Consider the following 144,179-nt stretch of genomic DNA (forward strand, 5'->3'; position numbering starts at 1 on the left):
CCCCATGCAAAAACTCAGATGTTAGACCCCTTGAAACATATTTTCCATCACTTTTCTGGCCAGTATAAGTGTTTCTAGCTTTCAAAGTTCGCCTCCCCATTGAAGTCTATTGCGGTTCGCGACAGTTCGCGCAAACCGAACTTTCGTGGAAATTTGCGTTTGCGTTTCTCGAACCGAAAATCAGAGGTTTGGCCTCTCTAACAGTCATAGTAAGCATGACTTGCTATGATTGTTCACTTTTTTCCCCCATTGCAGCAACAGGTGATTTTTGTATTAAGCAGGAGGGAAGCACTGCAGCAGCTCTGTTATGGGCGTGTCTGTCTCTGTGAATACTGTGGTTAGCGCTGCACTATATTCTCCCTTCCTTTTTTTTGATTGGCTGGCTTATTGGCACACAACAACGACATGTATATCTAGGCTAATCTAAGAGCTACCTCCTGTCCTCCTATGGCACAATCGCAAATTTTTCTGGAGGGGACATGGCTAAACAACTAAACCTGAACATTTTTTCCACAAAAATTCAGTTTTTAAACATTTATGATACTTTAATGTAACATCTATGGACTGTGCTGATAGCAGGAAATGTATTTTTACACTTTAAAGGGACACTTAAGTCAAACCAAAAAAATGAGTTTTACTCACCTAAGGCTTCCAATAGCCTGCTGCAGCTGTCCGGTGCCCTCGCCGTCTCCCTCCGATCCTCCTGGCCCTGCCGGCAGCCACTTCCTGTTTCGGTGATAGGAGCTGACAGGCTGGGGAAGCGAGTGATTCTTCGCGTTCCCAGACACATTAGCACCCTCTATGCTGCTATATGGTATATGATATATGCTATAGCAGCATAGATGGCTCTATTGTGGCCAGGAACGCGAAGAATCACTCGCGTCCCCAGCCTGTCAGCCACAGTCACCGAAACAGGAAGTGGCTGCCGGCGGGGCCAGGAGGATCGGAGGGAGACGGCGAGGGCACCGGACAGCTGCAGGGGGCTATTGGAAGCCCCAGGTGAGTAAAACTCATTTTTGTTTTTGACTTAAAGGGATACTGTAGGGGGGTCGGGGGAAAATGAGCTGAACTTACCCGGGGCTTCTAATGGTCCCCCGCAGACATCCTGTGTTGGCGCAGCCACTCCCCAATGCTCCGGCCCCGCCTCCGGTTCACTTCTGGAATTTCTGACTTTAAAGTCGGAAAACCACTGCGCCTGCGTTGCCCTGTCCTCACTCCCGCTGATGTCACCAGGAGTGTACTGCGCAGACACAGACCATACTGGGCCTGCGCTGTGCGCTCTTGATGACATCAGCGGGATCGAGGACACGGCAACGCAGGCGCAGTGGTTTTCTGACTTTAAAGTCAGAAATTCCAGAAGTGAACCGGAGGCGGGGCCGGAGCATCGGTGAGCGGCTGCGCGGGCACAGGATGTCTGCGGGGGACCATTAGAAGCCCCGGGTAAGTTCAGCTCATTTTCACCCGACCCCCCTACAGTATCCCTTTAAGTGTCCCTTTAAGTCCACTTAAATGCTTGTAACTTCTGGGGAAAAAAACCTAAATGTCAGTGGCGTAGCTAAGAAGCGGTGGGCCCCGATGCAAGTTTTACAATGGGGCCCCCCAAGCACTCTATATATAACAATTGATATGGCGCACCAAAACCTGCCAATGGCAACTACAGTGCCAGAGGTACAAGAAGGGGATGGGGAACAGTTTGTTAATGATTACTACTATTCAAAGTATCTATAGAAGTGATTATGACCAGCACAGGAACAATAGAGAGCTAATACTGTAGTTGAGGGAGGGCCCTTCGAGGCCCCTCTGGCCCAAGGGCCCTGATGCGGTCGCTACCCCTGCATCCCCTATTGCTACGCCCCTGCTAAATGTGTAGAATTGTTACACAAAGCAACTGAAAATGACAGATGAAGTGGATATAAGGGCCCATATGCAATTCACTTTTTCTCCTGAGTTTTCTCCTAAGTTATAACTTCAATAAAATGCCTTCTAAATTACCAGCAAGCAAGAAAATACTTAAAATAATTTTGATGGTACTTTTCCACCTACATTTTGGTACGTTTTTAATTGCTAAAAGATGAAAAGTTATTCTAAAGAGAAGATGAAAATGTATCTACTAGGAAATAACTAATAGCATGATGTTATTGGCCGGGCAGACTTGGAGTGAGAGGGAGGGAGAGCTGTTGTCTCTCCCTCCTCATAATAACATGCTGCATAACTTGCACTGAAGTTGGGGAGCATAAAACAGTATAATCCACAGCTGCACTCGGCAAGAGGCATCACCTCTAGCATAATGGTCTGCCCCAATAACCCGTCGCCGTCAGTTTGTTCAGGGGACGCTGTCTGCAAGGTATATTAAAAAAAGACACACTGCACAGCAGAAGCATATGCTGTGTTCGTTCTGACTCATATTGCCATATTGATTAATGCTGCTTCCAGAAATTGAGATACTTTAATAGTATTCCTTTAAGTTTAATGAACTTTAATGTCCTTGTGCGTCCTAAGCAACCCGTAGTTGGGTAGATCAGTGATGCTGAAGTTCAGACTGATTACACATGATGGCCAACCAGACAACATTAAGCTCACAGTTCACAAGTAGACAACTTTGTATGTATGAGAAATTGTAACTTGAGTCATTTGTAAGTAGGGTACTTCCTGTAATGGGCTGAGATATTACGGCCTGACCTTACTAGGAACAATACTGTCCCATTTCTGTGACTTTAAGCAAAATGATTGATTCTGAAGCAAAATTAGAGCAGTTATTATTGTTTTTGTTTGAAGGTTGCTGTGTCTATTATGTAAAAATTGCACTATGCATATGCTACTAAAGGACAGATTAACCAGTCATGCAGGTACCTAAGTTATTACAGAAAGGTAGTCACACAAGAAAGCATACAAAGCATGACTTACACAGGACGGATGGATGATTCAGATTAAACGTGTAGGTAATAGTATGTGGTGGTTGTATTTCTTGTTCCACCCTTCTTTACAATATTGTCACAAAATTACTTAGTGTTCCATTGTGCCTGTTGAACACGTTTTTATGAAAATAGCTGTGAGCATTGTTTACATATGGTGGGCTTGTGCTTTTAGTGACTACATTCCTTTGCATGAAATTAACATGCATAGTTTATTATGTTCTCATACATACTTTGGCTGGCAATATAGAAATTATGAGTTTGATAATTACGGTACATCCACTGTAATAAAAAATTAATTGTGAAAAGAAAAACATTATGAAATCGTAAATTCCAGTTTTACTAGGGTGAGGTGGCTACCTTACACCACCTCAGGGTATATAAGTTATTTAAACATTAGTATTCCTTTTTTGTTGGTTTTTTTACTATGGTTAAAAAAAATGCAGTGTATTTTAAAGGAGTACTGTAAGGGGCTTGGGGAAAAAGAGTTGAACTTACCTGGGGCTTCTAATCGTCCCCAACGGATATCCTGTGCCCGTGCAGCCACTCACCAATGCTCTGGCCCCCGGCGCTGGTTTACTTCTGACTTTAAAGTTGCAAACCCACTGTGCCTGTGCAGCCGCATCCTCGCTCCCGCTGACATTACAAAGCGCATACTGCGCCTGTGCAGCCGCGTCCTCGCTCCCGCTGACGTTACTAGGAGCATACTGTGCCTGTGCAGCCGCATCCTCGCTCCCGCTGACGTTACTAGGAGCATACTGCGCAGGTACAGACGCGTCCTCGCTCCCGCTGACGTTACTAGGAGCATACTGCGCCTGTGCAGCCGCATCCTCGCTCCCGCTGACGTTACTAGGAGCATACTGCGCCTGTGCAGCCGCATCCTCGCTCCCGCTGACGTTACTAGGAGCATACTGCGCAGGTACAGACGCGTCCTCGCTCCCGCTGACGTTACTAGGAGCATACTGCGCCTGTGCAGCCGCATCCTCGCTCCCGCTGACGTTACTAGGAGCATACTGCGCCTGTGCAGCCGCATCCTCGCTCCTGCTGACGTTACTAGGAGCATACTGCGCAGGTACAGACGCGTCCTCGCTCCCGCTGACGTTACTAGGAGCATACTGCGCTTGTGCAGCCGCATCCTCGCTTCCGCTGACGTTACTAGGAGCATACTGCGCCTGTGCAGCCGCATCCTCGCTCCCGCTGACGTTACTAGGAGCATACTGCGCAGGTGCAGTGCAGTCTGCGCCTGCACAGTACACTCCCGATGATGTCAGCACAGTCGCAGTGGGTTTGCGACTTTAAAGTCAGAGATTCCTGACGTTAACCGGAGGCGGAGACTGGAGCATCGGTGACTGGCTAGGCAGGCACAGGACATCTGCGGTGGGACCATTAGAAGCCCCAGGTAAGTTATCTGTTTTTCCCCCGAGCCCCGTACAGTAGTCCTTTAAAGACTTTGGGCTCGATTCACAAAGCGGTGCTAACCCAGTTAGAGACTTTAGGCATGATAACCATTGCACCACGCTGGTGAAAAGCCAGTTTAGGCATGATAAGTTTAGGTGCGATAAGTTTAGGTGTGATAAGTTTAGGCATGATAAGTTTAGATAAGCTTAGATCGCTTGCAAAGTCCCGCACGCAAAGCAGCGCCATTAAACTTTATGCAAAGTGCACCAGACTTTGCTAGCGCAAAACGTTTGATCAGCTGTGCACTGCGGTGCTAACCCAGTTGGCGCTTAAACTTATCACGCCTAAACTTATCACACCTAAAGTTATCATGCCTAAACTTATCACACCTAAACTTATCACACCTAAACTTATCACACCTAAACTTATCATGCCTAAACTGAGTTTAGGCATGATAAAGGGCTTTTCACCAGCGTGCTAACTGTTAGCACCGCTTTGTGAATCAGGCCCTCTGTGTTTCAGTGATTAAAGAGACCTAAAGCTGGCCATACATATATAACTTTCCACCCAGTGTTCCAAAATGACCAATTCCTTTCAGAAAGAATTGTTTGATAAGGAATCAATTCCTACCACACCCAGCACATAAATGTTTTAATAGAATCCAGCAGGTATTGAAAATTTAGTGGTCAAGCAATAGGGGATGTAAAGATTGCAACTGCACAGGGGTCCTCCCCACCCCCACACCTGTCACCCCACCCATGCTGGTATCTAATGGGGAGCCTTGGAGGGAACTTTAAAGATGCTTTTGCTCTCAGCTTTATCAATATAGCTGAGAGCAGTGCGCTGAGAAGCGGCGGTGTGTGGCGTCGGGTGCGGAGACCTTCAGTCAAGGTTGCAAGTTTGCAAGTTTGAGGATATTGGCGTGGGATAATTTCTGAGGATATTGGTGTGGGAATTTTTTTTTTAAAGGTACAGGTAAATATTTCTAGTTAATTAAGAATATTAAAGAACTTTTCTCGTTGTTGTGTTTTTATTTCATTTAACCCTTTGTAAAAATGGGTAAGGGGTACTTTGTACTCCTATACTCATTTCTCCTGGGAGGGGGATAGGCATCTGGGGTCCCCTTCTTAAAAGGAACTCCCAGATGCCACAGGGAGTCGTCGCCCCCACCTCCGGTGCCCCAAGATTGGACAAGGGGTCCGGGGGAGGGGAAGGCTTGGCCGCCCCTCCCCCTGGAGCCCCCCCATACCTTGAACCATGCGGACTGGCATAGCTCAGGGTGCGAAGCCCCAGTTAGCTGGGGCTCCACATTCTGGCTATCCCAGCCTGCATGGGAGACAAGGGGTTAAATATGCTCTGTAGATGGGACCCCATGTAATTTTTTTTAAATTTCCCACCTTCTGAACATAAAAAAAAGTTTAAAAAAATTGGAAAATAATTTTTTCCCACTTTTTTTTTAACATATCTTGCAAATGTTGTGTTTCTAGCATGTAACAGGGCTTTGTTATTAACCACTAAAGTTGGCAGGTTTTGCTTCATTAACTAACCACATTTAAATGTATGCGTTTCTCCTTTAAAATTTTAAAATCGATTTTCTCAAAAACTTTAACCTATTTTAGTTCCTGGATGTAGAAACTACGTCCAGGAACCATGTGCACTACCGCGTGCCCCCGCGGCCGATCGCGCGCGTGCATGCGCACTCCAGGCCGCGGATTCGGTAGCCAGGGAATCAATGTATCGGGCTATGGTGCCCGATCACTGATTCCTCTCCCCCGCTGAAAAAGCGACAGCTTCTCTCGGAAGCTGCGCCTTTTCTGGCCGTTCCCTGCCCGATGCGCCACTCTAAGCGTGTGTTACGCTTAGAGTGACGTCATGTAAACAAACTCATGGCCACCATCTTGTGGCCGAAAAGTAATACTACAACTGAAAATAAAAATACATTAAAATTAACACACATTTACATTATAAATCTATTGTTTACCCCCCACCCTCCCAAAACTACCTAAATAAAATGTTTACTATAAAAAAAAAACCATTACAATAAAAAAAAAAAAAACATGTAAATATTTACCTAAGGGTCTAAACTTTTTAAATATCAATGTAAAGATGAAATATTTCTATATTTTTTTATTTTAAACTTGTTAATAGTGATAGATGCAAAATGGAAAAAATGCACCTTTATTTCCAAATAAAATATTGTCGCCATACATTGTGATAGGGACATAATTTTAACGGTGTAATAACCAAGACATATGGGCAAATACAATACGTGAGTTTTAATTATGGAGGCATGTATTATTTTAAAACTATAATGGCTGAAAACTGAGAAATAATGAATTTTTCCATTTTTTTCTTATTCTTCCTGTTAAAATGCATTTACAGTAAAGTGGCTCTTAGCAAAATGTACCCCCTAAAGAAAGCCTAATTAGTGGCGGAAAAAACAAGATATAGATCAGTTCATTGTGATAAGTAGTGATAAAGTTATAGGCTAATGAATGGGAGGTGAACATTTCTCTCGTGAAAACCACGGAACCTGAATGGGTTAAGGTCTTTTTGAAAAACTTTTTTTAATAGTTTTTCCCTTTTTTTCTCACTATTCTTCTTAACATATCTGACAAATTTGGTGTTTCTACCATGTAAGGGGGCTTTGCTATTAACCGCTAAAGTCGGCGGGTTTTGACGTGCTTTTAGTTTGTCTGTCATGCTCCAAGCCTGGACATTTTCAAACGTACCCTCAAGACACCTATTCAGACAAGCTTATAATTTGTTATAGCTAGAATATGAGGCTCACTGTCTCATCTGTTAGGCCTTTTGTCTACTCCCCTGATGTCTCCACCCCTCTAACTCAAGATCACAGGTGTCGGTCATTTGAGCTCCTAATACTTTCCGAGTGGTTCTGGATTACCATCTGGGCAGTGGGCACTCAAATGATCACATGCATTACATGGTACACTAGATGGTGTAAGTTTCATTATATGTCCTTTTTCTCTAAGTTGTAGTTCCATGCTCTCTTTCTCTCATTTTGCTGCTGGAGTTCGTACTGAACTAATTTGTGTGCACCATTACTCTATGAACAGAAACAATCTGTGTTAGTAACAATAAATAATAAAGCAAATTACTTTCTATTTAACACCAGTAACATCATTAAACAATAGATGCACCAAAGCATAAGTCTAAATTATACTACTTAAAACCTTGTTAAACAAGAATGCAATGGTTAAGTAAGGGGAAACAGCAGGGCGTATTGCTATGAATGAATGACAGCTGGAATGTTTTCCACAGGCTTGGAAACAGGTGTGTCCTGAAATTACCAATACCTGACTTGAAGGAATTAAGGGCAAAATGCCAGTCAGGGCATATTTCCATAATTGTAAAATCTCCCAAAAAAAAAAAAAAAACAACACCTGGATTTTTACAGAAAAAAATTAGTTATCTGCTATACATCGCTCCTCTTACATTGCTAAGACCCATACACAAGCCAGATGGATGTCACCTGACAGTGATCGAGACCTGATCCCTCGGGCAACATCACTGTGCTGACCCTGTACACATGAAGAGAAAGATCCGCACCACCTTCAGAAAAGCTTAGTCTGTTTTATTGGAAAAAAACATACAAATTTAAAAAGAACTTTAAGGCAGGACAGTCCACTGTTTCGGGCTCCTGCCCATCTTCATGCTGCCTAGGTAGCATGAAGATGGGCAGGAGCCCGAAACAGTGGACTGTCCTGCCTTAAAGTTCTTTTTAAATTTGTATGTTTTTTTCCAATAAAACAGACTAAGCTTTTCTGAAGGTGGTGCGGATCTTTCTCTTCATTTGCCACAGTTTGAGTCCCATGGTGTCCGGGACTATTAGATCTGCACACCTGACCATCTGGAATTGATGGAAGCCAAGCAAGTGCGACTCCACACTCAAAATTACTGACCCTGTACACATGCATAGTTAGCCTGCAGGCTAACAATGTGCTATAATGAGGAGGAGGGGACAGAGAGGAACAGGTGTGACATCATGCAGTGGGTGGGGTGAATGGGGTGAGCAAAACTATCAGCCATCGCTCCACGCTCTGAATTGATCTACCTGGCAGATCATTGACTGGGTGGCCATTAGGGGCTGCTGGACACATGTCAGATTATCGGCAGAGGCGGTTATTATCGACCTATGCCGACTTTAATCTAACATATATATGGGCTTTTAGTCCAACTGGTTGGGTTCTCTTTTCTCTGTTTTGTTTGTACTTGTTATAGACACTCACTGGCCGCTTTGTTGCTTGTTAACACAAACTTAATGCATTGAGGCATTTACAATTGGTGAAGAATAGTTGCTGAGGTTTAAACAGCATCAAAATGAGGAAGAAAAAGAATTTAAGTGACTTTAATTGTGGCATAGTTTTTAGAGGTCTCAGTATTTCAAAAACTGCTGATCAACCGGGATTTTTAATGCACAACCATCTCTGGGATTTTCTTAGAATGGTTAAAAAAAAAGAGAAAATATCCACTGAGCAGCAGTTGTGTGGATAAAAAAAGTTTTATTGATGGCAGAGACCAAAGGAGAATAAACAGACTGGTTTGAGAAGATCGAACAGCAACATTAGCTCCAATAACCATACATTGCAACCTAGGCATGCAGAATACTATCTTGGATCACACAACACGTTGAACCTTGAAGCAGCAGAAGATTACACTGGGTACCACTCCTACCAGCTAATGGTGGCCACTAATGATCCAATCTTTTTCATCCAATCTTACCAAATCCATGTAGTAGAAAAGTAAACTGAGTGAATATATTGAATGGATAATATAGGCAGTTCCCTTATATTACATAGAAATGGTAAGATTGGATGAAAAAGATTGGATCATTAGTGGCCACCCTAAGAGAATAAAACTAGGGCTCAACAAAAATGGACAAAATAAGGTTGGTAAAATGTTACCTGGTCTGATGTGTCTTAATTTTAGCTGCAGCATGCAGATGGTAGAGCCAGAATTTGGTGTAAACAACATAAAGCATGGATCCATCCTGTCTAGTGTCAACTGTTAAGGCTGATAGTGCTATAATGATAGGGGGCATTTTCATGGCACACTTTTGGCCCCTTAGTACCATTTGAGCATCATTTAAATGCTTCAGCCTACCTGAGTACCTAAAATGGACAAGAGTCTAATTTGTACAAGTATAAGCCCCTTTAAAAAAAAAGTCCAAGACTATGCAGTTTAGAGCTGATCACTGTCAGCCTTTCTGTCCTAAATGAATGTGCCAGTTCTTTATCGGTTTGATTACTCTATGCATATTAAGACTGGCAACAGGTCTGTCATGACATGAATAATTGCCCGATGTGTTCTGTGTCATAGCCAATTATGTTGTTTCTATTTTTTTTGTATTTTAGGTGTGGCCCATAAAAGTTATAAAACTCAAGGGTCGTTTTATAGCAGATTACTTCTGCAGCTCTCCTCTTAAGTAGAAGACATAGCACAGTCCCTGCAAAAAGGTGAGAATATATATACACACACTATATATATTTTGTATTTAATTATTAAGTTGTTTGCACTTTTTTTGTTAGTAGTTGTTAGTGCTTGTCTGTGGTAGGACAGTAGCCTGGCTCCATACTAATAGGTGATGATGCTGTATTATTGTGGACTTTACTCAGTGCATGCTGGCTACAATCAGTTAAACAGATTGTTTATTCTTATATATAAAGTTGTTGCATTAGTCAATTTAGAGTCATTACTAGTGATTAAACCTCTGCAGGTAGGCTTATTATTATTATCAATAGGGTTGATTGGAAATGCAGATTTACGATTCCAAAAGAATTCTGCTTTCCTAAGAAGTCTCATTACGATTAAATATAATATCTGCTATGTTTCGCGGATGTACACTATTATGCATAATCCGCATTGGCAATTGTGGTACACTTCCAAACACAATGATTGGCTTAATAATTCTGAGTCTTGTGATTGGCCTAAAAATTCTAAGTCTCGGTATTGTGGTATCGCTCCAATTCCGATTTCCACACTCTGATTTCCAAATAACGATTTCCACCACGAAAGCTGATTTCCAATTGGAATATCGGAAATCAAAATCCCGCAATTCAGATGCTCATCCCTAATTATTAAGTAATATTTAAACAGCAAGGTACAAAATGTAGCACATCATGCGCTAACCCACCATTACAGATTTTATTGTATGCCAATGCATGTGTTAATTAGGTATGCCCAGTACATTTTTGTGTGCTGTCAAAGTTATGAGCATAATTCTGCACAACTTAATGTAAAAGAATGTGTGGCTTGCAATTTTATGCTCTCGCAGTAATCATTGCATCTGAAATTTATGTATGCAAAAGTTTACACAGTAACGTGCTTAAAATAATGCACTTTGCTTTAAAGACAATGGAATTCACCCCAATGATAGTACAGTGACCTGAGCTTATGCCAGGCTTTACATATAATATTTTTATAATAACCCCATTAAAGGACAACTGAAGTGAGAGAAATATGGAGGCTGACATATTTATTTCCTTTCAAGCAATACCAGTTACCTGGCAATCCTGCTGATCCTCTGCCTCTAACAGTTTTAGCCATAGACCCTGAACAAGCATACAGCAGATTAGGTGTTTCTGACATTATTGTCAGATCTGACAAAATTAGCTGCATGCTTGTTTCTGCTGTGATTTAGACACTACTGTAGCCAAATCAACCAGCAGGGCTGCCCGGCAACTGGTATTGTTTAAAAGGAAATACATATGGCAGCCTCCATATACTCCTCATTTCAGTTGTCCTTTTAACCTCTTGAGGGCTGCAGGGCTAAACCCCCCTAGTGACCAGGCCATTTTTTGTGAAATTGGCCACTGCAGCTTTAAGGCCAAGCTGCAGGGCTGCACAACACAGCACACAAGTTATCCCCCCCTCTTTTCTCCCCACCAACAGAGCTGTCACACGGCTGTCCCCAGTGCAGCGCTGCTGCTGATCGCAGCGCTGCACAGTGTAAATAGATGGCGATCACGCCGTCTAACAGTCTCCCGAGCGGCAATAGCCACTCGGAGACTGAAGGCGGGGCAGAGCTCCGCCCCTCAAGCAGGAGATGCGCGCAGCTTGCGCGCGATCTCCTGCAAAACAGAGCCCAAGGACTTTACGCCAAACGGCATCAGGCGGTCCTGGGGCTGCTGCCGCGGCCACGCCCATCGGCGTGACGCGGTCGGGAAAAGGTTAATAGCAATAGAAGTTCTTTGTGCTCGTTTGAGCTGGAGTACTGCATTAAAGTCAATGGGAATCATACAAAAAATAAATAAATAAACCAGATACTTACCTTAAAAAAGAGATGGCTCTGGGTCCTTCAGAGCCTTTTAATCCCCTTGTTGCACCGGCAGATTTTATGTTTGAATCCCCTGCCACAGGGGACTGCAGAAGTCTTCGGGAGCCGAGTGCTCACGTGTGCGCTGTATGGCTCCCGAAGACTTCCAAAGCCTCCTTCGGGGCAGAAAGAGAGCAGTATTTGACCAAATTGGTTGAATACTGCTACCAGGGAAGAGGGACTGAGAGAGGAGCGGGAAGGCTCTATAGGGCCTAGAGCCTTCCCTCTACTTAGGTAAGTATCTGGCTTATTTTTTTGTACAATTCCCATTTACTTTAAGTATTGAGTCAGAACAATTTATTTCATATTGTTATGATTCCTGCTGTCATAACCCTAACAAAGATAATTTTATTTGCTTAGGCAAAAGGAATGGAACTATCCCAATTTCCAACCATAGGTTAACATAGGTTACCTAATTTGCTCTTAGAATAACCAGTTCTTTATAGTGACAAGGTGAGTTACTTCACACCTTCACTGTGGCCACTGAAGATTATGTGATGTAAATAAAGGTTACATCATTAGCTACAAAAGAAAGTCCACCATAAAATATACACGTCATACACCATATTCTGAGATAGCGTGCCCTGCCCTGTCCTTCTCTGGAAAAAGTTGCCAGTGATCGAATCTACTAGTCTACCATATCTATGCATGCGATCCTCCACCTAAGTGTTGCGACTTACTGATACTGGTTGCCAATGCCATTATATTCTGAGAATATTGTCCACTATGGGGCAATTTATTTTTGTTCTTGTCACATGGCTATGCATGAGTGGAACCAGAATAAAAAAGAATGTTGATTGTTTAAACCAGTGGTCCTCAAACGAAGGTACGTGGCCCATGAGGCTTTTTCACTGGCCCACCAAACACAAAATAACTTATAGATGTGGCCCACTGCGCCTTTAAATATTGGCGGCCCTCATATAGAATAGCAGTGCTGGCACCACCCATCCACATTCTATGGATGCCAATGAGCAGTCAGTTGCTGGCTTCCAATCCAATTCTGTATCAGGTGACAATGCTGTTCAACTGGACAGCAGGTTGTCACCTGGGTATTCTTCACTGTCTGGTGCACAAATACTTTCTTTGGGCGCCGCATGGCTGAATGGCTGCTGCTGGGAGCTCTCGTTGCATGATTGGGGGGAATCAATACCTAGATTCCATGTAATGTTTTTTCAGCATCAATTTATGTACCGCATGTTCCGGCCCCCCAGCAGTCTGACGTATGTTGACCCAGCCCTTAACCAAAAAGTTTGGAGACCCCTGGTTTAAACAGTTGTTAAAGACCTGATGTTCCCTGAGGAGTTTGGTACTAGTGTTGGGCGAACATCTAGATGTTCGGGTTCGGGCCGAACAGGCCGAACATGGCCGCGATGTTCGGGTGTTCGACCCGAACTCCGAACATAATGGAAGTCAATGGGGACCCGAACTTTTGTGGTTTGTAAAGCCTCCTTACATGCTACATACCCCAAATTTACAGGGTATGTGCACCTTGGGAGTGGGTACAAGAGGAAAAAAAAAATTTGCAAAAAGAGCTTATAGTTTTTGAGAAAATCGATTTTAAAGTTTCAAAGGGAAAACTGTCTTTTAAATGCGGGAAATGTCTGTTTTCTTTGCACAGGTAACATGTTTTTTGTCGGCATGCAGTCATAAATGTAATACATATAAGAGGTTCCAGGAAAAGGGACCGGTAACGCTAACCCAGCAGCAGCACACGTGATGGAACAGGAGGAGGCGCAGGAGGAGAAGGCCACGCTTTGTGAGACACAACAACCCCGGCCTTGCATGAGGGCAAGAAGCGTGCGGATAGCATGCTTTGTACCGCCATGCAGTCATAAATGTAATAAAGATAAGAGGTTCCATAAACAGGGACCGGCAACGCTAACCCAGCAGCAGCAGCAGCAGCAGCAGACGTGATGGAACAGGAGCAGGTGCAGGAGGAGAAGGCCACGCTTTGTGAGACACAACAACCCAGGCCTTGCATGAGGGCAAGAAGCGTGCGGATAGCATGCTTTGTACCGCCATGCAGTCATAAATGTAATAAAGATAAGAGGTTCCATAAACAGGGAGCGGCAACGCTAACCCAGCAGCAGCAGCAGACGTGATGGAACAGGAGCAGGCGCAGGAGGAGAAGGCCACGCTTTTTGAGACGCAACCCAGGCCTTGCATGAGGACAAAAAGCGTGCGGATATAGCAATGCTTTTTGCCGCCATGCAGTCATAAATGTAATACAGATGAGAGGTTCAATAAACAGGGACTGGAAATGCTAACCCAGCAGCAGCAGACGTGATGGAACAGGACTAGGAGCAGGCGCAGGAGGAGAAGGCCAAGCTTTTTGAGACACAACAACACAGGCCTTGCATGAGGACAAAAAGCGTGCGGATATAGCAATGCTTTTTGCCGCCATGCAGTCATAAGTGTAATACAGATGAGAGGTTCAATAAACAGGGACCGGAAACGCTAAACCATCCCAGATGTTCATTGGTCATGTTACTTGGTTGGGGTCCTGGAGTGTTGCGTAGTCGTTTCCAATCCAGGATTGATTCATTTTAATTTGAGTCAGACGGTCTGCATTTTCTGTGGAGAGGCGGATACGCCGATCTGTGACGATGCCTCCGGCAGCACTGAAACAGCGTTCCGACATAACGCTGGCTGCCGGGCAAGCCAGCACCTCTATTGCGTACATTGCCAGTTCGTGCCAGGTGTCTAGCTTCGATACCCAATAGTTGAAGGGTGCAGATGGATTGTTAGACACAGCTACGTCATCTGACATGTAGTCCTTGACCATCTTCTCCAGGCGATCGGTGTTGGAGGTGGATCTGCACGCTTGCTGTTCTGTGGGCTGCTGCTGCATGGGTGTCAGAAAATTTTCCCACTCCAAGGACACTGCCGATACCATTCCCTTTTGGGTACTAGCTGCGGCTTGCGTTGTTTGCTGCCCTCCTGGTCGTCCTGGGTTTGCGGAAGTCAGTCTGTCTGCGTACAACTGGCTAGAGGAGGGGGAGGATGTCAATCTCCTCTCTAAAGTCTCCACAAGGGCCTGCTGGTATTCTTCCATTTTGACCTGTCTGACTCTTTCTTCAAGCAGTTTTGGAACATTGTGTTTGTACCGTGGATCCAGAAGGGTATAAACCCAGTAATTGGTGTTGTCCAGAATGCGCACAATGCGTGGGTCACGTTCAATGCAGTCTAGCATGAATTGAGCCATGTGTGCCAGAGTCCTACCAGAATCCTCATCATCCTCTTGTGAGCGTTGTGATAGTTGTTGTGATGCATCATAGTCGTCACCTTCCTCCTGGTCTGCTTCTGCTGACCATTCGCGTTGAATTGTGGAAGTCCAACGTGCACCGCTCTGGCCCTCGTCAGTGGTGGCATGAAATTCCTGCTCCAACTCCAGCTGTTCCTCCTCCTCTTCTTCGTCATAGCTGCTGGGGCCAGCGTTCCCTGAGGCGGATGGCCTGATGTTGGTACCATCACGCTGATCGTTTTCTCCTTCAGATTCCCCCAGTTGCATCATGACAGCTGTTTCCTTGATTTTTAACATCGACCTCTTCAGTAAACACAGCAGTGGTATGGTAATGCTGACTGAAGAGTTGTCACTGCTCACAAGCAACGTGGATTGCTCAAAATTTTGGAGGACTTGGCAGAGGTCCAACATGTTGGCCCAATCGGATCCACAGAAGCTTGGCAGCTGGCCGGATGCGCCTCGGTACTGCGCCGTCATGTACTGGACCACTGCACTCTTCTGCTCGCAAAAGCGGGCTAGCATGTGCAGCGTAGAATTCCAGCGCGTAGGGACATCACACAGCAAGCGATGGTGGGGGAGATTGAAGCGCTCCTGCATCTTGGCGAGTGCCCCCGAAGCAGTACTGGAAGTTCTACAATGTTTGGCCACTCGACGCACCTTCAACAGAAGATCGGCCACGCCTGGGTATGTCCTCAGGAACCGCTGAACTACTAGGTTCATCACGTGCGCCAGGCAAGGGATGTGTGTCAGCTTAGCCAACCTTAAAGCGCGAATGAGATTACTCCCATTATCACACACAACCATGCCCGGTTTCAGGTCCAGCGGTGCCAGCCACAAATCCGTCTGTTCCTTTATTCCCTTCCAAATTTCCTCCCCTGTGTGCTGCTTATCCCCAAGGCAGATTAGCTTCAGCAACGCTTGCTGACGCATGCCAACAGCTGTGCTGCACTGCTTCCACGATCCTACTGCTGCTGGGTTAGCGTTTCCGGATGAGGTACAGCTTTGAGATGCGTTGGAGGAGAAGGAGTCAGAGAGGTAGGTGCTGCTGTTATCCAGTGGGAGGGACGGCGGTGCAGCTGTTTGTGGCGTGGGCAACACCCGTGCCGTAGCAGGTGAGGAATCGCTGCCAGGCTCCACAAGGTTCACCCAGTGCGCGGTAAGGGAGATGTATCGACCCTGGCCGAACGCACTCGTCCAGGTGTCAGTGGTGAGGTGAACCTTGCAGGCAACGGCATTCTTCAAGCTTCGGGTTATTTTGCTGACCACGTGCTCATGCAACTCAGGCACTGCAGAGCGTGCAAAGTGGTAGCGGCTGGGAACCACGTAACGTGGGATGGCCACTGACATCATGCCCTTGAAGCTGTTTGTCTCCACCAATCGATATGGCAGCATTTCGCAGGCCAGAAGCTTGGCTATGCTGGCTGTTACTGCCACGGCCCGGGGGTCATTTGCTGGCAATTTCCTCTTGCGCTCAAACATCTCCGACACAGACAACTGAACCGTAGCGCTGCACACGGAAGGGCTGTTGGTTGTTGTGTTTGAAGAACACTGGGAGACCTCAAGAGCACTACTCCGGAAAGTGACAGTGTCAGCGTCGTCTGATGTTTGTGAATGTTGTGAACCACGCAATGGCTGGGCTACTGCTGCTGCTGAGGCGGGTCTGGTGAACCCAAGGGAGGCAGTGTTGTTTCTGGTACCCTGTCCTGACGCGTTTGCCCAAAGAGTGGGATGTTTGGATAGCATGTGACGGCTCATGCTGGTGGTGGAGAGGTTGTTAATACTTTTCCCCCTGCTCAGGCGGGTCTTGCACACCTTGCAAATCGCCATGGTAACATCCTCAGTGCAGTCTTCAAAGAAAGCCCAGACTTTGGAGCACCTGCCTCCTTGCTGGCGATTTCTGTTTGCTCCTCTTTTGCCTCTCACTTGAACTTCCACGCTTGTGGTGCCTGAAATTGCGCGCCGCCTACCTTGTGGCACAAGGCGAGCTCGTGCAGCAGTGGGTTCTTCAACAGACTCATCTGTGCTGCTGCTACGACGGCGATGTTCTCGTTCACAAACAAAATCTGGGTCTCTGTCCACATTGTCCATACCCTCCTCTTCCATCTCCTCAAACTCGTCATATGTCATTGTGGGCCGCCGCCGTGGAGTAGAGCTCCCCACAACAACCTCTGCGCAGCACACTCCAACGTCGTCTTCCAGATCTTGTCGGCCGACCTCCTGCAATTGCAACCCCTCCTGCCCAAATTGCTCTGGGATTTGGGTTTCCGAGTCCTCTTCGGACTCGCCTTGTATTTCAGTGCGCGGTGCATTTCCCACAGTTAACGGTTGTGAATCCAGGCACAACATTTCTGGCTGTTCCTCCATTGACCTTTGAAAGGTGGAAGTTTGTTGGGCTGGGAATAGCTCCTGCGAATACCCCATTGTGTCCTGAGGTAATTCATCGGACTGGTTATCTGGCAGTTGTGTGCGTGGTGTCGCTGCCGGTTGTGTCAGCTTTGTGCCCACTGGCTCCTTGTAACTGGCTGAGGACTCGGACCTCGTGCGTGATGTGCTGGTGCTGCTTAACCCACTGCTGGACGCTTGAGAGGTCATCCAAGTAATTATCTGGTCCTGTTCTTTTGGATTTGTGAGGGTTGTTGTCCTGGACAACATGGGCGGTATTGAGTGGGTTTTCTTGGGTGCTCCCCTGTGGCCTGTACGTGAACCGTCAGGGGAAACACCTCTTCCCTTGCCCCTCCCTCTTTCACCGGATTTCTTCCTCATTTCACTTATCCTTACAGTACACGCTGACTGGCAGCAGTACAGTGGCAGTACAGAAATGCTATACAGTACCACTATTCCCAGCAGCGACACAGAGCACAATGCTATACAGTGACGGGTGAGCGGTGTACCACTATTCCCAGCAGCGACACAGAGCACAATGCTATACAGTGGCGGGTGAGCGGTGTACCACTATTCCCAGCAGACACAGAACAGTACACAGAATGCTATATAGTGTGGCTGAACGAGCGGTGTACCACTATTCCCAGCAGACACAGAACAGTACACAGAATGCTATATAGTGTGGCTGAACGAGCGGTGTACTACTGTTCCCAGCAGACACAGAACAGTACACAGAATGCTATATAGTGTGGCTGAACGAGCGGTGTACTACTGTTCCCAGCAGACACAGAACAGTACACAGAATGCTATATAGTGTGGCTGAGCGAGCGGTGTACCACTATTCCCAGCAGACACAGAACAGTACACAGAATGCTATATAGTGTGGCTGAACGAGCGTTGTACCACTATTCCCAGCAGACACAGAACAGTACACAGAATGCTATATAGTGTGGCTGAACGAGCGGTGTACCACTATTCCCAGCAGACACAGAACAGTACACAGAATGCTATATAGTGTGGCTGAACGAGCGGTGTACTACTGTTCCCAGCAGACACAGAACAGTACACAGAATGCTATATAGTGTGGCTGAACGAGCGGTGTACTACTGTTCCCAGCAGACACAGAACAGTACACAGAATGCTATATAGTGTGGCTGAACGAGCGGTGTACTACTGTTCCCAGCAGACACAGAACAGTACACAGAATGCTATATAGTGTGGCTGAAAGAGCGGTGTACTACTGTTCCCAGCAGACACAGAACAGTACACAGAATGCTATATAGTGTGGCTGAACGAGCGGTGTACCACTATCCCCAGCAGACACAGAACAGTACACAGAATGCTATATAGTGTGGCTGAACGAGCGGTGTACTACTGTTCCCAGCAGACACAGAACAGTACACAGAATGCTATATAGTGTGGCTGAACGAGCGGTGTACTACTGTTCCCAGCAGACACAGAACAGTACACAGAATGCTATATAGTGTGGCTGAACGAGCGGTGTACTACTGTTCCCAGCAGACACAGAACAGTACACAGAATGCTATATAGTGTGGCTGAACGAGCGGTGTACCACTATTCCCAGCAGACACAGAACAGTACACAGAATGCTATATAGTGTGGCTGAACGAGCGGTGTACTACTGTTCCCAGCAGTGACACACAATGACTGGGGGGGACCCTGGCTAGCGTGGCTGGAGCGCGAACTACCCTGCCTGCCTACCCAAAGCTAAACCCACAGACAAATGGCGGAGATATGACGTGGTTCGGGTATTTATTTACCCGAACCACGTGACCGTTCGGCCAATCAGAGCGCGTTCGGGTCCGAACCACGTGACCCGTTCGGCCAATCACAGCGCTAGCCGAACGTTCGGGGAACGTTCGGCCATGCGCTCTTAGTTCGGCCATGTGGCCGAACGGTTTGGCCGAGCACCGTCAGGTGTTCGGCCGAACTCGAACATCACCCGAACAGGGTGATGTTCTGCAGAACCCGAACAGTGGCGAACACTGTTCGCCCAACACTATTTGGTACCATGGGTTGTCAGGGATTTGACAAGCGGAATGCTTTTAACTTTAAAAACATAACAAAGAAGAACACTTTATATGAGACTCTTGTTGATGAGTTTTGCAATCAGTTCTATTCTGGACATTTCTTTGTTATTTTTGTTATGTGTTGTTTCAGTGATTTTTTTTTAGATTTCTGTTTACTGTTGTATACTGTATTTTGTAAGCTTTGATCATGTGAGCTTCAGTAACTGGATTCACAGCAGGTCATCTGCTAACGTGTGATTAAAAAAAAAAAAAATGAATAGAGCATTTAATGTATTAGTGGCATGGCATCAGCACAGATGTCAGACAACTGGCACTATTTATAAGGGAATGAAGATGGCAGGCAGCCTCTGTATTGCTCTAACCCCCCTTGCAGCTTCAACAGTTGATTCTACATTAGTTATGCCAGTTAACTGAATCAGTTACCTAAAGGTGTTTCTCTGCATTGGGAAGGAGTAGGTATGTTTTGTTCTTTGTTCACAATTTTTACCTTAGTTCAAATAGATTCGTGTTACTTTTTGTCAAATGTTACCTTTTAAAATTGCTCAAACAAGTTATTTAGAAGCAAAGTGACTCAATCAAGGGAATGCATGAAACTGAGTAACAAGATCAGGCTGCATATTTACTGGGGTGACTTGTTCATCTTGTTTTTTACTTCACAAAGAAAGCCCAGCAAACTTCAAACTGATTAGTGAGGCAATAAGCCACAGAAAACACACCCATGGAATGTGACACGTTACAATATGAGAGTGAGGATGTATAAGGACATAGAATATGGGTGTGCCACACAGATGAAGAAAAGAATGGAACTCTACAATAGTCAATTTTATTGCAAGAAGTATGTAACTATAGATCTGTGTATCTGTGCAGCTCAGTTTAAGGTCCATTTTTGTATGCCATTATCACAGTCATGGTCTGGGCCTCTCGTCATTAGAGATGTCACAAACAACAAATTTTGAGTTTGCGAACGCGAACTTCAGCAAATGATCGCGTACAGGCAAATCTGGCGAACCGTCATAGACTTCAATGGGCAGGCAAATTTTAAAACCTACAAAGACTGTTTCTGGCCACAAAAGTGATGGGAAAGTTTTTTCAAGGGGTCTAACACCTGGACTGTGGAATGTTGGAGGGGGATCCATGCCAAAAGTCCCACCCAAAATTACGGAGTTGACGCAGTCGTGTTTTAATTGCTAATGGGCAGAAATCACATTACATTCCTACAAATAATGCACTGGAGTGGTCATAGCCGGCCTTTGACCTGAGCGACCGCTCGGGTTCCAAGGGGGCGCCTAAAGCTGGTTGCCTATACTGAGAGCACCTACACTTGATTTCCTATACTGGGGGCACCTATAGCTGGCAACTTTTACTTAGGGCATCAACATCTAGCTACCTATACTGGGGGCAACTACGCCTGGCTACCTATGGGGGGGGGGGTGGAGACCTTCAACTGACTCCCTATACTGGGGGTGGGGGCACCTATGCTTGGCAACCTATATTGAGAGCACCTACACATGAGATCCTATACTGGGGGAACCTGGCTACCTACCTATACTGAATCTGAGGGCTTTTTTTGGGGAAGTGCACTGCGGATATAAGGCATGGTACAAATTGTCGGTGCTGTGCTATCATTCTAAATGGGGGGGGGGAACTAACCAGCGCCGGGTCGAGGCAGAGGCTAAAGAGGCTCCAGCCTCAGGGAGCGGTGTGGGAGGGGGGCACACAACTTGCTCAGTTATCATTCCCCTATTGTATTGAAGCAGAGAGAAATAAGAAAAGGGGGCACATGGCAGTGACTAAAACCAGATAACTAGAGATTAAGGTGTTTGAAGGGTTGGGGGCCCTGGGGCGCCTCTTAGTCTAATAGCAATCAGTGTGTGACAGCTGGGGTGGCAGGGATGGAGGGGCGCACTTTGGTGTCTCAGCCTTGGGTGCTGGAGGACCTTGTCCCAGCTCTGGGACTAACTGTCCCACTGATTGTTTTTATTAATATTCCTGAAAGGTTCTAGCCTTCATTTTTAAGTGTATTCAGAATAATGAACTCTATCCATCCATTCGTGGTTATTAATAGTATTTTTTATATTATACATATGTGACGTGTCACAGAGATCTAAGCATTTGGCGTGATGTGTCACAACGTCAAAAAGGTTGGGAACCACAGTCCTAGGAGATATCTCAGGAGAAAAGGTGAATTGCATATGGGTCTGTGTGTGTGTGTGTGCGCGCACGTGAGAAGAGGATGAAGGGGGCACAAAAATCAGGTTTCACTCAGGGCGCTGTGAAATCTAAGGCCGGCCCTGGGAGTGGTTCTCTGTGCCTGCAACTTAATGTGGCCACAATAGAAGTAGTGGGCACAGCTCTGGGTGTCAGCGGGCTGTGGAGTGTCACACACACAGAAATGCAATAGTACTACAAGAATACAGTGAAATAATAATGCACTGGAGTGGTAGTCTGTGCCTTCAACTTAATATGGCCACAAATAGCAGTAGTGTGCACAGCTATGGGTGTCAGTGGGCTGTAGAGTGTCACACACACACAAAAAAAAAAACACAGGAGACTGATGTACTAGCCCTCAAAAGGGCTATTTGGGGTGCTTTCAGCAAGTAGTCAGTGATGAACAAGAACACAGGCCTAGCTAATGCTTTTCCTACATATCTGCAGCAAGTCTGACCTTGCTCTCACGATCACTGCAGCCAGAGAATGAATCCAATATGGCCACTGCGACTGCTTTTTAATAGGGGTGTCTAGGAGGGGGTGCTAGCTGATTGGCTGCCATGTGTCTGCTGATTGTGAAGTAAGGGGTCAAAGTTTAGCTCAATGATGATGTATAGGGGGCCGGTTGAACACACCACATGTTCGCTGTTTGCCGCGAATGCAAACATCGGGCCATCTGTACTTGTCATCATTCCTAGATGCTTTGGAAATAGAGAAATTCAGCTTCAAGCTTCTAAAGGTGCCCATTAATTGTGCGATTTTTAGTAATCAATCTTATTTTCAATAAGCCCATTTAGATAAAAAGAAAATAATATATTTAATCGATTCACAGAATTAAAAAATTCATCTTGCGATCGTATCATATCAATGAAAAAAATCTGTGACGCCGATCAATAATTTTTAGATAGGCTGCCATATTTGTTTTTTTAACCACTTTCAGAGGACATGGACGTGGCTGCGAGAGTAGGAGGGGTTGGGCAGCAACCCCCCCCCTCCCCCCGATTTTCCCCAGTATAGGGAGCATAGTTACCCCAGGATTGCTAGTATAGTTGCCTCAGTATAGGTAGTATAGTTTAGTTACCCCAGTATACAGTAACTAGTATAGTTGCCCCAGTATAGATAGTATAGCTACCACAGTATACCTAGTACAGTTGCCCCAGTATAGGTAGTATATTTGCCCCAGTATAGCTAGTATATTTGCCCTAGAATAGGTAGGTAGCTAGTATAGTTGCCTCAGTATAGATAGTATAGTTGCCGCAGTATAGGAATTATAGTTGCCCCCAGTATAGGTAGTATAGTTGCCACAGTATAGGTAGTATAGTTGCCCCCAGTATACTGTATATAGTATAGTTGCTGCAGTATAGGTAATATAGTTGCCCCCTGTATAGATAGAATAGTTGTCCCTGTATAGTTAGCACAGGTGCCCCCGGCAGTATAGCTAGTATAGTTGCCCCTGTATAGTTAGCATAGGTGCCCCCAATATAGCTAGTATGGTTGCCCCAGTGCTTGCTACCCCGTCCACCCTGCGGGTGCCCACTCCTGTTACCTTATGAGCTGGCAGTCACTTCCTCCATAATCCCCACCGCCCCTCTCCGTGTGTGTGATGTCATAATGTCTCACAGCAGTGCATCTCGCGGCTGCTGTGTAGAGTCAGGAAGCAGGAGAGTGTCTCCCTGTAACAGCGACGTATATTGCTGTTACCATGGGAAACGCTGCCCTGCCTTCTGACTCTACACAGCAGCGGCCTGTGATATGGGCAGACCCAGCCTTGTATTGGGCTGCAGACTGGGGGTTGGGGACCCCTGGGTTGCAGTACAGGAGTTTCCATAGATTTCATCACAAATTAGATGACACGCGTTGCATAAACTACACTAGAGAGCAGTAGCAGCATGCGACTATAAGCATTTGATCTGTACCGTGTACTTAAGCACCATGTACAAAAAAAACTGTATATATGCATAATAATAATAACAAATAATAATAGGTGGATATTTCTTCATTCATCTTATTTGAACTGAAGAAACTGTATTAGTAACATATATATTCTGGTGGGTCACATGACGAGAAATGCCGCTGAAGCCATAGAAACAGGAATGCCTATAGGTGGAAGTGAAATACCTCTCCATGCTGCTTGACACTCTGCTGTTAAGGAGACCTGCCATGGGTCCCCATGAGGACCCTTTCACCTCTGGCCACTGACACCAGACCGCATACATGAAACAAAGGAGCCAGGAAATTTGGGCGTTGGGAAATAGCTGATAGTACAGTATCAGTAACATGTAACGATATTATACTATTTTATAGTGGTATTTTTTGATAATAAAATACCTCACACAAAACCCTCAATGCTTAATCCTGGCCACCCCGAAGTCTAACCTTCAAACCCTCCTCCTGATGCCTAGCCTTAACCACCCCACCACTGCAAACCCCCTTCCAACGCCTAACCATTAACACCCATAGAAATATCACTTATAGGTAGAAATTCAGGGCCACCAGCTATGAAAATTTCAGATAAAAATAGTGGGTGCAAAGCCCGCTATGGGTGGAAAAATCTATCAATTACGGCCAGAACACGACCTGACCAGAGCTGGCTTGCCAAATCCCTAAAATCAGTAAATGTCTGTGGCGGCTGCACATCCCCAGGTTCCTATAACCTCTGCACGCTCTCCCATCCCGACTTATGCCCCCTGTGTCCTCTCACAATGATTGGGAAGTAAACGGAGCAGCCCCTCCCAGCCTGTGTGTGGCCTCCCTGGATTCTTATTGCAACCCGATGTGTTGGCAGTATCTGTTGCCCTATGATTAGTGATAATACTGATTTTCTCAACTTGCCAGCTCTGATCAGGTCCAGTTCTGGCCGGCCAGATCCCGAAGTGGCCAACTTTGGGATTGGGATCTGGCTGTAACATATATAAATATTCATAAGTCCAGCATTTAACTCAGCAAACTGTATAGAAATCAATGCTTAACTATTTAATGAATAATAATAATAATAATCCACCTGGAATTCTGGTTAGAATCCCAGTGGTGGAACCTAAGAGGCAAAGTGCTATTGTGCTTATGTGAATACAAATATGCAAAACAATAACTGTGCAGTAAACAATACAGTAATTCCTTTGGTATCTTAAGAGATTCAATTGCTGAAATACGTAGACATTGATTATGGTTGAGGAATTAGGTATTTTTTAATGATGTTTTAATGAATTTGGAGTACTGTATAATACATTTCATACATTATTGAATGAATAACGTGTTTGGCTCAAGATTTCCTTTCTTTTTTTTTTCAGTTGTGATAATTTGATTATTATGTCTCTAAAATGTCTAACGGTGCTTTGCTTTCCCTATAGTTAAAATGTGCATTGCTTCTATTTGTGGTGTAAAATGTTACTTTTTTCTTTTCCTGTAATGTTGGATGAAAACAGTTTTAGCATACCGTACTGATGTATTTCAACTGCTATTTCAGAAAATGGCGCAACAACAACAACAACAATATTCTGTGGTTCAACAAATGCTACAAGCCAGCCAGCAAACACATGTGACATCATGTACTGTAAGTAAGACTAGAATGGACCCGATCCAATTCACTTTTTCTACTACGTTTTCTCCTAGGAGATCATGTTTCATCTTCTGTTTAAAATAACTTTTGCACGCTGCAATCAAAAAAGTAATTTCTTGCTTGTTGGTGGCTTAAACAGCATTTTATTTATCATGTGAAAATATCACCTAGGAGCAGGGCTGGGCCGATGCAGAGGCGAGAGAGGCTCCGGCCTCGGGGCGCAGTGTAGGAGAGGATGCGCAACTCACTCAGATATTATTTCCCTATTGTGTTTGAAGCAGAGAGAAATGAGAAAAGGGGATGGCAGTGACTGCAAGCCAGATAACTAAGCAATCAGTGTGTGATGGCTGGGGTGGGAGTGATGGAGGGGCGCACTTTGGTTTCTCAGCCTTGCTGGAGGACCTGGTCTCTGCTCTGCCTAGAAGAAAACCTGCATTAGATTTGTACAAATCTCAGTAAAAAGCTGAACAGATCATATGGGTGTGGTGGTGAAGGATGTGAACAGCAAAGAAGTCTGTATATACTCTATTTTTCAGTGAACTGGCCTTTTTAACCCTTTTAACTATTCTGAAACAAGATCAGACAGTTTTGCAAAAAAAATTAGTCATCAACGAAATCTAAATGAGTGTTTTAAACTACAACTGTCATGACACAGGTAGTGCAGTCCACATTCATCAGTAATGTATCAGCAACAAGCCTTTCAATGTATCAGAAATAAGGCTTCCTTCCTTGGTACACTCTGGGAGGCTGAATACAAGGCTGATTTTTGTTCTCCCAGCTTGTTGTTGTTAGCTGACTGTACAGGTGTCTGTACATCACGCGACTTGGTGGCCGATCAATCATCCTATTCGATTATTATAATTGAATTGGTGCCACCAAGTGCATGCCCGATCGGCAATTCAACCAATATCAGGTCAAAATTGGTCGGCATAGACGGTTGGACATGCTACAAGATGTCGGGCCGTCATGGTCAGTCTGGCGTGCAGTGGTAACGGCGAGCGATATCAGGACAAGCAACGAATGCGACAATACCCCCAACGCTGTCCCCTAATGTTCCATGTCGCACCCTCCCCCACCAGTGCCCAGTGCGCTATACATTTCCTCTCCATGTCCGCTGTTGCCTCCGTCCATACACTTGCCCCATGTGGTAGCCTGCACTACTCCGGCAACCATGTGGGGTGCAAGTATGGACCGAGGAGCCCAGATGCAGCAGCAGACAGGGAGAGGTAATATATAGAGCACTGGGCATGATGGGGGGGGGGGGGGGAGACCATGGAACATAAAGGGAGACAGCATTGGGGGGTGGCGAGGCGGCAGATGCGGCATCACAAGGCCGATTCCGGATTGATTTCAGCATGAAATGAGTTGTAGGGATACAGATTCCTTATTATTATTAGTGGTGATCGTAATCTGCTAATTACGATTATGCAAAATTTTGAGTACATTTTCTCAAATATGTCTACAGAAATTATGATTCGGACATTCAACAGATTTTGTGTAATCCATTTGTAATTCCACCTATTTTTTTGCATAATTTTCACGTTATTTTTTCCCGATGCTATTGCTATTGCAAAGGATAAATGGGTTTTAAACTCAGAAAAATGACAGTTTAAACAACATTTTTCCTTTGCATATTTAAAATAGATTTTTTCAACTACAAGGTCTTTTTGAAAAATGATTTATTTTCCTTGTTCCCACCCTTCTTCTTAACATATGTAGCTATTTTGTCCATGATAGCATGTATGGGGGCTTTGCTATAACCCGCAAACTTGGCAAAAAATTACTCAACAATTACGCAAAATTGCTAAACTATGTGTGAAGAAACGCGGAAAAGCCGCCGCTTCTCAAGGTGAGGCGGCTGTTTCCGCGTCCAGCATGGCGACACAACGCGGAGAAACCGCCGCATGCCGCATAGGCAGAACGGCGGACTCCGCATTAGAGGCAGCAGATTTGTCGCATAGTAATGTCCCTGGCAATGGGGGTGAGCGTGGGGAAGCCACCGCTGGTGCAGAGAGCGGTGCGGTGGCCCCCACGCTCAGTTCGCTGGATACATTGCAAAGTATGACTGGTGTGGCTCGGCCTGATAGTCCACACTGGTTCAGAGTAACGCGCGCGCGCGCTGAGAGGCAAGGCTTATATGACAGCCAGAAGTTAGTCAGCTGACCAGGCCGGTCAGCTGACAATTGCAGCACTATTCATTGGTCCAGCACTGGTGCTGGGCAGCTTTTCTGTATATATAGTGCTGACTGTTCAGTTGCTGGTTGTCTGGCGTTGCGATCACAATGTGTTCACAGGAAAGTAGGAGGCACCCTTAGAGGTACTTTAGGTTTGTCTTCAAACTTAGTGAATGAGTTTATATATACGCTATTAACCAATTTTTCGGCGTGGGTGGAAATCAATATACACTCTAAAATTGGAGGTACTGGTATTACTTAATCATATGAGGCGCCCGAGACTGGAGAACCTTCTTAATAGGCACGATACACGACCTGATGAAGCGGTTGTAACCGCGAAACGCATTGTCATTTTAAAGTGCTACAATAAATTCTAATTTTACACCAAACCACATGAGAATGACTACTTATTAAGGTAGGATCATTCCATATCTTTGAACCATTAATTAAGTAATACCAGTACCTCCAATTTTAGAGTGTATATTGATTTCCACCCACGCCGAAAAATTGGTTAATAGTGTATATATAAACTCATCCACTAAGTTGGAAGACAAATCTAAAGTACCTCTAAGGGCGCCTCCTACTTTCCTGTGTTGTCTACTCCCCCTGGGACCAGGGGTCACCACCTTGGCAGGTGGTATCTTTTTGAAGGCGCTGCGACCAACGACACTTCCTCACAAGGCCGAGTGGGGACGGTACTTCCCCACACACGAAATACACTGGTTGCCTTATGTGCAACCTAGCTTTGTGAGTATATACGATATTTTACTTACTAACAAAGAAAACCGCTCGTGAGATACTACACTAGATTGGGCTCCCGGTGTCTTCCCGTCCCCCCTTTTTTCTATTTCCTTCAGCACACACCTTGATCACAATGTGTTAGCACTCAGACCTGAGTCAGATCCATTCATTGGTCCAGCACTTAGGGAGGTGCTGGGCAGCTTTTCTGTATATATAGTGCTGACTGTTCAGTTGCTGGTTGTCTGGCGTTCCGATCACAATGTGTTAGCACTGAGACCTGAGTCAGATCCTAAAGTGTGCCGAGAGCCCGGGACCAGCTGGAGCTGTAATCCTACACTTAGCTAGATTCTGTTGATAGCTTAAAGTACTAGTTTGATTGTGATTGTTTGTTATGACCCTCTGCCTGCCTGACTATTCTTCTGCACTCTGATCCTGTACCTTGCTATTCTGATACTCTGTTGCAGAACCCCGGCTCGCCCTAAGACTCCGCTTCTGCCTCCTGATTCTGTGCCTTGATAATTCTGTTACCCTGTTGCCGAACCCTGCTTGTTATTAGACCCCGCCTTCGTCTTCTGAATCTGTACTGTATCTGTCTGTGTGGCTTTGACCTGGCTTGTCCGACCTCGAGAACCGACCATACTGTTAGAGGTGGTTCCCAGTCCTGGTAGTGACACTTCCTCCTAAGTGTCACTCTCAGTTAGTCCTTCCTACTCTCAGCCTGACTCCTCCCCCCGGGAGAGTCCAGGCTTTTGGAAGGAATTTGTGCAGCACTCCTTACCGCCCTGAGGCCTCGTCCTCTAAGTGTTACAGTTGCACCAAACACTACTACTCCACTCAGGTGTCCAGAGGTTAGCTTGTATATCGGATTATCGGTGATACTGCAGATCATCTATAATCTACTATATATCTGTATTCCCAGTGATACTGCAGATCACCGGTAATCAGATCCTCTCTGTGTTGCACCGATCGTTACAGAACGCCAGACCAAATACAAAATGGACGCAAACACTGATCGTCTGGGTGTACTTGCCACTTTGGTGGAGAACATCAATCAAGTACTGGGCACCCACAGAACTCTTATAGATGCCCTATCAGGGTCAGTACAAACCCTCCAGACATCAGTGGATCATGTGTGATTGTGCGAAGGTTTTCTGGCCACAGATCTGACTTCCGAAATTTTAGGAGTAGAGTGTTGTCCTATTTTGACTTGAAACCCCAGTCTTCAGGAACGGAGACTCAGAGGGTCACAGTTATCAGAACCTTATTATTAGGCGATTCGCAGACATGGGCGTACAGTTTGCCCACAGGGGACACAGCCCTTACCTCCGTAGAGGAGTTCTTTAAAGCCATGGCAGTAATTTACGACGACCCGGACCTTGCCTCGACCTCTGAGCGGAAGCTCAAGCTTTTGCGGCAAGGCAAGGGTCCGGTCGAAGATTATGCGGCTGAATTTAGAAGGTGGTCAGTTACAGCTAGGTGGGACACCTATGCCCTGTTGGATTGTTTTTTGTCAGGCCTATCTGATGAGGTCTCCGATCTGATTCTGGGTCAGACCAAGATTCATGTGGAAGGAGTTCCCGAGCAATACTCTGAATATTCTGATGTATTTTGTCCCAAGGCTGCTGGTAAGTTACCTCCTCATCGCCCTTTCGATTGCCCCATCGATCTCCGTTCTGGTTGTATGCCCCCTAGAGGTCATCTATACAATTTGTCTGGTCCAGAAATGCAGGAGTACATCCGTGACAATTTAGCCAAGGGGTTCATTTGCCCTTCTCGGTCGCCTGCAGGGGCCGGTTTTTTTTTTGTTAAGAAAAAAGACGGAGGTCTTCGACCTTGCATCGATTACCGTGGTCTGAATAAAATCACTGTGAAGAATCGCTATCCGTTACCCTTGATAGACGATTTATTCACGCAGGTCACGAGTGCTAAGATCTTCTCGAAGTTGGATCTGAGGGGTGCATACAACCTGGTCCGCATTAGAAAGGGCGATGAATGGAAGACAGCCTTTAACACACCCGACGGGCATTATGAGTACTTAGTGATGCCCTTCGGGTTGTGTAATGCGCCGGCCGTCTTCCAAGAATTAATCAATGAGGTATTCAGAGAGGTGTTGGGTAGATTTGTTCTGGTATACCTCGATGATATACTAATCTACTCTAACAACCTCTCTGAACACAGGATCCATGTTAAATTTGTGCTGAACAAGCTGAGACAGAACATGCTTTATGCCAAGTTGGAGAAATGTCTTTTTGAGGTGACATCCGTCACGTTTTTGGGGTATGTGATTTCCACCTCAGATTTGTCAATGGATCCTGCTAAGGTCACCGCTGTCCTGGAATGGCCACAACCAGTGGGGCTGAAAGCCCTCCAGAGATTTTTGGGTTTTGCGAATTACTATAGAAGGTTCATAAAGGGGTACTCCACAATCATCGCACCCCTTACCAGTCTCACAAAAAAGGGGGCAGATACCAACCACTGGTCCCCTGAGACTGTCGCAGCCTTCTCCAACCTGAAGAAGTTGTTTTGCTCAGCACCCATTTTGAGACACGTGGATACTTCTTACCCCTTTATTGTAGAGGTTGATGCCTCAGAGGTTGGGGTGGGGGCTGTGTTGTCTCAACGTTCAGGGTTACAGGGCAGATTGCACCCATGTGCCTATTTTTCCCACAGGTTCTCACCAGCGGAAAGGAACTACGATATAGGCAACCGGGAACTTCTGGCCATCAAGTTGGCTTTTGAGGAATGGTTAGAAGGAGCAGAACATACAATCACGGTTTACACTGATCACAAAAATTTGGAATATATCGAGGGAGCTAGAAGATTAAGTCCCCGTCAGGCCCGATGGTCTTTATTCTTTACGAGGTTCAGATTTGTAATCACGTACACTCCAGGTAGCAAAAACATTAAGGCAGACACCCTGTCCAGATGTTTTGAGCCAGAGACAGCACAAGCCCCTGCCCCTGAGTCCATCGTCCCGCAGAGGTTATTGTTAGCAGCAACAGAAACCTGGGAGGATTGGACAGAGGTTTTAAGTCCCTTTCAGCAGGATGTTCCTGAGGGAAAACCTGAGGGGTTATGTTTATTCCTCTGCCATTCCGTCTTCAGATCCTGCAGATGTTCCACGCCCATAAGAATGCTGGTCACCCTGGAGCTTCCAGAACACAGGATCTAGTTGCCAGGTGTGCTTGGTGGCCTTCCTTGGCAACAGAATGTAGGGAGTATGTCAGGGAATGTGCGGTATGTGCTAAAAGTAAGCCCTCCCGGCTGGCACCTGTGGGAAGGTTACAGCCTTTGCCCACCCCGAGTGAGCCATGGACCCACCTGTCCATGGATTTTGTGGGGGAACTTCCCAGGTCTGAAGGCATGTCGGTCATTTGGGTGGTGGTCGACCGCTTTAGCAAAATGGCCCATTTTGTGCCCCTAAAAGGACTCCCCTCGGCTCAGGAACTGGCCGATTTGTTCATCATCCACATTTTCCAGTTGTATGGCATTCCGGAAAACATCGTGTCAGATCGGGGAGTCCAATTTGTGTCTGGATTTTGGAGAGCATTTTGTCACCAAATGGGCATGGAGCTGTCATTTTCGTCGGGCTACCACCCACAGACCAATGGGCAAACGGAGAGGGTCAATCAGTCATTGGAACAGTTTTTTAAGTTGCTATGTTGCTGAGGCGCAGAACGATTAGGTCAAGCTTTTGCCATTCGCAGAATTTGCGCACAATAACTTGGAAAGTTCCTCCTCGGTATTCTCTCTGTTTCAGGTGGTGACCGGGAGGTTGCCTAAGTTCTCTCCTTTGCCAGTGGCCTCCACTCCGTTTCCACCACTGGAGGTCTGGCAGAGGTCACTCAGGGACAATTGGGGAATTGTTAAGAATAATTTGGAGAAGGCGTTTCAAAGTCAAAAAGGTCAAGCTGACAAAAAACGTTCCTTGGAATGGAAGTTTCAGCCAGGGGACTTAGTCTGGGTGTCCACACGTCACTTGACCATGAAGCAGCCATCAGCCAAACTGGGCCCCAGGTTTGTAGGTCCGTTTTCTGTGACTAAGAAAATCAACAACATCACTTATGCCATAGATCTTCCGGCCAGCGTGCGGGGCGTAAGATCTTTTCACTTGTCAATGCTTAAGCCTGCAGTTCATGTGGGTCCCACTCCTCCTCCTCCTGTAATGGTAGATGACCAACCTGAGTACGAAGTAGAGAAAATTTTAGACTCACGCATTGTACAGAACTCAGTACAATATCTGGTGCATTGGAAAGGGTATGGCATTGAGGAAAGGTCATGGGTACCTGGGAGTCGCATGCGGACGAATTAAGAAAGGAGTTTCATGCCTTACATCCCGAGAAACCGGGTAGGAGTTGTTTGGAGTCCACTCCTCAGGGAGGGGGTACTGTGAAGAAACGCGGAAAAGCCACCGCTTCTCAAGGTGAGGCGGCTGTTTCCGCGTCCAGCATGACGACACAACGCGGAGAAACCGCCGCATGCCGCATAGGCAGAGCGGCAGACTCCGCATTAGAGGCAGCAGATTTGTCGCATAGTAATGTCCCTGGCAATGGGGGTGAGCGTGGGGAAGCCACCGCTGGTGCAGAGAGCGGTGCGGTGGCCCCCACGCTCAGTTCGCTGGATACATTGCAAAGTATGACTGGTGTGGCTCGGCCTGATAGTCCACACTGGTTCAGAGTAACGCGCGTGCGCGCTGAGAGGCAAGGCTTATATGACAGCCAGAAGTTAGTCAGCTGACCAGGCCGGTCAGCTGACAATTGCAGCACCATTCATTGGTCCAGCACTTAGGGAGGTGCTGGGCAGCTTTTCTGTATATATAGTGCTGACTGTTCAGTTGCTGGTTGTCTGGCGTTGCGATCACAATGTGTTAGCACTCAGACCTGAGTCAGATCCTAAAGTGTGCCGGGACCAGCTGGAGCTGTAATCCTACACTTAGCTAGATTCTGTTGATAGCTTAAAGTACTAGTTTGATTGTGATTATCTGTTATGACCCTCTGCCTGCCTGACTATTCTTCTGCACTCTGATCCTGTACCTTGCTATTCTGATACTCTGTTGCCGAACCCCGGCTCGCCCTAAGACTCCGCTTCTGCCTCCTGATTCTGTGCCTCGATAATTCTGTTACCCTGTTGCCGAACCCTGCTTGTTATTAGACCCCGCCTTCGCCTTCTGAATCTGTACTGTATCTGCCTGTGTAGCTTTGACCTGGCTTGTCCGACCTCGAGAACCGACCTTACTGTTAGAGGTGGTTCCCAGTTCTGGTAGTGACACTTCCTCCTGAGTGTCACTCTCAGTTAGTCCTTCCTACTCTCAGCCTGACTCCTCCCCCCGGGAGAGTCCAGGCTTTTGGAAGGAATTTGTGCAGCACTCCTTACTGCCCTGAGGCCTCGTCCTCTAAGTGTTACAGTTGCACCAAACACTACTACTCCACTCAGGTGTCCAAGGTTAGCTTGTATATCGGATTATCGGTGATACTGCAGATCATCTATAATCTGGTATATATCTGTATTCCCAGTGATACTGCAGATCACCGGTAATCAGATCTTCTCTGTGTTGCACCGATCGTTACACTATGGTTCCTGATTATGTGTACAAACACAATTAATTTCAATTTTACGCAAAATTTTTCTTTATGATTTTGCATTGTAATTGTGAATTACGATGAAAAATTATATTTGTGCGAAATTTCTGCATATCACCACTATTATGTTTCAGGTCGCATTCACGGTGGGATGTTGTGGAGCTGCATTATACATTCTTATAATGCAGCTTACTGCACTGCAATGCTAATCCTGTGCGACATTCACAGTGCAAGGTTAGCGTTGTATTGTAACGTGTAGCATTATGGTAACTCACTGCTTTTAGTGCATTACCTCTAAATGCACACGTTACCAGGTACAGAAAAGCATACTTTTCATTGACTGTATGCTTTACTGTACCTACGTAACGGTAACACATCGTTAATGTGCGTTACAAACATTTTTTTTTTGCATTGCATTTGTAATGCTGCATTGCGACTTTAACATCTCATTACAATGCAACATCCCACTGTGAATGCAACCTGAATCAGTATTCGTGTGCGAATGTGCCAAGGGTTAATTGGCTTACCAATCTAAGTATGAGCATGGCTGTACTGCACATGCACGAGTATGGTCTGCACCTGCACAGTAGTGCATGCACAGTACAGCTGAGCACGTACACAGAGGGGAGCACAGGCGGGGAGAAGAAAGGGATCATGAGTAGCATCAGCGGGAGATGAGGAGGATCTGGGGAGACTCTACAGCATTTGGAGGTCCCACTACTTAGGTAAAAAGTTTTTATTACCTTACTGTATTGGTTTGAAACCTTTAAAGAAAGCAAATACATTTGTTGGCCAGAATGCCTTAGGCAAAGTACATAGCATTTTGAAATAAAATATTTCATATTTTGCCTAAAATTCTTTAGGCATTCTGTAGAATGCTTGGATTTCATATGTTGCTTGTCACACATACAGTATAATGTACTACCATTAGCTTAGGAAAACAGTGAACAAAAAGAAAAACATGCATATGGTATACTATAGATACATACAAGTGCAATATTCCCATATTCTCAGAGAAACAATGACATCTAGTGGATACAGATATTATTGTAGTGTTTTAATGTGTCTGAGTCCAGGGGAATCAAGTGAGCAGTGCATAAATAGACAGTTCACTGGAATAACATATGGCATCAGTAAGGAAGGAGAGGAGAGACTGCACACTTTGAGACAGCTGCACGAGTGGAGGGGGTTGGAAAGAAATTGGGCACATATTGATTGGTGATCCATAAAGGGAAGAACATATACATTATGTGCAGTCACAAAGGGTTTCTGCAGACTAAGGGGGATCGCACATGGAAAAAGGGTTGGACATAAGGAATAAACAAAGGATTGTACATATATTAACCCTTTAGCAGCCACATTTGGAAAACCATATATGTGCTGGACAGTCACATTTTTTCTGCTGTCCCTTCCTCCCAGCCTGGCAGACCATGCAAAGCAGCAGGGAGCCTTTTCATATTTACCTGTTCCGGATGCTGGATCGGATCTCTTCTTTCTCCACTGAGCGATCAATGCAATGCCGATATCCCCTTCTAGTTCTCGATCACATGATATGACACGTGATCGTGACCCAGGGGATGATGTCAGCGTTGCAGCACCACTCGATAGTGGAAGAGGAGTGAAGGAAGAGACTCTGCCACCACCCCTTTTCCACCACCAATGTCATATTAATTGTTTGGAAACCAGAAGAGGAAGTCAGGATTACAGGGCCCCAAGTAGAGAAAGAGAAGAGAAAGAGGCGAATGATATAGGTAAATATGAAACACTCCCTGCTGCTCTGCATGGCTGCATTAGACAGTCCAAGATTAGCCAGCTGAGATTGCCCTACCCTGAGTTATCTCACATGAGATAACATGGGCAGGGCTTCTAAAAGCCTAGGGCAGTCATTTCAAGAAGGATAGGAGGCGCCCTTTTGATGTGTTCGGTGTTCCCTTGTATATACACGAAGACTTCACTTAACTTGGTAAAAATGTTGGTAGTTTTATTGACATAAAGCACTTTCGACAACGCGTTTCACGGTACAAACCGCTTCCTCAGGTCAGGTTAGTGTGCTTAAAAATTAATAAACAAATAACATAAATTGGCGCTTGGCAATATGTACATTAAAAAAGGAAGACACGTATATTAAATTACAGAATAAACAAATATAAAACGCTAATATAGATGGTACGTCCTTGAAAAAACGTTTATCTTAACGGATTCTTAAAACAATGTACAAGGCATATATACTTTAGGTTAGACGTATTGGGGTGGTCTAGCAAATACGTGGGAGAATAATAAGATATACTAATATCATATAAATGGGGGGGGGGGGAAGACCCCCATAACCGGTAAACATAGGGGTGGCCAAGGGATGGAAGGGTAAGGGAATAAGGGATTAAGGATAAGGTAAAAACCATATAATCAAAGGGGCTAGAGAAGGGCCTAAAATGTCATACAGTAGTTGCTTCTTAAAATGGCCCTGGTTAGGGGGTTCAAGCGGGAAAATGCTGATGACACCTCTGTGTGGCACATCCATCTAGTGGTCAACAGAGGAGTGCTGGAGGCCCTGTTAATTGGGCATATGTGGAAACTGGAAGCCGGCAGTGCAGGATTGCACTGTCAGGTGGGATAAGAGAGAGATAAGATCCGGGTAGTGCGGGTTAGCGCTGTCAGAAGAAGGTGTATAGCGTGGAGGGAGGGGGTTAGGAGCTTACCTGGGATGTGTAAACCAGTGCCAGAGCGCCAAACCGAACGTTGGATCGACCAGCGCTATATATATCTCTCTGACGATATGGAGGAGACCGGGCGGGACAGCCACGTGTGTGTGGGACGCAGGAGGGTGGTCCCTAGGATACACAGGGGGCGTGGTAGGGGTCCGTGACCACTCTCGGGAGGGAGCCGCTCAGTAGCGTATTGGATGCGACCTTGCGGTCGCATCCGACTAACAGGAAAAAGGAAATTAGGCTGGCCAGCGACGGGTGTAGGACGTAGGATAGTACGTCAGTGAGCGGTAGGCGCATGTGCCAGAGTTAGTCCGCGCCATGTTGGAAAAGGGCATGGCAAATGGGCAAAAAAAGAAATGGGAGTAAGGGGCTGGGGAGGGTTATAGCGAGTGTGGCTAATCCTAGGGGGTAGAGAACCATTAATTAAATAAAGTTTTATGTAGTTCAACTGCATTTAGCAAAACTGAAAACGAAGCACCCACTATAATTACAGAGCAATTCAGCACCTATAAATTGCTGCCATCTTGTGGCCAAATAGGAAAAATTGTAAAAAAATGTACCAACTCATTAAACTTGAAGTATTAAAAGTACACCAAATACTGACGTATAGTGGGAGAATGCAGGGACAAAACACATAAATACATGTCAAAAAGTAGTTATTCAATCCGATATCTCAGGTATAGTGTCTATAAACATTTCATTAGAATAAATTAATTTAGAAAACGAGAAATAAATATGTACATATATAAAAGAATATAAGAAAATAAATAATGATATCCTATGGCATTCCAATAAATAACAAATTCTCGTGCTAAGAGAAAACCTGAATGTTTAAGGCAAAATGTCCACGGAATGTCAATTCTAGAGTACATCCTAGCATACACCTATGGGCATAAATAATACTATAAATTTATGAGACTATGTAATAGCAATAGTTTCCGACCTATTCAGTAATCATGAGAAAGGACTGTAGTAAGAGAATATACAATCAGGGTTATGTATATGGTAGGGGTGTAGATCAGTTAAGACCGAAAGGGGGGGGGGGATAGGAGGGCTAGACAAGGATGGGGAACACAGGGGAATTATTTAACCTTTGCCACTCCCATCTGGCATATATTTGATATTATCAATGAATTACAAAAAGATTTGTACAGCATTCTTACTGGTTTAGTACATTTTATTAAGTGGAGTTATACTTCATGCTTAATAAATCTCAAAACAATCAGTTCATCTTATTTTATGCATTGGCTGCATGCATTCAAATGCTGTTTTAGGGATCTAAGTAGAGCTAGATGGTCAAGATTTCACAAAAGGAAGTACTTACTATTCCACACTGAAAACTTCAGTTAAATTGTATACATCACTCCCTTGAGGCAGGCTCCACCAGATCGATTCCTTCAACTCTCTGCTCTGTTTTCGGGGCTGAGGGAGTCTGGGTTCCTTATGGCACACTTAGAGGACATGTTCCCAGGCCTAAATGTTTTGGCAAGCAATATGGAATAAGATTCAGTCTGTGGTGGGCCTGGCTCTACCTCTCAGCCCGTAGAGCCAGGAGAGAAACCTGATGGAGTTCATTATCCACACCACAGATTGATCCAACACGTGGTTGGGCTGACTAGAGTTCGCCTGGCCTCTTTTTGGAAACAGTCCTCTCTCAATCCGGATGCGGTTTACTCCAGAGTCACTGAGGTAATACTAAGTGAGGATATCCTAGCTATAATCGACGTTACTATTCTCAATACCAGAGGACTTTATCCCCATGGGTTAGCTCCCTTAATAACCTAGGCCTCAGGCCTACTCTGTTATCTTAAATTTGCTAGACAGTTAGCGAATGCTCTCTCCCCTGCCTTTCTCTATGTGGTGGTTCCTTATGGGACCTGAACGCAGCTCTGTGTGGTTTGCTGACCTTCTTTCTGAGATTATGTGCAACTATCTCTGATAGCCATGTCTTGAAGCTTTACTGCAATTTGGTGTATTGTTTTCTTTGTTATTTTATGCAGTTAGTGTAGTATGTTGAAAACCTCTGCAGGGATTACTTTTTGGAAATGTTTGTATCCACATTAACATTAATGAAAATCTTTAAAACTAAGTAGACTTAGTACAATACATAACCATGTTTATTTCATCATGTGACATGTCTGTCCAGTTACGCTTCAAATTAATCCTCTTCCTCCGTATTTCAGACAGAAAATGCATATTCACTGTCAGCTCACCAGTATCTCATATAAATACATTTTGAATGGGCATTACAGTATGTATATAGCAGCTGATGTATGCATTGCTTATGCTTTTCATACAGTCAGGACCAGATTAAGGCCAAGGCCACCTAGGCCATGGCCTAGGACACCACAGGAACAAGGGCACCAAAGCAGCAGGCTAAACTGATGCAGCATTTGCAAGCTTGCAAATGCTGCAATGCAGACAGATCAGGCAAGCGCCTGACTGCGGTACTCTGCTGCTAGCCCCCTGTTCAGCATCCACCTTGCTCTCTGTGCACATTTGCATTGTGGCCGGCGGCTATGGACTTGGGCAGCATTGGAGACGGAAAGGAAGAGGAAGCTTCTGCACTGGAGATGAGCGGAGAAATGAGTGACACTGATGGCTGCTGCAGTGTGAAGGCGAGCTGGCTACCTATACTGAAAGGGGGGGGGGGGGGGGAAGGAGGGATTAAGGGAGTCATCAGACTACCTATACTGGAGGGAAGGGGTCATCTCGCTAATTATACTGAAGGGGGGAAGCTGGTGACAGTGGCCTTGGGCGGTAAAGGGTACAAATCCAGCCCTGACTGCAGTGGAAACACGAGCTATGGATGACAGTGGGGAACCTGGAAACTACTTGTACATCAGTGCAGTCACACTTTAGGGCTGAGTTCACATATGACATAGCGTGAAAAAGGTGTGTTTTATGATGATGTGCGATTTTGTAATGCATTTTTACAGCGTTTTGCGTTTTTTAATGCAGATGCGTTTTTCATGCATTTTGCGTGAGTTTTAATGCATTTGCTGTTCGCATATGTAAAACGCATATGCTTTTTGTATGCTTTTTCATATTTAAATGTATGCAAATCACTATGAAGAAAACAAAAAGCGTAACACACCAGAGATCTTTATTAAAAAAGAAAAAATGTATGAAAAACGCATTAAAACGCTATGCATATGCCTCACCATAGACATTCATTATGTACATTTTGGCACCCATTCTGCATAATATGCAAAAAAAAGAAATTGCAACAAAACCAGCCTTTGCAAAACGCATACTGTAAAATGCAGTACAGATACTGTAAAACGCATCTTTTTCTGCGTCCCACGCTAGCATGTGTGCACCCAGTCTAAAGGAAAATTCCACTTTCTTTCAAAAAAACAAATAAATGAAAAAAGCCATAAGCTTAATCAGTGCCTTTTGGAATTAATAGTTATTTCCATTCAATCTGTGGCCAGAATTTCCAACAATAATAGTAAGCTCAATTTCTTTGCAGCTTTACCAAAACTACTTTGCATGACTGTGTTCTGTTCAGAGTGGAGTACAGTTGTTGTGAGCCTATTCATTGAATAGTCCCTATTTTGAACAAACAACTGATGGAATATTTGTAGTAAGTACAGAAACGAAACGATGACTGTGCTATGCAGACTTTAAATTACGAATAAAATAAACAGATTAGAAAATCAGATTATCATCACCTTTTCTTAGAAGCTAATATTTTAGTATTTAGCTTGCTGAAAATATGCAGCAAATAACATAAATTAAGTATACAAGTTTTTCCTGACAGGAGGCACATGATGTACAGGATGAAATAGACTTGACTACGCGACCACGTCGCAATCCCATGGAGGATGCCAATGCACTGGAGCAGGCAATTACAGCAAAAAGTAAGTGTTTACAGGTATATTTCTACGGGGAATGGTTAATGCAACATAAATCCCATCACTCTGTGAGGTTTTTTTAACGCATGCTGTCACTTTGCTTCCCTGCAGGAGAGTAATTGCCCTTTTTTCAGTTAATGTTTATTACAGTTCCAGTTTTTTTACAGTTTAAAGTGGATCCGAGCTCTTGCAAAGAGCAGACTGAAATGTGTTCATTCCACATAGAAATGTTGTAGAAATCAGCTGCACTAAACTGTGTTTGTTAATTTAGATACAGTTGTGTGTAACAAGTGTGCAATCAGTAGGCATGACTCGCAGCGCCTGGCTTAGCTGTACAGGAAAGACATCCAGTACATTTTCGGGTCTTTGTTTTCTGATTTCTGTGCATTGTAAAAAAGACATTTTTTCCCCTGATTGTTTTCATACTGCCCCTAATCTTTTAGAGCAGAGAGGAAGTCCTGAGCTCAGATCCACTTTAATTACAGTTACTGCATTGAGGCGCATACGTGTAAAAATAATGATTGGGATAAAGAGTGCCTGACATAGCTGTTATCCTTCTATTGTGGTTATTGTGGCTGGTAAAGTGGGTGCCAGGAAATGCTATAGAATTTCAATAAGTTTACTGATATTCTACTAACTACAATCCGGGATGGGACAGTCCACGTGGCCACTGCTTGTGATCAGCTGATCATGCTGTGCGTACAGCGTGCTACTTCTCTGTTCCTTCTTTTTGGCCAGAACTTAAGTACAGTGATTGCGGGGATAGGAAATGAGTGAGTGGCTCTGGCTCCCCAAGCATTCCTATGCCCTATACATCGGCCCTGAGGGCCCATCCACAAATCCGGCCCTGCCAATACACCTAAAATAGAACAAATACACACACACACCATAGCGTAAAACTGTATGTAAAATGTAATAATAAAAAGAATGCACACTCACATAAAATCAGGTTTAAAAATTTCTAAGAGTTTTTATGGGATCAACCCTGTGTGTGGCCGACCTGCTGGCTTTGATCGCGCTGCTTGTATCTCCGCCTACGCCACAGGCCCACCACATTTTCCGGTAGCCCCGTCTTTACAGCCCTACTAATTATGTCACTTACAGTGACTTATCAGGAGCATGTAAGCAGTTTCATGTTATGATGGGTGTGAATTTGTTCTATTAGAGGTATATACATCATAGAGCACAAGTTGGATGTGGCAGGGGGGTAGCCTGATGACCCCAGATGCACTGCTTACCCATCTGATTAAGGGTCAACATACAGGGAAGCAGGAAATTTGGGTGCATGAGGCAGGTGGACAAAAAGGGCGCCGCGATTCACTCCCATAATAAATATCGTTTAACCACTTGAGGACCTAGGGCTTTCTACTACTTAAGGACCGGCCACTTTTTTTCCATTCAGACCACTGCAGCTTTCACGGTTTATTGCTCGCTCATACAACCTACCACCTAAATGAATTTTGGCTCCTTTTCTTGTCACTAATAAAGCTTTCTTTTGGTGCTATTTGATTGCTCCTGCGATTTTTACTTTTTATTATATTCAGCAAAAAAGACATGAATTTTGGCAAAAAAATGATTTTTTTAACTTTCTGTGCTGACAGTTTTCAAATAAAGTAAAATTTCTGTATACATGCAGCGCGAAAAATGTGGACAAACATGTTTTTGATAAAAAAAAACCCCATTCAGTGTATATTTATTGGTTTGGGTAAAAGTTATAGCGTTTACAAACTATGGTGCAAAAAGTGAATTTTCCCATTTTCAAGCATCTCTGACTTTTCTGACCCCCTGTCATGTTTCATGAGGGGCTAGAATTCCAGGATAGTATAAATACCCCCCAAATGACCCCATTTTGGAAAGAAGACATCCCAAAGTATTCACTGAGAGGCATAGTGAGTTCATAGAAGATATTATTTTTTGTCACAAGTAAGCGGAAAATGACACTTTGTGAGAAAAAAAAAAAAAAAAAAAGTTTCCATTTCTTCTAACTTGCGACAAAAAAAAATGAAATCTGCCACGGACTCACCATGCCCCTCTCTGAATACCTTGAAGGGTCTACTTTCCAAAATGGGATCATTTGTGGGGTGTGTTTACTGTCCTGACATTTTGGGGGGTGCTAAATTGTAAGCACCCCTGTAAAGCCTAAAGGTGCTCATTGGACTTTGGACCCCTTAGCGCAGTTAGGCTGCAAAAAAGTGCCACACATGTGGTATTGCCGTACTCAGGAGAAGTAGTATAATGTGTTTTGGGGTGTATTTTTACACATACCCATGCTGGGTGGGAGAAATATCTCTGTAAATGACAATTTGTTAATTTTTTTTACACACAATTGTCTATTTACAGAGATATTTCTCCCACTCAGTATGGGTATGTGTAAAAATACACCACAAAACACATTATACTACTTCTCCTGAGTACGGCGATACCACATGTGTGGCACTTTTTTGCACCCTAACTGCGCTAAAGGGCCCAAAGTCCAATGAGTACCTTTAGGATTTCACAGGTCATTTTGCGACATTTGGTTTCAAGACTACTCCTCACGGTTTAGGGCCCCTAAAATGCCAGGGCAGTATAGGAACCCCACAAATGACCCCATTTTAGAAAGAAGACACCCCAAGGTATTCCGTTAGTAGTATGGCGAGTTCATAGAAGATTTTATTTTTTGTCACAAGTTAGCGGAAAATGACACTTTGTGAAAAAACACAATTAAAATCAATTTCCGCTAACTTTTGACAAAAAATAAAATCTTCTATGAACTCACCATACTCCTAACGGAATACCTTGGGGTGTCTTCTTTCTAAAATGGGGTCATTTGTGGGGTTCCTATACTGCCCTGGCATTTTAGGGGCCCTAAACCGTGAGGAGTAGTCTTGAAACGAAATTTCTCAAAATGACCTGTGAAATCCTAAAGGTACTCATTGGACTTTGGGCCCTTTAGCGCAGTTAGGGTGCAAAAAAGTGCCACACATGTGGTATCGCCATACTCGGGAGAAGTAGTACAATGTGTTTTGGGGTGTATTTTTACACATACCCATGCTGGGTGGGAGAAATACCTCTGTAAATGGACAATTGTGTGTAAAAAAATCAAAAGATTGTCATTTACAGAGGTATTTCTCCCACCCAGCATGGGTATGTGTAAAAATACACCCCAAAACACATTGTACTACTTCTCCCGAGTACGGCGATACCACATGTGTGGCACTTTTTTGCACCCTAACTGCACTAAGGGGCCCAAAGTCCAATGAGTACCTTTAGGATTTCACAGGTCATTTTTGTTTCAAGACTACTCCTCACGGTTTAGGGCCCCTAAAATGCCAGGGCAGTATAGGAACCCCACTAATGACCCCATTTTAGAAAGAAGACACCCCAAGGTATTCCGTTAGGAGTATGGTGAGTTCATAGAAGTTTTTATTTTTTTGTCACAAGTTAGCGGAAATTGATTTTAATAGTTTTTTTTTCACAAAGTGTCATTTTCCGCTAACTTGTGACAAAAAATAAAATCTTCTATGAACTCACCATACTCCGTACGGAATACCTTTGGGTGTCTTCTTTCTAGAATGGGGTCATTTGTGGGGTTCCTATACTGCCCTGGCATTTTAGGGGCCCTAAACCGTGAGGAGTAGTCTTGAAACCAAATGTCGCAAAATGACCTGTGAAATCCTAAAGGTACTCATTGGACTTTGGGCCCCTTAGCGTACTTAGGGTGTAATAAAGTGCCACACATGTGGTACCGCTGTACTCAGGAGAAGTAGTATAATGCGTTTTGGGGTGTATTTTTACACATACCCATGCTAAGTGGGAGAAATATCTCTGTAAATGACAATTTTTTGATTTTTTTACACACAATTGTCCATTTACATAGAAATTTCTCCCACCCAGCATGGGTATGTGTAAAAATACACCCCCAAAACACATTATACTACTTTTCCTGAGTACGGCGGTACCACATGTGTGACACTTTTTTGCAGCCTAGGTGCGCTAAGGGGCCCAACGTCCTATTCACAGGTCATTTTGAAGCATTTGTTTTCTAGACTACTCCTCGCGGTTTAGGGCCCCTAAAATGCCAGGGCAGTATAGGAACCCCACAAGTGACCCCATTTTAGAAAGAAGACACCCCAAGGTATTCCGTTAGGTGTATGGCGAGTTCATAGAAAATTTTATTTTTTGTCACAAGTTAGTAAAAAATGACACTTTGTGAAAAAAAAACAATAAAAATTAATTTCCGCTAACTTTTGACAAAAAATAAAATCTTCTATGAACTCGTCATACACCTAACATAATACCTTGGGGTGTCTTTTTTTTCTGAAATGGGGTCACTTGTGGGGTTCCTATACCGCCCTGGCATTTTACAGGCCCAAAACCGTGAGTAGTCTGGAAACCAAATGTCTCAAAATGACTGTTCAGGGGTATAAGCATCTGCAAATTTTGATGACAGGTGGTCTATGAGGGGGCGAATTTTGTAGGACCGGTCATAAGCAGGGTGGCCTTTTAGATGACAGGTTGTATTGGGCCTGATCTGATGGATAGGAGTGCTAGGGGGGTGACAGGAGGTGATTGATGGGTGTCTCAGGGGGTGGTTAGAGGGGAAAATAGATGCAATCCATGCACTGGGGAGGTGATCGGAAGGGGGTCTGAGGGTTTGGCCGAGTGATCAGGAGCCCACACGGGGCAAATTGGGGCCTGATCTGATGGGTAGGTGTGCTAGGAGGTGACAGGAGGTGATTGATGGGTGTCTCAAGGTGTGATTAGAGGGGGGAATAGATGCAAGCAATGCACTGGCGAGGTGATCAGGGCTGGGGTCTGAGGGCATTCTGAGGGTGTGGGCGGGTGATTGAGTGCCCTAGGGGCAGATAGGGGTCTAATCTGATAGGTAGCAGTGACAGGGGGTGATTGATGGGTAATTAGTGGGTGTTTAGGGTAGAGAATAGATGGAAACACTGCGCTTGGGTGGTGATCTGATGTCGGATCTGCGGGCGATCTATTGGTGTGGGTGGGTGATCAGTTTGCCCGCAAGGGGCAGGTTAGGGGCTGATTGATGGGTGGCAGTGACAGCGGGTGATTGATGGGTGGCAGTGACAGGGGGTGATTGATGGGTGGCAGTGACAGGGGGTGATTGATAGGTGATTGACAGGTAATCAGTGGGTTATTACAGGGGAGAACAGATGTAAATATTGCACTGGCGAATTGATAAGGGGGGTCTGAGGGCAATCTGAGCGTGTAGGTGGGCGATTGGGTGCCCGCAAGGGGCAGATAGGGGTCTAATCTGATAGGTAGCAGTGACAGGGGGTGATTGATGGGTAATTAGTGGGTGTTTAGGGTAGAGAATAGATGGAAACACTGCGCTTGGGTGGTGATCTGATGTCGGATCTGCGGGCGATCTATTGGTGTGGGTGGGTGATCAGTTTGCCCGCAAGGGGCAGGTTAGGGGCTGATTGATGGGTGGCAGTGACAGCGGGTGATTGATGGGTGGCAGTGACAGGGGGTGATTGATGGGTGGCAGTGACAGGGGGTGATTGATGGGTGATTGATAGGTGATTGACAGGTAATCAGTGGGTTATTACAGGGGAGAACAGATGTAAATATTGCACTGGCGAATTGATAAGGGGGGTCTGAGGGCAATCTGAGCGTGTAGGCGGGCGATTGGGTGCCCGCAAGGGGCAGATTAGGGTCTGATCTGATAGGTAACAGTGACAGGTGGTGATAGGGAGTGATTGATGGGTGATTGATGGGTAATTAGTGGGTGTTTAGAGGAGAGAATAAATGGAAACACTGCGCTTGGGTGGTGATCTGATGTCGGATCTGCGGGCGATCTATTGGTGTGGGTGGGTGATCAGATTGCCCGCAAGGGGCAGGTTAGGGGCTGATTGATGGGTGGCAGTGACAGGGGGTGACAGGGGGTGATTGATGGGTGATAGGTGATTGGCAGGTGATTGACAGGTGATCAGTGGGTTATTACAGGGAAGAACAGATGTAATTAATGCACTGGTGAATTGATAAGGGGGGGTCAGAGGGCAATCTGAGCGTGTGGGCGGGTGATTGGGTGCCCACAAGGGGCAGATTAGGGTCTGATCTGATAGGTAAAAGTGACAGGTGGTGATAGGGGGTGATTGATGGGTGATTGATGGGTAATTAGTGGGTGTTTAGAGGAGAGAATAGATGTAAACAATGGATTTGGGAGGTGATCTGATGTCGGATCTGTGGGCGATCTATTGGTGTGGGGGGGTGATCAGATTGCCCGCAAGGGGCAGGTTAGGGGCTGATTGATGGGTGGCAGTGACAGGGGGTGATTGACGGGTGATTGATGGGTGATTGACGGGTGATTGACAGGTGATTGACAGGTGATTGACAGGTGATCAGGGGGATAGATGCATACAGTAAACAGGGGGAGGTGGTCTGGGGGGGGGTCTGGGGAGAATCTGAGGGGTGGGGGGTGATCAGGAGGGGGCACGGAGCAGGGGGGGGATAAAAAAAAAAATAGCATTGACAGATAGTGACAGGGAGTGATTGATGGGTGATTAGGGGGGTGATTGGGTGCAAACAGGGGTCTGGGGGGTGGGCAGGGGGGGGGTCTGATGGGTGCTGTGGGCGATCTGGGGCAGGGGGGGGAGAAATCAGTGTGCTTGGGTGCAGACTAGGGTGGCTGCAGCCTGCCCTGGTGGTCCCTCGGACACTGGGACCACCAGGGCAGGAGGCAGCCTGTATAATACACTTTGTAAACATTACAAAGTGTATTATACACTTTGTATGCGGCGATCGCGGGGTTAACATCCCGCCGGCGCTTCCGTATAGCCGGCGGGATGTTGCGGCGAGCGAGCGGTGACAGGCGCCGGCGGAGGATCGCGTCACGGATGACGCGATCGCTCCGCCCATGCCCTTAAATGGACCGCCGCCTCTGTGGGTGAGGCCGTCCTGAAGGGCTCCACTTCCCCGCCGCCCCTGTGTAGTGGGCGGTCGGGAAGTGGTTAATGGGCGCCTAACAGGAAAAAAGGGCGCCGGAGAAAAATAACGTTTTACAAGCGACGCCCGGAGACTTTTAATGTTTTATAACTGCTTCTCATGAGTACACATTATTTAATGATTTATAATTTTTTAAACATTATTTTTAAATGACAAAACAGTACAATATTTTTTTAAAACATTTTTAAACGAAAAACAGCACAGTATTATTTTAAAACGTTATTAACCCATTCAGGTTCCGTGGTTTTCACGAGAGAAATGTTCACCTCCCATTCATTAGCCTATAACTTTATCACTACTTATCACAATGAACTGATCTATATCTTGTTTTTTCCGCCACCAATTAGGCTTTCTTTGGGGGGTACATTTTGCTAAGAGCCACTTTACTGTAAACGCATTTTAACAGGAAGAATAAGAAAAAAATGGAAAAATTCATTATTTCTCAGTTTTCAGCCATTATAGTTTTAAAATAATACATGCCTCCATAATTAAAACTCACGTATTGTATATGCCCATATGTCCCGGTTATTACACTATTAAAATTATGTCCCTATCACAATGTATGGCGACAATATTTTATTTGGAAATAAAGGTGCATTTTTTTCATTTTGCATCTATCACTATTAACAAGTTTAAAATAAAAAAAATATAGAAATATTTCATCTTTACATTGATATTTAAAAAGTTTAGACCCTTAGGTAAATATTTACATGTTTTTTTTTTTTATTGTAATGGTTTTTTTTATTTATAGTAAACATTTTATTTGGGTAGTTTTGGGAGGGTGGGGGGTAAACAATAGATTTATAATGTAAATGTGTGTTGATTTTAATTTAGCTTCATTTTCAGGTGTAGTATTACTTTTTGGCCACAAGATGGCGGCCATGAGTTTGTTTACATGACGTCACTCTAAGCGTAACACACGCTTAGAGTGGCGCATCAGGAAGGGAACGGCCAGAAAAGGCGCAGCTTCCGAGAGAAGCTGTCGCTTTTTCAGCGGGGGAGAGGAATCAGTGATCGGGCTTCATAGCCCGATATATTGATTCCCTGACTACCGAATCCGCGGCCGGGAGTGCGCGTGCACGCGCGCGATCGGCCGCGGGGCGCGCGGTAGCGTACATGGTTTCTGGATGTAGTTTCTACGTCCAGAAACCAAAATAGGTTAATGCTTATCACACGAGGGTCTTAGGTTTAGGCACCACTAGGGGGGGTCTTAGGTTTAGGCACCACCAGGGGGGTCTTAGGTTTAGGCACCACCAGGGGGGTCTTAGATTTAGGCACCACCAGGGGGGGTCTTAGGTTTAGGCACCACCAGGGGGGTCTTAGGTTTAGGCACCACCAGGGGGGACTTAGGTTTAGGCACCACTTGGGGGGTCTAGGGGTTAGGGGTAGGTACAGGGAGGGTTCTGTGTGAGAGTAGGGTTAGGTATAGTTTTAGTAAAATTCTTATTAATCTTTTATAAAACGTTATTATACATTTCACTTTTTAAACGGAAGATTAACGTTTTTACAATTGCCGATTTCATACACATTATTTAATGATTTATAACTTTATAAAACATTATTTTTAAACGAAATAATATATTTTTTTTAACGTTATTCATGCTTATCGTTTAAAACCCTGCGCCCTTTTTTCCCGACGCCCTTTTTTAACGTACGCAACATAAAGGGTGAGTGCCCATTTCTTAGGGTTAGATGGTGGCCTCATCTCACTGGAGTGAAGTGTTGCAGAGTCTGTATCTGCCTGGATTTCTTTTCTGCTGGAGGACATTTTTTCACAGTTTGTGATATTTCATTAGGATTCATTTGTGTGCACTTTTCTAAACTATAAGTATTTACCTAATCTTCATTATAATTTCTGAATGTGTATTTGTCCTTAGAGCCTGATGAAGGGACTATAATTGATATTCTAACAAATATGACCAATGAACAACGCCGGGAGGTTAAAGCTGTTTATGAAAAGAAAACCGGAAAGGTAATGTATGTGAATGCAGATATATCTTAAATATATGAAAACATGCTACCAAATCTGTTGTCATCTCCTCATTCTTATATACTGTATATGCATTTCATTTCAAGCACAAACTTATGTCACAGAAGTAAGTTATTAGATGTTATTTATTTAACCTGTTTCAGATTATTCTACCGGTATAAAATTGATATTTACCAGAAAATAAATGCAATGGGCAACATGTCAGCATAAAATAAATGCAATGCGGGCAACATGTCAGTACAAAATAAACGCAATGCGGGCAAACATGTCAGTACAAAATAAATGCAATGCGGGCAAACATGTCAGCACAAAATAAACGCAATGCGGGCAACATGTCAGTACAAAATAAACGCAATGCGGGCAAACATGTCAGTACAAAATAAACGCAATGCGGGCAACATGTCAGTACAAAATAAACGCAATGCGGGGAAACATGTCAGTACAAAATAAATGCAATGCAGGCAAACATGTCAGTACAAAATAAACGCAATGCGGGCAAACATGTCAGTACAAAATAAACGCAATGCGGGCAACATGTCAGTACAAAATAAACGCAATGCGGGCAAACATGTCAGTACAAAATAAATGCAATGTGGGCAACATGTCAGTACAAAATAAACGCAATGCGGGCAAACATGTCAGTACAAAATAAATGCAATGCGGGAAACATGTCAGTACAAAATAAACGCAATGCGGGCAAACATGTCAGTACAAAATAAATGCAATGCGGGCAACATGTCAGTACAAAATAAACGCAATGCGGGCAACATGTCAGTACAAAATAAACGCAATGCGGGCAAACATGTCAGTACAAAATAAACGCAATGCGGGCAACATGTCAGTACAAAATAAACGCAATGCGGGCAAACATGTCAGTACAAAATAAACGCAATGCGGGCAAACATGTCAGTACAAAATAAATGCAATGCGGGCAGCATGTCAGTACAAAATAAACGCAATGCGGGCAAACATGTCAGTACAAAATAAACGCAATGCGGGCAACATGTCAGTACAAAATAAACGCAATGCGGCCAAACATTTCACCAGAAAATTAATGCAATGCGGGCAAACATTTCACCTGAAAATAAACGCAATGCGGGCAAACATTTCACCAGAAAATTAACGCAATGCGGGCAAACATTTCACCAGAAAATAAACGCAATGCAAGCAAACATTTCACCAGAAAATTAACGCAATGCGGGCAAACATTTCCCCAGAAAAGAAACGCAATGCGGCAAACATTTCCCCAGAAAAGAAACGCAATGCGGGCAAACATTTCCCCAGAAAAGAAACACAATGAGGGCAAACATTTCACTAGAAAGTAAACACAATGCGGGCAAACATTTCACTAGAAAAGAAACGCAATGCGGGCAAACATTTCCCCAGAAAAGAAACGCAATGCAGGCAAACATTTCACTAGAAAGTAAACGCAATGCGGGCAAACATTTTCCCAGAAAAGAAACGCAATGCGGGCAAACATTTCCCCAGAAAAGAAACGCAATGCGGGCAAACATTTCCCCAGAAAAGAAACACAATGAGGGCAAACATTTCACTAGAAAGTAAACGCAATGCGGGCAAACATTTCACCAGAAAAGAAACGCAATGCGGGCAAACATTTCCCCAGAAAAGAAACGCAATGCGGGCAAACATTTCACTAGAAAGTAAACGCAATGCGGGCAAACATTTCCCCAGAAAAGAAACGCAATGCGGGCAAACATTTCACCAGAAAAGAAACGCAATGCGGGCAAACATTTCACCAGAAAGAAACGCAATGCGGGCAAACATTTCACCAGAAAAGAAACGCAATGCGGGCAAACATTTCACCAGAAAAGAAACGCAATGCGGGCAAACATTTCACCAGAAAGAAACGCAATGCGGGCAAACATTTCACCAGAAAAGAAACGTAATGGGAGCAAATTTCACCTGGAAAAGAAAGCATTTACTCACCTGGCAGAAGTCTCCGGCCTCTGGCGCGCTGCTCCTGGGACCACCTTCCTCCTGCTCGTCTCCCGCGCTGACAGGGCTACGGCAAGATGGCGCCCGAAGCCCTGTACTGGAGACACAAATAGTCTCCAGTACAGGGCTTCGGCAGCCATCTTGCCGTAGCCCTGCTTGCCTGCCGGTGTCGGAACAGACACCGGAAGAAGGAGGCTGGAGCGGGGCTGCGGGCAATGAACTGGCATGGCGTCTATAGACGCCGCTGCCAGTTCATGAGGATAGAGTGACCAGAGTCCAGAGGCCGGGACGTCCCGCTGCTGAAAGCGGGACGTTTCCCGGGACCTCATGCAGCCTGGGACAGCGGACCCCGAATCTGGGACGCGCCCCGGGCAATCCGGGACGTCTGGTCACTCTACTTAAAGGGAGACTTAAAGAGGAACTCCAGTGAAAATAATGTAATAAAAAAGTGCTTCATTGTTACAATAATTATGTATAAATGATTTAGTGTTTGCCCATTGTAAAATCTTTCCTCTTCCTGATTTACATTCTGACATTTATCACATGGTGACATTTTTACTGCTGGCAGGTGATGTCACTGGAAATAGCTGCTACTTGCTTTTTTGGCAGTTGGAAACCGCTGTAAACAGCTATTTCACACAATGCAACGAGGTTCACAGACAGGAAACTGCAAGGATCATGGTCCTCACAGTTTCCTGTGGGAGGGGTTTCACCACAATATCAGCCATATGCTGATGCTCCGTTTGTGAAAAGGAATAGATTTCTTATGTAAAAGGGGGCATCGGCTACTGATTGGGATGAAGTTGAATTCTTGGTCATGGTTTCTCTTTAAAGGACAACTATCCAAGTTAAAGTGCATCCGAGATAAACTTTTACTTATTGCATAATTGTGTTCCTCTTATATAGTTTATATGGCATTCCTCAAGCCAAATCCTTTTTTTGTTTTGTTTTAATACTCTAATTCCCTAAATGAGACTCGCTCACAGCTTTTTCACAGTGCCCTGTCACTGTAGCAAGGGCTTATGGGAGCTCAGTCTGGGCAGGAGGAGGAAGAGGTTGCTAGCCAGAGATTTCAGAGGCAGAGGGGAGGAGGTAGGAGGAGAGGTGACTGAATTTACACACAGGCAAGCTGATAGCATCTCCAGCCCTCAGCCTGTGGCAATGTGACAAACAGAACATGGCTGCCCTCATTGTATCACAGGAATAAATAATCATAAACTGTTGAAGCTGTTTGAAGCCAGATTTGCTATGTAAACTATCTAAATTTTAGATAAGATATATAGACAAGTTACTTGTTATAGTTAGTTTTTCATCTTGGATCCATTTTAACTAAAATCCTGAAGGCCACATACTGTATATTTCCAGTAATTACAAGCAAATAGCAAAACAAAGGCTTTTTTTCATCTTTTCATATATTATGAGACGATAATATGACATTTACAGGGAACAGTGTTCACTGTGGGCATCACCTTGGTGGACTGTGTCCAGCACATTAGGTATACAGAAACAATCTTCGTTGGCTCTAATTCTGTGGCTGGAATCTGTTCAGAATTATATAAACCAGAAATATAGCTTCAAATGTGTCTGATCCTCTTTCTCTCTCTCAAGGTGGGTTTGAAGAATATTATCTGCATACAGAGGCTGGATCTGCCTATACAGCCCAGCCTCTGTTGCTATCCCAAACCCCCCTAAGGTCCCCCTGCACTCTGCAATCCCTCATAAATCACAGCCACGCTGCTGACAAACAACTTGTCAGAGCTGGCTGTGTTTATCTCTATAGTGTCAGTCTGCTGCTCTCCCCGCCTCCTGCAGAACTCCAGTCCCCGCCTGCATCCTTTCCCTCCCTGCTGATTGGAGGGAAGGGACAGGGGCAGGGACCGGAGCTATGCAGGAGGCGGGGGAGCAGCTGAGACCGACACTACAGATGTAAACACAGCCTCACAGCATGGCTGTGATTTATGAGGGATTGCAGAGTGCAGGGGGACCTTAGTGGGGTTTGGGATAGCAACAGACGCTGGGCTGTATAGGCAGATCCAGCCTCTGTATGCAGATAACATTCTTTAAACACACCTCGGGTTCTCTTTAATTCCCTATAAACTAAACAAGCCACGCCCACATGTTTTCAGAAAGCCAAGGTACTTTCAGACAGTAGCAAGGGCTCATGGGAGCTCAGTCTGGGCAGGAGGAGGGGGAGGTATTACTAGCCAGAGATTTCTGAGGCACAGGGGAGGAGGGAGGAGGAGGGGGGATTAGGGTTTTTTGCTCAAGGTGCAGATAAGCCTGACTCTGTGTAATGTTTACAAACAACATGGCTGATGTCATTATATCACAGGAAGAACTAATCATATTCTATTAAAGCTGTTTGCAGCTAGATTTGCTGTGTAAACTATCTAAACTTTAGATAAGATATATAGACAAGTTACTTGTTATAGTTAGTTTTTCATCACGTATCCGCTTTAAGATTTCCTTTAAACTGCTACCCCACTAATAGCCCTTTTCTAATTTTACCTCTATATCTAACCATTTCCCTCTCAATAGCCAAAGAAAATGCTCATCTTTTACCTAAGCCTAGCCTTTTAACAACCCCTGACACCAACTTAGGAAGTTTTTTTGTGAATTCAAACTCAACCTGAAGATACCGTAATATCTAACTGTAATCAATAACTTTGTATGAACACTAACCAAAAGCCTAATGCTAACTTCCCTGATCCTAAGCTACCATAGCCTTGCTAACCCATCCCCAACTGATGCATACTTGTTGAGGTGGGATGTTTTGAGAATTATTTTGGGCACTCCTCGTACACAGGTCATCAGGTGCAGTAACAATTTGTTTCATATAGTAATATCTTTTGGCATATTCTGCTTTTAAAAAATAAGATGTAAGCATGTGCTTGTGGCATAGAAGATAGATTTAAATTTGATAAGGCATTATTTTCTTGCAGCATTTGGAAGAAGGTCTGAAGAAAGCCCTTAGTGGTAAACTTGAAACATTGATGCTGGATTTGCTACTAACACCTGCTCAATTTGATGCTCATAAACTTAAAGCAGCAATGAAGGTATTTAGTTTATTTTCACAGTCAACTTTCTTAGAATTTTATATATTTGTAATGGAATAGCTTAAGTTTATTCAGGAATCGTCGTAGTCAGCCAACTTCGCTACGCTGGAACTACGCGTAGTTTTACGCAATTACGCTTCGCCAAACTACGGCTTCAAAATCAAATCTTCGCTTCATATTGATTTCGTAGACTACGTGTTAAAATACGCAATTACGCGTAGTGTGAAGCGTAGTGTATGCAGATGCTTATGCCCGTATGCAGAAAATTGTACGCATTAATTCCTCTATTAAATGCTTATACCGGGAACTCTTCTATGCATACATCCCCCTTTCCAATGCGTAAATTTGTAAACATACAAATTAGTCGCGAGTAACGCATTCGTAGTTCACTACGCAATGCACATGTTAACTACGCATAGTGGGCGTAAGCTACGCGTATCGGTACTTCGCTACACGTAAATTCGTAAGCGTAGTTTTGAAGCTTCACCTATGAACTACGATGCGTAGATGCGAACTACGATGCATAAATTCGCACTTGCATAGTTTCTGCTCATCCCTGAGTTTATTAGGCAATTTGAGCTTCTTGACTAATGGACTGCTCCCTTTAACACAGCCTGCCACTACTACCAATAATGATATTGATGATAATAAATAATATTTAATATAAGCCGTATATATCCAAATTTCACTACTATACATGAAAAATTCACTTTTTTTTATAGGGTCTTGGAACAGATGAGGACACACTTATTGAAATTTTGTTAACAAGAAGTAATAAGCAAATTCAAAATATCAAGGATGTATACAAACAAGGTAATAAGTAGGGATTATTATATTTTTTTTATTATTATTGAACTTATTTTATAAAGTGCTAACTTATTACGCAGCAGGGAGACATTACAACATTAAACAATGTTGCATATGGACATTATGGTTTGGTGCATAAAATAGTGATATAACAATTTAGGGATGAATATAGTAGACAAGACACCGGGTCCATATGGTGGTGGAGAGAACACATGGAGTGTAGGGCCCTGACAAATAGGCTTACAAAGTAAGAGGTGGGAGAGAAGCACAAATGGGGGTGGGGTTATGTTCAAGGGAGGGGGTTGGAGCTATGAAGATGGTGGGTAAGCAATGGTGAACAGATGGGTTTTTAAAGCCTAATGGGGATGGAGTTCCATAGAATAGGCGCTGCTCTAGAGAATTCCTGAAGCCTTGTGAGTGAGCAAGTGATGCAAAGGATGGACACCTGTAGTGTGTTGGAGGAGCAGAGAAAGCAGGTAGGGAGCATCTCTGGACAAGATCCAAGAGGTATGAAGTGGAGGTATGGTGGATGGGTTTATACGCCAGACAGAGCAGTTTAATTTTAATGCTGAGGGGGGCATGGAGGCAGTGAAGGGACTTGCGTGGAGGGGTAGCTCAAGAGGGGGAGGAGTGAATTAGCTTGGCAGCTGCATTTATTGTGCTGTTGGGGGTTAGTTACATAGTTATTTGAATTGAAAAAAGACATAAGTCCATTGAGTTCAACCAGAAAACAAAGTACAACACCAGCCTGCTCCCTCACATATCCCTGTTGATCCAGAGGAAGGTAAAAAACCTTTACAACCCTTAGGTAGGGGCAAATTTTGCTGATATTGCATAGATGGAGGTAGCAGGATCCGGAAACGTTCTGGATGGGGGAGTGAAGAAAACTGCTGAGTAAAGGGTGACATCCAGGCAGCGGGTTTAAAGAAAAGGGCAGATGGCCATGTTGTTGATAGCAATAGAGGTGTCGGGGAGAGGGCTTGATGGACAGGTGGGAAAATCATAAGTTTAATCTTTTCCAGGTTGAGTTTTAAAAATCTGTCAGACATCCAGGAAGAGATGGTAGACAGAAAAATTTAGATTTTATCCAAAGTGCAGAGAAGAGGTCCAGGAGGAGACAGATGGAATAATGTTGGAAGATGTCTAATTTGGCCAGGGTGAGGTTGTTGGTTACCTTAGAGAGCTGCTGTGTTGTGGGCAGGGCGAAATTCTGATTGAAGGGAGTTGAATAAGCCATGTGGAAGACCTGAAGCTTTGCTTTGTAGTTTAGGAAGTCAGCATTAAGGTGTGACTTCCTCCACTTACGTTCTGAAGTGCTAACAGCTCTTTGAGAGGATTGCTAGGGCTAAGGAGTTCAGTGGCAGTTAAGAAAGAAAAAAAAAGGTGGCAACTTAGAGCTGATGATGAGAGGGAAAGGTTGTAATTGGCAGCGGCTTGTTGGGACAGGACAGGTTCTGGAGGGAGGAAGAGAAGGAATCAAGTGCACTGGAGAGGACATTGAGGTTGAGGAGATCTCTTTGCTGATGGCCAGAGGTAGGAGGAGGGTCAAAACGCCAGGATATGGAGAGCGAAAAATGTTATAAGAGGACGGTCAGAGAGGAGGAAGGGTTTGGCATCCAGATCAATAAGTGAGGTGGACTTGGAGAAGATGAGGTTGAGAGTGGGACCAGCAAGGTGAGTTGGGCCATTGGAATGTTGAGAGAGGCCAATGGAGCTGGTGATGAAGAGCAGCTGCGTGAAAGCAGAGCTATTGGGTCCATCCAAGGGAATATTAAAGTCTCAGAGGTAAATGGTGGGGAGGTTGAAGGATAGGATGTGTGGGAGCCAGAAAGCAAAGTTGTCAAGAAAGAGAGAAGTGGGGCAGGTGGACTGTAGATGACCACAACTACTGGGGAAGTGGATGGAAGAGGTGGATAGCGTAGGCCTTAAAGGATGTGAAATGAAGATGAGGGACAGGCAAAGGACACAGAAGGTGCAGTTGGGGAAGCAGAGGAGGCCTACTTCAATCCCTCGCCTGATGTCAGGCTTGGGACTGTGAGTTAGATGAAACCCCCCATGAGTGACTACAGCAGCAGCAGCAGCAAGTGAGTCAGAGGGGAAGAGCTAGGTCTAAATGAGGGCTAATAGTGTGAGGGATTTGAATAGAAAGAGGTTGGGAATGACTGGGATTTTGTTGTGGACTGATCTAGCATTCCAGAGGCCGCAGGAGAGAGGGATGGATTGTCAGTTGGTGAGGTGGATGGGTATGAGGTTGGGGAGAGGCTGAAGTTGTGTAGAGGAGGGTAGAGGGGATGGAGGACTGGGGTGGTGGAGTGTTGGGGATTTGGTGTGTCTGGCCAAGGGTCCTGGTCAACTGTTAAGCGATACATTTCCAGGTGATATGATGATCAGCAAAACTGTCAATTTGTCTAAGTTTTCTAAAAAGGCAATATCTCCAAAATGAAAAGAGATAGAAATAGAACAGTGTTCTGCAACACACGGGCACAAGCACAAGCTGTTTTAGGGGGGGCTTTTATCTTAAAAATGAAAGAAACACAAATCTCAATTTTTGCAGCACAAATAGGCACAAACGTAGCACTTAAACACAATATCCGCGCAAAAGTTAATCAAAGAGTCCAAAAAGCAGGCCAAGTTAAAAAGTCCTCAGAAAGACTCCATTCAGATCCAGTATAAAAACTTCAGCGCTAAATGGTACACCATAAATTAATTCCATCACCAACACCCATCACAGTGCAGGCTTACCGGCTTCCAAAAAAGACCCAGATTATAAGGTCTGAATGCTTGTGGGTACACCACAACGATCCCGGCTTTTCACTACCATCTCAGGTCTCCATGTGCCAGCCAATATCTTTCCAATAATATAGTTGTTCCCAGCATGTATATAATGAATAAATAAACAGATCTAAGTGTATCCGTTTAAAAACCACTATTTATTATTCATAAAAAAGATCCAAAACAGTACTCTCTTCCGGGCCCTTGCAACAGGGACCCGCAGAAGAGAATCGTGTATAATATAGTGTGTCCAATGGGGTGCCGTTCATCCACCATCTGCCCGCCTGACCAGGTTTCGCAAACGCTTCATCGGGGGCTTGTAGAAAATGAATGGATGGAAAATAGGCACTTAAATAGAACAGCAGGCGTGACCCGACCAGGATTCAATGCGCAACGTCCCTTCTACCGCCAAATTCCGCCAATTGTAATGCACGGAAGGTAAAGTATACTCCATCCAGAAAAATCAATTTTGCGACATCACTTCCGTCGCGCCACACCCTAACTTCCGTCGAGTGGAACGCAAGGAAGGTAAAGTATCCCCTATAAATAGGAACGTAAGGGAGGTATGTATTCAATCCGCCTCCTCAAATTACAAATTTCTATTTGGGAAATCAATCCCGGATTTTGTGAATGATTGGCAAACCCCATTAGGAATACAATAATGATTATTTTTAAATATAAGCAGCAAATAAGAGATGAATACATACCTCCCTTATGTTCCTATTTATAGCAGATACTTTACTTCCGTGCTCTCCAACTGCCGGAACTCAGCGGCGGAAGTGACGTTGCGCATTGAATCCTGGTCGGGTCGCGCCTGCTGTTCTATTTAAAGAGACACTGAAGCGAGAATAAATTTCGCTTCTTGTCTCATAGTCAGCAGGGGCATATGTGCCCCTGCTAAAACGCCGCTATCTCGCGGCTAAACGAGGGGCCCTGACCCCCCAACACCCCCCCCCCCCCCCCTGCAAAATCTACGACCAACCTGGTCGTATATTTTGCTGCTCTTGAGGCAGGGCTAACGGCTGCAGCCCTGCCTCTCAGCACCGTTTATCAGCGGCGCATCGCCGCCTCTCCCCCGCCCCTCTCAGCGAAGGAAGACTGAGAGGGGTGGGAGAGAGGCGGAGATACGCGCTGACAGACGCGCGTGAGGCAGGGCTGCGGCGGTTAGCCCTACCTTAATCCGGAAGAGGGGATGCGCTGCTCGGAGGGGATTTCGGGGGGTTAGGGACCCCCGTTTAGCCGCGGGATAGCGGCGTTTTAGCAGGGGCACACATGCCCCTGCTGACTATGAGGTCTGAAGCGAGATTTATTCTCGCTTCAGACTCTCTTTAAGTGCCAATTTCCCATCCATTCATTTTCTACAAGCCCCTGATGATGTGTTTGTGAAACCTGGTCGGGCGAGCGGATGGTGGATGAACGGCACCCCATTGGGCGCACTATATTATACGCGATTCTCTACTGCGGATCCCTGTTGCAAGGGCCCGGAAGTGAGTACTGTTTTGGATCTTTTTTATGAATAATAAATAGTGGTTTTTAAACGGATACACTTAGATCTGTTTATTTATTCATTATATACATGCTGGGAACAACTATATTATTGGAAAGAGATTGGCTGGCACATGGAGACCTGAGATGTTAGTGGAAAGCCGGGATCGTTGTGGTGTACCCACAAGCATTCAGACCTTATAATCTGGGTCTTTTTTGGAAGCCGGTAAGCCAGCACTGTGATGGGTGTTGGTGATGGAATGAATTTATGGAGTACCATTTAGCGCTGAAGTTTTTATACTGGACCACAAACACAGCACTCACCAAACACAATTGGCTTTTTATTTGTGCTGATTGTAGGGGTCAAGCTTCACGAAGCTTTAACACTGTACATGCCTTAGAAATCCTTAAAAAACTCTCTAACAATAAGCCCAGTTCCATGCACTCCCACCGCTAAGCTCAGCTGTCTAATAACAGCTGAGCTAAATTTGTCCTGCAAAGCCAATTTCAAGTCAAAAGCAAGCATCTCTGCTCTGAAGCCATAACATCACACAAGTTTCTAAGGAAAAAGTTAAATCCTTGAAAAAATGTGAATGTAAAAAAAATTACAGAAAATGTATTGCAACATGCTAAGCAAGAATAGCTTAGAAAAAATCAGATCACTATTCGATTAATTGCTAACAAGGGGCAAATTCTAATGATAGGCAGAGAAAATATGACAGGCAATTAGCAGACACATGCAGATCTTACTAATGACATGAAAACTCCAGTGACATGAAGGTATTATCAATAACATTCAAATTTTAATTATATGCAGATATTACCAATGTGCATATAACAGTAACATGAACATTTTGCTAATTAATTGCAATGCTGCGCATATATCACCAATGACGTGCAAAATCCGCCCAAATTGTCTTTAGTATACAATAGTGACATACACACAACTATGATTATGGAAGGGATTCGATTAAGAGCAACAATAATTCTGTTGTTTTGCTTTATAATGGACTAACAATTTATTCAATTTATTTATTAATTTCAATTTATTTATTAATGACCTAGTAGATGCAGTAGTAAGCAATGTTGCTATTTTTGCAGGTGATACAAAATTGTGCAGAATCATCAACTCTCAGGAAGATAGTGACATATTGCAACAGGATCTGGATAGGATGGCTATATGGGCACATAAATGGCAGATGAAATTCAATGTTGAAAAATGTAAAGTCATGCATTTTGGTCGTACCCAGGGCCGGCCCGCCCATGAGGCGGGGTGAGGCGGGTTTCTCATGCGGCAGGAAGTGGAGGGGCGGCACCAGATGAAGTGGCTGTGATAGCGGGGGGAGCGAGCCAGAGCCGCGGTGAGGGCAGCCCGACCTCTCCCTCCCTCTCCCCGGGCCGCCCTCCATGCTCCCCCCCCTCGTACTGCAGGCTGCAGAGTTAGCGCGCAGGGAAGCGCTGCTGTACACAGCTGTTACTCACCTCCCTGGATCCGATCGCCGCTCCCGCCCTGCTGGTCTCCTCTCTGCCTAGCCGCTGATACACACGCGGCTGCTTCCTGTGTAAACAGGACGCAGCTTGTGTAATGTATCAGCGGCTACATTGCAGAAAGGAGACCAGCAGGGCGGGAGCGGCGATCGAATCCAGGGAGGTGACGGTGAGTAACAGCTGTGTACAGCAGCGCTTCCCTGCGCGCTAACTCTGCTGCCTGCAGTCCGAGGGGGGAGCATGGAGAGCGGCCCGGGGAGAGGGAGGAAGAGGTCGGGCTGCCCTCCCCACGACTCCGGCTCCCCCCTCCGCCATTATGAGGGGGCACCTACCTACTTAACCTATACTGGGCAAGCTACCTATCTATCCTATACTGGGGGGCACCTACCTAATCTAACCTGTTTTGGGGGCAGCTACCTATCTATCCTATACTGGGGGGCACCTACCTAATCTAACCTATACTGGGGGGCAGCTACCTATCTAACCTATGCTGGGGGAATACCTGTCTAACCTATGCTGGGGGCAGCTACCTATCTAACCTATACTGGGGGCACCTACCTAATCCAACCTGTACTGGGGGCACCTACCTAATCTAACCTATACTGAAGGGCAGCGACCTAATCTAACCTATACTGGGGGGAAGCTACCTATCTAACCTATACTGGGGGCACTTATCTAACCTGTATTGGGGCACCTACCTACCTAGCTAGCCTATACAGGTGGCAACTATACTGGCTACCTATACTGGGGGCACCTACCTAACTAACCTATACTGGGGGTACCTACCTATCTAACCTATGCTGGGGGCAACTATACTGGCTACCTATATTGGAGGCACCTACCTAGCTAACCTGTACTGGGGGCACCTACTTATCTAACTTATACCGGGGGGGGGGGTGCCTGCCTATCTAACATACTGGGGGCAACTATACTGGCTACCTATACTGGAGGCAACTACCTGGCTAACCTATACTGGGGGCAACTTTACTGGCTCACCCATGCCTGGCCACCTATACTCGGGGGGGACCTATAGCTGGCTACCTATACCGGGGGGGGGGGGGGCGCAATTTTTACACCCTCGCCCTGGGTGCATTTTAGCCTAGAAACTGCACTGTTGCCGCCGGCCTCCGAGTCCGACGACTCCGAGCTCTGCGGCCTCTCCTGTCTCCTCCAAGGCTGTACGCTGGTGACGCTGCCTAGTGCCTAAGCCTGCTGATTTGATGGCGGCGGCTGCCGCCCGCTCTGCTGCCCTGGCTGCGGCTGATTGTCACGGTCAGTCACTGAGCAGCGAGCGCCGCCGACGTGACCGTGACAATGATGATGATGAGGCTGGCTGGCTGCCGCCGGCCGCCGCTCACTGGCCCAGCGCGAGATCCTTCAGATCCGAGATGGAGCATACCCGCCGCAGACCGCAGCCGTCTGTCCCCTGCCAGTGCAGGATGCATGCTGGATGCGGATGCCCGCCCTTCGCCGCCGCCAGACCTGGAGGGAGACCCAATCCCCGGTGAGTCAGTCACTCACTTTGCTGCGTCACTCAGGCTTTCCTTCACGGACACGGTCGGTTGTGTGGGGGATGTAATGTTATGTAGAAATATTGGGGGGGGGGGGGGGCGCCTTTACGATCTTTGCCTCAGGCAGCAGAAAGTCCAGGACCGGCCTTGGTCGTACCAATGGTCTAGCACCATACAAAATAAATGGGATACAGTTGGGGACATCAATCTTGGAGAAGGACTTAGGAGTACTCATCGACAACAAGTTAAATAATCGTACTCAATGCCAAACCGCTGCAGCTAAAGCTAACAAAATTTTGGGATGCATTAAAAGGGAAATAAAAACTTGAGATGCTAGCATAATATTGCCCGTTTAACTCTATAGTAAGGCCACATCTGGAATATGGAATTCAGTTCTGGGCACCACATTACAGGAAAGATATTGCAGTTTTAGTGCAGGTGCAGAGACAAGCAACAAAATTGATACGTGGGATGGAAGGTCTCACTTACCAAGAAAGGTTAGATAAACTGGGTTTATTTAGTCTAGAGAAAATACGCCGTAGAGGGGATCTTATTAACATGTATAAATACATCAGAGGATAATACAAAAGCTTGGTGAATGAGCTTTTTGTCCCTAGGCCATCTCAAAGGACTAGAGGACATGATCTGCGCATGGAGGAAAAATGTTTTAGCCATTTATTTAGGAAAGGGTTCTTTATAGTAAGAGTGATTAAGAGGTGGAATACATTGCCACAGTAAGTAGCTATGGCAAATTCTATACTGGCATTTAAAGGGGGCTTAGATGCTTTCCTTGCGTTGAAAGACATCCATGGCTACAATTACTAGGTAATGCCCAATGATGTTGATCCAGGGATTTTATCCTTTTGAGGCTAATTGGACCATGCCTTGTAAGGGTTTTCCGCCTTCCTTTGGATCAACAGTGATATGTGAGGGAGCAGGCTGGTGTTTTACTTTGTTCTCTGGTTGAACTCGATGGACGTATGTCTTTTTTTAACCCAATAACTATGCAACTACGGTATGTAACATTTGGTGCTGCCACACAACAAACTATCAAATGCCATCATTAAGTTACTGTTAGTACTATACTTTATCATGCCTAAATGTTCTATGGTATTTATTATAATACTTCATTTGATGCATTCTGTTTCTGTATTTATGTCCTCAGAATTCAAAACTGATCTTGAAAAGGATATTATAGATGACACATCTGGAGATTTTCAGAAGACTTTGCTGGCCCTGTTAAAGGTACACTTACCTTGAGGAATACCTCACACATAACTAAAGATATAAAAGCGATTTAGAAATATAGTCAATTTTATAAATCTTTAGCACTAACCTGAAATGGGTCTAATACATTGCACCATGATAAGTGCCTCAACAGAAGAAAACCATAAACCATATACAACAGAAAAGAGCTTCTGTATGGAGGAAAATATATGCACGATAACCAGTTGACACTGAACAATAAGTTTATTAGGAACATCTACAAAAAAATATTTTAAAAACAATGGCGTGGCACAAGGGGGTCAGGCAATGAATATAGCAATTCATGTACAATGTCAATGACTAATGAAAGTAGTGGTCAATGATAGCCATACAATCAGTAATAAGCACAACAGCACATCAGGAAACCAAAAGGAAAATCAATCAAATGATATATATAAACAGTGAAACAATTCCTATCATACACTGTCAAAGGGCTGGTAGTGATAACAAAACAAGGCTGTAGGCCAGGAACACTGCCATAAAATTATCAAGTTCAGACCTCCATTGATATACAATCCCAATCAGCAGTGTACCGCAAAAGCACCCAGCAAGACAGATAGAAAGGAAAAAGGAATGAAAACGTAACTGAAAGAAAGTATAGTTACCTGGTGGCTGGTGATGACAAGTGTGCGAGGTGACCCCCTGCGTGCTCTCCCTCCACGAGTATCGCAGATTACCGCTTTGTCAATAGGGGACCGGAGACTGGAGTTGTGTCCCATAAATAGTAAAGTAACGCCGTGCGCCGGGAAAATAAGGGGCTTGTATGAATAGGTTACGTCATGCGTGGCCCGCATGAACGCGATCACGTGGATCGCTCGTCCAGAGCGATCAGCCACATCACGTGGGGCGAGTGAACCAATAGGAAAGGCGCAGGAATAAAGCAGAACCTGGTTGCTGGACGCAGTTAAAAAAACAAAAAGTTCATAGAAAAAAATAGTAAAATAGTAATGTGGAACAATGCTTGGGAATATGTGCTTGTAGATATAATATAAGAATAAACTTTTGGAACAGTTTTTAATCAAAATATCACATGTTAAGCTGGAATTTTCAAATACCTTATAAGTTAAGACGCTAGTGACATCTAGTGGTAGGAGTCTAAATGAAGCAGACAATTGCAGGACAGGTGCTAGATATAAAACAAGAGAAATCTAGAAGGAAAAATATCGAATTTTAAGTTGGGAAAAAGATGAAAGAGATGGAAAAAGAGAACCCCTGACTCTAAAAATTGATAAATAATTAATTAATAAATACATAATAGTGAATGCACAATCCATATATTGGTGACAAATATGAAATATGTACAAAATTAAAATGAATGTAAAAAATGCATAATATTGACAAAAATAATTTTTTAAGATTAAATGTGGCCAAATGACTTATTTGTGTATATTGATTGCTTCAATGCACTCCAGATAGGGAATTTGAAAAAAAGTACATAATCTCCTGCTTCTAATAATCATGGACCTTCATAAGAAATAATGAATCACCTGGACTATGACCAGAAAACCTATATCTCAAAAAACACAAGAGGAAAAGGTTTATTTAGTAAATCATGTATAAAACATAATTTAGAAATAGAATTAGGAACAACTTATTCCATGAAAGTTGGGAACAAAGCTTCCCTTCTTTACACATAGAACACCATAAATAATTTTTAGGAGCACCAAGACAAAACAAGAAGAAAACAGGGAGCAAGCAGACACCAGCAAACGCCAACCACCTATTTGGGGAGGAAGCACCCAAAAGAGAATTCTTCATTCATCCCCTGTGGACTGCTGGTTCTCATATCGTGAATCCACCTAAGTTCACTTTTGAGGAGTTTGGTGACTATATCCCCTCCTCAGATGCCCTGTTTGATTTGTTGTATACCTGCAAACCGCCATCCTCTGAGTGAAGCATTGTGACTGTGTAGAGCATGTGCTGCTACTGGAGTCAATCTTTTTCCATTTTCATAGTCTCTTTTTGCCAACTTGATTGTCGACACATGTTTTTGTAGTCTTGGTTTCAATTGGTTCTTAGTTTGACCAATATACTGTCTCTGACAAGGACACTGTAAAAGATAAATTACAGCAGTGGATTTACAATTAATGAAGTTAAACCTTTTTTGAGTAGAGGTGCTGATTATCTCTTTGGTGGGTATCATATATTGACATATGGAACAGCTACCACACGGAAAGCTGCCCTTTGTGCTCAATGTTCTTCGTGGTCTCTGGAAGTGACTTCTCGAAAGTAAATTTCTCAGAGAGGGTGCCCTTTTGGCTGTTATGCTAGGTTTTTCTGTCAAATATGGGGACAAATCTTGGTCGCTTCTGAGTATTCCCCAGTGTTTCTGGACGATCTCATAAAGACCCTGCCAATTCATATTATACGGGGTATAATATGTATGTAGTCCTGCTTCACTTTTTTCTTAGGGACAAGTAATTGCATGCGAGGTGTAGCCCTAGCTCTCCTCATGGCCACCTCTATGCATTTGGGGGTGTATCCTCTCTGTTGCAGTCTATTACTAAGTAACATAGCTTCCTGCGCAAAGCTGTCATCGGTTGAACAATTTCTCCTAAAATCTAATAAACTGTCCAAACGGTATATTCTTTTTTGTTCTAGTGGTATGATGTGATCCATACTGCAATACACTGTTGACAGCTGTAGGTTTTCTATAATTCATTGTGGACAATTCGCCCAATGCATTTTTGGAGATTTTCAAATCAAGAAAGTCAATCTTTGTCTGAAATCGTGTATGTCAGAAATATGTTAAGAGAATTGCGATTGAGTTGATCTAAAAAGTTTTTGCAAAGATCTTCAGTACCCTGCCAGATTATTAGTAGGTCATCTATAAATCAAAACCAGCCCACAATATGTGGGTGGTACTGTTTAAACTGGGGAGACCACACTACCTCACGCTCCCACCAACCCAGGAAGAGATTAGCCACTGACGGGGCACAACGTGCCCCCATCGCGACTCCCCTCACCTTCAGATAAAAACGTGAGTCAAATACAAGGTAATTCCTCATGAGTACAAACCTCAGTAATTTCAAAATGAACTCACGTCTATTGGATTTCAGATTGCCCATCTCTAGAAAATAACCCGCTGCTTTTATGCCTTCTTCATGATTAATATTCGTATATATAGACTCTCCACGTCACATGTCACAAGAAGCATATCCTCTGTGAGAGACAAACCATTAACATGATTCAATAAATCACCAGTGTCTTTAATATAAGAATCAAGAGTTTCCACTAATGGTTGTAAAAATGAATCTATGAACTTCCCACATTTCTCTGTTAAGCTCCCAATGCCAGATATGATAGGCCTCCCAGGGGGCCTATCAGCGTGTTTATGTATTTTAGGGAGCATATAGAAGGTGGCAACCATGGGTTTTTCTGACCATAGGAATTTCTTCTCTTTCTCATTGATAGCTTCAGTTTCTTTAGCATCATCCAGCAGGATTATGAGTTCCTGCTGAAATCTGCTGGTGGGTGGGATCCTGGGGTAATATACGATAAAAATCCTTCCTATTGAGCTGTTTATGTGCCTCTTCAAGATACATATCGGTAGGCCAAACCACCACATTCCCACCTTTATCTGCTTCATGAATAATTACATCAGATCTAGATCTTAGTTCTCTTAGGGCTTTTCTCTCATGGGGTTTTAGGTTGGAATTCATGTTCATGTTTATCCCTCATATTCTGTAACTCTTTACAAATTAAATTGAAAAAAATCCTAATCTCTGGAATGTGGGTAAGTATTTGGATGCCGGTTTGAAAACGGAAATCTCACCTCCGGTCAGGCCATCTTCACTCTCCTATAGTAAACTCATCAAATCTTCAAAAGTTTGTTGATCTTATACTTCCAGGCCTATTTCTGCCAACTCCTGTGGTTGCACGCGTCTGGGGCCATACATTTTTTTGAGCATAAGTCTCCTGCAAAAGAAGTAAACATCTTCAATTGTTTCAAATATATCCATTTGATGTGTTGGTGAGAAAGACTGACCTCTACTCAACACATCAATTTCACTGCTGGTTAGTGCAATGGGAGATAAATTAATTACTTTAAGTACCTCTTCATCCTCATCTTGTGGGTTCTGGTTCCTTCCACCTTTCTTGTTAAGTACTTGTAAAGATTTGAGTTCTGCTAGTCTCCGATCAATGGACTGGCTCACACTGTCCATCTCTGACTCGGTTATGTCACTTGAGTCTAATGTATACCCAACTACATTACTGATTGATTCCCCCATCCTATGATCTTGAGGTCTCTTGGGGTGTCGCTTCCTGGGAAATTGTCTCCTCACTCCCTGTCCCTTGACATTGCCCCTGTGTTTCCATGTATATGCACGTTGTAGACCATAATCCATACGATCTCTTTCTAATTTCTTCTTATTATTGCCTGTGATTTCCTGCTCAATATTTACAAGATCTTTCTTGAGTTCTCCCAAGAAGGTCTCTGTAGTGTTTTGTGGTTGTAATAAACTCAACTTAGCTTTGATGGCATCTATTTTGATCTTCAAATCATTGAGTAGCTCACGGTCATAGTCCAATAGCATATTAACAATAATGCTGGAACATTTACCTAGTCCCTGTTCTCATTTCTTCCTCTTCCTCATCAATCAACTGCCATGCCGGGAAAAATTGCACCCTGAGACCTCTAGGGTAGATTCCCTCTGAATCATAATTTTCTAGGATTTTTATATTCCACCATATCTTAATATAGGCAGTATGAGTCTCTCTCAATTCTCTGCATAGCTTCTTAACTTCACATTTTCTAAATCTTATGACACATTTTTTTTAAACCTGATTGCAGGGAACGCGCAATGAAGAGATATATGCAAGTGACGATCAAGCTGACAAAGATGCAAAGGTATAATCTTTATTCAAAGAATAAATACTAAAATGTTACTTGCTTACTGATTGTCAATCGTAGTTAGATATAAGCAATACTTTACACAAAAAATTGGTTTTACAGTGAAAGTGACTAATAATAAGTGAAAGAAACACCAGGACAGAGGCGATGGTTGACTTTTTTCTGATTAGTGTGAAGGGGTCACTATGCTGAGATCAAGCACAGCAGTCCTCCCTTTATGACAGCGAGTGATGCTGAGTGAACAAACAGAACTTATTTTAATGGAAAACTATCAATCAAAGGACGTTTTTGGCCACTAATAATGCAAACAACACCCCAAAGTTCCACTCTAATTGACCAAAAGATCCATCCAATCAATTGGTTTACTTACTGCTCCAGATGACAGTCAGGGGCTTTGGATACAGTATGTCAGCAACTCAGCCACACTTAAGGGTAAGGTAAAGGGATCATTAAAGTAAACCTGAGACATTGCAATCAAAAGGATTTATACTTACCTGGGGCTTTCTCCAACTACCTGTAGGCCATGGGCTCCCTCTGTTTCTGTCCGGTCCCCTCTGTTCTCCCACTGTCAGCCCCAGTATTCAGGTACTACTGCCTCCTCCTTGGTTACATTCCCATGACGGGAGAATTCTGCACCTACACAGTTAGTTAAGGCTTGCAACTGCAACCGCAGAATGCTCCTGGCCACAGGAGTGCAACCAAGGAGGCCCGGGCCTGGGCCATGAATGCGTTTTAGTCCTCAACTGACTCAGAAGCAGAACAGATGGGACCGGACAGACACAGAGGGAGCCCACGGACTACAGGAGTGGAGGAAACCCCAGGTAAGTATAAATCACCTTGATTGCAATGTCTCAGATACACTTTAAGATAGTCCTAACTGTGGCAGATTGTCAATGGGCCTATATTGCGTATCACTGATGGGGTCTACACCTCTATGATAATATATAATGAAGCTCATTGTTTTTTTTCTTGTTATTTTTTTTTCTTAAGATGACAGTGAACCCAGAAATGAGCATAAGGGATGCTCACCCTCAAGTGCTGTCTGCAGCCATGTGGAGTCTTGAAGCCTCCCCCAGTTCTCCTTGAACAGTGTTTTGTTTTTTCTCCATTGATACCAATATATTTTACTATTACAGAAATGTATTTTGATTTTTTTGGGTGAAAAGATTAAAACTTCCTAAACATGCTAAAAGGTTTTGACCGACCGGTTGGGGACATCTTTGCAGAGAAATCCAGAGTGCCGAATCATCTCGGCTAAGTGCATTGTTTTCCTCCTTACCCCACTCACTGGAAAGTGCTCATTTGAGCTTCACACAGTTGTCCCTCCTCCCTCTCCATAGCAACAGAACTTCACAAGGCTGCAGCCTCACAATGTGCATGTACAGCACTTTTCCCTAAACTGTCACCCGAAGGTTTAAGTCCAAACATTCTTGCTTGTGTACACAATTTGAGGCTAAGCAAAGATAATGATAGTTTCTGTAATCCCTGACTGTGGTTTATTTGCATATGTGTGCATGCTAGAGAGCACCGGAACTAACTAAGATGAGTTACTTTTTATTAGGCCTTGTATGAAGCTGGAGAAAAGAAAAAGAAAGCAGACACTTCTGTATTCATTCCAATCTTTGCCAGTAAAAGTTTTCCACATTTAAAAAAAGGTAAATCCCCAGTGAGAAGCTTAAAGGAACACTATTGTTTAACATATTTTTTTCAATTGCGATAGGAGTAGATTGGGAAAGTGCTGTTAAGTGCTGGTGTATACATTTCATTGCTACACTGCACGCTCGCTCACACTTCACTGATGGCCAAATGCCAAATCTGACGAACTACTTATTCATGAAGGGAGGGGGGATTCCGTCACACTATATTTGTTAATCCTGTGTGTGAGAAAGCTCTCACTGGCAGCTGCCTGTGTCTCTGACTGAGCTGTCTGCAGGAGAGCAGAGGAAATGTAACTTGTTTGTTAGGGCTTGTTCACAAATAAGGGTGCTTTAAGGCTTTTTAAAGGACCAGCGATTTTTTAAATCGCCCTAAAAGCGCTTGTGCAATGATTACCCATGAGAGAGTTCACATATGAGTGGTTCGATTCTGATCCACTCACCAAAGCGTTGCCTGCACTATTTTCGGGGCGATTTGCCTCAAGGGAAGGTATAGGGAAATTGCAAAGTCCTTGAAAAAGTGCTTTGTATAGCGATATTACCAGTGCTTTCATGAATCAAGACATTGTATTTATTAATTTCTGGGTGAAAAAATGAATCGCTCTGCAAAAGTGCTTAGAAAAGCGCTTTACAAAAAATCCTTAATGCGCAGGTAAGCACTGGGAGGCGCTAAACAAAATTGTGCACAAAATTGCAAAATGCTGGCGTTAGCGATTTATGATGTGAACAAGGCCTAATTGTGTGTGAAATCTGACACCACAACTTTTCATACAACTCTGTAGTCTGATTCAATATTACATTGTTCTTTGAATGTCAGAGTCAGATTCACCTTTGCAAATGAAACATTCCAACGTTGCTAAAATCTACACATAATGAATTACAGCTTTTGCCGCTGATATTTAACATGAAAAGTAGGAAAATGTTTACACAACTACTTAGACGTTATTTGTACATTGTCATTTTAGAACACTTGGTTTGTTCCTTTAATATTTGAACTCTTTCTCAACAAAGATTTTTTTAACCACGTGCAGATGAACATTTTGATTATTTACAGTATGATTGTAATGCATTTCTCTTTTTAATTTAATCACACAGTGTTTAATAAGTATGCTACTTACAGCAAACACGATCTAAATAAAGCACTGGATCTGGAGCTAAAGGGAGATTTTGAAAACTGCTTGGTATCTATTGGTATGTATAAGTTTTAGCTAATGTACTTTAATCATATTGTGACATTTGACATTATAACACTTTTATGTAGTGCAGACAATTTTTTTGCAGTGCAGTACAGAGTATATTTCTAACCCTAACACATATTACTCAATTACTCAATGACCTAGTTTGTGAGCTTTGCTGTCTTTGGCATCAATAATTTGCATTGAAATTAACAAATCTGATTGCCTGTGGCTCCACCCCCTTTTCTGAATTTGAACCCCAGTCACCCAATGACCAACTGTACCAGGTTTGAGGCTTGTGCCATTGAGGCATGTGCAAGAATGGCAGCAATTAAATATTCCCCTTGAAAATCAATAGGTGCATTTTGATTGGCTTTTGCAGGCTCCACCCACTTGTCTGAATATTAATCCCAGTCACCCAGTGACCAACTGTGCAAAGTTTGAGAACCCTACCACTAACAGTGTAAGAATGGCTGCAGTTTGTTCTTTTTACCAATTAAATTTGTATTTGTCTCCACCCACTTTTTGGTTATGGGGTTAAAAAGTATCCTATATGTTATTCCAGGTAATGTACTATGTGTGTGTGAGTAACACACATCCAAACATCCAAACTTTTGCTTTCATCATATTAGTAAGATTATTTTATTATTAATATTATTTCTAGAGAAACACGCATAAGTGATGTAATTTCTGGATCTCCTTTAGTTTGCACTTATCCCAAGTGCAGAGTTCCAGAAAGAAGGTCCTTAAATAAGAACAGCTGTGCTCATTTCTCAGTAAATATATGAAGACACCTCACAATAAAACTGAAGTTTTGTGTGCAATGCCAGACTACACTACATTAATTTGTGCATAAGGGTTTCATGGGATCATTGCTTTTGTAGTCAGCAGTGTGTGTGACATGCAGCCCTGCCTGGCTACCAGGGCTTTATGTCACACACGCATTAAGGTTATACAGGGCAGAATCCTGATTCCAACTGCAGTGGAAGGGTCATATATCCCCAGCCCAGAGCAGATGTTTCTGTTTCAAAATTTGTATTGAAGATTTTCATTTTACATGGTATAAATATAGTGCAAGAAAGACTTGCATATCACAACAGTTAAATCAGGATATAACTTTGAACAGCGAGTATATAGCAATATACCCAAGATATCTGCCATCAGCCAAATTCAAATGTTCATTCAGTATGTATCCTGACTTTATCCTTGAGATTGGGCCTGAGCCCTAACACAAAAACACATAGGACATGTGATAGAAGAAGAGTAGAAGAAGGTAAGTTGAGAGAGGGGAAGACTACAGGAAAACATAAAAAATAAGAGGGGGGGAGGGGAGGGATGGGGGAGACGGTTCGAGGTCGCCGCTCCAACCGGCAGGAGGGTTGAAAGTGCTGAGGATAGGTTCCGTCTTTGTATTAGGAGGGGACGGAATTGATATAGCGGTTCCATGCGTCCCATGTTCTATGGTAACTTGCGACTCTATCTTCCAAGGCCCCAGCCATCCGTTCCTGGACCATATAGGTTGACACTCTGTTTTTCAGCTCCTCAAAGGAAACAAACTGGGTTTTCCAAGCTTTGGCTATTGTTTGCAAGGCTGCCACAAATATAAAGTGAGCTAAATTATTTTGATATTTAGTAAGAGATTCAATCTTACAGTGTAGGAGGGCAGACCAGGGGTCTTTAGTAATGCGCTTATCAAACAGGGTTTGTAACATCCTGTATACACGGGACCAGAATCTAGATATCATTGGGCATGCCCAGAAAGTATGGAGCATGTCTCCTTTTGATTGGCAGCCTCGGAAACAGGAGCCCGAATTCGTCACTGAAATGTGACGAAGTCTAGCCGGGACCCAATACCATCTTAGCATAACCTTATAAGAGGATTCCACTAATGCTAAGTTTATAGATAGTTTGGATGTAGTAGCCCAAATCCTTTCCCATTCCTCTTTTGATTTAGTTCCTTTAAGGTCAGTCTCCCACTTTTTAACATACTGATGTTGAAAGGACCCAGGTAGGTCATTCAATGATATATACAAGTCAGAGATAACACCCTTCGCGAACGGTTCTAGTGCACAGAATCTTTCAAATCTGGAGAGAACAATTGGGAATTGAGTCTGTGGTGGGAAAAGAGATTTCAACCAGTGCTTTAGCTGGAAGTAACGAAATTTTTCCTGGGGAGAAATTTGGTATCTATCCCGTAGATCTTCCCATGATAGTATCCCAGAACTATTAGTAAGTGATTTAATCTGCTCTAGCCCTTGGTCTCTCCACCATCTGAAGCTTCTAGAGTTTTCGTAGGCTGGAAGAAACAGGGGGTTATCAATGAATGACAGTAGTGGCAGAGTTGGAGACATTCATTTTTGGGAATAACGAACTGAATCCCATATTGTAAGGCAGTGACGCATTACTGTACTCAGGCCCTTAGGGCGAGACTGCTTGGGAAGCCACATGGGGGTTTGAACTGATTGAGGGGCTGCTACAGGTATATCAAATAAGGTCCAAGCCGGCATGCTGGACCCCTTATACAAATCTAAAAGATGATTTATTTGGGCCGCCTTATAGTAGTTGGAAAGGTTGGGAACTCCCAGTCCCCCCTCCCTTTTGTGCACATATAATGTGTTCTTACAAACCCTCGGAGAGGCATTGTTCCAAATGAATCTGTTTAATTTATTCTGCAACATTCTGAGAAAGTGAGGGGGGATTCGGACTGGCAATAATCTGAAACAGTACAAAAGTTTGGGGAGGAGCGTCATTTTTAGGGCGTTTATCCTTTATCCGACCCAACCAGGAAAGGCCATAGGTGGACCACTGGGTTAAAGAGCGTGTGATCAGCTTAACCAGTGGATAGTAATTACATTGGAATAGCTTGTCATATGAAGATGTAAGATTAATACCCAAATACTCCATGGAAGGGTCTGCAGTCTGGAAATGATATTGAGCAATTAGGGATTGACAAGATTTTGGCGATAATGTTATGTTGAGCATTTTAGACTTGTTAGCATTGATCTGGAGTCCCGAGATTGAGGTGAATTTAGATAAAAGTGACATAAGTGCTGGAATGGTGGAATGGGGTTGCGTAATAAAAAGTAGTAGGTCGTCCGCAAAGAGATTCAGCTTATGCTGAACTCCGGCCAGTTCTACCCCCTTTATTTCCGCATGTTGCCTGATAGCAGCCGCCAGGGGCTCTACAGCCATAATAAAAAGAATTAGGCGATATAGGGCATCCCTGACGGGTGCCTCTGCAGATTTGAAATGAGGAGGATGAGGAGCCTGCATAGTAAATGCTGGCTGTTGGATTGGAATACAATGTTTTAATCCAGGTAGTAAAAGGACCCCCAAGTCCCCACTTTCCCAGAACTGCATATAGATGGTCCCAAGAGACCTGATCAAATGCCTTATAAATGTCAAGTGAAAGACATAATCCTGGGATCTTACGTGATTGTAATAACTCAAAAACCTGTATTGCTCGCAAAGTGGCGTCTGACGCCTGACGCCCAGGGACAAAGCCTGATTGGTCCCTATAGATTATATCTGCAAGAAATCTGTTGATTCGAGTGGCCAGGATTTTCCCTAGCAGCTTATGATCGATATTTAGTAAAGATATGGGTCTAAACTGGTGTGGTTCTAGAGGCTCTTGATCAGTCTTTGGGATCATTACTATATCAGCCTGCAATGAACTGGGGTGCGGGATTTGGCCTGTTTTATAAGCATTAAAAAGTGGGACCAGGAGTGGACTTAGGGCTGTTGCAAATTTTTTGTAAAAAAGGCCTGAGAATCCGTCTGGACCTGGAGTCTTGGACGTCTTAAGAGATTTTATTGCCAGAGTAACTTCCTCAGATGTAATATCGCTATTTAATAGGTCTATATAGTCTGTGGGGATCTGAGGAAGAACTATGGAGTCAAAAAAAGGTTCTGATTTCTTCTGTAGGGGGTGAATCTGGGGGTGAATAAAGTTTACTTAGAAAGCTTTGAAAACTGAGGGTTATTTTATGTGGGTCTAAGGTGGTTTGACCTGAAGGCAGACGGACTGACAATGTGGGGGGTCTGTATATTCGATGTTTTAGTTTGTTGGCTAATAGGGTACTAGATTTATTAGCCCACCGATAATATCGGTTCTTCTGCCAGCGTAATTGCTTTTCCGCATTGTCAGTGAGTCTGAGATCCAGTTGGGTGCGCAAAAGGTCTCTGTCTCTCTTTAAGGATGAGGAGGGATTATTTTTCCACGTTGCCTCAGCTTTTTCTAGCTTAGCAGTTAGATCCAGCACCTCTTTCTGTCTTTGTTTCTTCTTGTATGAGGCTAGACCTATAATTCGTCCTCTCACAGTCACTTTAAGGGCCTCCCAAAGGGTGATGGGAGATGTGACGGACTCGCCGTTCTCCTCCATATATTCTACTAAGTAAGCTCGAATTTTATCAAGTGATTCTGGATCTGTGAGCAGTGAGTCATTCATGCGCCATCTGTAGGTGGGCTTCCTGGGGGTCAACGATGATAATTGTATTAGGAGGGGACTATGGTCTGACCAAGTGACTGCGAGAATTTTAGCCCTGATTATATTGGAAAGGAGTCGCTGGTGCAGGAAAAGGTGATCTATTCTGCAAAAACTGTTATGGGGGTTGGAGTAGAATGTGAAATCTTTGGTTGTGGGGTTAAACTCTCTCCAAGCGTCAAAGAGATTCTGTGCGCGAAAGAGAGCATTAATGGCTGAGGGACATGGTGCTCCGATAGGTTTGGGTAGGGCTGGTTGACTAGTGGGTTTAGATTTGTCCAGGGCTTCGTCTAGTACTGCATTAGTGTCCCCACAAAGTATAAGTGTGCCTACACTATGTTGATTTATCACTTGCACTAGGTGGGAGAGAAATCGCTCCTGGAAGGTATTGGGGGCATAATAGGAGACCAATGTGAGGCTTTCATCTCCCAGCGAACCCACCAGAAGTACGTATCTCCCGGTTGGGTCGGACATACTTTTTGCGCATTTAAATGGCAGGCCCCTACGGAATGCTATTGTCACCCCCCTCACTTTCTCGCGTGCCCAAGAACTGTAGGTTAACGGGAAATGATAACTGAGGAAGGAGGGGTGGGAGGAAACTGAGAACCTTGTTTCCTGTAGGCAAACAATGTCCGCTTTACAGGATTTATAGTAATTAAAAGCCTTAGTTCTCTTCTGTGGGGCGTTGAAACCTTGTACGTTGTGCGATATTATTGTGAGTCTCTGTAAGGCATTAGGAGAAGCCATGGTGAGTGTTTTTAACAGATAGAGCTCTACATAATTCTCCCACAGGTGGAGCAAGCGACTTAGGAACAACAATGGATACATACGGGGGCAAAGGATGGAAAAAGGGGGAGGAAAGGGGTATAAAGAGGAAAAAAAGAAGAGACAACATAAAGGCGCGTCCCTCTGGAAGGAGTCCAAACAGAGGGAAGCATAACATTTTGTATGATTGGCTGTCGCTGCGTTCGGAGAACACAGGGAGAGCCAAGGTCATTCCCTGTTGTATCAGGGAATTCGCCAGACGTTCGGCGGGGGATTTGGTGGCCCCCTCCGGCTGCACAGCTTAATTCAAAAACTTTAGCAAGTAAGAGTAGTAATAGAATACTTGTCACACAATTAACAGAACAGCATAATTAACAACATTTTGAACAATAGAGGTTCCGCAACTTTAAATGAGCTTCTGCAATGCAAAATCTGAAGAAAGTTCTTAAAGCAGGGGTGTCTTGGCAAAAAGGCGACATAAAGGGTGAACCCCATTAAAGAAAAACTAAGAACAGAAACAGATTTTGCCTATCTAATAAACAGAGTTCCACATCCAGAACCAGTTAGCAAGTGGTATGGTAACAGATAAAGTACTGAAGTATCAGGACCTAGTAACACAAACCAGAAAATCCTGACCGTGGGGGTTAACAAACCCAGGTTCAGACATTATCCTTTCTTTTCACCCCGGGTCTGACATTCTCGAAGGAGAGCAAGAAGGTGCTCGTCGTCTCGAAGTGGTGCGGCGTGCTTTGACTGTTTCCCATAGTGGTGCAGAGCGTGCGGAGGTTGAGCTGCGAGCAGGGGATCCTGCAGGTAGACTTAGGTGCAATGTTTCTAGCTGATGTTGGGCCTCCTCAGGGGACGAGACCGACACTTGCTTGTTGTGATATGTGAATATCAACTTGAAGGGGAAGCCCCATTTGTATTTGATTTTGTATTTGATTTTGTGTGCCATCAGGATCTGTAAGATAGGCTTCATTACTCGTCTCCTCTGAATTGTGGCCGGAGCCAGGTCAGTGAAGATCTGATAAGAGTGACCTTGAAAAATTAAGTTCCCTTTATCTCTCGCTGCACGCAGTAGGGTTTCTTTTGTGTTGTAGTAAGTAGGTTTTACTAATATGTCCCGGGGTGGGCCATTAGGTTTTAGCTGTGTGAGGGCTCTATGAATTCGATCGAACTCCAGTCTTTCTATCGGGATGGCCGGGTCTAGTTCCTGGAACAGGGCTGTGATGGTTGAGGTTAGGTCAGTTATTGATTCAGGGATCCCGCGGATTCTGAGGTTGACCCGCCTGGCCCTGTTCTCAAAGTCCTCAAGCTTAAGCTGGTTCGCTAGCGTATCTGACTGTACTGACTCAATGTATTTTTCATGGGCGTCCAGGACCACAGTGGCATTATCCATTCTTTGCTCTAGAGCATTGGTTCGAGCCCCAAGATCCCTTATCTCCCTCTTAAGCTGCTGTGTTATACGGGCCGAGGCCTCGTCCAGTTTACGCTGCAGGATAAGTTCAAACTGCTCTAGTAGTACCCTGTCCCGATCTGCTATGTCCCCAGTACCTCGTGTAGAGATCGCAGGTTGCTGCCACTCCTGTGCTGAGAGTGATATGGAAGCCGAACTGTTCGCTTCAGATGCCCGGCCTGGGGACTCTGCCCGCGAGGGATCAGGCGCCATCTTGGTTGTCTCAATAGAGGAAGAGGTAGGCTGCTGGGTCTTGCTCCCGGGTGTCTTGTTTTTAGCCTGAGCCTGCCGCCTCTGTTTGTGTTCCGCGGGCTGTGACTGTGGCTGCGAGGTGAGGCTGCCCTCTTCCGTAGATGGGGCTGGAGAGGTCTCTCTCGGTTGTTCGTGCGCCATCTTGGTCTTGCCGCTGGGAGCCTGGACCTGCTTATGTGTCTCGCTCTCCGGTGGTTTGTCGGTTCGGCGGCCACCCATCTGAGTGCTGTATGCACTGGGGGTCTTCGCTAAGCTGCTGGGTTCCTTTCGGTAGTGTTGTGACTCGCATATATGGGGCAAATGCAGCCGGAGGGTGCAGAGCTGAGCTACCACGCGTCCATCCGACTCGGCTGCTGGCCACGCCCCCCCCAGAGCAGATGTTTAACATGACTATGGTAGGGATTCGACTGTGAACTCCTCTTTGAGGACAATTAGTATTATGACTATGTACTCTGTAAAGCACTGTGAAAGATAGCAGTGCTATATAAACAAATAATATTATGGTGGGATATTAGACTACGACTATGGTAGGATTAGATTGTGAGCTTCTCTGAGCACAGTCAGTGACTTGACTATGTACTCTGTATAACGCTACAGAAGATGTCAGTGCTATGTAATGTAAACATGCTAAACTGGGGCACGCTGGGGCACTCCCCCCCCCCCCCGGGAATCACTGTGCCCACCCTGAGTGCCCCCCACCCGTTCCTGCTCAGTAACATACAGTTAACTGTTTTCAGGCTCCAGCAGCATACAGTGAACAGGATAGGGTCTGTAAAAAAAACTCTCCATGTCAGGCTGAGTCTATGTAGGCATTAAGTAAACCAAGAGTGTTATCTATTTGTCATAAATACTTCACAATCCTTGCAAGATCCCTTGTAATTAATGTATCTGGATCACACTTATATTGGCAAAAAAATTATCTCTGCCTCCTTTCGATTGTATGTTCTAACATGGTCATTCAACAGGAATAGAGACTGTAGAAGCCTTACAAGCTGAAAGCTTACTGTTTTCCTTTTAAATTAGCTAATGAACTAAAGAATGTATTTTACAGATAGGAATTTTTGGATCAGGATAATAATACTGGATCAAAACTTCCTGTCTGTGAACTACAAGCTCTAGTCTTGACTCTCCAGCAGTGCTTAGCTACTAAGATAAGGAATTACATTAACAGTGTTTCTCTCCCTCCTGCCTCTTCCCCACCCCTCGTGAGACACAGGCTGGGGGATGGAATGATTTGTCTGTGATCTGTCCACACAAGAGCAGCTTGCCAGCAAGTAAGGATTAAAGCATGCCAGCATCTGTAAATGGGCCCCACCAGCCAGCCATCGTGCCCCCTTTGTGCCCCCCCCCCTATAAATTTAAGCTGGAGCCGCCACTGTATTTAAATACATAATAGTAGTTAGAATGAGTCAATGTTGAATTTATTTTTTTAGGGGGAAGGAGGGTGGGAGAGAGCTAGACAGACAGAGACAGGAGCGTGGGAGTAAGAGATTGAAGAGAGTGGAGGAAAGGTAGAGAGAGGAAAGTGGGAGACAGTGAAGGGGGAAGAGACATGAGTGAGTGTCAGTGTGTCTGTGGGGAAGGAGAGAGTGAGGAAAGAGAGAGAGGAAGAGTGACAGACAGGAATGGGGAGACAGAGAGACACACTCAGGACAGACTGAGGGGAGATTGTGGGCGAAGCAGGTATCACGGCATTCAGCACTGAGGCCTGGAGCAATGCTATGATGCGCAGGGCATGTACTAATTATATCTCCCTCCGAGTTGTAGCAACTCGGAGGGGAAATAGTATTTAACACTGACAGGGAGTTTAGCGGCAGCAGGTAGAGCCGTCATTCGAGTCTCCTGGTACCCAACTCACCGGCAGCTCAAAAATAGGTACGCATTCTGGGCACCAGTAATCTCCCTCTAAACTTGCTTATGTAACTAAATACAGGCTAGTGCCTATGGCTGCCTCTGTTGAAACTGAACTGTATTGAATCTGAAAACTGGATGGCACATTGTATGGTTAAGTAAGCGGATGTTTCAGTGGATGATTTCCCTGGTAAGCATTGCGTGCTGAGTACAATCTGCTTTGCATTGAATACTCCTAACACTAACCTCTCTCTATCTACTCTTAACACTAACACTCCTTAACCAAGGCTGTGAAGCCTCTAATTACAGCACCTACAGCATCCTTAAAGCTGTAATGTAAATTGCGCAAAAGGTGGATCAGCGCAATTTTCGATTTTTAAATTATACTTGGTAGCGCACCCAGGCTATGCATATACATAGGTTAGGATTTAGTTAGTGTTAGGCCCCTCCCATGGAGGATTGACTTCTGCGCAGTGGGAGGGACGAGTACTTAATAGGTTGCATGCAAGCTGTTGCACGAAACCGGCATCCTCCAGTGGTAGACAGGTCATGTGTATGCTCGGTGTGTAATCGACCCCACAAGTGGGGCTTGCACTCTTTTGCAGGTAGGCACTTGCCTGTTTTAAAGTAGCACTGCTCATTTCCTTGCTATGTAAAGCTGCAATGTACCCAAGGAGCTGTAAAGTAGCTAATTACCCACAGTGGATATAAAGCAGCAATTTTTTAATGTGGTCTTCATTCTGTTTCCTAGCTAACAAGAAGCAAAATAGAGATTACACTAAACCAAATTGGGAAAGACACATCTGCATCATCTAAAGGAAAGAAACTAAAAAAATAGCAGGAACTAAATGTGGTGTGGTAGAAAACAATAATGGAGTGTAGATGTGCACAAAGCTGTGCAGATTTAGACCCGCCAAGATTATGGAAAACCACTTTTTGCCCCATTCAGAAAAGAACCATCCCTTTCAGAAGTGCTAAAACCTCTCAAAGGAATACAACTTTGCACATATAAGCTTAGTAGTCAGGTCTTCCTGTGAGATGAGGTACTTCAGAATCAGAATAATTTTATTTTGAAAAACATGACAATGCTGCGCCTGGAATTGGACTTGGCACCAGGGGCATAACTAGAAATCACTGCCCCATCTGCAAAACTTTGGATGGGGCCCCCCTATCCCCACTCTCACTTTCTGCACAGGTAAACTGAGGCACTGCATGCAATTTTTCTATCAATTACATTCATTTCTGTGATAAACCTCTTGGCACACTTCCAGTGCTTAAGTATAGAATAGGAGACACAATATCAGAGACACCTGTTCACATACAAAAAAAACAGGTAGCATAATACACATCAATTTAACACAAAAAAATTGACCACTACTATGTACAATACATGGTGTGAGCCTGGTATTTACAAAAGGAAAGCACCCTATGACCCTAAGGGGGGAGGAAGGGTACACTGGGGGCGGGAGTGGGGTGCTTGGAGAGAGTTAAGAAAGTTGACAGCTGAGGGAAAGACGCTTTTCCTGTTCCTTGAGGTCCTGGTGGATTTGGACTGGTAACTCCACCATAAAGGGAGCTGGCAGAAGAAGCGGTGGCCTGGGTGTGATGGATCATTGGTGATCCTCAGAGTTCTGGAGCACAGTCTGGAATTGTAAAGAAGGTCCAGAGGGGAAATTGGTTTCCTGATGATCTTCTCTGCTGATCTGATGACCCTCTGTAGTTTGTTCCTGCTGCTGGTGAAGGAGCCAGCATACCAGACTAGGATGGAGGACAAACTCAATTGTGGCAGAGTAGAAGCTCGTCAGAAGCTCCTGAGCCATACCAAACTTTTTCAGTTGACGGAGAAAGAATAGTCTCTGCTGGGTTTTCCTCTGGGTGGAGGCGGTGTTGGTACTCCAACTCAGGTCATTGGAGATGGTTGTCTACACAGGAGGTGGACACAGGGAACTTTACTTTGGGCGGGGGGGGGGGGGGGGGGGTGTTGACTGAGTCTCTCCTTCTTGAAAGACACACAAAAGTCTTTTTTTTATCTCTGTGTTCCTCAAAAGGAGGCGAGAGTAATAGAATTGTAATGGAATGTATTTCATATGGAGCTATCTTATTAGCCTCTTTATAGTGGGTGAGCAGATGATCCCTTCATTTTACTTGTTTTGTCTTGTTATAGTGAAATATGCTGTGAACCCAGCAGAATTCTTTGCAGAAAAGCTGCATAACTCAATGAAGGTAAGGCTAAACTAATTAGCAAAACCTGTACAATGAATTGTGCTGCAAAACATGTGCAACAAATAAAGCAGATGGCCAAATTAAAGATTCTGATTGGTCAGGGTGAGCAATTGCACCATTTTTGTACCTGTTTTTGCACCAACTTTGGCCAATGTTCTTTGCAATCATTTTGATAAATCTGCCATAATGTTTTACTTACTGAAGTAATGCGAATGAAAAATTAACTATACATGCAGAAAATTATATTTCTACAAAAACTGTAATATCAATGCATAAATGTATTTAAACCTCTTTCATTTTAATTGTCAAGTTATTACTATTAGGAAGTGTACACATCATGAATCATGATCAGAGATGAGTAAAGGGAAGAAATATTCTTATGGTCATCTTTTTATAAAAACATTGCTGACTTCTGAAATTTTAAAGTGTATCCGAGATGACATGTCATGATGAGGTGGACATGTTTATATAGTGGCAAGCATACAGACACGTATGATTGATGTGCTCCTTTTCTTTTTTCCCTACCTGAAAAAGTTAATATTCAGCTATGGAACTGACAGTTTTTCTCCAGTCGGGACCCAGTCAGGCTCACTGATGACAAATTACAGCTATAAAACACTTTCCTAAGCACATAACTGGGCTTCTGACTGCAAGAGAAAGATAAAATATAGGCCAATAGTTCATGTATTTTCATTCTTGGAAATAGACACCGCAATTGAGCAGAGACCATAACACATTAAAGTGGTCTGTAACTCTGACATAACATTCAATAAAAATGTGTTTTCCTACTTTTTATTACTCATACAGTTATTATATTTTCTTTTGTGCACACGTAATATAGTCTGTTTACAAATTACAAGTTTCCAAAGTGTAATTCTTCTTATCCTGAAATCTGGCATTGCATTTTATTCTTTTTCTATTATAACTGCTTTTTTTAATATATATAAAAATATTCTAAAGAGCTAATCCGAACTCTGTATGTGCCCGACGCAGAGACAGTTTCTCAGAGAGTGTTTGTTTACATTCCAGTGTTGATACATTTGTGTTTAACAAGTAAAAAATATACTGTTCTCTCCAGTTTGGATGTGGATTTGAAGCTGAATAGCAGGAGAAAGTGCTTTGTTTAACCATTCCAGTGATGTTCTGCTAGAATTTTTTTCTGGCATAATAGCTTTTAAGCTATGAGCAATCTTTTAGAGCAAAGTAGAAATGCTGGCTTTCAGACCACTTTAAATCTGCTTTGTAAATGTTTATACATAAAATAAAACATTAATATATATAAAAAAGTTGGAGGACAGATCCAATTGTTTATCTAATTTGTTTATTTTCATCTCGGGTTCATTTTAACTTTAGTCTTGTTTTCAAGGAAAGCTAAGGTTATAAATCTAGAATATTGATTCCTTATCACCGTACTGTTCTCAATGTTGTATAGATTAGAATGCCACTACTACTAGCTTTATAGTACTTGATGCAGCAACAAACTATTCCCGCTCCCTGCTGCTACCCCTCCTCAAACAGTGAAGACATGAAAATTTCTTAACATTGTGCCCCACTTTTTTTGTTCAATTTGAAGCGTCTACACAGTGTATCCTCACCTTTACATTTCAGCTAAATTCGCTCAGCACACAGTCAGCTCTCTGCACAGGTGAAGTTAGTGTTAAGGTAGGTGGTGGCAGGGGGTGGTTAGGTAGAGAGAGCATTAAGCACAACTTGCGCCTGTGCAGTAGAGCGGCCCAACAGCAATCGGCTATTTCCGCCTATCTCCAAGTGGAGAGCCGATACTGCGCCTTCGCTGGAGCCAGGATGGTAAATATTTTCATCCCCGCTATTCGGGGAGCTTTATCTCCGCCGCCGTGGAACCGATGAGGATGGGGGAAGCCTCAATAGGATTCAGAGGCTTCCCCCACCCCAGGTGAGTACCCCCCAGGGGAGGTTTTTCTCAGTACAGGTTTTCTTTAAGCAATACCAGTTGCCTGCCAGCCCCGCTTGTCTATTTGACTGCAGTAGAGTCTAAATCACACCAGAAACAAGCATGCAGCTAATCTTGTCGGATCTGACAATGATGTCAGAAACATCTGATCTGCTGCATGCTTATTCAGGGTCTATGGCTAATTGTATTAGAGGCAGAGAATCAGCAGGATAGCCAGGCAACTGGTATTGTTTAAAATGAAATAAATATGGCAGCCTCCATATCCCTCTTGCTTCAGTTGTCCTTTAACCTCCTTAGCGTTACGGACGAGCTCAGCTCGTCCAGTAACGCCGGAGGGCACCACTCAAGCCCTGGTGGGCCGATTTGAATATTTTTTTTTGAAACACGCAGCTAGCACTTTGCTAGCTGCGTGTTTCTCCGCTTGCCGCTGATCCGCCTCTACCTAACGCGAAAGAGCCCCCCCCCCCCCCCGCAGACCCCGTGCGCAGCCTTGCCAATCACCACCAGGCTGCGCTATGGGGTGGATCGGGACTCCCTGTGACATCACGACGTCGATGACGTCATTCCTTTCATCGCCATGGCGATGGGGGAAGCCCTGCAGGAAAACCCGTTCTGAACGGGATTTCCTGATGGCCGTGATCGCCGGCGGCGATCGGATGGGACAGCGAACGCCGCAGGGAGGGGGGGAATCATGTAGCTAGTGCTAGGCTAGCAACATGATAAAAAAATTAGGTTAAAAAAATGCCAGGGAGGTTAATAGTATCATAGTTGGACCATTTACAGCAAATTCCTGCATGCAGTGATGTAGCAATTGGGGATGCAGAGGTTGCAACTGCACCGGGGCCCTTGGACCAGAGGAGCCCACTTTGGGCCCAACCTAAACCACAGTATTAGCTCTTCAATGGTGCTGTGTTGGTAATAATCCCTTCTACAGTATGCTTTGAATAGTGGTCATAATTAACAAACTGTTCCCCTTGTCTGCTTAAAACTCTCATAGTGTGGCTGTCCTTGGTAGAGTTTGTTGGGCCATATGAATCGTTATTTATAGAATGCTTGGGAGGCCCATGTAAAACTTGCACTGGGGCCCAATGCTGCTTAGCTACGCCACTGCCTGCATGCCTATGTTGTAAAGTTGTCTATACATGTTCTGAGCAAGCTTTTTACCTCATTCATTGGGCTGATTATCACTGTGCTAATAACTTTGGAACACATTATAGTCTTTTTACATTTATTCAAATAGAATACGCATATTTGTACACTGCAGTGCTATCATGGATAGAGATAACTGTTGCAGCACTTCAACTGTGTTTTTTTTCTGTTCACAGGGCTTGGGCACTCGTGACAAAGATCTGACCAGAATCATAGTATCACGTTCTGAATGCAATCTAAAAGCCATAAAAGCTCAGTACAAGAAGATGTATAAGAAGACCCTGCGGGAGGATGTAATGGTATGACCTTTTCTGTGTGTAGGTTTTTGGTTAAAGTGGACCAGAGCTCTTGCAAATAACATACAGAAAAGTGTTCATTCCACATATAAATGCTGTAGAAATAAGCTGCACTGAGCTGTGTTTGTTTATTTAGTTACAGTTGAGTGTGTAATCAGCAGGTATGACTCACATCACCGATGCACTAGCAATGCTAGCTGTACAGGAAAGACAGGTGCTTTAACCTTTCCTTTGCTCCCTGAAAGTTAATCCAGTAAGTTTTCAGGGCTATTTTGGGGATTTCTGTACATTGTAATAATTTTTCCCTGAATGTTTTCATACTGTCCCTAATGTTTTAGAGCAGAGAGAAAGTTCTGAGCTCAGATCCACTTTAACCACTTGCCGACCGCGCACTCATAACGCGCGTCGGCAAAGTGGCAGCTGCAGGACCAGCAACGCAGTATTGCGTCGCCGGCTGCAGGCTAATTAATCAGGAAGCAGCCGCTCGCGCGAGCGGCTGCTTCCTGTCAATTCACGGCAGGGGGCTCTGTGAATAGCCTGCGGGCCGCCGATCGCGGCTCGCAGGCTAAATGTAAACACAAGCGGAAATAATCCGCTTTGTTTACATTGTACGGCGCTGCTGCACAGCAGCGCCGTAAGGCAGATCGGCGATCCCCGGGCAATCAGCGGCCGGGGATCGCCGCCATGTGACATGGGACAGCCTGTCACTGGCTGCACAGGACGGATAGCGTCCTGTGCAGCCCCGATCACCGGAGGGGTAGCAGGTAGGAGAGGGAGGGGGGAATTTCGCCGCAGAGGGGGGCTTTGAGGTGCCCCCCCCCGCAACACCCACAGCATGCAGAAGCGATCAGACCCCCCAGCACATCATCCCCCTAGGGGGGAAAAAAGGGGGGCGATCTGATCGCTCTGCATGCCAGCTGATCTGTGCTGGGGGCTGTAGAGCCCACCCAGCACAGATCTGAAAATACAGCGCTGGTCCTTAAGGGAGGGTAAAGGCTAGGTCCTCAAGTGGTTAACAGAAATCATTTCACTAATTTTCTTTTTTCTTTTTCTTAAATTGTTGTTAGACTCATGGCAAGCAGCACCATTGACAGCTAAAGCAGAGCTCAAAAATCCTTAGGCACAACCTAGTACTTACAAATGACTATGATTTGTTACAGACCTGTAGAATTCCCATAGGGAATCCATGCCTTGGAGCTGGTAGCGTCTTTGTGGAGTCTGCATGCCAACACACGCTTGTGTACATTACTCTTAAGATATCAAGAAGGTCATAATAATGGAAGCCCTCCTTTAGTCTAATCTCTCCTTCCAACCCTCACTCAATGAAATTTACAGTAAGGATGATCAATAAGAGGCAAATCATTTGTCCATGCATTCAGGTTTCATGTAAATTATGAGCTTGAAGTTGGACCAATCAGAAAAACTTCCTGACACATTTTATTGGTCCAAGTTCAAGGTGCATAACATTTCCAAGAAATCTCTTCCATCACCCACCTTGCACCACAAGGCAGCGCTGCACCATTGGCACTATCCTCTGGTTCCCGATCACATGTAATAACATGTGATGGGATGTCAGAAGAGGATGCCGGGAGTGCAGAGCTGCAGGGGAATAAACAGAGAAGCCAGTCCAGTGTCCGGAACAGGTAACTATAAAAATGCACCGCTCTGCATGACCTCATTAGGCAGAACAACAAGTTCTGCATGCTGAGGTTAAATTGAGTGCGCATATTCAAACAAAATAAATATGGAGATAACATTTTAAAAATGGAGATGATAAAGCAGATTTTCTGTCACTTATGTGTAAAATGTTAACCTACAATGGCCTCAATTCACTAAGCTTAACTCCTGTCTTTAATAACTCTTCTGAGCTGTTTTACAGTTATCACCATGGTGATATAATTGTGATAATTGTAAAACAGCTCAGAAGAGTTATTAAAGACAGGAGTTAAGCTTAGTGAATTGAGGCCATTGTATACAAGACAGCTTGGCTTTGCCATTGTAAATTACAGTTCATTCTAACTGAATGTGTTTCTTTGATTTGTAGGCTGATACCAGCGGAGGATTTGAAACTGCCCTCGTTTCCCTACTTGGTCATGATGATTAAGTTTATACGAAGATTTTTTTTTTTCAATTCCAGGGAAAACTCCAACTAAACACAAAATTGAACAATGCAAATTCTAATAGCAGTATACATATATAGATAATCACCGTGCACTGGATAAAACTAATCAATAGAATTCATTGTAAATCCCATAGGCCCTTGTCACATACCTGCCTTCACTAACCCTCTGTGCACACATCCACAGAACACCCCCCCCCCCCCAAAAAAAAAGGAACAATGTGTCAAAAAATAAATCAGTGCAATGTTGCAAAAAAATCTGCAAAGGTAAAATAGATCAATGTAGTACTACTATGAATCTCCAATTTTCAAAGAATGTTGATGGATTCTATAAAAGGTTAAATGAAACCTTTAGAATTGTACTTGTTGGGGAAGTTACTCCACAGCGTCCTCTTGGACTATCTTCAAACTTGATGTATAGGCATATGCGTATATATCCGTATTATTTCAGTCTATGATGCAAATAAGTTTTGTCAGTCTTTCAACATATTAAGTCAGTTAGGGCCCTGTCACACCGGAGAGCGATTTGCAGGTTGTTGGTTGTTTTCATTTTGAAAAAAAATGCTTCCATTAACTTGCGATAAAATCACAGTAAAATCACAGCAAAATTGCGTGATTTTGCGGTTATGTTAATGCTAGTCAATGGAAGCTTTTTTCAAACTGAAAACGACCCTGCAAAATGCTCTCCGGTGTGCCAAGGCCATTAGTAAGGTTCTTACAGCTTTCAGCATATACAGGTGGTGTGGCTGGTACCTGTTGTTCCTCTGCTGCGGCTACCACAAATTCTTCTGGATACTCCAGGTGTCCACCATCACCACTAGCGTGGGAGTTCTGGTGGTGTTCCCACTTCTCCCTCCTCCAAATCCCTCTGCAGTGGGGCTTCCGGTTGGGTCATTTCGACTAAGAGGCTTGATCTAAGTTGGTGATATCACCTTATTTGTCTCTTGAGTTGAGCATTGGCTATTTGAGGGGTCCACACACAGGCATGTGCCTTGTTTTTTTTCAGGAGGGGACCTTCTGTGGATGTGTGCAGTAGGTAAGTGAAGTCAGGTGTGTGACAAGGGTCAGGGAAACACGGTGCAACAATTCTGAAGTTGATCCTATTGAATTTTAAATGAAACAAATATATTGATTAGCTTTAACCAGTGCATAGTGATTTTGTATATATATCCACTGGTATATATCCAATGGTCTATATCCACGTTGTCAGAGTGCAGCTTAGAGAGACCTTGCAACAGTTCTACCTATTGATAAGATTTTGTATATTGTATTAAGCAATCATGTAGATAAATATAAACCGTGTAAAGAAGACAACTGGTGGACAGAATACATTTTATATGAGCATGTAGTACTTAAAAAACCTGCAGCTCAGGTTCAAACACCCTGCTCAGGAATTTAGCTAGTGGGTGTGTCAATCAGATGTGATCATGTGACACCAAAACGATGGGCGCTTCTGTCAAGTACAGTACAAGTGCAGCTATGACACAGTTCTCTAAATTAAAAAATACAATGTCAAAACTAATGCTTCTAATTTACACTAGACAATTCGTGTACTTTCACAATTTACCAACTTCAATTATGAGTTTTGTTGGAATTTGAAAAAGAAATGAAGATTATACTGTATTTTTTGGACTATAAGACTCACTTTTTCTCTCTCAAAAGTGGGGAAAAAAGGTTGAAATGCAGGAAGTTCCTGACTTGTGAATGCCTGCCAATACAAACCTCCAACCCGCTGCAATGTCGGGGACTCCCTGCACTGTGCCCATGCAGAGGAGGACACAGAGCGACAGAGTACACAGGGGAAAACAAAGTGGCATAGAGAGGGACACATGGAGGACAGAGGCTGGCACAAGCAGGACAGAGGAGGTACAAGGGGGGCATAATCCTCAAGATGCCCCTTCACCATGGATGCACCAGGTTTAGTATATATTTTTCCCCTGGTTTTTGTCCTCTATACCTAGGTGCATCTTATGGTCAGGAGCGTCTTATAGTCCAAAAAAAATACAGTGTAATACTGTATATCAATTTACAATGCTTGCAATGTGTTTTCTTATTACTACTTGTTTTTCTATGTTTAATGAAAAGATATGGCAAATCCTACCTATCTATCATAAAATTTTATCTATGAAATCATGTGTATGCAGGCTTTCATTATTGAATAGTTTTCTGCCTAATAATTATTTTGCACTAGCCACGAATCTGTAGAGATAATTTGTATCAGTATTCCAATGAATATACTCAGTAGCTACATATTGTGTAGGTGAGCTTCACCAAAACCTTGAATCAGGTGTGTAGGCTTGCTGGCAATCTGAACCTCTTGCTGACTTCTTTTATAATTTTGGGTATCTTGTGAAGAAATACTAGAATTTTATCTTCCTTCTCTTTGTTTCAGTGACTGGAAAGTCTGATGATGGTGTGAGCTTGGATCTTATTTATAAATGTTTGTGTAGACTGGAGTTAAAGGAACATACAACATTCAGTAAATTTAGTCTGAATTAATGATAAATATTCCTCTATTAAAGCATACCGGAAGTGACATGTGACTTTATAAAATAAACACAGGTACATATAATTGCTATGCCTAGTCAGAAATTTTCTGAAGTACCTTTTTGTTTTCTAGTACAGCAATAGTTCAAAAAACTTGAATTGTTATCTAGGAAAAAGAGCATGTCGAAAGCTTAGCTAATACAGTGCGGTTTCCTGAAAAGTAAATAGAGGCGAAAACAGCTGAGAAACAGTGAGATAAGGAATCTCATGAGGTTTAAGTGCAGAATAGTTTAAAGGGTCATTACTTCTCTTTTAGCTTAATAAGGAAGAGTGAATTATAAACAGCAATTGTGTTAGACTGAAATCTGTCACAATTGTCGCAAATCTAAATGTTGCAAATCTAAAAATGAAGACATTAGACTGAAACTAAAAAATATGAGACTCATGTTACTAATCTATTTATTTCCCTGTACCAAACATAGCATGAATTAGCCCCTAAGTTTATATTCACTTCAGGTTCACTTTAAAGCAAATCTGAAGTGAACTGCTATCTAGTAAATAGTACAGTCAAGTATAATAATGTCAAGCTATGCTGCTGACTACCAAGCACAATAGGAAGGTAGACATGGTTGGGAAGAATCGGGGTTCAGGCTATGGGCCAAAACCGAAGTTCCTGTTTGGTGGTTGTGTTAGCTCAGCTGATGGTTATTACAGTGGGCTTCTTCCAGAACTTATGGACATAAAGGCCAGGTAGTTTACAATGTGTTCTGGGGTATAATTAATTGAAATATTCCACTACAGATGTTCTTTGGGTGGCAAAAGCTTGCAATCCTTGCATGGGTTATATGATAGCTTAGCAAAGGTTGCATAACAAATAATTAATCTGCAGTTGTGCGTTTACAGTAGTATGCCAACAATGAAAACTTTTTATCTGTTCTAGATTTACTGAAAAAAAGACAAATAGAGAAGCAGCTGATTCTCATTGAGGCATCCAAAAAGTTGTAGGAAGTGGCCAAATGATTGTGTCTCTTAGCTACAGCAAGAGATGTCCAGCAAACAGAGGGGGCTCAGTGATATAAATATGGCACAGGATATGGATGCAGTATTAGTGACAAATAAAACAATGACTAAAGCGTGTAACATACAAGTTCAGATACTTTTAAGTTACAGTATTTTTCAGAATATAAAACATACTTTTTCCCCTCAAAATTGGTGGGAAAAAGTGGATGCGTCTTTTATTCAGAAGATACGGCAAACATGGGTACAGAGGGCATAGGGAAGCACTTATCCATCCTGCCGCCATGCTCCTCTATCCTTTGCTCCAGCTGCTGTAAAGGCAACCCTCTTCTCTTGTAGCTGCAAATCATTGCAGCCGCCTGCCATTGCTGCTATACAACTCCAGGTCCTCAGTTCCTTTATGGCCTCCATATTTCCTGCTCATTGGTTCGCTGGCACCTGCCCCACACGTCATGCATGACCCCAGCACATAATGTACAGATCACATGCTAAAACAATGAGCAGGAAGTATGGAGGAGGCCACGAGGAATAGAGAACCTGGAGGTATATAGCAGCGGCGGCAGGCAGCTGCAATGTTTGGCAGCTGCAGGAAAACAGGAACGCATTTAAAGCAGCTGGAGAGAGAGAAAGATGAGCGCGACGGCAGGATCAGGTGTAGTATTGTATAAGTATAAGTTTTAATGTAGTGCAGTGTAGGCTGCTGTTAATGTAGTGTAGTGTTAGTGCTTTAAAGTGTAGTGTAGTGTTAATGTAGTACAGTGCAGTGTTAGTGCAGTGCAGTATAGTGTAGTGCATTGCTGCGTAGCTTTGTTGTAGGGCAGCAGCAGGGATTAGTGTAGTGTAGTGCAACTGGTGGGGGCAGCAGTGATTAGTGTAGTATAGCTGATCAGTGTAGTGTAGATAGAGTAGCATAGAGACAGTTTGGGGGAATTAAAGGTTTGTAAGATGCCCCTGCACCATAGATACATTAAGTTTAGTAGTTGTTTTTCCCCCTCTAAACCTAGGTGTGTTTTATAGTCCGAAAAAATAGTATGCACATTTTTTTAATCTCAATCAAATCTCTTGAGATGCAGCTCACTTCTTCCCTGTATGTTATACCCAAAGGTGACCCAGGCCTCATTAGGCCGTGACTTGCAGGAAGTGCTGCATGTCAGGGTGGGAATGTTGCCATGTAAGTGGGGATGCACAGAGAAGAGGAAGGCAGTCACATGAAGGGCTGATTAAAGAATTTGTTGGACTGGCATTGGCACTGCTGAAAAAGGTTATGGTCTAATCTGAATGCAAAACATAGTGCTGAACATTGATATGTCTGTGCATGTGAATAAAACCAAACGTGTCTTGAGCAGTATTTCTCATAATTATTATAGCATATACCGGTAACCCTTTATTAATAAGTTTGTTAGCCAAGTATTCTCTACTGTTGGTAAGTTCATCACAAGTACAGCTTGAAGCAAATATATTTGTTAGGAGCACACCATGATTGTACATAAATATTTTTAAAATTCATGCCATGGGCTGGAAGTTTCAAATGCATGTGCACAAGCGTGCATGTTTACAAGTGTGCGCATGTACGCATGCTTCCACGGTGTGCATGCATGTGCGCTTTAGCAGAATAGCAGGACTTTTATAAATATATAATTTGCACTAGAGGAGCGGTGCATAAATAGGACATTTATAAATGTCCATCTTGCAGGTAAAGGGTAAAATCCCTCGATGCTTTTAAATATAAATACTTTTTCAGTTTTGATTATAATTTAAATCAATGGAAGAGAACAAGGAAAGTCTGGCACTATAGTTTTAATATCAGCATAAAAAAGCAGTGCAAAAAAGTATCAAAAGTGCATGAATGTCACAACATGCAATAAAAACCGACATGCAGCATGATGATGATACAAAGTGTTCTTGCTGGTGCTAAAGTGCTGTACCTGGGTGTCAGGAGGTGGCAGATGTGGGCGCCAATGTGGTGCACGGCCTTACGACCGTTTCTCAGGGCAAAATGCTTGGCTTCTTCTGAGGTAAGTGCACAAAGTGACTGGAACAAGAGCGGTGTTAAGTACGCATCGTATGCGCCCTTCCGGTCCGCTGTATAGTAACGCCCCCTCCATAGCAATTGGTCCGAGCAGACGCTACGTAGAGGAGGAAGAAGGTGGGTGTGGCTATCTCAAAAGATCACAGGCGCACGTCATTAGTGACGTTGCAGCCGAGTTACCAAAAGCCACACCTCCCTCCTGCGTGCAGCTAGAAGCTTGTTAGACGCTACGAATAAAGAAGCGTCATGTAGTTGTCATTGTGAGCGGGATTCCCCTGCCCCACGTACACTGAGGGACGGGGAAGCCCATCAAACTACCAGGACAGCAGCCCATAAAAATAGGCAAATTGCTAAGATGGCTGAAAAACGGCAGTTACAAAGCAATAACTTAAAGACATGGAGATATTCTCTCACGCCTGGGCATATTAGCCCATAAGCTAAAAGCTGAATAAGCAGGCGGTTCAGAAACAAAAGAGATGGTAGGGGAAAGTGACAATTAGTGTATCAGGGAGTGTAAGGAAGTGAAAAATGGGATAATTGCAGTGGTGAGAAGAACAAGTGAGAAGGATGGGGAGGTAAATAGATACACCAAGGGGAGAGGTGACGAAAGGTGGCAAAGAGTTCCAAAAGGCAATCTTAGAGAGAGACAAGAAAATGGTTCGTTTGTTGGCAGAACCGCTGGTCCTATAAAAAGGACATACAATGAAAGATTCAGTTAATTGCAGATTAAAAATAAAAGACTAGCGATTAATTTTAGTTATTGAGCACATAGTTTACCTGGATGTCCCTTCAGCTTGCCTGCTAAATACAGCATTGCCCGAGTGCCAGCCAGCTCTCCTATATACCTGTACATTGCTTTTTTGCATCTTTGGGCATTGAGCGCCGGATATGTCCATCTCCGGAGAGGATAGTCCTCACGAAGATATAGACATTGCTGACCAGCCAGTTAACGTACATGGTGACCATGTCACCGCAGGGAGGTCGGATCTAACCAGTTTTTTCTCTAGTACTGGTGGATCCAGCAGCTCGAATTGCTCTGTGGGCGCCAAGGTGCTGGGACAAAATCTGGGGAGATTGTGCGAAAGAGAGGTGGGAGTTTTCTGGACGGTAACCACTTTGGAGAGGTATAGGGGAGAGCAATTGGTGGCCAGGGGGTTCAGGAGGTACCAGGAGCCATCTGAATACAAGCAAGATCCTAAATTTTTGGAAATCTGGAAGCAGGAGTTTTTAGAACACTCAGCTCGTTTGCAGGACATCGTTCTGAATAGGAGCAAAATTGATTTAGATCTGTTAACAACCGCCATAGCCGAAAATAAAGCTGAATACCGAAAACTCGTCACAGAAGAACACTTCAAAAAGGCTATCGATAAAATAGATAAAAAATTAGCAACAGTGCAGGACAACATTCAAGCCCGAAAACTGCACAAATTTCTTCGTGACAGAGAAAATTACAAGTTTGGACGTGTTTTTTCGTGGATTCAAGTGCCAGGTTTAAAGCCTAAAGGAAAGCCAAACATACAATTTTTATGGCGCTGGTAAGTAACCCTACACAAGCTGCGTGTTGCAGAGGGATACCTTCAACCCTCTCTCAATGTAATACCACAAAATATAATGTAATCACAACTCGCGCTAATTCTGTATTCTATAGAATAAATTTTATTAAAATATAATGTATAAAATTCCACACTCCACACTCCACACTCATACACACCACAACCACTCAATATTGTTATAGGGCCCTTTAAATCAGCAGTGCTTTAATTGCCAACTAACTATAATAAGTTCGATAGGAATCACTTATCAATGCACAGAAGGGATCCAATTTGTGCTTAAACTTGTGAATAGATAGTTCTTATGTTTATAGATAACACATTTATTATGCAGAAGCGCTCATATCTGTGCATGAAGGGGATCCAATTTAAATTGTCCCGTTTTCATTGAGGAAAATTACAAACAGATCCTACTTATGTTGTCTCAGAGTGACAGGGTTCAGGTCTCTTATATAGGAGCTCTGTTAGTAATCACTTAGTATCCAGTACAACCATTCCTTGTATGTTTAATTCTTATATGTCAGTCTCTCATAGCCAGCTGCACTCACCACGGATTCTTTTCTGAAAACCGCTCTGATGCAAGTGCTTATCCTCTACGATCTCCGCGCTGCCTTCCACTGTCGGCGGTGTTCAGGAGGGACCGCTCTGGTTGTCCACAGAGTCCCCTCGCTGTACTACTTTCGCCCAGCTGGTACCAGTGTGCGCTAGTTGGGTGACGTCACCACTGCAGGGTATTGGATCTTTGTTATTCAGAACGGCTGCTGCGCGCTGTAGGTCAGCCAGATCCTTGCCCTTAACTGATCGTAATAGTAAATCAAATTAACCTTAATTAGGTTAATTTGATTTACTATTACGATCAGTTAAGGGCAAGGTAGTACAGCGAGGGGACTCTGTGGACAACCAGAGCTGCCCCGCCTGAACACCGCCGACAGTGGAAGGCAGCGCGGAGATCGTATAAGAGACCTGAACCCTGTCACTCTGAGACAACATAAGTAGGATCTGTTTGTAATTTTCCTCAATGAAAACGGGACAATTTAAATTGAAAGCCAAACACTCCGAGGAAACCGAGGGGTTATTGGACTACTGACTAAGAGTCAAGCAGAGAGGACACTCCCAAATCACACCCCAAACGAAATCCTAAAAAACATTCCCCAAACCCCACAGACGCCCCTTTAGGTGGCGCATCAGGTGGGGGAGAGGAAGAAGCAAAAGACAAAAAAGTAACTTGGGAGGACAAGCCGAGAGGGAAAGGCAAAAAGAGGAAGGTGACATACTAGCCGAGATGCCTTGCAATGTTAAAACCAATCTGGTGAACTTAACTACAGTGGAACTACCAGAAGGGGTGGAGAGCCTTTTGAACAAGGGATTAAATTTTTCCTTAACTCAACAGTTCGATTATGCACAATTCAAGGTGGATCTATATAAAGGAGTCCGAAAGCTGAACATTCAGCACCACTTTGGGAAAATGAGAAATGAAGAAACCCTCTCCCTGATGGGTCCCCAAATAACTGAAAAATCGATCGTAGGCCCACTGGGTTTTAGCCCAATGGGATCCTGGAACGATAGAGAACTTGGGGAAATTTCTGCCCTTAATGAACTTCTGGCGGATTCAGCTCTGGTTGACACCAGAAAGTTCAAACCATGTAGATCCACCATGCCCTTTCCTACAACAGCACGTTCTTGCATCGACCTTTTTGAGAAACAAATAGATAATAAAATTAAAGCCCTTGTGTATCCTACAGAACTATCAAATCTAACCCCCATTGAGAGTAAGGCCCTTCGCTGGCTGAAAAATCGCCCTGACCTCACAATCCGTAAGGCAGATAAAGGAGGGTCTGTTGTCGTGCTCTCTACTGAAAGTTACAAAGCGGAAGCCTTACGACAGTTGTCAGATGCAGCTACGTACAAACCCCTCAAAGGAGACCCCACAGTTAATTATCATACTGCTTTGAGGTCGCTCCTACGTAGAGGGGTAGACAATGGCTGTTTAACTCCTGCTTTAGCTACTAATTTGTTACCTTCCTTTCCAGTTAAACCAGTGTGGTATTGTCTACCTAAGATTCACAAATTCGTGACTGACCCCCCGGGCCGACCCATTGTGTCGGGCCTGAGATCGGTCACGGAGAGACTGTCCAGATACCTGGACCACATTCTCCGACCACTCTTAACACACATACCATCACACCTCAGTGACACTATTGACGTCCTTGGGGGCCTTGGGTCCTCATTGTGGTGTTGAGGAGACCTGTTGGTGACCATCGATGTCACCAGCCTATACAGCAGGATTCCACACCCCGACGGCCTAAGTGCCGTTAGGATGTACCTCAATAGAGACAAAAAAGACGTTACTTTCAATAACTTTGTGTGTGAGTGCCTGGAATTTGTTCTCACACACAACGCCTTCCTTTTTGGTGATACTTGGTACCAGCAGATTTCAGGCACCGCGATGGGGACCCCGGTAGGCTGTACATATGCTAACCTTTTTTTGGGTGCATGGGAGGAAATTTATGTCCATTCTGCCAACAACCCTTTTCGTCCAGCCCTGAGAATGTGGTCCAGGTATGTGGACGATGTCCTGGCCTTCTGGTCAGGAGATGTCCCACTCCTTAGGTCGTTTCTGGAGTATCTCAACCACAATGATGTAAACATGCAGTTCACTATGGAATGGTCAGGTGAAAGCATTTACTTTCTCGACCTTGAGCTGGCTGTTACACACGAGGGAATCTTAACTAAAGGCTACCGTAAACTTATGGCCTCTAACACTATTTTACACTCGAGTAGTTACCATCCCAAACATGTCACTGAGTCTCTCCCCTACGGCCAATTTCTGCGATTAAGCAGGAATAACACAGAGCTACAGGACTTTGTGGAACAGGCAGGGGATCTTAAACAGCGGCTTTTGGCTCGAGGGTATAAAGAGAAAAATCTTGATCTAGCCATCAGAAAAGCCACCATGAGGGACAGGTCAGAGTTGGTGAGAAGAAGAGCCCCTATTAAATCTACGAAATGGTCAGGAGTCTTCTCTTTTGACTACTCCCCTATGGCCAAACAAATAAAATGGGCCTTCAGTAAAAACTGGTCACTCCTACTTGAGGATCCAGTATTAAAAGCCAACCTACCACCTCAACCTTTTGGTGGCTTTCAAAAGAGTACGACAATTGGTGACGTTTTGGTGCACAGCGACTTTCGCGCAAATTCACAGCGTACTTGGCTAAGCGGGTTCTCTTCTACAGGGAATTATCGATGTGGCTTTTGTAAAGCCTGTCACCTCATGAAAACTGGCAGATTTTTCCAATTAGGCCCAATTCCACGTAATATTTCCTTTTTTGCGACCTGCAGAACGAGTTTTGTCGTTTATGCTCTATGGTGCCCTTGCCAACGGTTTTATATTGGCAAAACCATGAGAATGGCTAAGGAACGCATCCTAGAGCATGTACGCCTGTTGCCCAAGGGCAAAGGATGCCTGAGCATAGTTGAACATATGACAGCCGTCCACCAAAACAACCCTGATTTGCTCTCTTTTGCAATCATTGACACTTGTAATACCCCTCGAAGAGGTGGTGACAGGAAAAAACTCCTGCTCAAACAAGAAGCACATTGGATTTTGCGCACCAATGCAATGGGTGCTTTGGGTCTTAACGACTATGTGGATCTTGCTTGTTTTCTTGAACCTTGAACTCATGTTCCTCCACTCTTGCCACCCTTTGTTGCCCCTTTGGTTCCTATTTTGGCAAATTTTGAACCAGCTTTTTTGTTTTCAAGCCATAATTGTGTCCCCCTAACATTGGAAGAATCTGATTGATTGATTTTTTCCTCTTAGGGGCCTTTTTTAACGAATATTTGAATAATTAAAATTAATCGCTAGTCTTTTATTTTTGATCTGCAATTAACTGAATCTTTCATTGTATGTCCTTTTTATAGGACCAGCGGTTTTGCCAACAAACGAACCATTTTCTTGTCTCTCTCTAAGGTTGCCTTTTGGAACTCTTTACCACCTTTCGTCACCTCTCCCCTTGGTGTATCTATTTACCTCCCCATCCTTCTCACTTGTTCTTCTCACCACTGTAATTATCCCATTTTTCACTTCCTTACACTCCCTGATACACTGATTGTCACTTTCCCCTACCATCTCTTGTTTCTTAGCCGCCTGCTTATTCAGCTTTTAGCTTATGGGCTAATAAGCCCAGGCGTGAGAGAATATCTCCATGTCTTTAAGTTATTGCTTTGTAACTGCCGTTTTTCAGCCGTCTTAGCAATTTGCCTATTTTTATGGGCTGCTGTTCTGGTAGTTTGATGGGCTTCCCCGTCCCTCAGTGTACGTGGGGCAGGGGAATCCCGCTCACAATGACAACTACATGACGCTTCTTTATTCGTAGTGTCTAACAAGCTTCTAGCTGCATGGAGGAGGGAGGTGTGGCTTTAGGTAACTCGGCTGCGACGTCACTAATGACGTATACCTGTGATCTTTTGAGATAGCCACACCCACCTTCTTCCTCCTCTACGTAGCGTCTGCTCGGACCAATTGCTATGGAGGGGGCGTTACTATACAGCGGACCGGAAGGGCGCATACGATGCGTACTTAACACCGCTCTTGTTCCAGTCACTTTGTGCACTTACCTCAGAAGAAGCTAGGCGGTTTGCCCTGCGAAACGGTCGTAAGGCCGTGCACCACATTGGCGCCCACATCTGCCACCTCCTGACACCCAGGTACAGCACTTTAGCACCAGCAAGAGCACTTTGTATCATCATCATGCTGCATGTCAGTTTTTATTGCATGTTGTGACATTCATGCACTTTTGATACTTTTTTGCACTGCTTTTTTATGCTGATATTAAAACTATAGTGCCAGACTTTCCTTGTTCTCTTCCATTGATTTGCATAGACTTTGTCTTACAGTCTTGAGCACATAGTTTACCTGGATGTCCCTTCAGCTTGCCTGCTAAATACAGCATTACCCGAGTGCCAGCCAGCTCTCCTATATACCTTGATTATAATTTATCACTTCAATAGGTATAAGGCCAAAGCTTGCCTGAGCCCAACCAAATGACCTTCCTGCGGTAAGTGTACCATGTGTTGAGAACCTAGATCATAGAAAGACATTGGAGGCATTACGCTCATTGTTGAATAAATGCTATTATGCTGAACTGAATGTTGCACATTGTTACTACTATGGGGTTTTTATTCAATCTTATTCATCAGTTAAGGTCACTAAATGTTAACTTGTGTTTTCCTTCAATAGAAACCTAAACAATAGTCACTTAGCAGTCTATAGATGGTTTGCATGAGATTTACCCTGTTGTGTCTGGGTACCTCTAAATGCCAGTTGCTCTGAATATGGTGGCTGCCATATGTACAGTGGCTTGCAAAAGTATTCGGCCCCTTTGAAGTTTTCCACATTTTGTCACATTACTGCCACAAACATGAATCAATTTTATTGGAATTCCACATGAAAGACCAATACAAAATGGTGTACACGTGAGAAGTGGAACGAAAATCATACATGATTCCAAACATTTTTTACAAATAAATAACTGCAAAGTGGGGTGTGCGTAATTATTCGGCCCCCTGAGTCAATACTTTGTAGAACCACCTTTTGCTGCAATTACAGCTGCCAGTCTTTTAGGGTATGTCTCTATCAGCTTTGCACATCTAGAAACTGAAATCCTTGTCCATTCTTCTTTGCAAAACAGCTCCAGCTCAGTCATATTAGATGGACAGCGTTTGTGAACAGCAGTTTTCAGATTTTGCCACAGATTCTCGATTGGATTTAGATCTGGACTTTGACTGGGCCATTCTAACACATGGATGTGTTTTGTTTTCAACCATTCCATTGTTTCCCTAGCTTTATGTTCAGGGTCGTTGTCCTGCTGAAAGGTGAACCTCCGCCCCAGTCTCAAGTCTTTTGCAGACTCCAAGAGGTTTTCTTCCAAGATTGCCCTATATTTGGCTCCATCCATCTTCCTATCAACTTTGACCAGCTTCCCTGTCCCTGCTGAAGAGAAGCAACCCCAGAGCATGATGCTGCCACCACCATATTTGAAAGTCGGGATGGTGTGTTCTGAGTGATGCGCAGTGTTAGTTTCTTGCCACACATAGCGTTTTGCATTTTGTGCAAAAAGTTCCATTTTGGTCTTATCCGACCAGAGCACCTCCTTCCACATGTTTGTTGTGTCCCCCACATGGCTTGTGGCAAACTGCAAATGGGACTTCTTATGCTTTTCTGTTAACAATGGCTTTCTTCTTGTCACTCTTCCATAAGAGCCAACTTTGTGCAGTGCATGACTAATAGTTGTCCTATGGACAGATTCCCCCACCTGAGCTGTAGATCTCTGCAGCTCGTCCAGAGTCACCATGGGCCTCTTGACTGCATTTCTGATTAGTGCTCTCCTTGTTCGGCATGTGAGTTTAGGTGGACGGCCTTGTCTTGGTAGGTTTACAGTTCTGCCATACTCCTTCCATTTCTGAATGATCACTTGAACAGTGCTCCGTGGGATGTTCAAAGCTTTGGAAATCTTTTTTGTAGCCTAAGCCGCTTTAAATTTCTCAATGACTTTATCCCTGACCTGTCTGGTGTGTTCTTTGGACTTCATGGTGTTGTTGCTCCCAAGATTCTCTTAGACAACCTCTGAGGCCCTCACAGAGCAGCTGTATTTGTACTGATATTAGATTACACACAGGTGCACTCTATTTAGTCATTAGCACTCATCAGGCAATGTCTATAGGTAACTGACTGCACTCAGACCAAAGGGGGCTGAATAATTACGCACACCCCACTTTGCAGTTATTGATTTGTAAAAAATGTTTGGAATCATGTATGATTTTCGTTCCACTTCTCACGTGTACACCATTTTGTATTGGTCTTTCACGTGAAATTCCAATAAAATTGATTCAGGTTTGTGTCAGTAATGTGACAAAATGTGGAAAACTTCAAGGGGGCTGAATACTTTTGCAAGCCACTGTATATTATTTTAAACAATACCATGTCCTGGCTTTAGTCTTACTTAATCTCTTTCATGTTTGTTACAGATGCATGTCTCAGAAAGTACATTTAGGCGATCAACAGTACACATAGTTAACTAGCATAAAATAAAGAATAGATTGTAACATCAATATTTATTTCAACACATGTATGGCTATTCTGACTTGAAATGTGCCACAAATAGAAATTAAACAACACATTATCATGATTCTGAATCTGCTTGATTGCAGCTGGGAATTAACAAAACAAGCTCAGTCTAATGTTTCCTGACCAGTGACACCACTTTACTTGTTAATTTCTCTTACTGTCTGCAGCTACTCTTGTTTTTTAAAGATGTATGAACACTTAACACTTTACGTACAACATGCATTTTTCCCTTTTAAGGCTAATCGTCCCAGGCCTTGTAAGGTTTTTTGCCTTACCCTGGATCAACTGGGATATGTGCAGGTTCAGGATGGTGTTTGATTTATTTTTTTATTATTATTTATTAAAAAAAAATTCTGGTTGGACTTGATGGACGAATGTCATTTTTCAACCAAACTATGTAACTATGCATACTTCTTTCTGGCCACTAGATGGAGCTCTTGAATTTCAAAACATTTCTGGATCAGCTAAATCTCTCGCATGAATGGTGAACAACACACCATTGTGTCCCGGTATAAACCTCCTGCTTCTTCTTCAGTGAAAGTGCAGAAGCAATTCAAGCAACGGACAGGGGAACTAAATCCTGAATATTAAAAGATGCTTGAATTTAGTATATGAATAATGGTGGAGATCCTGAATGACTGCATTCTCTCGAGGTTCAGCACTGGGTTGTGTGTGTTTTTTCCCCTCTGCTTTTGAAAACATTGCTGTATTTTGCATGGCTGATATAACAGTAATCCGATCATCTGCAATTGCCACAGTACCAGACGGGCTCCTATAAATAGAAGCTGCACGGTAATCTGTCTGGATTAGTGATTTCAATGAGTTCTCAGAAACAAATCAAAGAAACACTTTCAGAACATTTTTAAATATTAGTCCTACATTGAAAAACATGAATAACTGTGTGATCATATGAGTTACTTTAAATATAATTGCATGAATTTATTACACAACTATAAACTATATATATATAATAATAAATGGATGCTTCTTCGCCTGCATGCCATTGTTTTGTTTCATGGCGTCAAGCAGACATCATCAGATTGATATAATATGCATTAACTTTAACACACAATATGTAAGTTGAAATATATGCTCGTATTATTTAGCTTTATAGATACATGTAACTGTATTCTGCTGTCTGCTATCATTTAGGTTACCAAATGTGCTACTTATGGTGCGTTTACAAGGTAGTCAACATTTTTATAGTCAATCCTTTGAGATCTGAAAAAAAAATAATACATCATATATTAACAAACCCATATAAGTATTTGAATAGCTAAGTAAAAGAATGACTGAATGTTTGAAAATAATTTATACACAATGTGGACTCTTTTCCACTAACAATCGCAAAAGCAAATCACAAACGCAAGCAACTGCGATTTTTCATCAGTTTTGCTATGCAAATGCGATTTTTTATTCACATTGCATATTCGCCCTTAAAATCGCTCCAGAAGGCGTTTGTGATTTGTAATTTACAAATCAAATCACAATTACAAATATATTAGCGTCAAGTGGTACTTGAAATAATGTTGCTTGGCCAATGCAAGCCAGGATAAAAGCAAACTTGTGAGATTTGCTGAAAGAAAAATTAAACTCTTATCTCGGGAAGGGGAAGCCTCTGGGACCAGTAGTCTGGACCCAATTGGGCTTGTTTTTTTCCGCTGAAGCCAGAGCAGGTCCATGCTACTGTGCATGTGCAAGACATTGACAAGCCCTTGTCCAGAGGTAGAGATGACCCGAACAGTTCGCCGGCAAACAAAGGTCTGTTCACGTTTAACATGAAATTTGACTTTAACCACTTGAGGACCCATGCTTTACCCCCCCTTAAGGACCAGCGCTGTATTCTGTGATCTGTGCTGGGTGGGCTCTGCAGCCCCCAGCACAGATCAGGTAGCAGCAGAGCGACCAGATCACCCCCCTTTTTTCCCCCCTATGGGGATGATGTGCAGGGGGGGTCTGATCGCTCCTGCCTGAGGTTTGCGGGGGGGGGGCACCTCAAAGCCCCCCCTCCGCGGCGACATTCCCCCCCTCCCTCTCCTACCTCCCTTCCCCGGAGATCAGAGGCTGCACAGGAACGGATCTGTCCTGTACAGCCTCTAACAGGCTCCTGCCTGTCATGTAACAGCGATCCCCGGCCGCTGATTGGCCGGGAATCGCTGATCTGGTACAACGCTGCTACTGTTAGCAGCGTTGTACAAATGTAAACAAAGCAGATTATTTCCGCTTGTGTTTACATTTAGCCTGCGAGCCGCGATCGGCGGCCTGCAGGCTATTCACGGAGCCCCCCGCCGTGAATTGACAGGAAGCAGCCGCGCGCGCTCCTGATTAATTAGCCTGCAGCCGGCTGCAGCTGCCACTTTGCCGACGCGCGGTATGAGTGCGCGGTCGGCAAGTGGTTAATGGCAGGCGAGCGGCCGCCGATTTTAGTGGGTAAAAGCAGAACCCCCTTACAAGCTAGAAACAGCACATTTTCAGGTTATGTAGAGGAGTGTAGTGGGTACAAGAGGAAACATTGTTTTCAAAAAGACCTTTTATTTTTCGGGATAATCGATTTTAAAGTTACAATAGGAAAAAAGAATACATTTAAATGCGGTAAATGACAGATAATGTAGCAACCTAATGCTACCTAATTTACATATATCAAAAGAAAAAGCAATGAATTTCATGATTGGGTTTACAGGGGGTCCGTACACAGTGCACACAGACCACCTAGAAACCCAGTGAATGTGGCAACGCTTTGGACAGGGATTGCTATACAGCCGCAATATGCCTGTATAAGGATCCCTGGCAACTTTACCTATATTTTGAAACTTTTTTTTTGTTCAGAGTGTAGGGAATTTTGAAAAAAAAAATGACGTGCCCCCCCCCCCCCCAAGCCTCTTTAACCCCTTGTCCCTCATGCAGGCTGGGATAGCCAGAATGCGGAGCCCGGGTGATGCTATACCAGCACGCATGGTCCATGGTATGGGGGGCTCTGGGGAGGGGCGGCCAAGCCTCCCCCTCCCACAGAGCCCTTGTCCAATCCATGGACAAGGGTCTTTTCCTCACCTCCGGTGCGCCAAGATTTGGTGAGGGTCGACAACACCCTGGATGGGGGGAGGGCTTCATGGTGGCATCTGGGAGGCCCCTTTAGGAAGGGGACCCCTGGATGCCCGCCCTCCTCCCAGGAGAAATGAGTATAGGGGTACAAAGTACCCCTTACCCATTTCCACAAAATGGTTAAAGTGGACCCAAATTAAAAATACAAGATTTCAGAAATAAAACCTATTTTCTAAATTATAATAATAAATAGCAGCCTTTTTTCAGTTGCATGATGACAAATATAAAATATTTTACATTTATTGGAGGAACCCCTCCCTTCTTTTCAAATTGCCGGGATTTTTCCGGCAAACTGGTGGAGTAGATGGTGTCCAGCAATGGAGGAATTGCTAATGGCTGCCCCCAGTATAACCCTAGATATAAAAAGAGAAGGGTGAAAAGCATGCACTGAAATGATCATAGGTTTGAAGGAGTGTTTATTTATCTTTGTATGTGTCAGAGTGGTGCAACTAAATATTTTTAATTAAAAAAAAAGTTTGGTTTGGGTCCGCTTTAAATGAAATAAAAACACGACAATGAAAAAAGTCCTTTATTATTCTTAATTAACCATAAATACTTATCTGTACCTTTAAGAAAATGGTCCCACGCCAATATCCTCTAAACTTTCGAGCTTGATACATTGATTGAAGATCTCTGCACCCCCGACGCTACACAGAGATGCTCACCACGCAGCATACTAAGTATTGCTGAGAGAAAAGCATCTTTATATTTCCCTCTGAATCTCCCCTTTGGTCTGTTAAGAAACCAATGGGTGGCCTTGAAGGGAAATATAAATTTGGGCACTTTTTTCCATACAGGTTTCATTTGAAGCAGTACATGCTTTAATAATGTGGAGAAACATTGTTCTATAGATATCTTGACATGGTGAAGACTAGTTTATGAAGTTAAAATAGAGCATGAAAAGGGGAAACAGGGAACTTAAGTGACTTTGAATCTGGCATAGTTGTTGGTGCCATAAAGGTTGGTCTAAAAATTTCAGAAACTGGTGATCTACCAGAGTTTTTTGTGCATAACCATTCACTATGGTTTACTGTAGTTTACAACACAGTGGTATGCTAACACTATTAGCTTCTGCCTGAAACAGCCTCAGCCTATACTAAGCCCTGAAATACCACAATAATATAAAGCAGCTCAGCTCTGAGATAAATAGCTTGTATTTACTGTCTGCTCTGCACAAATACCCTCCAAGTGAAATTATCCACAAAGAATACAGTATTTACAAAACATGTTTGTCTCAGGGATTTGTGGATTATTTCAATTATGTGTATTTTTGCAGACCATAAAATGAAATGTATCATATATATACACATTTGCTTGAGTTCGGGCTGAGCTGTTGCTATTCTAAAGTACTGGGAATTAATAGGTCTAGTAGTGAGTCCAGTCAAAAATAGCGCATATGAAAAATAGCGCACGGTGATGCCGCTGTTTTTTTGCTGCTTACCGATATTTAACAATAAGCTATAAACGTTATTAAACATTATTTAATGTTTAGCTAGAAAACGTTGTTAGGCCCAGTGCACATCAAAACCGCTAGCAGATCCGCAATACGCTAGTGGTTTTGGGAGCTGATTTCAGAGCGATTCTAGGTATGTTTAGAGAGGTTTTCTAAACATACCTAGCGGTTTTGCGTGCGTTTTTGTGTAGCAGATTACACATATTGTTACAGTAAAAGCTGTTACTGAACAGCTTCTGTAACAAAAATGCCTTGCAAACCGCTCTGAAGTAGCGTTTTTCAGAGCGGTTTGCATTTTTCCTATACTTTACATTGAGGACGAAACGCTTCCGAAAACCGCAAACGCGCAGCAGGAGGCGCGTTTGCTGCTTGGCAAAAACCTCAAACCGCCGGTGTGCACCATCCCATTGCAATACATTAGCCAAGCGTTTTTCCAGGCGGATGCGGCCGGCGGATCGCTCCAAAAACCGCTCGGTGTGCACTAGGCCTAAGTTCTTATCTGTGTTGCCTGCTGTTGATCTCATTAAAAAAGAGAACCTCAAAGCTGCCATGTCAATTATCAGCCAGATGACAGAGGCTACAAATATAAATGCCAGGGTTCTGCCACTGCCGCTAAAGTACTTTCTTACCCTGTGCATGATGCTCCTGGCTGGTAGGCAATGCCCACAATCTAGTTGTGCTGGAAGTGGTCAAGCAGATGATCCTGTGTGGGTTCCCCAGGTCACTGCTTCCTGCATGGCATTCCGGCTCCTGCTGCTGTGCTCTCCTCCTGCCAGCATCATCCCCACGTTGTGCCAACCATCCTCACCCCGGGATCTGCTTTTCTTAGACGGCAGAGGTGGCAGGGCTAACGTGTCTGCTCTCAATTTGTTGACTCCTCACCCCTCCTCGTCCTCCTCACGGTGGGTTAATTAATGTTAAAGACAATAAAATGATAATTAGCAATATGCCACTTAACAATTTAACCTTTCAATTCGTTTTTTGTCTGTGCGCCATAATTAAACATTGATATTGCTAAATAACGTTAAGGCTATGTTTTCAATGCAGCGCCATTTTTAAACATCGACACTGTGCGCCATTTTTCACGGACCCCCTAGTAGTGCAGCAAAATGTTCTATTTGCATATCACCAAGTACTGATATCCTTCAAATTGGAAATGCTGTACAATAAGTCACATACAACAGTGGAGGGGAGTTATCTCCTCAGCAAGCACATGACTGGTATAACTAGATAAAACATCAGGCTCTAAATGGTTGTAACAGTAAAATGACAGGTATTTAAAGGCTCTCAGTGCAGCCATGCACCAGGGGATCACAGGTGTTTTACCACTTTTGTTTTTTGGATGTAGGTCTCACCAATGCAGTTTCTAGGCTAAAATGCACCCAGGGCGAGGGTGTAAAAATTGTGCCCCCCCCCCCCCCCGAAGCAAGGTATGGGTGCCCGCAGTGTAGGTTAGCCAGGTCTAGTTGCACTCAGTATAGATTCCCCCAGAATAGGTACCCCAGTATAGGTAGCCAGCTATAGGTCCCCCCAGTATAGGTAGCCAGGCATAGGTGAGCCAGTATAGTTGCCTCCGGTATAGGTTAGCCAGGTAGGTGCCTCCAGTATAGGTAGCCAGTATAGTTGCCCACAGTATAGGTTAGATAGGCAGGCGTCCCCGGTATAAGTTAGATAGTTAGGTGCCCCCAGTACAGGTTAGCTAGGTGGGTGCCTCTAATATAGGTAGCCAGAATAGTTGCCCCCCCGCATAGGTTAGATAGGTAGATGCCCCCAGTATAGGTTATTTAGGTAGGTGCCTCCAATATAGGTAGCCAGTATAGTTGTCACCTGTATAGACTAGCTAGGTAGGTAGGTGCCCCCAATACAGGTTAGATAAGTTAATGCTCCAACTATAGGTTAGATAGGAAGGTGCCCCCCAGTATAGGTTAGGAAGGTGCCCCCCAGTATAGGTTAGATAGGTAGCTGCCCCCCAGTATAAGATAGGTAGGTGCCCCCCAGTATAGGTTAGATAGGTAGGTGCCCCCCAGTATAGGTTAGATAGGTAGGTGCCCCCCAGTATAGGTTAGATTAGGTAGCTGCCCCCCAGTATAGGTTAGATAGGTAGGTGCCCCCCAGTATAGGTTAGATAGGTAGGTGCCCCCCAGTATAGGTTAGATAGGTAGGTGCCCCCCAGTATAGGTTAGATTAGGTAGCTGCCCCCCAGTATAGGTTAGATAGGTAGGTGCCCCCCAGGATAGGTTAGATAGGTAGGTGCCCCCCAGGATAGGTTAGATAGGTAGGTGCCCCCCAGTATAGGTTAGATTAGGTAGGTGCCCCCCAGGATAGGTTAGATAGGTAGCTGCCCCAGTATAGGTTAGGTAGGTGCCCCCCATGATGGAGGGGGAAGCCGCAGCCGCGGGGAGGGCAGCCCGACCTCTCCCTCCCTCTCCCCGGGCCGCCCTCCATGCGATCCCCCCTCGGACGGAGTGCAGAGTAATGCGCAGGGAAGCGCTATAGAAAACTACTCACTTCGCTGGCTCCAAGCGCTGCTCTCTCGCCGCCAGTCTCCTGTCTCTGCCTACATGCTGATACACACACACGCTGCTAAACAGGAAGCAGCGTGTGTGTGTATCAGCGTGTAGGCAGAGACAGGAGACTGGCGGCGAGAGAGCAGCGCTTGGAGCCAGCGAGGTGAGTAGTTTTCTATAGCGCTTCCCTGCGCATTACTCTGCACTCCGTCCGAGGGGGGATCGCATGGAGGGCGGCCCGGGGAGAGGGAGGGAGAGGTCGGGCTGCCCTCACCGCGGCTGCGGCTCCCCCCTCCATCACAGCGCCCCCCTCCCAGCAGCGCCCCGGGCGGCGGCACGCCCCGCACGGTGGTAGAAACGGCCATGGGTCTCACGTCCAAATTAGCTACACTGCAGGTTCCTGGACGTGAGTCGTACATCCAGCACTAAACTCCGCAGCAATCGTGCATGTGTACACGCCCCTGCACGTGCATGCACATGTCCTCGCCGCTTGTGCACGTGCATGTACTCGTGCACTAATCTCATTGTAAATGATTGCTGCAAGCAGCAGTCATTCACATAAAGTTACATTGAGAAAAAAAAGGATGTTTTTTTTTTATTAAAGTGACAGTGTAACATTATAAAATAAAGTGTTTTTTATTTTTTGTGAAGTTTTAAACATGGTTTTCATAGTCCCTGAGCGGAGACAACCTCTGTTTGGCTGCTGCAGAGGCACTGGCCATTACGGGATTGGTCACCATATTTTTCCTCAAACAAACTTTCACCTAACCTTAACATTTCTCCTTTGTAATCCTAAAGGCCCATACACACGTCGGATTTCCGCGAACGACGGGTCGTTTGAACGTCCCGTCGTTCCGTTGTTCGCCCGCTAAATCGGGCGTGTGTACAGACTATCGTTCGCTTGATAAGAGTGAGTTTGAGCGATCCGCCGGGTGGATCACTCTTATCAAGAGAACGATAGACTGTACACACGCCCAATTTAGCGGGCGAACGACGGAACGATGGGACGTTCAAACAACCCGTCGTTCGTGGAAATCCGACGTGTGTATGGGCCTTAAAGCTCTTACCCTTCTTACATTGAATGCAATGTACAATGCATTTCTAGCTATAGCTTACATGGCAAATTAAATCTTGAATGCAAGCTTCAATAAACTTAGGCCAGTTTCACACTGCTAACCGGCGATGTTAGCGTTGCGTTGCGATGCAAGTGTTGCATCGCACTGCAACATCAAAAACAGCCTTCAGAGATTTCCGCATTAATACGTGGTAATCCCCATTCTAGCATGAGGCCAATCAGGAAAAGTATTGATAAAACGCTACCACGCGAATGTTTAACACTATATGCGCCGCCATAGAATTACACGACTTCCGGTCTGCCACAAGTCACCGCGCAAGTTGACGGTAACATAGGTATGTGCTTGTGTTGGTGTTGCAGCAAATAAGTTACTTCCGCTGCAAATGGTCAGTGTGAAAGGCCCCGTAGACTTTCACTGCCATAGCATTGACCTGTGGTAAAAAACAGGCCAACGCACTGCGCCAGTGTGAAAGGGGCCTGAAGGTGCCAAACGAATGATCCATTTTTTCTGTCAAATCTTACCATTTCTTTGTAATATAATAGACTGCCTTAAGTGCCCATCTACTACATAGATTTAGTAAAATTGGACAAAAAAGTTTGGATCATTAGTGGCCACAATAAATCATAATATCCAACCAAGATCTAGCTAGACTGCCTTGCTGAGATCATGCTGTGGGGCACATGCTGAAATATTGCCTGTATGATGGGTGAAGGGAAATGTTTGGGCTGCAACTAGTTCTACATCCTCTGGGTACGTAGAAACGCTTGCTGGATTCAGAAGTTTGAATAAGTAGGCAATAGAGATGGCCCGAATGGTTTGACCGCAAATTTATTCGCGCAAACTTCGGTCTATCGTGTTCACGAACGAACGCGAACTTTATGGCGGTTTGACCCACCTCCTATACTACATCATTAGGGTCAACTTTGACCCTCTACATTACAGTCAGCAGGCACATTGTACCCAATCAGGATACACTCCCTCCTGGAGGCCCTCCTTCCCTTATAAAAGGCAGACAGCGTCAGGCATTGGACTCACTCCTGTGCCTGCAGTAATTAGAGAAGGGAGAGCTGCTGCAGACTCTCATAGGGAAAGCTTAGTTAGGCTCTTGTAGGCTTGTTAGCTTGCTCCTTGATTCTTATTGCTAAAAAAAGAACCCCTCAACAGCTCTTTTGAGAGCTAATCTTGTTCTTGTGATCTATTTTTTGTGTGTGTGTGGCCCACTTTCATTATATACAGCCCTGTCAGTCAGTCGCAGCTGGCCTTTGGCCCCTTAATTCCTACTGTGCCACTGCCAGGCCCAGCACATTCTGTGACTACCTGTGTGTGTGACAGGCAGCTGCACATTTGTAATCCCATCCCAATCACTGCACCTGTTCACTGTTCAGTGCACCTACCTACCTACCTACGTGAGCGCATGCATTGTTAATACCACCAGTCATTGCACTTGTTCACATTTGTAATACCCATCACTGCATATACCTACCTGTTGTTCAGTGCACCCACCTACCTACGTGAGTGCACGCATTGTTAATACCACCAGTCACTTCACCTGTTCACGGTACGTGTGTGTGACAGGTGCACATTTTTAATACCCATCACTGCATATACCTACCTGTTGTTCAGTGCACCCACCTGCCTATGTTATCGCATGCAGTGTGATATTTAAAACCATCAGTCACTGTACCTGTTCACGGTACGTGTGTGTGACAGGTGCACATTAGTAATACCCATCACTGCATATACCTACCTGTTGTTCAGTGCACCCACCTAACTACATGAGCACACGCAGTGTGATATACCACTCCGTGCATACCTGTTAACTGCACCTGTGTGACTGCACATTGTATTAGTCAAGTCAGTGCATACATTTCACTTAATCCCCCCCCGATATGGACAAAACAGGTAAAGGCAGAGGCAGTGGCAGACCCAGAGGCAGGCCACCCGGCAGGTCTGTTTGAGGTTGTGCTGATGTGATTTTGTGCGGCCCTGAACCAAAGTACAGTGCTAAGAAGAAGGCATGTCCCATTAACTCCCAAGATTGTCAGGACGTGGTTGAATTTTTAACAGAGAACACCTCATCTTCCGCAGCCACCAGTGCTACTACAAGCACCATATCCGCTGCAGTTGACACTTCGCAGAAGTTATTTGGTGGGGATTTAACTGATTCACAGGCATTATTGTTACAACAAGATGAAGGCGCTAAGCAAGTTACACCACCTCATATGTCTGTGTTAGGCGACACTATGGATGCAACGTGTGAGGAGGAGGATGATGAAGTACCTGCCGTTGGTGCAGTTTATGAGGTGTCTGAGGCAAGCGAAGCTGGGCAGGATGATTATGATGACGACGATGATATGGATGTCATGTGGGATCCTAAGAGACAAGATGACCAAGGGGACAGTTCAGAGGGGGAGTCAGAAAGGAGTAGGAGGAGAGGAGTTCCCGAAAGAAGCAGGAGGAGCTTGTTGTCAGAAACAGCTGGTGGCAGTGTCTGGCGCCATGTATCGCCACCTATGTACAGCCAGCCAACATGCCCTTCAACGTCAGCTGCTGATGCCACCATAGTGCCATCACCCCAGGGGGGTTCAGTGGTTTGGACATTTTTTAGTGTGTCTGCCTTAGATCAGAGCAATGCCATCTGTTCTCTCTTCCTCCAAAAATTAAGCCGTGGAAAGGCCAAGAAAAGCCACCCTCCTTCTCCTCTTCCTCCTTCAGGTGCATAATCTTCAGCCTGTTTCTCCCTTGCACCTTCACAATCACAGCCATCCTCCACTCCGCCTCTCACCTTGAGCGGTTCCTGCTCCTCTGCCCACAGCAGCAGTCAGGTGTCCGTGAGGGAAATCTTTGAGCGGAAGAAGCCAATTTCTGCCAGTCACCCCCTTGCCCGGCGTCTGACCGCTGGCTTGGCGGAACTGTTAGCTCGCCAGCTGTTACCATACCAGCTGGTGGACTCTGAGACCTTCCATAAATTTGTGGCCATTGGGACACCACAGTGGAAGATGCCAGGCCGCAATTATTTCTCTAAAAAGGCGATACCCAAACTGTACCGTGAAGTTGAGAGGCAAGTGGAGTCATGTCCGGCAGAGGAAAAATAGGAACGCTACCACCACCGTTGCTGTTTCCCCAAGGGAGCAGGAACCATAGGTCTCAGAACATGCAGGTAAAGGAATGATGTCCCGCTACACCGAGGGTGGGTGTGAAAAGTTTCTTCCTTTATTACTACATCAGTAGACACACAAAAGGCTGACGCGTATCGGAGCTCTGAAGGGCTCCTTAATCATAGCCAGCATATACAATATCAGCACAGGTTTAAATAGTTGGGTGCCCACCCACATTGAGCAAGGCTATCCCTCTTAAAACAACATGTACATAATTACATTTAAAATGGCAGAACCAACATACAAAAGTCAAAAAGTTAAAAACCGATGACATAGTACAACATCAAGATAAATCAAAAGACAGCATGACAACAGACATGATATGGTTAAATATTATCAAATGCATAATACAGGAGAGAAAGGGGGGAGGAAAGGAGGGAAGAGGGAAAAGGAGGGGAGGGGGAGGGAGGTAAAAGAAAAGAGAAAAGGGAAATAAAGATGGAAAAACCCAAGAGGATTATGTTCTTATGTCATATGTTAGGCTTATATCCATTTTTGAATTCAGACCCGCTGGGATGCGTGTGCCCAATTTCCATATCCATAAGGCCTCCCGTTTAAGTAAAAATCTGTATAGGTCACCCCCTCTAGGTGAACGTGTGACCCTCTCAACCCCCTGAAAAGTGAAACTAGCCATATCCCCCCGATGTACCCTCAAAAAATGTTTGGATACACTAGAGACCTGAGTAATAAAGGCCTCATTTCTGATGCATCTACCTGGTCCATTGTAATGCTCTGAGATCCGCTGCCTCAGGGGGCGGGTAGTGCACCCCACATACTGCAGTCCACAAGCATCGCAGGTGATGAGATAAACCACATTACTGGAATTACAGTTAATGTATTGTTTCATTTCAAATCTCTCACCTTTGGAGATCGACAAGATCTCCCACGTTTGGTTATGGGCGTGGCAGTACCTGCAGGTGCCATACCCGCATCTGTACGAACCGTTATAGTTCAACCAGGTAGGCACCGGCCTGGGAGAACTGGAAAAGAGGCTCGGGGAAAGACGGGTCCCCAAGGTGGAAGCACGCCATGCAGAGAAAGCACAACCCTCACCCAGTATCTTGCGGAGCCTGGGATCCGAATGTAGGACCGGCAAATACTTCTTTACAATATTAACAATCTTGTTATATTCCAAACTATAAGGAGTAGAAAAGGTAAGACTCCTCCTTTGCTCGGGCCCACTTCTGGGACCCATGCACAACAGATCCTGGCGTTTCTTGCGCTGTATCTGTTGTCTAGCTTTCTTAATCAACTGTTCACTATATCCCCGCTCCCGAAGTCTCTCCTCCACCACATCCAGCTCCCGCCCCAGGGCACCGGAATCAGAACAATTACGGGCTATTCTCAACATCTCACCATAAGGGATTGCCCTCAGTGTATGGCTCGGGTGGCAACTTGATGCCAATAAAAGTGAATTGCCAGAACATGCCTTTCTGTAGGTCTTTGTGACAATCCTGCCCAATGTCTGAGAGCCACACAGAGTAAGATCAAGATAGTCTATCTGGGTGGAATCATGACACATAGTAAAAGACAAATTAAAGTTATTGGTGTTACAGTATGTCAGAAAATTGGGCAGGATGTCCTGGGGACCCTCCCATATCAGCAGCAGATCATCTATATATCTCCCATACCAGAAAATATAATCCAAAAAGGGGTTCTCAGCTCCAAAGATGCGGAGCTCCTCCCACCATCCCATGAATAAATTCGCCAGGGATGGGCAGTATGTGGGGTGCACTACCCGCCCCCTGAGGCAGCGGATCTCAGAGCATTACAACGGACCAGGTAGATGCATCAGAAATGAGGCCTTTATTACTCAGGTCTCTAGTGTATCCAAACATTTTTTGAGGGTACATCGGAGGGATATGGCTAGTTTTCACGGGGTTGAGAGGGTCACACGTTCACCTAGAGGGGGTGACCTATACAGATTTTTACTTAAACGGGAGGCCTTATGGATATGGAAATTGGGCACACGCATCCCAGCGGGCCTAAATTCAAAAATGGATATAAGCCTAACATATGACATAAGAACATAATCCTCTTGGGTTTTTCCATCTTGCTTTCCCTTTTCTATTTTCTTTTACCTCCCTCCCCCCCCCCTCCTTTTCCCTCTTCCCTCCTTTCCTCCCCCCTTTCCCTCCTGTATTATGCATTTGATAATATTTAACCATATCATGTCTGTTGTCAGGCTGTCTTTTGATTTATCTTGATGTTGTACAATGTCATCGGTTTTTAACTTTTTTGACTTTTGTATGTTGGTTCTGCCATTTTAAATGTAATTATGTACATGTTGCTTTAAGAGGGATAGCCTTGCTCAATGTGGGCGGGCACCCAACTATTTACACCTGTGCTGATATTGTATATGCTGGCTATGATTAAGGAGCCCTTCAGAGCTCCGATACGCGTCAGCCTTTTGTGTGTCTACTGATGTATTAATAAAGGAAGAAACTTTTCACAACCACCCTTGGTGTAGCGGGACATCATTCCTTCACCTGCTGGGGTCATATCTGGCACACAGCGTTGGGTCAAGGGTCCATCTGACCACGGATGCCTGGTCTGCCAAGCACGGTCAGGGCAGGTACATTACTTACACAGCCCATTGGGTCAACATGGTGACTGATGACAAGCAGGGAGTACATGGCTGTACAGCGGACCAACTTGTGACACCTCCGCGGCTTGCAGGCAGGCCTCCTCCTCTCCTCCTGCTACATCCTCTTCGCTGTCATCCTCCTCCTTGGCTGAGTGGCAGTTCAACTCTACTGGTGCTGCGATCTCCTCTCCAGCTCCCCAGCCCCAGCTCCCCAAGGCCTATGCTGCATGCCAGCCAGGTACAATGGTGTCATGCCATCTTAGACATGTCTTGCCTCAAAGCGGAGAGTCACACTGGAGCAGCTCTCCTGGCTGCTCTTAACAAACAGGTGGATCAGTGGCTGACCCCGCACCAACTGGAGATCGGCAACGTGGTGTGTGACAACGGCAGCAATCTCATTTCCACTTTGAATTTGGGAAAGGTGACACATGTTCCCTGCATGGCACAAGTTCTGAACCTCATAATTCAGAGATTTGTGTCGAAGTACCCAGGCTTACAGGACATCCTGAAGTAGGCCAGGAAGTTGTGTGGGCATTTCAGGCGGTCTTACACGGCTATGGCATGCTTTGCCGATATTCAGCAGAGAAACAACTTGCCGGTGAGACGCCTGATTTGTGATAGACTGACTTGCTGGAATTTGACCCTACTGAAGTTCAACCGCCTGCTACAACAGGAGAAAGCCTTCACCCAGTATCTCTACAACTACAGAAGAAGGACACACTCTGGGGAGATGGGGATGTTCTGGCCCAAGAACTGGACACTCATGCGAAATGCCTGCAGGCTTATGCGGCCGTTTGAGGAGGTGACCAACCTGGTGAGTCGTAGTGAAGGCGCCATCAGCGACTTGATCCCGTACGCTTTCTTCCTGGAGCGTGCCATGCATAGAGTGGTGGATCAAGCTGTGGAGGAGCGTGAACAGGAACAGGAACAGGAGGAAGAGTTGTGGGATCAATTCTCATCAGAACAAGATGTTTCCTCAACACCTGTCGGCAGCACAGAGGGGGGAGGAGGGGAAAGAGTCGTGTGGGGAAGAGGAGTCAGACTCGGATGATGAGGAAGGTGGTTTTTTTTTGGAGGAGAAGGCGGCAGCAGAAAAACAACCGCAGCAGGCATCGCAGGGGGCTTGTGCTGCTTAAAGTTCCCGTGGCATTGTTCGTGGCTGGGGGGAGGAGGAGAACTTGCCTGACGTCACTGAGGAAGACCAAGAGGAGATGGATAGTACGTCTGCATGCAAATTTGTGCAGATGGCATCTTTCATGCTGTCCAGCCTGTTGAGGGACCCCCGTATAAAAAATAGGGAAATGAGCTGTACTGGGTGGCCACGCTACTAGACCCTCGGTATAGGCACAAAGTGGCGAAGATGTTTGCAAATCACCAGAAGGCAGAAAGGATGCAGCACATGCAGAACAAGCTGGCAACTATGCTTTACAATGCGTTTAAGGGTGATGTCACGGCACAACGCAATAAAGGTACCTCTGCCAGTAATCCTCCTCCCATGTCCACAGAGGCAAGGACAGGACGCTCCAGCGATCTCATGGTGATGTCGGACATGCGGAAATTCTTTAGTCCAACCTTAACCCTTCTGACAGGGGCGTACCTAAAAAAATCCCCGGGCCTGAAGTATGTTGTACACTGTAAAAGCACTGTGGTGTACTGTATGTAAAAGCACAGTGGGATTGTAAGATGTCATTGCTATAAAAACACACAATAATGAAATAATAGTTGACAGAATTCTATGATTTTGGGTTGCCTTTACAGGATGCTTTGTATTGCCCAAAGATCTTTAGCCCAGTAAAGACCTAGTAAACAGGTTATTTAGCTGAGGGCAACATAATAAAGTTACAATAATCCCTTGATTGGCAGGGCGAAGTGGAGGTAGAAATCTATGGAATAATTTTGCCTTTGGTCAAGGTTTATTATCCTGAGATGTGGTCCCAGCCCATGTTTCCTAAGTATCTGTATATAGATTTTCATACTGCTGGTGGGACAAGCCTAGTTTTATTCAACATATCTACCAAAATTCAACACTTATGACAACTCCCTGGAGTTATTTAGTCAGCTATTACGGTTCCATTAAAAATACTATCAGTGACTGTATGGTACTTCTATTGCTGCTGTACAAATAGCCTAATAATAGAAAGGCTGCTAATGATCCTTTCTTATTTCCAAAGACACATTCTTTTTTAATAGCCCAGCAAGTGATACCAGCATCTCGTCTTAACACTTTCCTTCTTCTGGCTCTTTGCACGTAACAAGAACCATGTAATTAAAACCATACAGAAAGTTGTCCTTGTGGTGTGCATTACTTGAACGTAGTTGTTAGAATCCATATTCACCTAAATATTTAATTTTAATAGAGAAAAATGTTACTGTAAATAAATCTGCTATGATGTTATAATTATATATACTATATAATGTATCATATAGGATAATATTACCAGAAGAGTCATCATTTTAGTAAGGATGACTTTTTGTTTGTGGGGTTCATTATTAATATGGTGTATTTATAAGTTACTTTTTAGTGTCCTTCATATGAGAATCAGTTTTCTGTTCCACTTACCCTTTATTTATGTTTCAAGGGTTAAAAGCAAATGAGAAGCACTTAATCCAATGTATGCATAATTATAATATAGCAGTCTTCCATAGCCATGTCGTTCGTAAATATTGAATGTTGCTGAACTACTTGAGTAACGATGTGAACACGTATTGCCTTACTGGCCTGTCACGCAGTGATCTGTTACAGAATGTGTCCCCTCCTGTCTTTAAATGCACTGAAATGTAAAGCAGCGCTATGGTCATCTGTAATGTGCATTAATGATTTTTCCTACGTAGTTTTGCCCAACCTGTATCTGTATAGCTACATAGCAGGCACACTGTACCAGGGTTTGCACAAAAACTATACAAAAATATATTACAAAAATATAGTACATTTATTATCTACCATTAATCAATGTAATTGGACCACATAGAAATAAAAGTCTTTCATCCAATGCAGGGTTTCAAATTATTGTTGGGGTGTTATTTTTAAATGGGGGGCTAGCATTGTCCACAGCATTTTACGGAGTATATAGCCAAACATAGTACAAAATTTGGTCCCTACCATAATAATCAGAGGCCTGAGTACCCAACTGGGGCACTTTTTTCCCTACAGGCACACTTATATGCTACCCATTTTTTTCGTTAAAATCCAGGACAGGATTTGCAGTCCTTCTCTGTGCCCCCTTCCCTGGGCCCCTTCACAAACACAATGATCATGGGACCCTCATGTCTGCAGCCAACCCTCATGGTCAAATCACCCCCACCAGTATAGTATTGAAAATTGGAAACCCCACCTCCTGCTCTTGGCAGAGTAAGCACAGTGGAGATGCGTGAAAAGGTTTACCTGCTGGCTCTGCATCAGGTCTCTTCTTCCTCCTGGCAGCCACTCGCTCTGTGCTCCTGCCTCAAGCTTCTGATGCATGTCATGTGATCTAGAGGGTGGGAACAAGGAGTGAGCTGCTGCTGGGAGGAAGAGGACACTTAAAGAGAAACTTCAACCAAGAATTGAACTTTATCCCAATCAGTAGCTGATACCCCCTTTTACATGAGAAATAGAATGATTTTCACAAACAGACCATCAGGGGGCGCTGTGTGACTAATTTTGTGCTGAAACCCCTCCCACAAGAGGCTCTGAATACCGCGGTACTCTGGGCAAACTGCCACAATGTAACAATGTTCACAGACAGGAAATGGCTGTTTAAAGCTGTCTGTAACAGCCAGAGCAGCTAGAAACAGCTACATAACTTGCCCACAGTAACAATGTCACCATGTAATACATGTCAGAATGTGAATCTGGGAGAGGAAAGATTTTACAATGAGCAAACACTGACTAAATAATTTATACATAATTATTGTAAAAATGAAGCACTTTTTTTTATTAAATTATTTTCACTGGAGTTCCTCTTTAAAGCAGAGGCAGCAGGTAGATATTGTCACACAGCTCCACTGCACTTACTCTTCATACTGTGAGAGAGGAGGAGCAGGCCCCCATAGCCCCCTCCCCTGCAATGGCAAGGGTCAAAGGGGTTATTGTTACACTAGTGGTTCTTCCATTGACTCCTGCATTGATGATAATCACATCCAGAGGTGGCCAGTGGACAAACGTGCCAAATAAAGCATTCCACCTAAGGCCCTTTTTTTGCAGACTGAACCATAGATTCCGATGGAATCCTGGCATCTGTTTCAATTTCCTGACAAAAGGCACACCATTTTATCCAGCTGTTGCTATAATCATCCCAAGTCCTTGCAGACAGGGAATTCTTCACCATCTCATTCATCTATTCCACAACAGATTCCACAGGAAGTCTGGGCAGGTCACTCCAACTAAATCCACATCCAAAGGGTGCTCCCTGAATTACTGCATCTGCAAATAGGAAAGGGCATCCTCTGCACAGTTATCCCTGGTATTCAATTATCCTGCCTTCAACCAAATATTTAACTCTAAGCATTGTAAAACCAAAAATCTGAGAAGCTAAACCTCAAATTCTGACTTGAAAGATAAGCGATTGATGGCAAAGAGGACTCCTTTATATCTGTATGGAGAATGGTCCACTTGTTGTTGAATGCTGGGCCCCAAATAGAACCAAAGTACCAAAACTGATCACACCTGGTGCATCCGTGTAAAGACCCAGGGCCTCTGCTGAAATAAACTTGGACTGTCATGTGGTTCTGCCATTGAAACTAACCAAGAATCTGTCCCAGATCTGTAAATCCTCCTTAACTTGAGAAGAAAAATGAATGTGGGCAAACAGAGATTTCAGACCCCTGGTAGCTAAAGGTAAAAAGCAGCAAAAAAAAACTGACCAACTGGAAATATTCTGTCTGCGAAATTAAGTAGACTCAGCAAAAATTATATCGCTCTCAGCCGGGTCTTCTTGCTATGCAAAAAGCAATCAATTAATCCAGGTGTATAGATCATTTTTTTCCGCCAGTAGGACGAAGATTGTATCCTGGGAATGAATATATTTTCCCAAGAATTCCAGACCCATGCACGGAAAAACCTTCTTTTCCATCTCCAATGTTATACCAAAAACCTCTGACATGGCAAAAAAAACGTTTCCACAGCTTCCATACAAACAGAATACCTGCTTTACCTATGAATAAAAAATCATTGAGGTAATGAATGATACCAGCACTAGGAACAATCACAGACATTACCCACTGGAGAAGGGATGAAAAGGCTTCAAAATAATAACATGAAAAAGAAAATCCCATATTTAAACACGTCATAAAAATAAAACCCACTGAATTGGAAGCCAAATAAATTGGACCCGGACGGATGAACTGGGAGTAAACGAAAGGAAGAATATATGTCACTTTAAGCCAGTACACTGGCAACAACCTTGGCCAAAGGATTGCAATAATTCCAGAGTGTCATCAAAAGATGAGTAAGAAACTAAACAAATGCTCTAATCTGCCTGATCATTTAATGATGATCCATCTGGTAAAATGATGAATTAAACTAAAGCTACCATCATTCTTTTTGGGATGATACCCAAAGGTGACACTCTAAAATCCCGGAATGGAGGGAAAGGAAAAGGGCCCGCGACCCTACCTACTTTCAACTCTTTGTCTATTTTTATTGCCACTTTCTCTGGGAACTCCTAACTGAAGGTGAATTGTCAGACCATAAACAGTCTGGAACTTTTAGAATCAGAATCAGAATCAGAATTCGTTTATTTCGCCAAGCACGGTTGGGCCGTGCCCGGAATTGGATTTGGCACATTGATAGGCGCAGAAAGAGTTATACAACAGAAAAGAGTAGTACACAGAGCAAGAGTAACACATCAGGACATGAGAATACACATTGTCATTTTATACACATTATCGTTTGACGTAGAGCATTTCGGGTCTAGCAGGGGCAGCGGTGTGTGGCAGCAGATAACTCTAGCATGACCTAAGCAAGGCAGATAACAACGCAGCCGCAGTCAAGGTCAGATGTTGGACTGGAGACGGCTACAGGGGTGGTCAGTAGAACGGGCAGAGTTCAAGAGTCTGATGGCAGTGGGGAAAAAAGTGTTCATACGCCTAGTGGTTTTTGCAGGGATGGACCGGAACCTCCGGCCTAGCTTGAGTCGCCTGAAAAAAACGTGACCAGGGTGCGAGTGGTCACCCACAATTTTCATTGCTCTGTTACGCAGTCTGGTGTTGTAGATGTGATCAAGAGGGGGAAGAGGTTTCCCAATGATCCTCTCTGCGGAGCTGATGACCCTCTGAAGTTTGTATCTGTCACTGGTGGTGCAGCCAGCGAACCAGACTTGGATAGATGAGCAGAGGACTGACTCGATCGTCGCAGAGTAGAAGGACCTCAGAAGTTCTTGGGCCATACCAAACTTCTTTAGTTGGCGAAGGAAGAAGAGTCTTTGCTGAGCCTTCTTCTGAGTTGCGGTGGTATTTGCCCTCCAGGTCAGATCGTGAGAGATGGTTGTACCCAGAAGACGGACGCTGGGAACCCTAGCGACTTCGGTGCCCTCGATGTACATAGGGGGGGGATTACTGGCATACTTTCTGAAATCAATGACCATCTCCACGGTTTTGGCTGTGTTGAGAACCAGCCTATTCTCTCTACACCAATTGCAGACTCTGTCAACCTCCTGGCGGTAGGCCTGCTCGTCATTCTCACTAATAGGCCAACAATTGTGGTATCGTCCGCAGTGGATGTGCAGTTATTCGTGTATAGAGAGAACAGGAATGGTGACAAGACGCAGCCCTGAGGGGCTCCAGTGTTGGTCACTCTGGGTCTGGAGGATATGTCGCCCAGCTTCACAACCTGGGACCTGTTCGAGAGAAAGTCTATGATCCAGAGACGAAGAATTGGATGGACTTCCAGCTCCGTGAGATTATCCTGCAGGATACGGGGGCAGATAGTGTTAAAGGCCGAGCTGAAGTCCAGGAGAAGGATTCTAGCGTAGGAGTTCGGCCTGTCTAGGTGGTCAGTGATAAACTCCAGGCAGATGTTGATAGCATCGTCCGTGGACCTGTTTGCTCTGTATGCGAACTGGAGAGGGTCCAGTCGGTCTAGAGTAGTGTTCTTGAGCAGAGACAGGACCAGTTTTTCCAAGGTCTTCATGACAACTGATGTTAGGGCCACAGGCCTGAAGTTGTTTAGGTCTGAAACCCATTGTTTTTTTTGGACGGGAATGATGATGGATTCCTTGAAGCATGTAGGGACCATCCCTATGCAAAGGGACCTGGCATAGATAGAGGTGAGGACAGGGGCCAGCTGCCGTGAACAGGTCTTAAGACATCCAGGTGACACGCCATCAGGACCAGATGCTTTCCTGGCATTCAAGGAAGACAGGAGGCGAAGAACGTCGGTCTCGGATACTGTCGGGGGAGGGCATATGCTCAAGCTAGGTTAAGGGGGTAGGGTGGAAGGAGTCGACTGCCCCCCAGGGGTCGCCGGGACCTCAAACCTGCAATAAAAGTTGCTGAGCGATGGCACACCAAAACCATACAGAAAACCATTATGAAGCAGAACCACCATCTGAGGTTCTGAGTACCTGTCTAACCACTGCTGCATTTCTGGTAGTCTCACTGGAGTCTGAGCTCTTTGTAATGTCTGCAGAGGAAGACAGGCTGGAAGAAGGCTTTTTAAAACATCTGCTTGAAGGGCAAGATCCCCTGGCAGTTGTTACCTTTATTTGCACAAAAAGCCGCATTGAGACAATAATTGGTATTAGGAGAAATCATTAAAGGCAAAACATAAGCCTTAGTGAAAAAAGAGGTTGCCCTGCCACAACAGCTGTGACTTTTGTGGCAACATAAGACTGAGCCATAGGCTTACGTCTTTTGAAACCCATTTTAAACAACAGATATACCAAGATCGGAAGGCCTCATTGTAACTATACCAGGCCATCCATCCAAAATTGCTGTATGCCTCTGCGACAATATCGATTTTTTGATAAACCCAAACATTTAGATGATTGCTTCTCTCCCATTACCAGGGCCGTGCAGAGGGTCCTTAAGTGGGGGGTGCTCAAATTTAAAAAAGGGGCCTGGCAATGCCTTCCCTTGCATGCCCCCCCACCTCGTTTTTGGCCAGGGGGTATTGATTGTCATGCTGCTGAATGCAGATGCTGGGTGGGGTGCCATGTGGGTTCTGGGTGTAAGTACTGAGTGTCATGTGGGTTCTGGCTATGGTTGGGTATCGAGTTTCATGCGGGTGTTGATTGCAAATACTTAGTGCCATGTAAGATCTTGGTGTATGTACTGGATGTCATGTGGATGCTGGGTGCAGGTACTGGATGTGACATGGATGTGAATACTTGGCGCCATGCCTGTACTGGGTGCAAGCTATGGGTGGGCTTTGGGCATCACATGGGTTTTCAATGCAGGTACTTTGGGGTGCGGGTACAGGTCAAGTAGGTGCTTGGTGCAGATAGCGGGGGCCATGTGGAAGCTGTGTGCAGGTGTGTTTTAGGCCTGGATACAGATACTTGGGGCTTGATTCACTAACCGGCGCTAAGTGTTAGCAAGTTAGCAGTAAAGTCTGTATCAAGCTGCTTTGGGTACCAAGGTCTAGTTTGTATTGGGTGTATATTTGCAGTGGGTGCTATGCAGTATTGAGTGCTGAATGAGTAGCAAATGGTGATAAACAATAGTGGGTGCCATGTGAGTGCTAATTGGTACAGGGAGCCATGTGATTGTTGGACATGAGTGAGTAGGGAGTGCCATGTGTGGTCTGGATGTGTGCCATGGGAGAGTACTGAGTTTTATATGGGATCGACCAAGGATGGGTACTAGGTGCTATTTGGGTGCTGATCATGGACTGATACTAGGCGCATATAATGGCTTTGGAACTTGGTGGGTGCAAGTACTGTGCCATGTAGGTGTGAGTACTGGGTGCTAGCTAGTGTTGTGTTGGGCGAACAGTGTTCGCCACTGTTCGGGTTCTGCAGAACATCACCCTGTTCGGGTGATGTTCGAGTTCGGCCGAACACCTGATGGTGTTCGGCCTTTTAAGTTCGGGTTTGGCCCGAACTATTGAATGGCCGCTGACAGGGCCGAACAGGGCCCCTGTTCGGCCGAACAGGGCCCTGTTCGCCCGAACATGCCGCAATACGGCCCCCCTATGGGGTCGCAGGCATAAGGGGGGAGCATGCCCCGATCGCGGGGGGGGGGGGTCGGAAATTCCCCCCACCCCCTCCGCTAGCGCTCCCCCCTCTGCCCGCTTCCCCATACAAAAGTTTAAGGAAAGTACCTGCGGTAGTGGATGGCCTGGCAGTGGCACTGTGGAGTGAGGAGGAGGAGTCCGGAGAGTGACGCATTGAGGGAGGCCGGGCAGCGGGCGTGAGGTCATAGAAAGGGCGGAAGTACCACAAGGGTACTACCGCTGAACCGCCCGCTGCCCGGCCTCCCTCAACACGTCACTCTCCGGACTCCTCCTCCTCACTCCACAGTGCCACTGCCAGGCCATCCACTACCACAGGTACTTTCCTGAAACTTTTGTATGGGGAAGCGGGCAGAGGGGGGAGCGCTAGCGGAGGGGGTGGGGGGAATTTCCGACCCCCCCCCGCGATCGGGGCATGCTCCCCCCTTATGCCTGCGACCCCATAGGGCCCCCAAAAGCGGGATGTTCGGGAAGTTCGGGGTTCGGCCCGAACATGCCGAACATCTCGGCCATGTTCGGCGAACTTTCCCGAACCCGAACATCCAGGTGTTCACCCATCACTAGTGCTAGCTATAGGGTGAAGGGGAGCAGGTATTCGGTGTCATGTGGCTGTTTGATGCAAGTACTAAGTGCCATATTGAGGCCGGATGTGAGTATTGGGTGCAGGGTGCTCGGTGCAAGTACTGGGTGCTTGCTATAGTGGGGGTTACTGGTTGAGTGTAATGTATGTGGGGGCTGAATATTGGTGGGATTGTTGTGGGTGCAAGGGGTGCGAGATCACTGTGGGTACTGCTATGAATGGCATAGTTACTGCTAGGGGAGGTAGAGGTCAGTGTGGTTGCTGGGGAAAGGGTAGGTCAGTGTGGTTGCTGGGGGGAGAAGTAACTGTGGGTGCTGTGGAAGGTAGAGGTCAGTATGAGTGATGGAGGAAAGGGAAGTCACTGTGGGTCCATTGGGGGAGATCACTGTGGGTCTTGGGAGGTAGTGGTCATTGTGGGTGCAGGGGGTGGGAGGTCACTTTAAGTGCTGCTATGAATGGCATAGTTGCTGCTAAGGGAGGTAGATGTCAGTGTGGGTGCTGGGGGAAGGGTAAGCTACTGTGGGTGCTGTGGAAGGAAGAGATCAGTATGGGTGCTGGAGGAAGGTGAGGTCACTGTGGGTGCTGGGAGTAGTCAGTGTGGTTACTGGAGGAAGGAGTGGATGCTGGGTGTTGGGAGAGGCCACTGTGGGAGCTGGTAATGAGAGAGGTCACTGTAGGTGCTGCTTTTGGGATTGGGCGTCCCTGTGGGTGCTGCAGGGGACAGGAGGGTAGCCACCGGGGGAGGGAAAAATCACTGTGGGTGCTGGGGGAGGGATAGGTCAGTGTGGGTGCTGGGGTAGGCAGGATCACTGATAGAGCTGGGGAGGGAGAGGCCACTGTGGGTGCTAGGTGGAGGGAGAGGTCACTGTGGGTGCTGGAGGAGGGAGAGGTCACTGTGGGTGTTAGGTAGGGGGAGAGGTCACTATGGGTGCTGGGGAGGGAGAGGTCACTGTGGGCGTTAGGTGGAAGAAGAAGTCACTGTGGGTGCTGGGGAGGGAGAGGTCACTGTGGGTGCTAGATGGAGGGAAAGGTCACTGTGGGTGCTGGGTAGGGGAGAGGTCACTGTGGGTGAAAGGTGAAGGGAGATGTCATTGTGGGCACTGGGGAGGGAGAGGTCAGTATGGGTCCTAGGTGGTGGGAGAGGTCACTGGGTACTAGGTGGAGGGAGTGGTCACTGGGTACTAGGTGGAGGGAGAGGTCACAATGGGTACTGGGGAGGGAAAGGTCAATATGGGTACTAGGTGGAGGGAGAGGTCACTATGGGTGCTGGGGTAGAGAGAGGTCAGTATGAGTCCTATGTGGGCTTATCTCGGTCGGGCGGAGATTATTTTTTGCGGCAAGAGGGACTTTCTTTGGAAGATTTTAAAAAGGGGGTGCTTGGGCACCCAGAGCACCCCCCTGTGCACGTGCCTGCCCATTACATATGCAAGAAGCTTGCAGCCAGTTTTAGAAAATTCGAAAAACTGCTCTGCAATGTTCCTCTTCCACCTCTTCTTCACTTCTCTTATCTAATTTGCTTAAAAACTCCTTTGAAGCAGGGAAGAGTGAAAGTAATTTGACAAATCTGCCCCTCCAGATTTTCTCTTTCACTGACATAGCTAAATAAAAAAGTGGGGATAATTTTTAACACCTCCTTTAACATACATTCAGACACCAGGTGGTCTAACAGGAAGTGAATTGGAACCCATATATTGTTAACATTAACCTCCACCACCGTGGCCATTACAGATCGGGGTTGATGCCACCACTTGGGCAGACCCAGCAACACCACTGCTACCAGACCATGCATTAGACAATGCTGGGCATGTAAATTGGCTAAGTACATAAGCTAGAGAGCAGATCACCTCCTCCAGCCTATTAACAAATTAGGTTGCTGAGATTTAATTCTGCAGTATAATTTTTTTTTGCAACATCATGTGTCTGTTAGGTTGCACTGCATCGCCCCACTGTGAAGAGGATTGTACTCTTTTATGTACTGTACTCTTTTATGTACTTTAACCACTTAATGACAAGCAGACTTATAAAAACACCCTACTAGAGCCTCTTAATGGCTCCAGGATGTTTTTATAAGTCAAACAGTGCTGCTGCCGCTGTTCGCGTGCGTGCTCCCGCCAGTGGCGGCTCCAGCTTCAGATTTTTTGGGGGGCTCAAAGGGGGCACGAGGGCTGGCAGGCCGGGCTTGGGGGGGGGGATTTTGGGCGTGGTCATGATGTCATGTGGGCGGGGCTAACTGTAATGTAGTTGTACCAGCTAACGTAGTTACATGGAAAAAAAAATGAAGTAAACGCACATAATGACAGGTAGCCTTTCAGCAGTTAATGCACGTAATGACAGACTGCGTTTCTGCAGTAAATGCACATAAGAGCCTGCTTTTCACCAGTTAATGCATGTAATGACAGACAGTTTCCCCATTAAATGCACATAAGAGACAGCTTTTCACCAGTTAATTCACATAATGACAGACTGCGTTTCCGCAGTAAATGCACATAAGGGACAACTTTTCACCAGTTCATGCACATAATGACAGACAGCATTTCCCCAGTAAATGCACATAAGAGACAGCTTTTCACCAGTTAATGCACATGACAGACAGCCTTTCACCAGTTAATGCCCATAAGAGACAGCCTTTCACCAGTTAATGCCCATAAGAGACAGCTTTTCACCAGTAAATGCACATAAGAGACAGCTTTTCACCAGCTAACGCACGTAATGACAGACAGCCTTTCACCAGTAAATGCACATAAGTGACAGCGTTACCCCAGTATAAGTGACAGCGTTATCCCAGTATAAGTGACAGCATTACCCCAGTAAATGCACATAAGTGACAGCGTTACCCCAGTATAAGTGACAGCGTTACCCCAGTAAATGCACATAAGTGACAGCTTTACCCCAGTATAAGTGACAGCGTTACCCCAGTAAATGTACATAAGTGACAGCGTTACCCCAGTATAAGTGACAGCGTTACACCAGTAAATGCACATAAGTGACAGCGTTACCCCAGTATAAGTGACAGCGTTACCCCAGTAAATGCACATAAGTGACAGCTTTACCCCAGTATAAGTGACAGCGTTACCCCAGTAAATGTACATAAGTGACAGCGTTACCCCAGTATAAGTGACAGCGTTACACCAGTAAATGCACATAAGTGACAGCGTTACCCCAGTATAAGTGACAGCGTTACCCCAGTATAAGTGACAGCGTTACCCCAGTAAATGCACATAAGTGACAGCGTTACCCCAGTATAAGTGACAGCGTTACCCCAGTAAATGCACATAAGTGACAGCTTTACCCCAGTATAAGTGACAGCGTTACCCCAGTAAATGTACATAAGTGACAGCATTACCCCAGTATAAGTGACAGCGTTACACCAGTAAATGCACATAAGTGACAGCGTTACCCCAGTATAAGTGACAGCGTTACCCCAGTATAAGTGACAGCGTTACCCCAGTATAAGTGACAGCGTTACCCCAGTAAATGCACATAAGTGACAGCGTTACCCCAGTATAAGTGACAGCGTTACCCCAGTAAATGCACATAAGTGACAGCGTTACCCCAGTAAATGTACATAAGTGACAGCGTTACCCCAGTATAAGTGACAGCGTTACACCAGTAAATGCACTTAAGTGACAGCGTTACCCCAGTATAAGTGACAGCGTTACCCCAGTATAAGTGACAGCGTTACCCCAGTAAATGCACATAAGTGACAGCGTTACCCCAGTATAAGTGACAGCGTTACCCCAGTAAATGCACATAAGTGACAGCGTTACCCCAGTAAATGCACATAATGTTATACCTGGTCAGGAGGGTGGGGGACTATTTGCAGAGGCTGGGGAGGGGGGCCCCATCATGCCCTCACCTCAGTGGACCCCCCTCCTTTTATGCGCGGCGCCGAGCGGGAGATACAGCTAGCTATAGACTCCGGGAGTCCGGGCTGCAGCAGACACTAGAGCTTCAGCCGACTGGTCCACTTCTGTCTCCTCCTCAGCAATACCGCTCTGCACGCACTGAATCAGGAAGTAGTGCGAGCGGTATTGCTGAGAAGGAGACAGGAGTGGACCAGGCGGCTGAAGCTCTAGTGTCTGCTGCAGCCCGGACTCCCGGAGACTATAGCTAGCTGTATCTCCCGCTCGGCGCCGCGCATAAAAGGACCCCTCTTTTTATCATTCCCTGAGGTGAGGGAATGATAAGTCTCTCGCCCCACGCTAGAGCCGGTGTTGGAACACCGGCCCTTGATTCAGGGGGGGCTTTCTGAGGGGCTTACAGTTTCTCAGCTGGGGCTTCAGCCCCGGCAAGCCCCAGTGTAGCGCCGCCACTGGCTCCCGCGCATGCGTTCCTGTGCTCATGCACGAGAGATTAGTGAGAAAAAAAAAACACCATAGAAAAAATACACCTCTATTTCCAAATAATATGTTGTCACCATACTTTGTACCAGGAACATAATTAAAATCTTGTAATGACCAGGACAAATAGGCAGATAAAATGTGTGGGTTTTATGTACAGTAGCAGTGTTTATATTAAAACCATAGGGTATGAAATTGGAGAAATAGTGTATATTTTCATTTTTTTCCTTGTTTTTCACTTTAAAATACATAGAAAATAAAGTAATTACCGAAAACAAATATCAACCCCAACAAGCCTAATTGGTTGTGAAAAAAACAAGATACAGATCATTTCATTGTGATTAGTAGTGATTAAGCTATTGGCAAATAAAAGGGATGAGCACTGAAAGGTGAAATTTGCTCTTGTCCGTTAGGGTAAAAAACGCTTTGGCGTGAAGTGGTTAAAGGGAATCTGGGGCTTCCTTAAGCCCCCTCCGGCCTGATTGCGTCCTCTTCTCGCTCTCTGTTTCTGCACAATTGATCCAGGAAAGTCCTCCGGTCTGGGGCCAACTGCGCATGCGTGGCCCAGCCACATGCCTGATCCCGCCGCGTTCACATTGCCTTCAGCATTGTGCACCTGCGCAGTAGTACTGCGCAGGTGCAGAATGCTCCCGGCAACGCAAGCAATATAGGGGAGCGCACCTGCCCTGCACAGAGAGCGAGAAGAGGATGCCGTGGGAGCAATCAGGCCAGAGGGGGCTGAAGGAAGCCCCAGGTATGTATATTTTATGGCAGGGGCCCCATCTCTGGTACACTTTAATATAATCTTTATTATGATGTCCTTTTAAAAGTTCGATTTAAGCACTGTGACTTTGCAATATGCGTAGACTTTTTCTTTATTTGAGCTTAACTATCCTTTTGACAAAAGGCAATAAAACTTTTTAATAATTTTTCCATGCTAGTCCATTTAGTACAACAAAATGTTTGTTTGCATCTTTGTACGTGTAGCAGAAATAATGAAGTTTTGTACTTGTGTATGCCAGCAGTTTTCTTTTGTTCACACATCTCCTTGAGTTCATTAGCAAAACTGTTCTCTGTGCACAACATTATCAATAGCTGTCAAAAAGACAGCAAGGACTGTATTCCTGAATCCTGACCCCTTGCTGCTGATATATTCAATACATTTTTACTGCAATCAGGTTAAAATGTGAAAATTCATCCTATGTGATTCTTTCATCGAGCCTCTTTCAGTAACATTTCTAAAATGAAGATTTGTAAACAGTTAATAAAACACTGAATGAGTATTAATTACTTTCCAGTTAATTACCTGCCATGTGGATCTTGTTGAGCTATTGATTACTGGCAAACATTCATCCCACAGGGGATGATGTGATTTAACTTTATCCAACGAGTCAATTAGCCCAAGCAACACTGGGAAAGCTACTGCTTTGCCTCAATAGCTAGGGTTTCTTGCCAAGAAGGGTACATAAGCCATTTATTTGTTCATTAAAACACAGTGCTACTGTCAACAGGAGGCACTTACCAGGTGTTATCGAGATTGGTAAAATGTCACTTTATGTCATCAAAGATAAGTTGCAGCTTGTACTGAAAACGGTAAACACAACCTAATCAAGAATGGTAACATGACCTGGGTGGCACAGCACAGGATTTAACTCTTACATCTGCTGTTATATAACTGAACTACTTCCAGCAAATAGTATAAGGCTATAACAAAGTTTTAGCAGCATGTAATAGAACATATACTTTGCTTATTTTTTAGTGCCAACAACCCACAGAACACAAACTGGGTAATCAAGGACGTTCCAAGTGAGCTGACCTGAAGAGGTGTTAGAAACACAGGGCACTTGACCAGTATTTTGTGATCTGCAGGTTATAGCTGGGCACTATTTATTTGTGAAAACATGGGCAATGTCACTCCTCTGGGTGGTATTAGAGCATCACTTTATCAAAAATACTGATCTGCTCATATAAATCCTTAAACTTTGAAGAAGTCACCTAATAATATGTCAATAATATCTGTCAATAATATCCCCGTCAAATGCATGCACACAAACATGGACAGTAAGATCAGTTTTCTTTCAATAGGTTGATTGATAAACTGGTACATTTTGGAGTGCAGGGGTAAACCTTTACAATATGCAAGAACACACAAACAGGTCATCTAATTCCAGACAAACCATCTAGTTAGTATAATATATTTTAACCATATTTGTGTACTGTATATAAACAATGTGGCAGCAATATTAAATGTGGGGACAATCACTGCTGGCAAGTTTGCAAGATTTTCATCAAATGTCTGATTGGTCCTTAAAGAGGAACTGCATTGAAAATAATGTAATAAAAAGTGCTTCCTTTTTACAATAAGTATGTATAAATGATTTAGTTAGTGTTTGCACATTGTAAAATCTTTCCTCTCCCTGATTTACATTCTGACATTTATCACATGGTAACATTTTTACTGCTGGCAGGTGATGTCATTGGAAGGTGATGCTGCTTGCTTTTTTGGCATTTTGAAATAGCTGTAAACAGCTGTTATTTCCCACAATGCAACAAGGCTCCCACAGTGTGGTTCAGAACCATGGTCCTGACATCACACTGTGGGAGGGGTTTAACCACAATATCAGCCATACAGAGCCCCCTGATTATCCATTTGTGAAAAGGAAAAGGTTTCTCATGGGAAAGGGGGTATCAGCCACTGATTGAAATGAAGTTCAATTCTTGGTTACGGTTTCTCTTTAAAACTATATGACAGACCTATAATCATGCCATTTGTTATACATGTGATTGATTGCTAGTTTTCGATATGAATGCCACCAAAACCTAACCAAGCTCTATGCAATACAATGCAGAGTAAAAATTGTCATTTTTATTACTTTTCACATGTCTTGATTACTGAACTTAGAGTGAGGCTGAATTTGCAAGAATCTTGCTATGCGAGGTTTGGGCCAATTTGTTGTAAGACCAAACTCATAAATGCTGCTTGCTCATCCCTAGGTGCATGATAGCATATAAGTTGATATGGCACAGGTGGCTGTAATTACTCAAATACAGGCAAATCTCAAAGTATGTGAAATATGTGTGCATAATTAAAGATAGTAGCCTTAGGTCATGTAATGGCTGCCCTGTTCACGATTATAGTATGGAGAAAGAAATGAAAAAAACTCCCATAGTAACCACTGTGTGATGTCTTGTGAAAACTGCATCAATCTGCAGTACAGAAAGATGCTTGATGAAGATCTCCCCATATAAGTTTGCCCCATGCAGGCACAGAAGAGCCGACTGGTGCGACTGAGCCAGATTACCGGGACTAATTGCGTCCGAGCGGGGGCACTTGGGAGGATGGCGAGGGACGCATCAGTACTCCTGGGGCTGGAGGAAGTAAGTATCACATCATTTTATTACGCCATCTCAGGTGCACTTTAAAGAAAACCTGTGGCAAACAAAAAAAAAAAAGTAAGATTTGCTATTGTTGAATTTTCTTCAGAAAAATGCTCATTAACACTGATGCTAGGAAAATGTTGCAAATTACAAAACATCCATTCAAACTGATGTATGAGTATCACAACATAGTTTCACTGTATTTTTTGCAATTAAATCCGAAAAGAGAAATAAAACAGATCGGAATGTGTTGATCACTGTCAACCAAATATTCACATTAGTGTGTGTGTGTGTGTGTGTGCGTGCGTGCGTGCGTGTGTGCGCGTGTTTTTTTGAAAGCAATAATTTATGTAACTGAATTAAAGGAGCACTATGGAGAAAAACTGTAACATTAAAAATATGTGCAAACATAGACAAATAAGAAGTATGTGTTTTCCAGAGTAAAATGAGCCATACATGACTTTTTTCCTATGTTGCTGTCACTTACAGTAGGTAGTAGAAATCTGACAGAAGCGGTTTTGGACCAGTCCATCTCTTCATAGGGGATTCACAGCAAGTCTTTTATTGTTTATAAAGATATTCCCTAAAAAGAATTTAAACAATGATACTGGCCAGCTTCCCTGCTCACTACACAGTTTTTTGGCAGTTGGACAGAGCAACTGCCATTCAATAAGTGCTTTTGAAAATAAATAAATCCCTGAGAATCCCCCCATGAAGAGATGGACTAGTCCAAAACCTGTCACTTCTATCAGATTTCTACTGCCTACTGTAAGTGACAGCAACATAGTAGAAAAGTAATTTATGGCTCATTTTACTCTGGACAATACGTACTTCTTATTTGTATATGTTTGCACATATTTTAAATTTTAAAATTGTTCACCATAGTCCCTCTTTAACTGACTCATAAATTGTATGTAGTCATCATTAAGAAGGTCAAGCAAGCTGGGGTGTTTAGCCTGTCAATACAGCAATTGCATAAAGCAAGTGCTGACATCTGGAGGGGGTGGACTATTAGAGGTAATCCTGTTGAAAGATTTAGATGTATTCCGTGCAGTATAGTTTCTTGTTTTTAAATACCTTTGAATTTCATTGATGACTTCCATAGTGTAGCAGGAATATATTGGCATTTGTATGTCTAAACTGGAAATAGACTCATGTTTCCTTACTTAGCATTCTAAGGTTCAGGATGACCTTCCCAGCAGCATCGTGATGGGTACACATTTTGTATGTAATGGCAAAACATTTAAAGAACAGTAATGTGTACAGTATGTGTGCAGGAAAGCCAGAGAACTAATGAAACTAGTATTTAGCCTGTGTGATTTCATGGGGTGATAGATTGGTTTCCAATAGTGGTGCAATAACCATTTTGATGTGAGAAGCAGAGAGCGTTTTAAGACTTTAATAACTCAGTCTATCCAGTACATTCTCCATGTCCCTCTGCACTGTAATCCCACCTTGTTTCTTGAAATAACTCTGCTTGTTTGAAAGGAGAATTAATCTAATGTAAACAAGAAGTGGCTGTACTTCCTGAAGCTCATTTCTGCACTGAGCTTTAAGAAATCTATGGCTTCGATTCATCATTGACTTTGAGATAACTTTTTACAGTTCTTTAAAATACCGAATTCAAAGTTTATCGATTTCTAGTTGTATTCATCAAGGTTTTTCCGCATTCGGTGTGAATTCGGTAAGTATTCATTAACGTGTCGATATTTCCATTTTACAGCGGTAATTTAACACAAGGCCATAAGATTCCCATGGAATTGTGGGTAAAAAGGCAGTCCTTTGAACACCATGTAGCAACATTCCGAATAGGGCTTAACACCTGGACCAGGATTCTGGAAGTGGCTTGGGACAATCCCACAATTTCGCCAGCTACGGCTTGATAGGAGCCTTTTCTGAAAAAATGTAGTGCAACTAGCAATTTAGTTAACCCTGCCACTGCCTGTGTTCTCTTACAAGATGATTCAAGAGAAATGCTGATGTCCTGTTACAGCAAATAAATCTATTCTCTTACAAATTGATATGGTTCTAGACCTTATTCTTGCCCTTCTGCGCCTTTGAATCACTCTCAGCTGATACATAACCACTTCAAATGGCCCCATCTTCTCTGTCAGCAATGATCTGACAGGAATAACGACAGAGCAGTGAAGGAGATAACTAATCCTAAATTTAATGCTAAACCACGCCCACTTTCATTTTCATGATTTGAACTTTGTTCGGTTTTATCGCATCACTAACGAATGATTACCGAATGCTTGCTAACAGCTGTAGATAACTTTGATGAATCCTGAAATCAGCGAGTTCGGTATTTTACCGAGCTGTTGGTAATTGATTCGATAAGTCTTGATGAATCGAGGCCTATGTGTGCTTCTTATGAGAAAAAGTGTTTTATTCAAGAAACTTTGTAAGAAAACAAAATCCTCTAAATGCTCCATGACAGTTACATTTCCAGTGGATGTACAGCTCAGGGCTTAGGGGAGTGCACAGTTTAAATAATATCTGCCAACAGAGGAGTGCAGAGCTAGAGATATATGCTAATTTTATTTACTGGCTCTCCAGTACTGAAGTACACACATTGGAGTTTCTAATACTACTGAAAAGATTACTAATTGAATATATATATGTATGTGATTTGTTACTCAATCACACAATGGCTGAACGGATTTGAATGAAATTTGGCACATACATAGTACATTACCTGGAATATAATATTGGGTACTTTTTATAACCAAAAAGTGGGTGGAGACAAATACAAATTTCACTGGGAAAATGTAAACTGCAGCTATTCTGACACTGTTAATATGGCAGGGTTCTCAAACTTTGCACAGTTGGTCACTGGGTGACTGGGATTAATATTAAGGAAAGTGGGTGGAAACTACAAAAGCCAAACAAAATTTATATTTATATTGTGATTATTTTTTATTTATATAGCGCCAACATATTCCGCAGCGATATATATATATATATATATATATATATATATATATATATATATATATATATATATATATATAACCATTATAACTATACAGTTTTCAGTCTGGCCAGGCTTCAATCCCTTAGCTGATTATTACCTGCAATGTATTAAATAAACCCTTCTGCTATTGTGGGAAGTGTTGTAAGCATCTGCTGTCCTGTACTCTAGTCTCTGTCAACAAACTACAACAGGCATAGTTGGTGAAAGAGCAGACGAGAAAAAACCCTCCTCTTCAGATTCTTCACTATAGCTATGAGCAAATAGATGAGCAAGCTTGAATTACTCCCCCGACCTGTCCTGGAACATCCTAACAGGTACAAAATAAGAACAACCTATAAAACTTGTTGCGGAAATAAAAGGGAGGGAGCCAGTCTGAAGAAGTTTTGGAAACAGGCATACAGGTCAGATGACCAGCATTTTATATCTACAAAAGAGACTTGGGCATTTTTTATTTTTATCTGTAAATGTAGGCTATTCAACTTGTATGGGTATGTAAACCACTGGAAACTGTCATTACACTTTAACCACTTTTTGACAACCTGACTTATAAAAACGTCCTGCTAGAGCTTCTTAATGGCTCCAGGACGTTTTTATAAGTCAGACAGTGTTGCTGCTGCTGTGCACGTGCACTTGTGTGCGCCCGCGCATGCACGTGCGCGCTCCCGCATGTGCATGTGTGCACTCCAGCATGTGCACGTGCATCCCCGTGCACATGCATGTGAAAATAGTGAAAAAAAAAACACACCAAAAAAAGACACCTTTATTTCCAAATACTATATTGTCACCATACTTTGTACTAGGGACATAATTAAAATCTTGTGATAACCAGGACAAATAGGCAGATAAAATGTGTGGGTTTTATGTACAGTAGCAGTGTTAATATTAAAACTACAGGGGATGAAATTGGAGAAATAGTGTATTTTTTCATTTTTTCCTTATTTCTCCCTATAAAATGCATAGAAAATAAAGTAATTACTGAAAACAAATATCAACCCCAAAAAGCCCAATTGGTGGTGAAAAAAACAAGATACAGATAATTTAATTGTGATAAGTAGTGATTAAGCTATTGGCAAATGAAAGGAATGAGCACTGAAAGGGGAAAATCCTGTCTGTTAGGGTAAAAACGTCTTTGGGGTGAAGTGGTTAAATTTTCAAGTTTTTCAAGTACATTTTCTGTTTTATATGTTTTTCTTGTTTGTTTGTTTTTTTCCCTAAGTCTAGAGGCTAAGCATTCTCCTTGCTCATCTTATACCTCCAAGGACAAGCTCAGTTGATTGTTTGATTGAAAATTCTCACAAGCTTTCAGCCTTACTTCTCTAACAAACTAAAGTGTTTTTGATTAGCTAATTTATCTAAATGAAATAAAGAGAGATCTCAGACCTGAGGTCACTCAGTTCTTTAACTGCTTATATTCAAACATTTAAAAAGCCCATTAGCTTAAAGCAATTTCTTGCATGCATTTTATTCTACTATTTATTTCTATTATTATTTATTTTGTAATAAGATTATTGTACAGGAAAACCTGATGCTTTTGATCAAATTCAATTACCATATTTTTTGCCATATAAGATGTACTTTTTCTCCCCAAAAATGGGGAGAAAAAGTCCCTGCGTCTTATACGGCAAAGTCATAGAATCCATGACCTCCGAACGCCCACCGATATGAACCGCTGCCATGTTGGGGATTTCCTTCCTGTGTGTGCCAGCTCCCTCCTCTCTCCCCGTGGCTCTAATCCCCCTACGCAAGTGTAACAACAGTTCAGGCAGCCAGATCACATACCGCATAGCTGCCGGGATCTTTCTCCTGTGTAATGCCGCTGGTGGTCTTCTCCCTGTGTTCCCACTCTCTCTATTGCATTACTGCCACAAGGATTGCTGACCTGTCTCCTGTGCATGGCTGGTTCGTTCTGGCTCGTTCTGATTGTGTCATCAGTATGAGCCTTTCAATAGAGCTAGCCACGCAAGAGAGACAGGTCTGCAATCCTCGTGGTGATGGGGAATTCAGCTGCCCGATATTTTACAAATGCACAAGGTGGAGCGAACATGGAATAGAGAGTGGGCACATGGGGAGAAGAGCCGCGGCATTACACAGGAGACATATCCCAGCAGCCATGCAGCATGTTATCCGGCTGCCTGAACTGTTGTTACACTTGCGCAGGAGAATTAGAAACATGGGGGAGAGAGCGGCCACCCACTTAGCACCAGGGACTGGCGACACAGGAGGACACCTAAAGGGACACAAGAGGACACCTAAAGGGACACAGGAGGACAACCTAAAGGGACACATGGAGTACAGATAAGGGACACATGGAGGACACATAAGGGACACATGGAGGACACATAAGGGACACATGGAGGACACATAAGGGACACAGGAGGACACATAAGGGACACAGGCGGACACCATTTGGAGGAGAACATGTACAAAACGCTCCTGGAATATGGACACACCAGGTTTAGTATGCATATATTTTTTTTCCCTGGTCTTTGCCCTCTAAACCTGGGTATGTCTTATATTCTGGAGTGTCTTATACGGCGGAAAATACCGTAAATCTGAAAAATTGATATTCATTTCCTAATATTTTAATCAATTGCAAAAAAATGATTACATCACAATCTATCCCTAGTCAGCATTAGTCATGAATTAATAGGTGAAAGTTGAAGTTTGTGTTAAAGTAACAACACAGATATCAAACATATAGAGTAAACAGTGTTGTCTCTTGTCATTTTTGTATGTTTGAAGATATTTTTTCCATGCAGCCTCAGAGTGCAGAGAACAGGGTTGTGTGTAAATGGTGAACCTGGTGAACCTAGTGTGCTTGTCTTGTGGGCAGTGTATTGGAAATGAACAATGAAGAGAGCAGACCAATAATTCAAGCACCATTCCAGGGACAAGTTGAGGAGAGGCTTTTTATTTAAGAAAACCTAGCCTGTGATTAGTGAAAAAAAATAGTCACTCTGTGGTGCAGTCTTTTTTTCCCTTTACCTGCTCCCTTCAGTTACTTTACCTGTTCCTCTCTCCTCCATCCACACTTCACTCTCCCCCCCCCCCCCTCTCCCTTTACATATTTTCCAGCCTCCTCTCTTTATCTTGTTCACTTCTCACTTCTCCTATCTTCGCCTCCTTTCATTCCTCTGACTTCTTTACCCCCATAGCATATTACCACCTCAGTTAAGGGTTATGTTTAAATAATCCCCACACCATGGACCTCCTGTTGCAGCACACTGTTCATCCTGGCTGCAACATGTATGCATGCCTTGATCAGCAGATTGAGAGTGCCTACTGCTGTCCTGTGTGTTTTGTGCATGATGCTTAATTAGAAGCTGAGGTCAAAGAGCTAAATGGGTGGCTTGCAACACTGAGATGCATAGACAACATGGAAATTAACTTGGGTATCTTTATCCAGACACTGATTGGAACCAGTGAGGATGTGGATAGTGGCGTACAGTTACAACAAGATGAAGAGGCTTTCTAATAACTGGTCCTATATGAGATTACACAGGTCTTCACACAGTATAATGCTTACATACAATAATCTACATATGGGTGTGTAAAACAGAACAACCCAAACTGCAACAGGTAGCACTTATTAAATTGCAGGAATTAACAGTCTGATTATTCATTGCATTCTCGTGTCAGGGGAAAATATTGGCATAATGTGGGAGGTCAAGGTTACAGCTATGAGGAAGGATTGGGTTAATAATGAGTTTGTAAATAATTTAGACACATTTTTTTCCCCAAGCAATCCTTATTACCAGAGTCCCCCAACCCTGTCCTCAAGGCCCACCAACAGTACATGATTTGCAGAAAACCACAAACATGCACAGGTGAGGTAATTAGTGTCTCAGCAGAGCTGATTAACTGCCTCTGTGGATATCCACAAAACATGCACTGTTGGTGGGCCTTAAGGACAGGGTTATCACATAGACATAAAATATGTGTGATACACTTGAGTTTGGTTTATAATCAGTTAAAAATAGAGCACTTCCATGCTTCAAGGTTGCAGTTTTCCAAGGTCCTTTTTCTTTTTTTCCCCACCATATTGTATTTGCCAAAACATGGATATCCCCACAAAACCACTGCTGATGATGCTGCTCCATACCTTCTGACCCGAGACAAGATGAGGGTAACTACTGCCATACATGTGGCAGAATGCCCCGGGTAGTGACTTATGGTTGAATGTGACCCCCCAAGTGAAATTAGTAAAAACTTAATATTATAAATAAGCAATGAGGCTTATTCCACCACAAATATGGTGGTAGCTACCCCAACCTCCTCCAGAGGTGGGGATGAGTCCTTTGTGCAATGATTTTAATTAACCCAAACCCAATGCAATGTGGTGCTACACAAGTTTTAAAAAACACTTTTCCCTCACAGAAATGTTATCAATAATTATCTCCAAAACTATAAACTCTTTTTGAATTTTTATTGACATGTTGCCACAATTTACCCAGACATACTTAGCACACGTGATGATGATATCCACACATCAAAAACCACTAATTGAACCAGGGTAAAAAAGAAGAGAAATACATTGGAAAAAAATAATTCAAAAGAGCGGTGGCGTAGCTGCAAACCTCGGGGCCCCGATGCAGAGTTTTGGACCTGCTTCCCCCCCCCCTTCCCCCGGTTCGGAATTGGACCTGGGCACCACCAAATAGTCAGGTATAGGCGCCTCCAGTATAGGTAGTCAGGAATACATATTCCTCAGTATAGATAGCCAGGGATAGGTGCCTCAGTATAGATAGCTAGGGATAGGCTGAAATCTGATCTTGCTGTGCTCACATGTTTACAAAGCAAGCAGCTATGACAGTGCAGATTATAAATGAAAAAAAGTAAAAGAGAAAAAAATTACATCAGGATTGGCTTCAGCTAGCAATGCTAGGAACAGATTTCAATTTTTTTTACTATATAAAATTCACTGAAACCAAAACGGGACATTACAATACATCTGTTATGCAAGTAGAGCAAGTAGTTATCTACTAATACCTGTGTTTTTTTCCTGGCATAGTATGGCAGACCCTGCTGCTTTAAAACAGCACTCCACACACATGGCAGTTAGCAATTACATTTTTCCTCCATCAACCAGCGAATCAATGGTAAGATGAGCACAGTCTATCAGCAAGGTTTTTACTTTCCTTACAAGGGAGGCCTAGAATATATATTTTTTATTATTACTATGGTTATTACTATTATCAACAATATATAGTATGATGATGGTCCCTGCAATGTGATGTGAAAGTGCACCTTTTCTAAAGCAGAGAGTCATTGGTTTCTCAGTTGCTGGTATAATGCTTCAGAATTCAATGTTACCTTTTATCTCCTTGAAGGGAAACTATTGTTAAAAACAAGCTGGGTGGGTCAAGAAAAAAAAATCTTTTCTGTGTGTTCTGTACCAGTAAATGCAATCCAAGAACACGCAAGCCATCCACAAACTCAATCAAGGTCAGCAAAAACCTTTAATAAAAGTATTCTTGCTGCAGGCCATGAGATTTTTTTTCTGCTTGTTCAGACAAGGAGGTCATGCATAGAATATTTCTTGTGTCATTTAAAGGGCAAATCCTTTTAGACCACTTTCAACAGCAGTATTGCCAAATTCATGACTACTAGTTTCTGATTATACAATGCACTATAGATTTATATTGCTAAATAACATAATATAAAATTCAGCGGAATATATAGTGCATAAGTTAAAGCATGTGACTGAACATCTATCTATCTATCTATCTATCTATCTATCTATCTATCTATCTATCTATCTATCTATCTATCTATCTATCCATCCATCCATCCATCCATCCATCCATCCATCCATCCATCTATCTATCCATCTATCGATGTATCTGTCTATTTTTCTATCTCATCGATCATCCCTGAAACAGAATTTATCACAATTTATTCAGTGAACATTTTAAGCTCCGATGTTAATCTTTGAATGTTATATCATAAGCAATCCTCAGAGCATAGCAGGTCAGACACAAGTTCCAGTCTTCGCCAGTTCATAAGAAAGACACATCGATCATCAACCAGCGTGCTCAACATAAACCAGCGGCAAAACACAATCCCCACTCGGTGGTGGTACACGCTGTTACCTTTCCTGTAGGTAGATTCACTGAAGTCCTTGTTCTGCTGCGGCGTCTCGCAGCTCACAGGTACCTGCTTGCTGATGTTTGTCCAATACATGCCGGACTCTGCCACCCACGTGTGATCCTGGAGGAGAGTCCGGCTAGCCCTGCATAGTTCACCACGCCCATATACACGTTGCGCCCACATCACGTGAGCTTCCTCAGTGCGATGACGCTGTGAATGATATCAATAAAGGCTCTTTTTTAACGGCAAGTTCTCCATCTAGAGGGAATGGTGGAGATGCTCACATTAAGTTGCAAGGTTCCTTAGCTAGGATTGTGTCTTCCTGTGTGCTCACCAAGGTGCAATTAGAACATATAGGAAGTGGAACTGGCTTCTCACTGCTGTAGGCAGTAGTAACACATGGGACTGTATACTGTGCACTGGAATCACGGTTTTGAATATGGATCTAGTAGCACTGTCTGGTCTATTGAAAACTGTTTATAATTTTATATTGTAGATGTGCACAACTTTTTCTATTTCCCTCAAAGTTTACCATTTAAGCGCAGTGTTTGTAGTGAAATCTTTGGATCATCAATTTAAAAGTGCTAGTGATGGCTTGTCCTGCAGAGAGGCTCAGAGATCCAGATGCTTGGAGCTGGAGGCAGTGGGAGCATATCAGGCTATGAATGTGTGCATAGGCAAGGAATGAAAAGATCTGGCAGTGCTTAGACATGTTTTGTTTTCATGAGGCTATTAGATGTACATGTGTGTTCAGCAACAAATTTCTGTTTGTCTCATCAGGAAGTGGATGATTTTAAGCGTCCCCAATTCTGCTCCACAGAAATAGTAAAATGTGCATGCGCATATGTATTCGAATCGCTGCACTCGCTTGGAGCTCCCCCTATCCCATGCACCACCACAATAATGCAGTGTACATTGTAATAATAACATTGGTTTCCACAATAAAAACACAGTAGATATCACACATATGATTGATAGTTCTGGTAATCAGATTGCCCAATGAACATTTGGCAGCAGAAAGTTCCACTTTCTCAGAGGCCCGAATAGGTAGTTATATTCATAGTGCTTAAAGAGAGTCTGAAGCGAGAATAAATCTCGCTTCAGAGCTCATAGTTAGAGGGGCATGTGTGCCCCTGCTAAACCGCCAATATCGCGCCGCTAAACGGGGGTCCCTTCACCCCCAAATCCCCTTGGTGCAGCAGGGGAACGCTTCCTGATTGGGGCAGGGCTAACCGCCACAGCCCTGCCCCATGCGCGTCTGTCAGCGCGTATCTCCGCCTCTCCCCCGCCCCTCTCAGTCTTCCTTCACTGAGAGGGGTGGGGGAGAGGCGGCGATGCGCCGCTCATAGACGCGACTGGAGGCAGGGCTGCAGCCATTAGCCCTGCCTCCAGGAGCGACCAAGTCTGCGACCAAGTGTTGCAGTGGGGGGTTTGGGGGTGAAGGGACCCCCGTTTAGCGGCGCGATAGCGGCAGTTTAGCAGGGGCACACATGCCCCTGCTAATTATGAGCTCTGAAGCGAGATTTATTCTCGCTTCAGAGTCTCTTTAAAAAGCCAAATAAAGTATCAGTTGCTGCTTAAAAGAAAAAGCAACAAAAAAACAAATATTATCCACAAATGTTCCTATAAAAGCCGGGCTGAAAAACAATGTATACTATTGGATCAAATGAATTGTACACTCTCTTGTCATAGTTTATATTCCTAGAAAAAGGGGATTCAATATTTCCACCCATTCGCTGACCATGATTGAGATAATATTTAAAAGATTGCATATTTACACGTTCATTGCTGCTGTAAGTTTCAGCAATTGTTGACTCCACGAATACTACCAAAAATTTGTATGATTTCAAATACCTGCAATACTTTTTGTACAGGTAGCATAGTAAAGTAGAGTCTTGGTTATCTGGCACCGACGGCCCGGGGCGGGGCTGAT

General features: G+C 44.2%; 1 protein-coding gene across 2 annotated transcripts; it reads left to right on the forward strand.

Annotated features, from left to right (window-relative positions):
- The first annotated feature begins 9,685 nt into the window (after positions 1-9,685).
- Positions 9,686-89,771, forward strand: LOC137518525 (annexin A1-like). Of its 2 annotated transcripts, none has more exons than XM_068236505.1 (13): positions 9,686-9,787; positions 24,995-25,081; positions 40,053-40,152; positions 48,978-49,072; positions 53,989-54,102; positions 54,825-54,915; positions 63,331-63,410; positions 68,227-68,283; positions 69,848-69,941; positions 71,037-71,132; positions 82,089-82,147; positions 85,403-85,525; positions 87,567-89,771. In XM_068236505.1, exons 2-13 carry the CDS (start codon positions 24,998-25,000, stop codon positions 87,624-87,626), a joined length of 1,053 nt encoding a protein of 350 aa, XP_068092606.1. In that variant the 5' UTR covers positions 9,686-9,787; positions 24,995-24,997; the 3' UTR covers positions 87,627-89,771. The 2 variants fall into 2 exon arrangements, with proteins under 2 accessions (XP_068092606.1, XP_068092614.1); XM_068236513.1 differs by lacking the exon at positions 9,686-9,787 and adding an exon at positions 19,759-19,779.
- Positions 89,772-144,179: the final 54,408 nt, after the last annotated feature.

The sequence above is a fragment of the Hyperolius riggenbachi genome, chromosome 1, assembly GCF_040937935.1.
Source record: "Hyperolius riggenbachi isolate aHypRig1 chromosome 1, aHypRig1.pri, whole genome shotgun sequence".
NCBI lineage: Eukaryota > Metazoa > Chordata > Amphibia > Anura > Hyperoliidae > Hyperolius > Hyperolius riggenbachi.

Bases quoted from the DNA above. Each gene is read 5' to 3' on its own strand.
- LOC137518525 (XM_068236505.1), top strand. From the start codon at position 24,998: ATGGCGCAACAACAACAACAACAATATTCTGTGGTTCAACAAATGCTA. The intron at 54,103-54,824 runs GTATTTAGTTTA...TTTTTTTTATAG, and splicing joins AACTTAAAGCAGCAATGAAG to GGTCTTGGAACAGATGAGGA. The intron at 69,942-71,036 runs GTAAATCCCCAG...TTAATCACACAG, and splicing joins TTTTCCACATTTAAAAAAAG to TGTTTAATAAGTATGCTACT.